Raw genomic sequence first — 144,179 nt, 5'->3', positions numbered from 1 at the left:
TATTAGTTACCCTCTATAACCTGAAAGTAAAGTCCTATTACTAAAGACATCACTTACTCATTACATAGAGCATGGAGAAATCCTCCTGGTGTTCAAATAGAGGCTACACCCCTATTGACTAGATTTTATAGTGCTGGAAGGTACTATATACACTAATGGAGGAGAAAAATAAACCTCTGTCTCACCTATCCACAAACCCTATAAGCTACAATAGCGACATGGTTACAAGATATCCTTGTGCAACAGCTGAAAAAATATTATGGGAGTAGCCAGCCACTTTTTGATTGGACCCTCTCCATGGTATGGAAGACATTCCTGACACTGTTACTGAAACCAAAACCCTGAAAGGAGAAAGGCCATAGGCCACAGAGGCCCCCACTATTATTATTTTGCTAAATCAGCGGTTCTCAACCTTTCAAATGCTGCAACCTGCTAATACAGTTCCTCATGTTGTAGTGTACACAACCATAAAATTATTTTTGCTGTTACTTCATAGGTATGATTTTGCTAGTGTTATTAATCATAATGTAAACATTTTGATATGCATATATCTGATATACAACCCACAGGTTGAGAACTGCGGTACTAAATGAACATAGCAATATAACTATTCTTAATCTATACCCATAGATCAATACTGCTTAATGTTTGCTTTAAATAATCTTTTAAAAGAAATGATACTGAACACAACTATAAATCAGGAGACTGCCTCTCCATTAATACGTGCTGTGCATTTAATTCTCATGAGAGCACAGGCTGGTAAATTTGTCATCGCTATTTTCCAAAGAGGAAAACAAAGGTGAGAGATGTTTGTTGACTATCCAAAAGTGACACCCCTCAACTGAGAAAAATGAGAACTAACGTAAAATTAGAATCGGTCTGGATAGAATTGCCACGGCCCTCCCCTGAAGGCATGACACTGAGAAGCCCATCATGGTTAGTGTTTTGAATTCATTTTAAGGCAGGTTATCATGGTTTAATTAGGCTGACATACTAGCTGCTGGAATCTGAACTCTTGAACCTCCTGCCTCAGCCTCCGAGGTGCCTAGGATGTAGGCATACACCACCATGACCCCAGACTGTCCTTTTGGTGTTAAGTATAAAAGGATTAAGGATTGCTGTCACCAGCATCAGTTAGACCATTGGTCAGCCATGATTTTTCTTTAATCAAGAATTTGCATCTAAGGATAAGTGGCTGAGTACGGGGTTCCCAGACCCAGTGAGTGCATCTACAACACAGCATCTATACCTAAGAAACATCACAGAAGAGAGGATGGAAAGATTGTAAGAGCCAGAGGACCAGTATGCCTCCTGCTAAATTTATCTGCTAGAAATGACAGAGAAGCTGCACCCAGGGAATCTACTATATGGCCACCTAAACAAGACCCACATGAAGACAATAGCTGGCATGCCAGTGTGCACATTGGAAATTCCACAAGGTCCCAGCCCCAGATGATGGGCTATAACCAATTAATTACTTCTGAGGATAATGAGTCTTCTCCAGTGATAAGCTCTCTGATAGGTTATCCAATCCCTGTATACAACATATACAATTCAAGTAACACTAAATGAATGCAGAAGACAATCTCCATAACCCACTCCCTCTACTTCTCTCTCCTGTGTTATATCATCTCCAACTATAAAGTATCTGTGTATGTGTGTGTATTTGTATGTGTGTGTATGTATAATTTTAGGTTCATTAATTATCACTTTGATAGCAGAAAAGTCAAATGGTCAGTTGCCTTTGTTAGGTTTCTTAAAACAACAATTTTAATTTCAGTCAGTGAGCCCTCAGTTTTCCATCTTACAGTAGGACACCAAGTCCTGACTTTGTGTGGCCTTGGCCACCCCTTCTATTCTCCTTTGACAGACATTATTCCTGGATCAGGAGAAGCACATGAGTCCTAACAGCTCTTCTGCCTACATAAGGAGACCACCCATGAACCTCCACCTCTAACCCCCATTCATCCCACCTCCATACACTTTTACTTTACCTTCTTTTTTTGTCTTGAGTGCCTCTAGTCTTTGCTCTCTAATCCTACTTGTGTCAATAAAAAAAAAAAAAGGAATCTAACAAATATCCTTGTACATACATTGTTGAGAGTCATTATTTGACTGTACCAAACCTCAAGATCCCACAGCTTTAAAGGAGTAAAAATGCATTCAGCACAGTTTCATGGAGGAAATGCAGATCGCATCTGTTCTTTGTTGGACAAAGATTAAATGACCCCATTGACTTTTCTTTCCCACCACAGTGTTTTGTTCAGTGGAATTCCTGAGTATACGGCATTTGTCTGAGTGTGTTTCTAAGAATGGAATGGCAAGGGTGCAAAAATGAACAGGATCCAATTTCTCTCCCTGAAGACCTCGTAGAGTCTAGTCAAGGGTATTTCTGAAACTAAGTGTTACTCTGACATACAGCTTGACTGGTTCTATGGAGACCTCTTCAACAGCCATTTAAGATGTACATTCTCAAAAAAAAAAAAAAAAAGAAAGAAAGAAAGAAAGGAACATTCTGAACCCTCATATTCCAAATGACAAAATAACCAAAGGCATGCTATGTGCTGAAGTTTTGGGGTTCATGCCAAGCCGCATGCATGCTGGATTTTATATTTGTTTTCTACCCATACACAGAAAGCTGTTGTCAGCACTTCCCACACTGGCCTTTATTTCAGTTCAGATAATGGAGCCTGTGATGATGTAACTTATACCTTCAATGAAAATCAAGGTGACAAAGGAGAAGAAAGAGAGGCAGATTTGGAATTTATTGTTTGTGGTTCTACGTAATAAATAACTCCTATTTATTCCTATGTCTGCTCCATTCCTATGATGCCTTCTGTATATATGGAACTAAAAGGTAGTAAAAAAGATAATGTCCTTAAAGTATTTTACCCTATGGAGAGTCTATAAACTTACTTTCTGTGTGGTATTGTGCTTTAAAATTATCTCATATAAATATGACATTATATGTAGATGATGTTTATGGGCATAGGCACTGTGCTTGTTTGTGTGAATTAATTTCAGGTTGCACCAAAAGGACAGTTAGTACTTAAAGTACTGCAGTTGAGTATATTCTATAGCCTTGTACTCCTTGAATATTCATAATATTTATCTGCCAATTAAATAAGAAAAGAAGCAAGTGCATTCCAAAGTGACTGTAGCAGCAAACATTTATTCTAAATCTATTCTAGTCAAAGAAGGTCATAATTTGCAAGAGGAATGTTAACTTATTCCCAATGGTGAAAGTATGTGGTGCTCAGACCTTCTTGGGGGTAGGGAAATAGTTTATAGATTCTAAAGTCTGTTAAGAACTAGAAATTGAAAGTTGGCTTAATGCAACTGCATTGGGATTTCATTTCAGGATAAGTTTTTTGCACTTTCTCATCCGAACAAATGCTTCTGTTACTTGGTCCAGCAGGAAGCGAGACTACAGTCCATCTAAAATAGAACTACTCAAGCATGGAAAATGAACATTGCCTGAGGTCACAGAGCAGCAGATAACATTTCAAGAAGGGCAGTTTCCAGGCCTTCTCAGTAACAGAAATGAAAGAATACAATGGGTGTATTTGTTACTCTTTCATTGCAGTAATAAAGTACCCAGCCAAAAGCATCTTATAGAAGAAAGAATTTATCCCATAATGTTCCAGAGGGATAATCGTCCATCACGGTAGCATGGCAACAAGCTACAGACATGGCGGCAGGAGCAGGAATCTTGAAAATCATCCCTTTAAGTGTAAACAGAAAGCAGAAAGAGAACTAACTGGAAGGTGCTGCTGTAAACTCCCAAAGCCATCCCCCAGTGATGTGCTTCCTCTAGAGAGACTAAGCTCTCTATAACCTCTCCAAACAGTACCACCAACTGGAGACCAAGTGTTCAAATGTTTGAGCCTATAGATGACAGTAGGAGACCTTTTTTATTCCATCTTACTAGTAAGGCTGAGAGCAAGCAAGCTCCCTGTGCTTTTTGCTCCCAACTTCCCATAGTGACCACTGCCCACTAATTAACTTAACTCCCTTTTCAAAACAAAGTTCCTTCTAGGACAATTAACTTTCCTTAATATATGTTGAATAACTCCAGGAACATGGAGATACCACAGACACTTTCGGTTTACAAAGACAATTTACAAAGTGTACTATAGCTTTACAATTTTTTTTATTCGATATATTTTTTAATTTGCATTTCAAATGATGTCCCCTTTTCTGGCCCCCCACTTCCCGAAAGTCACATAAGCCCCCTTTCCTCCCCCTGTTCTCCCACCCACCCCTTCCCACTTCCCTGTTCTGGTTTTGCCCTATACTGCTACACTGAGTCTTTCCAGAACAAGCGGCCTTTCCTCAGTTCTTCTTGTACCTCATTTGATGTGTGGATTATGTTTTGGGTATTCCAGTTTTCTAGGTTAATATCCACTTATTAGTGAGTGCATACCATGATTGATCTTTTGAGACTGGGTTACCTCACTTAGTATGATGTTCTCCAGCTCCATCCATTTGCCTAAGAATTTCATTAGTTCATTGTTTCTAATGGCTGAATAGTACTCCATTGTGTATATATACCACATTTTTTGCATCCACTCTTCTGTTGAGGGATACCTGGGCTCTTTCCAGCTTCTGGCTATTATAAGTAGGGCTTCTATGAACATAGTGGAGCATGTATCCTTATTACATGCTGGGGAATCCTCCGGGTGTATGCCCAGGAGTGGTATAGCAGGATCTTCCGGAAGTGAGGTGCCCAGTTTGCTGAGGAATGGCTAGACTAATTTCCAGAGTGGTTGTACCAATTTGCAACCCCACCAGCAGTGGAGGAGTGTTCCTCTTTCTCCACATCCTCGCCAACCCCTGCTGTCTCCTGAATTTTTAATCTTAGCCATTCTGACTGGTGTAAAGTGAAATCTCAGGGTTGTTTTGAACTGGGGAGGACCCTTGAGGACATAAGTACAGGGAGAAAGTTTCTGAACAGATCACCAATAGCATATGCTCTAAGATCAAGAATTGATAAATGGGACCTCATAAAATTGCAAAGTTTCTATAAGGCAAAGGACACCATCAAAAGGACAAATCGGCAACCAACAAATTGGGAAAAGATCTTCACCAACCCTACATCAGATAGAGGGCTAATATCCAATATATACAAATTATTTTTAATGTGCCACACACACTGGAATAATTGCTATAAAGAAGTATAAGCCTCCTGAAACAGATCAAAGGAAATCATCATCTTCCAACAGAATTTGAAGTACAAGTAATATAGAATTGGGTAGAGATGGTGTTTGTCTTTCAAGCATGAGGACATGAGTTTGAAGCCTTGGAACCTCGTAAGGAGCTAGGTGTGGCAGAAGCATGCACCTATAATTCCAGTAATGGCAAGATGAGTGACTGAGGCAGGAAGATTCCAGGAAGCCTACTTACCTGGCAAGACTTAGAGACATATGCTCTTCAGATGAAGTTACATAACACATACATAAGCACATACTCACTCATGTGCATGCATACACACTCACACACTCAGTGTTTTGGGGAAAAGAGAGGTCACAAGATGTAAATTTATTGTATCCTATTGTAAATAAAAATCTATCACAAAGAACTAGAGATGTAGTTCAGTGACAGGGGTTTTACCAAATAAGCACAAAGCTAGGTTCTGTCCTGGCACTGTAAACAACAAAAGACTAACATGAAATTGTCATGATTAATATCATAAGAAAGAGCATATGGTTTAGTTCCTAGGAGTCCTAGGCCAACTGGGTAGCCGGCATCGTTGTTTTTCCCAGGGACTGTAAACCCCTTCAGCTTCTCCTGACCACCTTCCAACTCCTCCACTGGGGACCCCATGCCCAGTCCAATGGTTGGCTGATAGCATCTGCCTCTGTATGTGTAAAACTCTGACAGGTTCCCTCCGGAGACAACCATGACATGTTCCTTTTGATATGCACTCCTTGTTGTCCATAATAGTGTCAGGATTTGGTGACTGTTTATAGGATGAATCCCCAGGTATGGCAATGGGGTCCCCAATGGAGGAGTTGGAGGGTGTTCCAGAGGAGCTGAAGGGGTTTATAGCCCCATGGGAAGAACAACGATGTCTGCCACCCAGACGCCCCAGGACTCCCAGGGACTAAACCATCAACCAAGGGGTACACATAGTTCCAGCCAAAAATATGGTAGAGGAATGCGTTGTTGGGCATCAGTGGGAGGAGTGGTCCTTGGTCTAGTGAAGGCTCAATAGTTACCCCAACAAAGGAAAATGGGGGGGGGTCTGGTGGAGGGGCATATACTTGGAGCCAGGGGTTGGGAAGAGGGGTTGGGGGTTTTCAGGGAGGGAGGAAACTGGGAAAGGTTTTAGCATTTGAAATATAAATGAAGATTATATTCAATAAAAAAAGAGAAAGAAAAAATATATAAGAAGACACATATTAGAGAAGAAGAGAATATTAGAGAAATTGACCAAGACCACAACGATAAGGGAATTCTTCTATATTCTTACAAGTACCAAATAAAATGAGGGACTACTTAAAGTAGTGTGTTCTTTTTAACAGCAGGGATGTCTTATGAATCTTTAGCCCTTCAATCTTCAGCCTCTAATACTGTATACAGCAGGCACCCAACAAATTATATTACATCAAACTATGCTAGACTATTAGGCACAAAGCCCTGATTTGGATCCCTAGCACTGCATAAATTGGTGCAGTGCTACATGGCTATAATGCTAGCACTTTTGAAATGGAGGCAGGAGGATGAGAAATTCAAGGTCATCTTTAGTTACATACCAGATTTAAGGCTAGACTAGACTATAAAGACATTGTCTCAATTTTTAAAAATATATTGTGTTTCTCTTTAGCAAGCCACTCTCTGCATTGCTCAAACCTCTTTAATGAATGTGAGTTAACTGTCCCAGAGGACACTTATTCCTTCCACCCAACATACCAAATCAAGCTGCACTTCTCTGATGAAGTACAACACTGTCTTCTTCAGCTGCATGGATTGGTGGTTCCATTGCATCCTTTGTCTTTCTTTGCCTCCCCCCCCCCCCCGCCCCAATTCATTAATATCACACAATGTCATTTGTCCTGTGAGAGGATTTGCCATTCACGATAGTAAAGTCTGTTCTGTATTAGTTAGCAAGTATCCACAGTGGGCAGTTTAGCATACCACTCAGCAGGAAATCACTTTGCAAATGATTTGTTTTACCTCAGTCCTGTCATCCTGGGTAGCCCTGCCTTGCACAACAGCTCTGAGTGCAAACAGAATCAAGTCAGGTCCTTACCCTTCATCACACTGGGCATGTTTTCTTTCTAGACACATGTTGTGGATATTGTGTAGGCATTCTCCAGCTAATTTCAAGAAGACTGAAGTTTTTAGAAGGCCACTATTTTTAGGGGTAAGAAATCTGAGGAGTAAACACAGGAGCAAATCACCTGAAGCCATTGAGTAAGGACCAAGGGCAGCAGACCGCCCACCCTGTATCTATATGTTTCAAACCCAGACCCCTAACCATCACCCCAAACTGCCCCAGACTTGTTTCCTGTTCAGTCTCTATCTTCTTTTATCTATTTTCTCATTTAACTTGGCATTTCTCCCTCTCCCTCTCCCTCTCTCTCAATACACTTTCTCCACAAAATTCTCTCCAAATCCAGTTCCAATGTGTAGCAAATATAAGAAGGCACTGGGCAGTCAACACTAAGGACCTGACCACTTGGCTCCATCTAATTCAGCTTCTGGATCTACTGGAAGATCAATTCTACTGGAGATCGTGGCCTTTTCACTAAATCACACATTAGCAGTGGCCTTGAGTAAATCATTTCATAATTAACAATTTAAACAAAGAAGACTCTTTTATTGGTCTGCTAAAATGAGGTAAAACTAATACATTTATTTACATGTGTATTTTCAGGAACCCACAGTTTTAGTTTAAATTTTCTATAGAATAAAAACACCACACACCCAAATTAATCAAACCCAAAACAACTCACTGAAGTTCTATACAGTTGGAGTTGACATTTAGAATGAACACTGTGAGGCTTCATATTAAATGTCTCATTTTCACCATAAAATATATTTTATTCAGTTATCCAATACTAAAACTCAAACAATGACAACAATAAATTCACTGACAGAGCCAAAAAAAGAGTAAGCATTGCACCATCTCTCACGAAACATCATACGATACTTTTATCTGGAAGCTTTTTAAAATAATAAAAATTTTAAAGTTTTATAATTTAACAAATATTATCTATTATCCAAAGTTCCTAGGCTCTACATGAGAGTATTAACAAGGAAAAAAATAGGATGATTTTTGTACACCTTAAGTCTTCATAAAGCCCATCTGTTTCCAAGTGACAGGACTGGAGAGCTCAGGGGAGGCAGGAGGAGAACTAGATTGCTCCTTGAAAGAGTAATTTGTGTGTGATTATTACTTAGCAGAGAATTTGTGTGTTGCATGGTTCATTTATTATACTCTGCTGCCACTTATACCTAACATCAAAGTAGTTGAGTTGAGTTGAGAACATCCAAAATTAAACAATAAAATTCTTGAATAAATGTTATTTTAATGAGGGTAAATGTTTTTCCCTTTTTGATAATCAGCCAAATAGCTTTAAGGTTTAAAGGTGAATTGCATTGTCATCTCTAGTGTAAGATTTAATTTGTATTGAGTGTGTAGATACTTTATAAGCATCTCAAACAAAGCACACTGTACCCAAGAAAGGCACAATAACAGATTAGACTGTTGGCAAGGCCAGTGAAGAATGGCTCCAAGAACAGTTTTCTAGGGATTGAATTGTTTTACCAATATACGGGTGTTCTACCCAACTATGCAATCTTTAAATGTGGGAAGCCATTAGAGACCCTCACTTTGGCTGACAGGGCAAAGGCCCTGAGAAAAGCAAACAAGAGCCTCTCCCATGGGCATTGGTTTAGCCATTGTTTCGAGATAACTGCAGAACGGTCCTGCCTGCATCAACACTGCTGACTCAGGTAATTGCGGTGGAAGAAGTCCTGAGATAACTGCGGCAGGCTCCAGCCTGTAGAAACACCTGTTGTCTCCACTGGAGGACCCTTATCTCTTCCTGCTGAAACTGCTAAGATTGCCTTTCCTTCCTTTGTCCTTGCCTTAGGGCATGTCCCTCCTAAAAGCCTTAAAACCTGTGTACCCCAGAACATTAAACGAAGCTTTGACATAACCCAGACTGACTTGTCTTTCTTGGTGCTTGGCCTCCTTCTCTCTCTTCCCCCCCTTTGACCCTCAGGTAGCACCCCTTTGGAACCCTGGAATAACTGGACCTGCTGGACGGGTTACATTTAAATCTTGACTGGGAGAGAAAGAAGCATTAATTGGAAACAATTGTCCAAATAAATTAAATTCGAAAAACAAGGATGAACACACTTTAATGCTAAATATTCTGAACAGAATTTTTGTCTCTTCTGGCTGATCCTCAAGTATTGATGCTGTTTGTGAATGTCATGGAATCTTCAGAAGGTAGAGTCACACTGCATGAATTACGTAACTAGGGCCTTGAAGATTTATAGCCTGGCTTCTCCCCCTGTTCATTCTCTCTCTCTCTCTCTCTCTCTCTCTCTCTCTCTCTCTCTCTCTCTCTCTCTCTCTCTCTCTGAATCTGCTTCCTATATGCAGGTGGAATGTGAATAGCTCATTCTGTGTTGATTAGTTTTGTGTCAATTTAATGCAAGCTAGAACTATTTGGAAAGAAGAAACCTCAAGTGAGAATATAGCCCCCAGCAGAGTGGCCTGTGGGGTATTTTCTTGACTGATGATTGAGTTTGCAAGGTCCTGGGTGATTATGGGTAGTGACACCTCCAGGCAGATGGTCCTGGGGTATATTTGAAAAAAAAAAAAAAAAGCAGGATGATGAAGTGGTGTGGAAACAACCAGTAAGCAACATTCAGTTCATGCTTCCAATTCCTGCCTTGAATTTCTGCCCTAATGAGTAATGGACTGTGATGTGGAGCTGTATGCAACTGAAATAAAACCACAAGTATATTATCATTATCCATATTTATTCATGAAAAAGTGAAGATTTACAAAATATGCCCCGAAACTTTAGTTTTCTGCACAGGTAGAATCTGAACCAAGATCAACCTGTATTCAGTCTGTGCTTGTTTATATGTAACTTGTGATCCGTTGATGAAGAGTCATGCGTTTTACCTACAGATCTTGCATAGATGATATAACCCTCAAGGTAAGAGCTGAAGGATGGGTAAGAGTACTGCGAGTCTGTCTTCTGGAAGGAGCATAGCTATTGAACTCATGAACGTACAGCAGGTATGGTCATCTACACAAACGCAGCGATGAAAAACCCAGCATAGATGAAGTGGATGATCTCTATCCCTCTCCCCTTGCATAGGAGGTCTAGGCAATAGGTAGTTCTGGGGGAGAGAATCACTCTTTTTTGAGAATGTGGCAACTTTAGCTTTCCCATTTTCCAATTAATAGCCCCACTATCATGCACGTAGAGCCAACACTAACTCTATCTAGTGGGTTAGTTGAAAGGGGGCATGTTGGGAGGGACCTGCAGAGAGTTGAAGGTAAGGATGGAGGTAGATATGGTCATATTTCACTGTATACATATATAAAATTCTCAAAGATAAATATTTTTATGTTATCTTAAATTTTTAATATTTCAGTCTCCATTCAGTTTATTATTTTTAATCTTTTTTTTATTGAGTATCTTCTTCATTTACATTGTCAATGGTAAAACCTTTCCCAATTTCCCCCTCCCAAAAGCCCCCCTCCCCAACAATTCTCTACCCCTCCTCCCACTCCCTGCCTCCATGCATATGCCCCTCTACCCAACACACTCCCACCTCCCCCCAACTCCCTCCCTGTCTGTTTCCCTTTGTTGGGGCTTCTATTGAGCCTTTACCTGACCAAAGACCACTCCTCCCACTGATGCACAACAAGGCATTCCTCTGCCACATTTTTGGCTGGAACTATGTGTACCCCTTGGTTGATGGTTCAGTCCCTGGAAATCTTGAGGTGTCTGGGTGTCCGAAGTCATTGTTCTTCCCATGGGGCTATATACCCCTTCAGCTCCTCTGGACCACCCTAAACAGTCATCAAAACCCCAACACTGCGACGAGAAGCAGAAGGAGCATGCCATGACTGTCTCCAGAGATAAATATTTTTAAAATATACATATGTTCATTCAGTGAAAAGTAGATTTCAGCTCTTTATAATCTAATAATTATCTGAATTCACATGCATAAATGGGTAGAAATCCCTACCAATGGATTTTGCCATTTGTACACCAGAGTTCAGACTGTGGTCCAATAGTGTTTTCTCTTTTGTTGTGTGCCCTAGTTAATTTTTAATTAATGCCCCAGCTAAGCTGTTTCTGTGTAGTATACGTGTATGTTTATGTGTATGCGTATGTCTATGTCTATGTCTATATAATTCCCACAATCCCAGTGCTTCTACCACTTGGCATGCATTCTACAGATACAACCATAGGTAATTAGAAAATGTAAATCTTATGTTCAAAATATAAGTGGATGATAGGTTTATAAGAACCTCATATACACAAGATGGTATATTGAAATTCCCTCAGCATTCTACATTTCCAGAATGAAATAGTTGTCATAATTATAGGACAAAGCAAAAGTTGTACTACCACAACCACATCAGTTCTCATGGTTGCTTTACAAACTCACCACAGAGTTGGAGCTTTAAATCAATAGCCATCATATGTTTCAGTGTTTGGGGCCAGCATCCTGACCTGAGTGCAACAGGGAAGTTTTCCTTTTTGAGCTTGTCTGAGATCACTAAACCTGTGGTGCTCTCATGATAAATCAGCTAAGGCAAGGTGATCTAACAAGGCTCTGTTCTTATTTCTGACCATAGGCACTATCATGGAAGTCATTCTCTGTTCTCATCCCACATAGAGGTATCCATGGGTACTATCATTCAGCCTTTCTATTTATTACGAAGGTGTCTCTTTTTGTGGAGTCCTCTGCACATACTATCATGGATACTTCTCTCTGTGCTGTCTCTCTCCTAATCCTGTGGCTTCACACAGTATTTACCAGGTTTCCAGGTGGGAAAAGCTGGATGTGGGTTTCTCGGGGAGTTTTGATTTACAATTTGATACATTATTTCCATCATGTTCTCTAGTTCAGTACACATTACCAGGCCAGTTCAAATACAACCTCCTGTCCTGATAACAGAAACACAAACATCCCATTGCAAAAAAAAAAATGAGAATAATCCATTAAATTTTGTTCTTCATTTGATGAATTCCAGAATTTGCCAGTATGGTCACTGGTAGCTCTAAAACACTGGGCATTTGAGTAGTGTATGCCTTTCCTGAACTAACACTATTTCAATTATGTTTCAATTATGTTCTCACTCCATCCACAAGGATGAGACAAATTCTAATTACATAAGAATTAAAGGAATGCTGGGAAGTCTTTCATGTTCTCTAACACAATGTAACTTATGAGATAATGAGAAGTTGTAAAAATAATGAATCAGAAAAATTAACAGCAACATGGAGGGATCATTAAAGCACAGGGTTGACTTTCATACATAGCCACTATAAAATACTGTCTGCTTTCTGTGGTGCCTACCCTCTCTTGTTGAATTGGCATACATGTAAAACCTTAGGGTAGGCATGGCAGAGAATAGGATGAGGCATAGGAAGGTGGGTGAAATATGAAAGAAGTGAAAATTAACCAGCAAGGATGAATGATAATTATCCAGGGCATAATAAGAAGTATAATACATTCACCTTAACACGTTGAGCTGAAAAATCCTAAAATATTGCATGTAATATGATAGAGGCACAATAATTGATATGAAAAACAGACATGGGTTACCAAATAAAAATATCTATCTAGTACTCTAACACCTGCAAATATCCATACATAACACATACATATCCTTGAATATAGGTTTAGAAATCTCTGACCATATACAAAAAGCATTTTCAAAATATTTTTGTGTTTGGAAAATAGACAAACAGGTAAAGTTTTATTTTATATGAGTTATGTTTTGTTGGTTTTATCATGAAAATGTAATATAAACAATAAATTAAGATGTGAAATGGTGAATTGGAAGTACTTGAAATTCAGGATAACTGAAATAATGCTGATGATGACTTTTGCTATTTTTAAAACCCTGGAAACAGAGTTTTAATGAACATTTGTTTCTGATCTAGGGAACAATGTGGGCAGAAGTAATAGCCCAAGCAACTTGAACTGAGTATGTGCACAAACAGGGCGGAGTACAGGCAAAATGACCATGGAAGCCAGAAAAATACTAGATCCCTTGGAGCTGAAGTCACAGGTGGTTGTGAGCTACCTGTCATGCCATGAGTTTGGGGAGCCAAACTTGGGTCCTCTGCAAAAGCAGCAAGCACTCTTCACTGTTGAACCAACTCTCCAAAGATTCAGGACTCTGATTCTTTGTGATACTTGATGTATTGCAAAGAGCATATTGCTTTTTCCAATGTTCAAAGAAACATGATAAAAAGGAAATTTAGGTATAGTAGAGGCTTTAATGTTCTGGGTTACATGACAAACATAGGACTCTGGAAAACTTCTAGTCTGTATATGTCTTTCACTGATGGCCATGATTTTGCTAGTACAGGGCTATCTAGTAAATAAGCACTGTGCTTGATTTTTGGAACACTATTGTTTGCTGTGAGAAAGCTCACATTGTATTTGGCACAAAGCACATCAAAGCAAGTATTTATTTCATAACTTCACTATGTATCTGTACATGTGTGTTCATGGCTGTGCAGGCTAAAAGTCAACCTAAGACATTTTTCACAATCACTATCTACCTTATTTTTAAGAGCAGTTTCCTAGTTAAAATGCTGTTGATACCTTATATGGTTCCTTTCAAAGCCTTTCTGGGCCTAGGATCCAATCCTCATCTTCTCCATGTCAAAAATTGTCACCTATTCATTTGTTCAAGGTTGATCTGATTCTGGAGGACTGACTGATGCTAATCAAACTCACAAGAGATTGATTGGAAATCCTAAATCTAATTTCTTCATGTATAATGAGAAACATTGCTCCTTAATTGACCAAAATTCTCACATAAATCCAATGGTGCCTTCTCCTTCTGATAAGAAATTGTTCTCAGGAAATGAATTAATATGTGAAACTTGCTGTGTAAGGAGAGAGAAGGAAGGGAAATGCAATTATCTTAATGAACTTATAATTAATTGCTTTCTTTTCTCTTGGTTATAGTACTTGATTTATTTGTCCATTCCACATGTCCTCAGCATCTTCTTGGTGCCTGTATTCCTGCTGAGGTTTGTAACAAAGTGTGGAAACAAATATAGAAGGTAAATATAGAATAGCAATGGCAAAGGTGTTCATGTGCATCAAGTGATTTATAATCACATGACATTAGAATTTCATAGGGAATTCTATGAGGAATTTATACTTTGTTGTGATCATTTAGAGACGGCAATTATTTTTAAGTAGATGCAATTTAAAGATACTTGGATACACAGTAAAAGGTCTCATGACTTTAATTCTCTCAAACTCCATACTGTTTATGTCACATAACTCCATACAGCTTTTAATTATATAGAAAACATGGAAAGATTTATAAATGCCATGCCATAAGATCACAACCTATAAGCAGTGAAGGAGAATGCTGATATGCATTATTCCAAGTCAATTTCAAGAAACTCCCTTGAGATATATTAACAAGATATCTCTCTCTTGTGTTGTCTTATGCGTTTATCTCTGAAGGGTGTGCATATGCATTTGGGACTACAAATGGGCTCTGATGCCTAGTTATTTGATCAAACGCCATTATAGACATTGCTTTGATATTATAACAGGAGTGTTCTTTGGAATTGCTAGCCAGATAAGCACACCCTTAGTAACACAGGTAGCCCTCTATAATGTTGGCCATTCTTTCCAGCAGCTGAAAGTCTCAGTACATAGAGGTTTCCATTGAAGAAGTTTAACTTCTCAGTTGCAAGGGAGAATCTCAGCATTTTGAGAATCTCAGTCCTCAAAACCAAGGTTGCATCTGATTTGAATCTCCAATCTTCTGCCCTGCAAACTCCAAAATTTTCCCAGACTTGCAAAATAGATACCAAGATCGTGCAAATAAAAATTTTAATCTCTCTTTCTTTCTCTCTCCCTCTTCTTCCCTCTCCTTTCCACATTCGCCATTCCTCTGCCCCTCTTTTACTCCTGTTATTCTATTCTCTAGTAAAGTCTAACTAACTGGTACTTGTCTTCATTCAATAAGAACAGCGAAATCTAATGCTGTTAGGATAACTGAATTCTGAAATGTCAGGAACCAGATTGAAGCATTGCATTGTGAAAGGCAAGATGAAAAGTCATACTATAATGCATATTAGAGTGAATCCAGCAGCAAGAGTAATTTGCCTCATATAGATCTGCAGTACTGGAGTATTGATCCTGCTATCTTAGGAGGAAAATGCATGGATGATCCATTAAGTTCTTACTCAAACTCTGTATGGAAGAGTTCTGAGTTGCAGAAACAATGTCTAAGTTTAATTGTTTAAAACAGAGAAATAGATTTGATCACTTTCCATATTTGAGCCTATTTATAAGGAGTTTACAGCCCGCTCAATCAAAAGTCAATCAAGAAGTCTGAAAGAAGATCCCTGCTGAGCACTGCACACTGACACTTGACCTTTCTGTCATACCTCTCAAAGAGGACCTACATCTATGAGCTTTAATCAGGGTAATTGTGCATTGAAGAATAAAAGCACAGATTTTTCCACAGATTTTTATGCCTGTATTTAGACTAGCACTAATTCTCCGATAACCACCCCCAAAAAATCTCTGTGATGCATTTTCATCAGGAAACTTCATAGAGTTCAAACAATCAATTAATTTTGCCTCAAACACACCTCACAGGATGATCAACTGGTTCTCAAAATGCTGACTTTTAACAAATTTGTTTGGGCAATGAGACTTAGATTATCAAATTATTCCCTGGGCACGTGTGTTGGGAATTGTCTTGACTGGAAATTTATGTAGGAAGGTTCATCCTGCTTTTGGTGACTCAGTTCCCTAAGAAAGAGATCCTGGGATGCATATCAAATCTAAGAATGGATATGTCAGCAAGCCAGGGAGAACAATGATCTTTATTGTTTCTGCTTCAATGATCTTTTATTGAACCCTGCTTGAGTTCCTTCCTTGACTTCCCTCAGTGATAGACTGTTAGTCATCATCTATTAGCTGAAAAAATATTTCCTCCTCCCACCCAAGTTTCTTCTGCTCATGGGGTTTGTCACAGCAACAGGATAAAAAGTAGAATAATGATCTTTTTCATTTACCTCTATTGGTGAACCTTTCCTTCTACTATCCTTTACATGTCTCCAATTATGGAGTCGATAAGGGAGTGTTTATACTTGAGAGAATGAAACTTAAGATTGATGCAGAATTCCATGTTCAAGACTGAGAATTCTAATAACTGACCGCACTCAGTTTATATTTCCCTTTTTATTCAAATCATGGAGAAAAAATGTCCTTGATTAGGTGCTTAGAAAAACAGCCTCTGATAAAGCAGTGTGCTTTAGGAGATATTGCCAGTCTTAGTTCTCTAACATGCAGGCACAGCTCATCAGCTCAATTGATGAGTCTCAGCACCAAGTTGCAGTTTGAAATGTCATGGTGGCACACAACTTTGTCCTTGATTGCTCAGAAAGCTTCCTGATTTAATTCGCTTCAGTTTCCCCTTTTGATACCACTATTCTCTTCTGAAAAGACATTTCAGATTCTCATGGCTGTATTAGAGATGGAAATTATCGATGTAACTTTTACAAAGCACTCAGGGAAAGTATCAGGTGTTGAAATCTAAAACAAGCTGTCAGGATAATAGTAAACTCACTGGTGTGATAGCTACTGGAATGAGTCTAAAAATATTCACCAGCCTGCAGACCCAACTTCCCAGGCATGCATGGGACAGGAAGAAGGGTCAAGGGCCAGACATTTGCTATTTAAACCAAACATTAGTGTAATAGAAGGTGTGTGCTTGTGTCAGCAGGAATTCCAGCATAAATATTGCAGGCTTACATCTTTTCTTTGATAGAATTTGCTTGGGGACCCAACCACGATGTACCAAGAATAGAAATAAATGTGTATACAAACCAAGATTTCCCAGTTCACATCCCCAGTTTAGAAAGGTAAATTAGAATGATAAAAGCCTTCAGCAGCAGATGCTTCACTATAAATAGATCAAGAGTAATAGTCATATGCCTACCTCAGATATTGTCAGACTTCTATTGCAGATCCAAGGGCCTGGAAAGGCCATAGCTGCTTAATCAGAGCTGTCTCAAATCTCAGATTCTGGAAGACTCAGCAGTCATTCACTCTAAAAAGATCTAAGTCTGCATGTACCTAACCAAATGTATAACAATGCAAATTATAGAAGACTCATAAGAAACCATTGTAGATCAACTTGTATATATCTAAAGATACAGCAACCACCTGTGTGCATAGTTATACCACCACAGCAATGTCTTCCTTTATCCCTTTAAAAATTAATTTTAGTTTTATTTATGTGTTTGCACCTGTGTGCATATGACCAAGGGGCCAGAAGAGGGTGTTAGATGCCCTCGATCTGTAATTGCAGGTGGTTATGAGTGGCCTGATGTGGGTCCTGGGAAGTGAACTCCATCATCTACAAGAACAGTACATGCTCTTGGGCTCTGAGCCATCTCTCTATCTTCTCTCTCTGTCTGAAAGACTATCAGCTTACTAACATAATTTAATTAAAATATTGTTCCTGTAAAAATATTGAGAATTTGTAAAGAAAGGTTCACTGTAATTCCACCAAATCTAAGCAAACTGTTAATAATGCTTTGATGTATTTGCTCTGTAGCTAGAATTAGAAATGGAGATGTATGATACACATGATAAATCATCTAAGTATAGAGAGACTCATAGAGCTTACAACCTAATTGATATCAAACACATAATAAATTTATTACTACCCCCTTTTACTTACATAAGATTTTTAATTATTTAAAGATATACCAATATTAGGGTAGTATATTGGTTTCTTTCCTGCCCATTTGCCTATTTAAAACACACAAAAAAATGACTTTAAATCTTCATGTGTTTTTATCTTATTCTGGTCTCAAAATATTATACATATGTACTTCCAATTATTTAAAAAATATGTTTATCAGCTGGTGTGTGCTGCCTGTTTGGCAGTGCAGTGTTTGAGAGGTCTCGGGGGCAGGGGCATCACCATTAAATGAGACTGCTGGATTGCCCTTCTTTTCAGCTTCTTTCAGCCTTTACTAATTCAACAACAGGGACTGGCTGCTCCAACACACAGTAGAGGACTGTTGGGTCTTTGTTCATTCAGAGATGATGCAACTAACCCTCAAGGGACTGGAGGCCCCAGGGAGTTTAGAGGTCAGAGGTCAGGGGTGGGGGATGGGGGGACAACCACATGGAGACCGGGGGTGGGGAGAAGGTACCATTTGTGGAACAGTCAGAGGGACAATGGACCACATAATTAATTAAAAATATGTGTTTACAGTGTTTTGTCTTAATGTATATGTTGCCAAGACATGAATGTGGTACCAACTGAGGCTAGAAGAGGGCCATAGATATTCTGGAATTGGAGTTATAGATAGTTCTGATAGATGTGATAGATGGGATAGTTCAAATCCCATATAGGTGCTGGGAATTGAACTCTAGTCCCCTGGAAATAGCCAGTGCTATTAACCTCTAAGCTATCTCTCCAGCACCATTTCCAATTTTTGAGATCACGAGTGAGATAGTAAAATACCTGTGTAGATAAATTATGGTTTATACCACTGGTTCTGTCTTCAATTTTGAGTTCTTTAAATAAGACATCAAGACACTCTTGGTGGTTTTTTGTAATTGTTGTTGTTTGTTTGTTTGTTTGTTTTAATTCTATAAAGCCCAATTTAGGGTCCAAAAAGTAGGGCTAGATTCATTAAATACCATTTCCAAAGATATTAAGCCTCGCCTCAGGTCTGGTTTGCTCCAAAGCCTTAAATTGTTCAACACAAAGGGGAAAAGATAAATCAAAGGAAAAGCATGAAGTTCATTATGAGTAAAATATACTTGGAGCTGGAAAGATGGCACAGGAGTTAAGAACACAGACTACTCTTCCAGAAGTCCTATGTTCTTATTCCTAACAGCTCCAAACCACATGTAACTATATCCACGGGATATGATGCCCTCTTCTGGCCTCTGTGGACATTTCATGCATGTGGCATGCATCCATACATGCATACAAAATATAGAAAAATATATAAAACTACATACAACTTTGAATCTTAAAAAACCAATCTTGTGGTGTAGGTACTATCATTTATTAATAATAGAAGAAAATCAAAACTCCTGGATATGAAATGTGGGTAGCTAACAAAATCTGCCAAACCTAAGCAACAAAGTGAATAGCAGGTGTGCCTCTGATAATGCTCTCTAAGCTCAAAACCTGAAACTAAATCACAAAGACTGTTTCTCCCCACTTCAATCATCCTGACTAAAATATCTAATCTGCAGGTCAGGGTGTTTAATATAATTGATTAGTTCTGCTTTAGTGTAAATAATCAGAACACATACTCGGCATCAGGGTAGGCTGCTTGAAACAAATCATTTAGAAATGCTGGGAGATAGGAAATTCTGCTCAGTGGTACCTTTTGAGTTTCCCCAGTCCCTGGACTAGCAGCCCTGTAACAAGCCATGGCTTTGCTTGAAAATTCAGATTTGTAGTTAGAGAGCAGATACAGCATGTTGATAATTAGAGTAAACAGAACTAAAAGCTCACTTTCAACAACATGTTAGGAACAAGAATCCTCTATGAAAAAGGCTTCACAGGGATAAAAATATACTCAGAAGTTTTATCAAAGGAAAGAATGTATGGATTAATGCTCCATGGTGATGGTTTCTGTTTGTATGTAGTATTAAGGAATTCTGTTTTAAACGTTACCAAGTCCAAGAGGACCCTTAGAATGTGCTATTCTGGATATGGGAAAGGCTTTCTTTGATGAACTCCACATCCAAGGTGAATTTTGTCCCTGAGGATTATCTAAAAATCTATCCTCCATGCTATAAGTAATTAAAGATACAAACCTTAATAGTGACTTCACTTTAGAGACAAATCTCACATCATACTGAGATACACTTTTTTGTTAAATACTTGGACTGTAAGATTGCATCCAAGAATAATGTCACCTGTTAATATTAGAGAAGTGGTGCTCCCAAGACCTAGTGCTGGAGAGCAACATTGTTTATGTCACTTAGAAAAGGTAAGACACTTACAACAACAAAAAGCATATAGCCCAAAATCCCATAGTTACTGAGAAACTAGGTCAAAATGTTAAAGATGAGGTAGAGTTGTTGAAATTTATTGACATCATTAAAGATCTGTTTTCTTCCCATATGTGTTTCTCATCCTTCTCAAAACACTTAATTTTAGTTCATTATGGTTCATAGATTAGGTCTGGAGCAAATTTGATTTCACTGAAGAGAAAAAAAATGATGCACATGTAATACTAGGGAAAATAAATTGGCTGGGGACTATTGACCTAGGTTTATTGCTGTATGAGATTGCTATTGCATTGTTGTATATATGGATATCTCCCTATTATTTAAGACATGGTTTAGACATGCAGCCAGAAAATAGCTCAGCCAGAATCTGCTAATACCAACCACACCTCATATTCCTATTTCATGAGGACAGAGCTAGGAAGAATATGGACAATGTCCCACAGAACAAGACATGTAGTTTTCCAGCATTGGAAGACACAGAAAGTAGGTTCACCAGAAGGTCACCCTCACTAGACATCAAATATCTATGATCTTGGTCTTAAATTCCTCTGCCTGTAGAACTACAAGTATCTATTCCAAGTACAAATACTCACTTTATGATATTTTATCACAGTGCCCAGAGCACTGACTTTAGGTGTCTGACAGTGGACACTGAGTCCCAGACAAAGCGACAGGAAGGTATTTCAAGAAAAAAAAAAAAAATCCTGAGTGCACTAGAAGTAGGAATCAGGGAATTTTCCCTGCTCGTCAATACAGTCTTATGTACAAATTTGTCTGGCAAACCCTGTCTCTTTGTAATTGTAATGCAGTCTCCAATCTTCTAAAAACATGCACAATAATTTCTTATGGTTTTTTTTTGTACGTGTTGTTATAACAGGTACTTTTAAATCTGTTTTTCTTCCTTTGCAGATACTAAAGAGCACAGTGATGTACTCTATGCTTACTCTTTCCAAGAGAGATGGGCTCTTAAAAGCTCCCCATTGTGAGAAGTTTGGAGGGAAGGTTGTTCAGTGTTCAAGTGGCCAGGCAGTGGTGGCGCACACCTTTAATCCCAGCACCTGGGAGGCAGAGGCAGACGGATTTCTGAGTTCGAGGCCAGCCTGGTCTACAGAGTGAGTTCCAGGACAGCCAGGGCTACACAGAGAAACCCTGTCTCAGAAAAAGAAAGAAAGAAAAGAAAGAAAGAAAGAAAGAAAGAAAGAAAGAAAGAAAGAAAGAAAGAAAGAAAGAAAGAAAGAAAGAAAGAAAGAAAGAAAGAAAGAAAGAAAGAAAGAAAAGAAAGAATGTTCAAATGTCCTTAGGTTCCTCTGTGAAGCCGGGGCATAGAAAGCTGAGATCCTCTGCACTGGCATATCCCACACTCTGTTCTACACACAGTGATCTTGCTGAGCCACCAAAGATTGCCATTCCAGGCTACTCTTGCATTTCAGATGGCAAGGGCTGCCAAGGTCCTTGGAGGACCAAGGTTATCACAGTTAAATGTTCTGCATGAAGCACAATTCAGACTTTTTTTTTAAAAAAAGATTTATTCATTTATTTTTTTGTATGAGTACACTGTGGTTGTCCTCAGACACATTAGAAGAGGGCATCATATCCCATTACAGATGGTTGTGAGCCAGCATATGGTTCCTGGGAACTAAACTCGGGACCTCTGGAAGAGCAACCAGTGCTCCTAACTGCTGAGCCATCTCTCCAACCCCTCAATTCAGATTTTATTTTCCCCTGATTTCCTTTTCTTTCTTTCTGTAACAAATATCTCAAGGCAGAAGGGGGAGTAAGTTCAGAGCCTGGTGTATAAAGTGTTAAGCACGAGCTGGCTGTGAAGCTCTGACTTGTGACATCTCTTCCCAGGGCTGCCAGAAATGAGCAGTATAACCTCAGACAGAAAGTTAATTAATTTTTCCAAGTGTGTTAGCTTAGCTGAGTATTGATAAAAGGAACCCTATAAAATGAATTTCTGTGATTTTTTTTTTTAAGGGACAATATTGAAAAAGTATAGAAGTAAAAAAAAAAAAAAAACAATCATAGCAAAACTGTATCAGTTATTCCCAATTCAACATGTCAATAAACTTCAGGCAGTATATCTAAGGAATCTTGAGTTTCCTTTCTATAATATTTTCCTTCCCATATTATAAATTTAATATACTGAATTTGTAAGGCAAAGGTGGATGGTGGCTCAGAAGAGCTCAATGGACTGTCTTCTGAGCGCCAGGCTCCAGGCTTTGTTTCATGTGATTTGTTTGCTTGGCCTTGCAGTTGCAAGTTTGTACTTTGTTTTGTCAAGTACTCCTTCCCTATATCATTGTTGTGCTGAATTAGATAAGAAACAAGTAATTATTGAGTTTCTGCTATGTACTAAGAAACCCTGTACATGTTTTACAAGCACTGCTACATCATTTGACATATTTTAAATGTTCAATAAATATGTAGCAAACAAACACCTTTGTGAGGGAGTTACAAATGTTTTCTCAGTAATTATGATGTCACTTGACAGTAAAAGCTGTTGCCATTGGATTCTGCTAGAGCTTTTAACAATGAACCTGCTTTGTTGGGGTGAGAGGGAAATAGAGCAGAGAGATAGATAAAAAGAGACTATCACAGGGGTACAAGAGCCCATAAAGGTCTTTGGCTCCCCTGGAACTGGAGTGATAGGCCATTGTTAGATTCCCAGTGTGATGGAAAACAAACTAGAATGCTCTGGAAGATTGTAGGTACCATTAACCACTGAGCCATCTCTACAGCACCAAAAACAGTTTTCTCTGAACTGTCTCTCATTTTCTTACCTAGTTTGAAAGGATGTTGAAAAGGATGAAACTGAACTTTTAAAAATCAGATTTTGTCTTAATTGATATGAAATGTGTTTGGCTTTCTAAAGCCATTTCCCTCTGAAGATACAGATCAGCTCTATAAGTCCTAAACATCATAGGAAGAGACAGAACGCAGAGATGGAACCTGAGATGGGTAAGCTGCTCTTACAGCCATTCATGTCCTGCCATTTTCATAGCTGCCGTTCTCATCACCACCACCACTGCTACCAAGGCCCAGAGTCATAACACGGAGTCCACAAAGGCAAATGCTTACATGGTCTAAGCAGCTAGACCAAGAGGAATGGAAAATGTCACTCCTGTGGCAAACTCTCCAACCAGCCAGACCTACAACATCTCTCTCCAAAATCTAGCCCAGTGAGTCTCGCTAACCACTCACCTCCCTGCACTCTCACAAATCTGCTTGGGTTCTGCATCCAAAGTCCAGATATAGTTTGGCCACCCCTGCCTATATAGTAAACCACCTCTAGGATTCTGCCAGAACCTACCCTGTCTTCTACTATGAACAGATTCCTCACACAATACATCCAACCTATCCAACAAGCCAAACCTACCACCTCACACACACACACAGACACACAAACATAAGAGGGGGGAATAAAAGGGAGAGAGCAGAAAAGAGGAAAGAGAGAGAGAGAGAGAGAGAGAGAGAGAGAGAGAGAGAGAGAGGAGAGAGGAGAGAGAGGTAAATTATACAAACATCTTTTTAAAAAGAAATTGCTATAAACTCAGTGGCTTATTAACAGAATAAATTCATGTTCTAAACGCTATGTATATGAGACCATAGTACCAGTGCTGACCTGAGCATCATGGACCTTCTTCCCATTGTGTGTAGTGCTTACAAGGCAGAAACAAAGATTCAGGCCTCTCTCTCTGAGGATCCCATCTCATAATTTCCTCCAAACCCCTGTCTCTCTTAATACTGTTACAACAATGGTTAAGATCTTGTTGGGAACTATGAGAAAAAGCAAACATTCCAGGGAGATATTTCTTAGGAAAAATTGAGTCTTCAGTTTCATTCCATATTTTCCAATTAAAAAAAACAAAATTTAAATGACCAAACAGCCTAATTCATGTTTCAACAGAGCCAATGAGAAACACTGGGGGGGGGGGAATCAAACTAACCCCCCCAAAAAACAAACAACAACAAAAATCAACAAAACGCAGGTCACTGGGTCAATGCCCATGTAGAGCAGACCCGCTCATCTGTGTGCCAAGAACCATTGCTGACATGACTCAAATGGACTGAGCACCTTCCAAATACTGACTGCACAGTGCTCCCCAAAGCCAGATGTGATTGGTCTCAGATACAGCTTTAAATCCATGTAGTCTTAATCACAATTTCCTCCACATGGGAATAAATATCAATTTCCTTATGTGACATCACTAGGTAAAGGGTAAAAGGAAGGACTGCTCAAGAATTCTCCACAAAATGTGAGGCAGCAATGCAGCAATGTGAGTGTGTGTGTGTGTGTGTGTGTGTGTGTGTGTGTGTATGATAATGGGTGTGTGCACATATGCATATAGGTTAGTTTCCACAGTTAGCCTAAACATACCTCAGAGGCAATGAATCTGTACTACAAAAGCTCAGCAGTAGTACATTTATCTGCACATAAAGGCACTGTGCCGATAAATGCCTTTATGAACAAATAAGATCTAACTACACCCAGACCTGTCACTCACTCATGTCCTTCTTCCGGGAATTGAGCTTCTTTCAACAGACAGATGAAAGTTCAGGAGAAGAGCTCCCCTTGAATGCCTCTGACTGTATGAACCCTGATTAGTGAATAAGCCCTGACAAATGAAGAGAGGGGCTGATATACAGTGACAATTCAAGTTGCTGACCAGATCACCAGAAGCTGGCCACAGCTCTTAAGAATTTTGCAAATTTTATTCTTAAGGATTAATCTTGAAAATCTATGTCTACAATTTTGAGTCATGCAGTCTATAGTTCCCCCTGCTGGCTCTTTAACTGTTAGAAGCTTGAAGTACTTACTCCCATATCAACACTAGAGAAAAACAGAACAACAGAAGGGAGACTGGGCCTGGAAGTTTCTAGTCTCTAAGGAAAGAGTAATGTGAAGGTAGACTAAGCCTATTTAAGGTGAGAAGCTGAGAGACGTAGCCCACTGGTCTACATGTCACAAACTTAATGTTTGCAGATTGGCTAATAATCCTTAATAGTCCTGGTTTTTCAGGAAAGTATGCCGAGGGTGAACAGCTATTGTCCTGTGTTAGAGCAGTGCTGGTCCATCCTAGGTGGAACTGACAGATTGATCAGAACAGCTGGACCTCTGACAGCCATTCATGGAATCCTAATTGGTCCTGGTCAGTGGGCTGATGCAGCTGTCCTATTTTGTACACAATTTTACCTCTGGATTCTAACACATGTTTGAGTCTTTAGTTTCTGCTTCAAAGTGTCTTCTCCAAAACCCTCTATGGTTTATTCCATGTCTCACACTACAACTGGTTCTAAGTGCACCGTTTTTGTAATTTTGATTCAGAAAAGAACTGTAATTGGGATGGAGGTGGATACTGTAAAAACATTAGTCATGTTGCTCAGAATTCAATTGTGAAAATACATATAGAAATTGTTCATATTAAAGAAACTAACAAAAAGAAAGCACTTTGTAATGCTCCTTCATCTTTGTGTTTATTTTAACAGATGCAGCAGGAGAGAACAGAGATTAGTATCTTACAGAATTTATCAGGCAAAGAGTAGGGAAAAACTGTCTTCAAATGGGATGAAAGGAATAGTCAAAGTCTTTTAAGTAAAGACCTCACAATCTCACTGGGATCTGCCTACTGCAGGCTGGAGTGCAAGAAAGCCAAAGCCTCCTTTCACTCACATTGTGGTAAAAAGCAAACTCACACCGAGTCTGTCATATGCTCCTGAGAACCCTGAAGTTGCCGTCTCGCTGCTTGATAATAGAGACCCTGGGCTCCAGAAAGCTCACAAAGCAGTAGTTAGTTTGTGCTGCTTGGATACTTCACATTAAGCTTATTTGGAGGGGTGGAGATGGGCTAAAAATAGTTAAATATGGTTTCTGAAAATTTGTGTCTTTAATTTTCCTTTCCAAGTTCAGGTTCCAGAAATTTCTTTTCCTATATTTCATTGGCCTGGCCTTTCTTCTGTGACAAGATTGCAGACTACCTCAGGGTAAAGACTTCTACCTGGAAAGAGTTCCTGGGTCTAAACCATGACTTACATTGGGAGATCGACACAGAAGGATCAAGAATTCAAAGCTAGTCTACACTACATAAGGAACTGCCCATCATCCCACTGCATAATGACATTCAGGTCAGGAAAACAAAAATAACAAGAAAACTACGTAAATAAACAACAACAAAAAACAAACTGTGACTCGGTTACTTAGCAGCTCCTGGACTAGCAGTTAATGCTGGCAAAACATTACTTCGAAATACATGAAAATACATTATTTTCCTTTGTTTACTACTATCTCCTAATATATCTACATATGTTCCTGGAAACACTTGTACATATTTTCCTGCTATCATATTTTAAATGGCAATCAACATGAGCCACAGGAAGCACAGCTGTTATATGACTGTTAACAACTTGAACACAAGCAAAGCATATGCCCAAAGGATTTCCCTTGGGTGAGGATCTTGCATAAGGATTTCCTGCTTTGTGATGAGATGCCAGTGAACTGACACCTAAAAGTCAAAACCAGGCAATGAATAACTAACAGCATGGAGAACTGATTGGTCTGAGCCAGGTTCACAGACACTGGGCAGCTGGTGTCAGAAAGAAACAGCTGTCAGGTCAAAATTGCTTAAATGATCATACAAGTCCCCAGGGCCCAGTGCACCAGGTGTGTGTCCCACAGGATGAGTGAGCTCCAGGTGTGAAGGGATACTGATTATCTCTTTGCATACAATATTCATATCCTAGTCCTTTCAAACAAAGCAGAATTGATAAAAGGATATTCTATAGGTTGTCACTTGGTGTTCCAAAGATAAACAAAGGAGATGGAGGCGGGTTCCTATAGTTATTTTGGGGTGTGTTTAATAAAATAAAAGTATGGTTTTAAAGGGTTTCTTCCAAGGTTTTTACTTTCTCAATGTGCAATGTACTCTGTTAGTTTACAGAAGATGACAGCTACATTTGTTCTCAGTGAGAATTAGTGCCATCTACTATTGGAGTACCCCTTTTTTCCTTCCTTTTTTTAAAAATTAGATATATTCTTCATTTACATTTCAAATGTACCCTTTCCGGGTTCCCCTCACCCCTGAAAATCCCCTACCCTCTTTGTACACTGTGTGGCACTGTGTCTCTGTCCTTCCTCACCTGCCTAAAGCATTCTCTGATTGGTGTTCATAGAGAGCCTACAACCTACAATGAGGAAGGAAAGGGAAGGCAGAACTTGGGTGCTCAGAGACGATCTCTGGGAGAAGAAACTGAGGTGTGAAGATTCATAAGTAAGACAAAGGAAGTCGGACTTACTGAGAGAGAGGTAACCAGTCATGTGGCCATGTGGACTAGAATAGACAGATTAATTAAGCTGGTCGAGCTAGCTAGGGAGGTAGCTTTGCTAGAGTAACTAAGATTGTATAAATAATGGTAAATATCTGTGTTATCATTCAGAGGCAGGTGGGTCTGAGAAAGTCCAGCAGTAATCTACTAAGGTCATTCTGGAATGGATTAAGGCAATTTTGATTATATGATAGCTGAGAATCTTCCTTTCCCTTTAAAGCTCGGGTACTATGGATAACTTCCTGCTAGCAATTGAAGCTGCCTTACATAGCAAAAAAGTCTGTCACTGCTAGTAGCCTCTCCTCGGCATTAGGGAAAACTGACATCTCCCAAATAGATATGGTTAGTGTGTCTTTGATTTAGAAATTAAGCTTAGATCTCGAATGGCTCAGGATTATAAATGATGGCTAGCCTTTCAGAAGATAAGAGTTTGGCTCTCAGCATCTCCATTAGGTATCTCGCAACCATGTATAACTTTAGTTCCATGATATCCATTGTTCTATTCTAGCATCCATGAGTACCAGCACTTAAAATACGAACCCGTGAACACACACACATACACACACACACACACACACACATATACACTATGTGTGTGCATATATATATATGTATATGTGTGTATACACACACGCGTGTGCGCGCGCACACACACACACACATATATATATATGTATATATATATATATATATATATATATAGAGAGAGAGAGAGAGAGAAGGGTCTATATATATATATATATATATATAGAGAGAGAGAGAGAGAGAGAGAGAGAGAGAAAGAGAGAAGGGTCACAAAAGGAAAGCAGATTTATCCTGCATCACCCTGCATACCTGAAAGTGTAGGCTGTAGCACTAACCAACATGCCTCCATATGCACATTTCACTTTAACTTTAGTTTAGTGATGACAGAGTTACTTCAGTATCTGTATTGAATATGGAAAATAGAAATAAATGCATAAAAATAGATAGTAACTCTACCTCAGACTGAGTCAGAAGACTGGCTTTACATCTTTATAGCATAGAGCCAATTCCTGAATTACTAAGATAAATCTGTAATCAAAGTACTTCTATCTCAAAGGGCAAAGTGTTTTAGTGGCTTCTGTCTGCACACTGAGGTGGAACCAGAATTCTGACCAAGGAAGGAAGATGCGATTATATACATTTTGAAAAAAATCGGAGTCTTATACACAGCCATGCAAGCTAGGTGTGGCTAGCCATACCTGTCATCTCAGCCCTTTGGAGGTAGAGGCAAGAAAGAGGGTGGTGGGCTGTCATCTTGGCTACATGATGATTTAAAGGTCATCCTGGATCCTAGGGACCATTCCTCAAATAGTTTTCAACTAAAAGAATTAGTCCATGGCTAAGATGAAAAGCTCAGGAGACAGCAGGTGCTGGAGAGGATGTGGGGAAAGAAGACTACTCCTCCATTGTTGGTGGGATTGCAAGATGGTACAACCATTCTGGAAATCAGTTTGGCGATTTCTCAGAAAAAGACATAGTACTACCTGAGGTCCCAGTTATACCACTCCTGGGCATATACCCAGAAGATGCTCCAAAATATAATAAGGACACATGCTCCACTATGCTCATAGCAGCCTTATTTATAATAGCCAGAAGCTGGAAAGAACCCAGATGTCCTTCAGCAGAGGAATGGATACAGAAACTGTGGTATATATACACAATGGAGTATATATAAAAACTATTCAGCTATTAAAAACAATGAATTCATGAAATTCTTAGGCAAATGGATGGAACTAGAAAGTGTCATCCTGAGCCAGGTAACCCAATCACAAAAGAATGCACATGGTATGCACTCACTGATAAGTGGATGTTAGCCCAAAACTCAAAATAAACTGTAATTCATCCAGCACATGAAGCTCAAGAAGAAGGAGGACTTAATTGAGGATGATTTGGTTCCTCTGAGAAAGGGAGCAAATTACTCACAGGAGCAATAAAGGAGACAAAGCATGGAGTAGAGACTGAAGTAAAGGCCACCTGGGAGACTGCCCTACCTGGGGATTCATCCTAGAAACAGTCACCAAACCCCGACATTATTATGAACAACAAGAAGTGCATACCAAAAGGAGCACATCATGGTTGTCCCTGGAGGGGCCCTTCCAGAGCCTTACACATACAGAGGCAAATGCTAGCAGCCAACCATTGGACTGGGCATGGGGTCCCCAATGGAGGAGTTAGAGGGTGGTCCGGAGGAACTGAAGGGGTTTACAGCAGCATGGGAAGAACAACGATGCCAGCCACCCAGATGCCCCAGGACTCCCAGGGACTAAACCATCAACCAAGGGGTACACATGGTTCTAGCCAAAAATATGGCAGAGGAATGCCTTATTGGGCATCAGTTGGAGGAGTGGTCCTTGGTCAGGTGAAGGCTAAATAGATATCCCAACAAAGGAAAATGGGGGTAGGGGGAGATGGGAGTGGGTCAGATGGAGGGGCATATACTTGGAGGCAGGGGGTAGGAGGCGGGGTTGGGGTTTTTCCAGGAAGATGGGGAAACCGGGAAAGGTTTTACCATTTGAAATGTAAATGAAGATTATATTCAATAATAAAGCAAACCAAGAAATGTAAATGAATATTATATTCAATAAAAAATTAGTTCAAAGTATTAAATTTCAAATATCCATGTAACTAGTTGCCATGATGTCTAACTCTATACTATAAACTCATTCTCTACATTTTCATAAAAACTTTCTCACACTGTTGCTAGCTCTAGCTTTTTCCATCTTCACTTCCTGTATGCATATCATGATCTGACTTCATCATTAAATACAGTAAAAAAAGGGGAAGACAAGACATATGAAGTCTATAGTCTCTTGTCCTCCTCTTTCCTCAGGAAGAGCTGTTGAGTCCTTTACAAAATTCGCCAGCTGAGTCACCTTATAAGAATCACTAGTACTGTTAGCATCTCAGTTTCTTCTCCAAAATAGAATGCTAAAAATATCTGACTCACTGGCAAGAGGTGAAATGAAATCCTCTACTGCTGGTCCTAGCATATTATTACATGCTCAGCGATGGTGGATATATCTGTGCACAGTATTAATAGTAACATGACGGAGACTTTAAATAGTGAACCAAGACTCTAGTTGGAAAACTCCATTGAACTAGCTGCACATTTGGCTTAGATTCATAATGCAGGTACTGTGTTAGGGAGCAAATGGTTCTATATCAAAACCAGGCCCACAAAATAAAGTAGAATCAAAATGAACAAACCAGATTTAAACCCAACTTCTACTCTCTGAGAGTTGGTACAATCTAAAGGAAAACTTAACCAAGAAATCCCAATGCTCCCCTTCATCTTCAGGTAGATGGTGTGGGGGGGAGGAGATTATCAGATTCCGCGGGCACCTGCTCTAATCCATCATCCTCACACTTGAATCCATAGGCTTAAACATGTGAACATTGTTCCCTGATCACCTAAATACAGAGAGAACAGAAGAGGTCATCTTATAGCCTTTACCCACTTAGATGCATGGAGAAAAAAAAATTCTATCTCTTCCCTGAACACACACACCAGCTTGCTCTTCTCTTGCTTTAATTTTGGCATTTTTGGAATCCAGTGCTTAGAGGCTTATGGTCCCAGGAGCCACACACCTCTTGCCTTTATGCTGAGGGCAGACTACACCTGCCTCCCACTGCCCACAGCCTCTCTACCTCTCTCTAGGTGATCTGCAGTCCTGATTCCTGTTTTCCTCTATGGACGTGTCTGGTTTACCACACCTAAGGCCCAAGTTACTCTCTTCTGTGCCTCCTTGAGAGGGAGAGGATCTCTTCTTCATTTCTTCCCAAAATGTGGAGAGACACATTAAGATCCTAGTAGAATACCCAAAAACAGCAAGGCAAGCAAGTGCTTGTGCTAAATCACCAGGTCTTTAGATGTTCTTGCTCTGCCACAGCTGCAATACTGAAGAGGGTAATCTAGAAGGTTTTACACCCAGACAGAATTCCTCATTGTTCAATCCAGTTGTCAGACTGAGGAGATCTGAAATCACCTGGACCTCTATGGAGGAAGATTTTATATTAATTAGGTTGACTGTATTGGATAGTTGCACCCAATATGGAAAGACCTTTCCCTGGGTGGCATCCTCGACTGTATAAATAGAAAAAATGTGTAAAAAATACAACACCCCTTAATAGTAAAAGTATCAGGGAGATCATGGATACAAGTCACATGCCTGAACATAATCAAAGCATTATACAGCAAGCAAATAGCCAACATCAAACTAAATGTTGAGAAACTTAAAGCAATTCCACTAAAATCAAGGATAAGACAAGGCTGCCCACTCTCCCCATATCTATTAAATATAGTAATTTAAGTTCTAGCTATATAAATAAGACAAAATGAAATCAAGGTGATATAAATTAAAAAGGAAGTAGTCAAGGTATCACTATTTGCAAGTGATAATATAGTATATTTAAGTGGCCCCAAAAATTCTACCAGAGAACTACAGCTGATAAATAGCTTCAACAAAGTGATTGGTTAAAAAATTAACTCAGAGAAATCACTAGCCTTCCTTTATACAAATTATGAACAGGTCAAAAATTAGGGAATCAACACCCTTTACAATAACCATGAATAATATAAAAATATCTTGGAGTAACTTTAACCAAGAAAGTGAAAGATCTATATGACCAGAGCTTCAAGCCCTTGAAAAAAATTGAAGAACTTATCAGGAGATAGAAAGATCTCCCATGCTCATGGATAGGCATGATTAACAGAGTGAAAATGGACACCTTGCCAAAAATATCTACATATTCAATGCAATTCCCATCAAAATTCCAACACAATTTTTATCGACCTCAAAAGAGCAATTCTGAACATCATATGGAAAAGTAGAAAACCCAGGATACCCAAAAAATCTTGAACAATAAAAGAACTTCAGAAGGATGCATCATCCCTGATCTAAAGTTGCATTACAGATCAATAGTGGTTTTATATATATATATATATATATGTATATATATATATAGTATTGGTACAGACATTGATCAGTAGAATTGAATAGAAGACACAGAAGTAAACCCACATACCTATGATCACTTGATCTTTGATAAAGAAGCCAAGACCATACAATGCAGGGAAAAAAAGCATCTTCAACAAATTGTTCTAATCTAACTGGATATCTACATGTAGAAGAACAAAAATAAATCCATATTTATCATCCTGCACAAAACTCAAGTCCAAGTGGATCAAGGACCTCAACATAAAACTGTATACACTAAATCTCATAGAAGAAAAAGCAGAAAATACCCTTGAAGATTGGTACAGGAGACAATTTCGTGACAAAACACCAATGATTTAGGCTCTAAGATCAATAACCAATAAACGGGACCTGGTGAAATGGCAAAGCTTCTGTAAGGTAAAGAACACGGTCAATAAAATAAAAAGGCAGCCTAAAGATTGAGAAAGAATTTTCATCAACTCTCCATGTGACAGAGGACTAATAGCCAAAATTTATAAAGAACTCAAGAAGTTAAAAACCAACAACCCAAATAACCCAGTTTTAAAAATAGGGAACATCTGGGTTGTTTCTAGCTTCTGGCTATTGCAAATAAGGCTGCTATGAACACAGTAGAACAAGTGTCCTTTGGCATATTTTGGGTATATGCCCAAGAGTGGTATAGCTGGGTCTTCTGGTAGATCTAGTTCCAGTTTTCTGAGGAAACTCCAGATTGATTTACAGAGTGGTTATACCAGTTTGCAATCCCACCAGCAATGGAAGAATGTTCCTCTTTCTCCACATTCTCACCAATATGTATTGCCATCTGAATTTTTGATCTTAGCTACTCTGATTGGTATAAGGTGTAATATCAGGGTCATTTTGATTTGCATTTCCCTGATCACTAAGGACTTTGAAATTTTCTTTAAATGCTTCTTAGCCATTTAAGATTCTTCTGTTATGAATTCTCTGTTTAGTTCTATACCCCATTTTTTTATTGGGCTGTTTGGGATTTTTTTTTTTTTTTTTTTTTTTTTTTTTTTTTTTTTTGGTGATTAGCTTCTTGAGTTGTTTAAATATTTTGTAAAGGGGACAGTGAGGGGAAGGGAGAAACATGATCAGGTATTAGGGGGTGGGAACAGGACTGAAGAAGCCCTGAGGTCCAGCAAAGAGAATGGAAACTGGGAACCCCATGAGGTAGGAGGTGGGGGGGATCCTCTAGAATTCACAGGCATAGGAGGTGAGAGACTCTCAGGACTCAAAGAGAGGGACCTTGGATAAAGTGCTCTACAGTGGGGAGGGGGAACTTGTAGAGTCCTCCTCCAGTGGAGGGACAGGATATCAAATGTAGGGATGGGGTTGCCATTGCACAGTCAAAAACTCTGACCCAGGGTTGTACCTGTCTGAAGGAACTGCAGGGACAAAAATTGATAAGAGCATGAGAAAAAGAAGGTCCAGTGACAAGCTCAAATTGGGATGGCCCCAGGGCCTGATACTACTATTGGTGCTGTGGTGTTCTTGAAGACAGGAGCTTAGCATGGCTGTCCTCTGATAGGCCCAGCAAGCAGTTGAAGAGTCAGATGCAGATACTAACAACCAACCAATGTACAGAAGCTGGGGACCCCTGTGGTTGAATTGGGGAAAAGCTGGAGGAATCTGAGGAGGGCAGCCCCATGGGAAGACCAGCAGTCTTAACTGACTTGGACCCCAAGGATGTGACAGAGACGTGGGATAAGTTAGGTGCCCAGGAACCAATGATGGTATACATAGCTGTGACTCAGAGCACCAGTGCTATGGATCCTGAAGAAGCCACCTCCTGGAGCCAGACAGAAACCCCAGTGGAGTCATAGGTACACCAACTCACCCACAAAACTTTTGACCTCAAAGTTATTCTGTCTTCACAAAATGCCAGCACAGGAAGTAGAGCAGATACTGAGGGAATGGGCAACCAATAACCAGGCCAACTAGAGACCCATGCCATGGGTAAGCACCAATCCCTGACACTATTAATGATACTCTGTTGTGCTTGCAGACAAGAGCCTAGCATGACTGTCCTCTGAGAGACTCTGCCTAGCAGCGACTTAGACAGACACACAGTGAAACAGTGGTTGCACTGTGAGAACACTGATGGCAGAATAGGAAGAAGGACTGCAGCCCTGGAGGGAGTAGAAAATCCATAGGAAGACCAACAGAGTCAACTAACCTGAACTTTTGGGGCTCTCAAATCAGGAGATGGCTGCCAAATCTTGATTTATATATAGTCCCTGTTTCTGAAAAGACCCCATTTGAACTGAATTACATTGCACTGCACATATAAGGTGTTTCTAAGAAATATAATTTTAGTAAAAAATTGACTCAGAAGACTTTATTGTCTGGGTTAGTAAATTAAATATAAATAGGTCACTGAGTGTCTTCAGATACACATATACCTTCATGGGTCTATATATGTGTAATTGCTATAAAGCACCAAGTGAAACACTACATAAAATTTAACTATATTATTAAATGGTTATTGCCAATACAATAACAACAAAACATACCTCCACATACTCAGCTATCACTATAAAGGTATGGCCAGAAACTCCAAAAGAACCATAAATTCAAGATGAAGTTCCAGGAAATAAAATTCTGACTCCATAAACATTATGAGTAAACCATAAAGGGGGCATCAGAAGAATTCAGTTGGGACCTCTCAGAGCACTCAAGTAAATTCTGGTTTTGAAAACAAGTAGAGAGAAGCTTTTTAAGTTTATCCTATACAAGACAAGCAGACAGAAGGACTGTATTTACCCTTTCTGAGACAGGATCTCATTTTATTGTCCAATCCCAAACTTATTATGTAGCCTGGTCATAAACTCCTAAGAATTTTCCTTCCCTGGCATTCTAAATGTTTGCACTACAGGTCTGAGCCACCATACACGACTTAGAAGTTGATTATATTCTACAACTGATACAGCAATAGAACAGAGAGTTCCAATTAAGTCTTTATACTAACACTCATCTCCACTGAGAGAAAGACTAAATTTAGTTTAAGGAGTGGGTTGGTAGTATCAAAGGCCTTCATGACTAATCCATCTTACTCAAAATAAATACTTGTTCTTGCATCTTCTGACAAGGGCTGTTTTTATATCTTGGGGGAAAAAACATCTGCTGAAGTGAGACACCTGTCCTCCCACGAACACTGGGAGATGGAGTGGTAGCTTGTTTGATAATTTTCTGGCAACAACATAATTTTACAAAGTCCATTGGCAAAGCCCAGGATGAAAACAATTACATAGTACACTAAAGCAGGAATAGAGTCAGGATTCAGCCTCTAATGTCACTATGAACTTTAAATGACAAGTCCAATGTTAATTCTAGCATGGCATCTAAGATGTACTTCCCAAAGGGGCAGGAAATGACTTAGGATTACAAGTTTTCTAAAATAAAAACTAAGATTTTAGGTCAAAGTTTCTATTATTGAAAATGTGTGTTTACTTCTTCAGTCTCAGTGCTGGATGGCAGTCAATGCCTATGAAGACTTGTTGAAAGTTTTCTCAATACATTGTCTATCTTTCTGTCATGATCATATATTATTCTCTGGGATTTATACATTCCGACACTATTACCACAAGGAATTTGTATGTGTGTATGTATGTGTATGTGTGTGTATGACAAAGAATGACTCCTGATCAAGTTTGACTAATGTCTTGGAACCAAGGTAGTCTTAATGTCTGCTCAACTTGATTGATGGTAGATTCATACTGCCCTTTCCTAGTATTATTTTAGAAAACTTGTAATCCTAAATCATTTCCTGTCCCTTTGGGAAGTACATCTCTTTAAAAAAAAAACCTACCTGCTAGTTTTATGACTCAAACAGTGCCTCTTTGAAGAGAGGAAAATTATAAATAAAGAATATATCAAATAAAAAAAGAAAGTTTATTTGTGATCACAAGTTTGAGGGTAGAGTCTATCACGGTGGGGGAATGGTGCAGGTGAAATGTAACAATGCTGGTAACACTGTGTCTATAAAAGACATATCTCATGCTCCACTCCCTTCTCAGTTGTTTATATTTTATTTATTCATTGAGACTTTCAAATATATATTATGTATATATACATACATTACATATGATATATAATATATATTATGATCTTGTCCACCTGTAATTTGCCACTTCCAACTCTCTCAACCCTCATCCACTATTCTAACACCTTGTAAACTATATGTCATCTTCTTTACTTTTTTTTTGAAATAACCTATTACATTCATATGTGTTGCCATACATGGGTGAGGAGCCATCCACCAAAGTATGAGCAACCTACAAGTGACCACACCTCTAGAGACATATTACTCTCTCTTACCTTATCTAGTAGCTATCAATTATGAATCAATAGTGCCTTAGATAGAAGTGGGGAAGGGGCTCATTAGTCCCTCCTGCATCTATGCTGTTAGCTAGCTGGTTTTGTGCAAGTAACCATGGCCTCAGTGAGGTCATGAGTACAATAGGCATATTCTGTCCAGAATACTGTACTCCACAGCACTTCTCTCCACCCTGCAGTTATTATACTCCTGTCCTTATACCCTCCAGCCCCTCTTCCAGGATGTACTCTGAGCCTTGGGTTGGGTTGGGTCTGATATCCTTGCCCCATTCAGACTGACACTGACAGTCACTTACTCTCTTGCCTTCTCCTTTATATAAAACCAGGGACCTCCAACAGAAAGGTGGGTCTTCCCTTGGCTAAATCTCTTTGGAAACACCTTCAAGGACATGCTCAGAAATGTGTCTCCTAGGGGATTCCAAGTCCAGTAAGCTGACAATGAAGACTAACCATCAAAATGCTATGTCAAAAACATATGCACTTGGGCTCATTAGAGAAAGGTCTGCATCTTCAAGAGGCTTTAGCTTTAACATATTATCACTTGCATTGTGGGTTTGAGCTCATTCTTTTGTGGCTTTTCTTTTTTTGAGAAGATTATAGAAGAAATACCCTAAAAGGGAGATCTGGTCCCCTATGATTTGGAAGGCAAATAGTGTCACTTTATCCTTGAATACTCCATGTAAAAACATCTTGAAAATCCACAGTATGGGATGATACCCTGCCCCTTAGAACTTCCCAATCCCATCTCTCTTTAGAGTGATTTACTTTGGTAGACAAACTTCTCTTTAAACCATGTGACTCAGTCAAAATTTACTTTTGAAGAGACAAAAAATGAGAAAGATAACTCATGTAACATTGCATGTATGCTAAAGAAGTTGGTAGTCTCTAGAAGCTTCTACCCCTAAGAGTGGGATTTATGATCACACTATAAATCAGAAGGATCATTCAAAATGAACATCTTAAATTATGTAGCTATTCAATCCTAAATTTAAAAATAAAATTTATGATGTACAAGTAGCATAGATAGAAGACATTTTACTGTGCAAAGGATTTGTATTGCAAGGTAAGCAAGCTGCCAGAAGCTATTAACGACCTGTAAAGAGCTCTTTCCTGCAGACTTGCTCTAGCCTTGGATTCACTCTAACCTCTAGATTCTGCTCAGCTTCCAGGAAAAAGTGTCCCTGCCCTCCAGTATCTTTAGTTCTTTACTGGACATGATGTCATGTACACAAGTTATTAACCAGCCCATGTAGGCACAGTTCTTCCTTGATAAGCAGTCCCTTTTGCTTTAATCCTAGAATGTTCTGATTAGATAAGAGATCACTTATGTAAGTCTGTAGGAAGAATTTTAAAGAGCTGACACAGAGGCAGGTTTTGGAATCAGAGAAACCATTCTGCCACTTATGATCAGACATTAAATGAGTTGCCGAATCCCTTCCAAATCATGCCCACTTTCTTCACTGTGCAAAGTTATAAAGTGAACTGCTTGGCTTATCTTATTCCTAGTCTCTTGTGCTCTTGTTATGAAGTAAAAGAATTTCTCACAGGTGTAGTCATTCTTTGTTGCTATTTCTTTAAAGAATGAATAATTCTAGGATGTCCGTTGAATTTTTAAAAACTCCATTTCAACTAGTCAGAACATGTGAATGCCTTCTAACTGAACTGCCCACTCCCTAGACTTCTTTCCCAAAGACTGAACCAACTGCTGACCCCTCCCACTTCATCCCCTGCCCCCAGTATAGCTCAGGTGCTGGCCATACTAGTCAGAAGAACAGATGAGTGACTCTCCTTCCAGCTGAACTGCCTAGACTCAGTTTACAAAGATGCATTCTATAGCTCTCTGTCTCTGTCTCTGTTTCTGTCTCTCTCTCTCTCAAACACACACACACACACACACACACACCCCTCCCTGCCTGCTCTGAGACCAAGTCTACTGCTGGCAGACTCTTATTGCTCAGGTGCAGGTCACACCAGTCAGAAGAACCTGTGCTGCACCCTAGTATGCTAAAAGCCAACTCTAAAAGCCAAAAGGACAGATGCCTTGCAGACACTAAAAGACCATACATGCTCACCGAGACTACTCTACCCAGCAAAGCTTTCAATTACCATGGATGGAGAAAACAAGATATTTCACGACAAAGTCAAATTTAAACAATATCTATCCCACAAATCCAGCCCTGCAGAAATCAAGTTCATACCCTGGTAAGAAACTCCTTACTAGACCAGAGGGCATGCTGGACCCCAGAATCCAGACCACAAGGATCAGAAGACCAAAGAGGAAACAAAAAACAAGAAACAAAACACCCATACAAGAAAAAGACATCCAGAATTCAGGACATAGACCTATAATCACCCAAAATCCAGATACCTAAAGGCCAGTAAAAGGACATTATAACAATAGCCAAAACAATATATGGCTCCACAAGAGCCCAGCTGTCCTATGACAGCAAGACTTGAATATTCCATTGCACCTGAAGCAGAAGAAAATGACCTTAAAGCAACTATATGAAGATGACTGAGGTCTTTTAGAAAGAAATGAAAATTAATCCCTTAAATATATTGAGGAAAAGACAAAAGAAAAATGCAGAAAATCAATACATCTTGCCAAGAATGCCAAGAAAGCCAAGAAAACAGACAGGAGAAGAAAACTGTCAAGAACTGAAAATGGAAATATAAGCAATAAAAAAAAGGAATTCTGAAAATGTAAAGTTTGGTTAAGCAAACATGAACTGCAGAGGCAAGCATCACTAACAGAATACAAGAGATGGAAGGAAGAATCTCAGGTGTTGACAATATGATAGAAAAAAAGTTTCATGGGTCAAAGAAAATGTTAAATCTAAAAAATTATCATTACAAAACATCCACAGTCTGAGACAGTATGAAAAGACCAAACCTAAGAATAATAGAAATAGAAGGAGAAGATTCCAGCTCAAAAGGCCAGAAAATATATTACACAAAATCATAGAAGAAAATTTTGCTAACCTAAAAATGGACCTACCCATAGAGCTACAAGAAGCTTATAGAAATAGATCACATCAAATAGATTGGGCCAGAAAAAAAAGTTCCCATGTGACATAATAATTAAAATACTAAACCTAGAGAACAAAGAAAGAATGTTAAACGAAGCAAGGAGAAAAAAATCCAAGTAACATATAAAGGAAGATCTATCAGGTTTACACCCTACTTTTCTTTCTTTCTTTCTCTCTTTCTCTTTTTTTCTTTCTTTCCTTCTTTTTATTGAATGTAATCTTCATTTACATTTCAAATACTAAAACCTTTCCCATTCCCCTTCTCCACGCAGAACCCCAACCCCTCCTCCCATCCCCTGCCTCCAAGTATATGCCCCTCCACCAGACCCACTCCCACTTCCCCCCTCCTCGATTTCCCTTTGTTGGGATATCTATTGAGCCTTCACCTGTCCAAGGACCACTCCTCCCACTGATGCCCAACAAGGCATTTCTCTGCCACATTTTTGACTGGAACCATGTGTACCCCTTGGTTGATGGTTTAGTCCCTGTGAGTCCTGGGGCATCTGGGTGGCTGGCATCATTGTTCTTCCCATGGGGCTGCAAACCCCTTCAGCTCCTCTGGAACAACCTCCAGCTCCTCCAATGGGGACCCCACGCCCAGAGCAATGGTTGGGTGCTAGCATATGCATCGGTATGTGTAAGGCTCTGGCAGGGCCCCTCCAGAGACAACCATGGCATGCTCCTTTTGGTATACACTTCTTATTGTCCATAGAAATGTCAGGGTTTGGTGACTGTTTATAGGATGAATCCCACGGTAGGGCAGTCTCTGGGTGGCCTTTACTTCAGTCTCTGCTCCACACTTTGTCTCCTTTTTTGCTCCTGTGAGTATTTTGTTCCCTTTCTCAGAGGAACCAAAGCACCCTCACTTAAGTCCTTCTTCTTCTTGAACTTCCAGTGCTCGGTGAATTGTAACTTGTTTATTTTGAGCTTTTGGGCTAACATCCACTTATCAGTGAGTACATACCATGTGCATTCTTTTCAGATTGGTTTACCTCACTCAGGATGACACTCAAGATCCATCCATTTGCCTAAGAATTTCATGAATTCATTGCTTTTAATAGCTGAATAATACTCCATTGTGATTATATACCACAGTTTCCGTTCCTCTGTTGAAGGACATCTGGGTACTTTCGAGCTTCTGGCTATTATAAATAAGGCAGCTATGAACATAGTGGAGCATGTGTACACCCTACTTTTCAATAGAGACTCTAAAAGCCAAAAGGGCCTGGGCAGACAGATGCCTTGCAGATTCTAAGAGACCATACATGCTCACTTAGACTATCCTACCCAGTAAAACTTTCAATTAACATAGATTGAGAAAACAAGATATTTCATGGCACAGTCAAATTTAAACAATATCTATCCCACAAATCCAGCCCTGAAGAAAGGAGTAGGGAAAAAACTCCAAGCCAAGGACATTAACTATGCCCACAAAAACACATACAAAAATAATTCACACCAGCAAAACCCAAAGACAATACACATCCACACATACCACCACCACAGTCAATACCAATACCAACAAAATAACAGGAATTAACAATCATTGGTCAATAATATTTCTCAACATCAATGGACTCAATTCCCTAATAAAAAGATATAAGCTAACAGAAAGGATATTAAAATAGGATCCATCTTTTTTCAACACAGAAGAAACACAAATATTAAAGATAGACATTACCTCAGAGTAAAGGGTTGAAAAAAGATTTACCAAGCAAATACACCTAAGAAGCAAGCTGATAGAGTTATTCTAATTCTAACAAAATAGACTTCAAACCAAAATCTATCAAAAGAGATGGAGAAGGATCTTTTACCCTCATCAAAGGAAAAAACCACCAAGATGACATTTAATTCTTAACATCTATACCCCAAACACAAGGGCATACCTGTTTGTGAAAGAAACACTACTAAAGTGTTACTGACCACGTGGGGGGTCTGCCGTGGGGGAACCAGGGTTCCTTGGTCCAGGAAGACACAGGTCTGGTGGAAACATGACAAACTGACATGACCACAAAGGTGGTTTAAAATCTGACTGTATTTCTCAGATATCTCTCAAAGTCCAGTCCAGTCAACATCTCGAATTAAGCATCATATACACTTGTAAAAGGCTAGCTAGGCTTTCTCGGGCAATACAGGGTGTTTACCCCAAGTCCAGGGTCCATGTGGCTAAACTGCTTCTTCATCTTGGTCTCGATATCATGCCGGCTTGGGAGCTGACGAAAGATGGTTCTCGTGCCTAGCCTCCTGGCGAAAACGGCGACACTGTAGAACATGAGAAGCTGTCTTGCTTGCGCTGTCTTTTAAGAGTCCTTTTGCCTAGTCTGCTGGCTGCATTTTTCTCTGTGCCATGCTTGGGGCCATCGTAGGCCCCCGAGCCCAGGGCCATCGTAAGCCCTGGGCAATCAGCCAGCAGTCCCTAGCCTCTAGCCTGGTAAAGCTAACTGGCTGTAGCTTGATGAATTAACTAGCTCATTCTTCCTCCGAGTGACTCTCTCTCAGGTAGAGAGAATCTGTTGTCTCTCTCTGTAAATCAAAAGTATCTACTGTCTCTCTGTCTGTCTCTCTGACATTCTCTCTCTCCTCTCTCTCGCTCGCTCTCTCTCTCTCTCTCTCTCTCTCTCTCTCTCTCTGTGTGTGTGTGTGTGTGTGTGTGTATGTGTGTGTGTGTGTGTGTGTGTGTGTGTGTGTGTGTGTGTGAGAGATTCAATTTAGTCTCTCTGAGTTAGTAAGTATAAACTGTATCCTGAATCACACCTGGATAAGCCAAGAAAGGTTGTTTTCCTTAAGGGCTGGCTCCCTGCGTGAGGCCTGTAACACAAAAGGCCAAGTCCTCATAAAGCTTCCCTTGCTATTCAGGTGGGCCTGAGATAGCTTGTCTGCAAGCAAAATCAATAGTCAACAGGTGGAACTATATTAACTTGTGGGGAGAGGTAGCTAGGAACCAACTCAAATGTAAATTCTACCTTGCCCAAATATTCATCTTTCTAGCAGGGACCTAGTAAGATTTTTCAGATGTAAATATCCTTAGTCTGGGCTATTGTTTGAAAACTATCTGCCCTGAAAGGTAGTAGACTAGAACCTGTGACTGGAATTTCTGGAATGCCTTTTTTACCATAACATAAGTGGTTGAAGCAAAGCAGAATTTTTTGTTATAAGATAGATTCTAACATATCTATATTTGCTTGGTTAGGCCATGTTTCAGCTATAAGCAAATAGGAGAGTTTAAGAAGGTGCCAAGTGAGATTTATCTGCTTCTAAATATATAGGGAGGTCCATTATTCCCAGGAGACATTTTTTCTTTCACCTCTGTCTGTAAAATATCATGTTTACAGACTTTCATTGGGCCACTGTGGCACTAAAGCATAAATCATACATTAAACCTCATATATTAATAGTAGGAGACTTCAATACCCCATTCTTACCAATTGATAGGTCATCTAGTCAAAAAACTAAATAGAAATAATGGAACTAATATATCTTATGAATCAAATGGACCTAACAAATATCGACAAAACATTTCAACCAAGCATACACACAAAAAGATATACCTTCTTCTCAGAAACTTATGGAACATTCTCAAAAATTGAGCATGCACTCAATCACAAAGCAAGCTTCAATAGATACAAGAAAATTGAAATAAAACTGTTTCACTTGCATGATTATGTAGTTGCAAAGTCATATTCTGACTTTAACACAGGGTCATCTGAAACCTAGCCTTGATGACCCCTCCTTACTGTGGAACTTTAGGCAAGTTCCAAACTCTAAACTTGGACAAGAAAATAAATCCCATTGCATGTATTTCACATTTGCCTATTTACCAATTAATATTTTTGTAGATCCAAATTTCTAATTTACTACTAGTCTTATAAAAGTAGATCTGGGCCTTTTAAGCATTTTCCCTTTGAAATCTAACTCAATAACAGTGGTTGGCACAAAAGAAACACTATGGTGTGTGTACCCAGGTGGTTGGGGGAGTTACATTTCTGGGACCACCTCCTGCAGTAAGCAAGGCTTCCCTAGATGTCAATTCATGCTGTGTGGAGTGCCAATTACTGCCATGTGCAGGATTCCCAGCATCTCTTCATGCAGGCAGATTTGTTGCAAAGTCTTACATAAGATGAATTCCCAGGAAAACACCCCCAGCCTCTGCAGAGGAGAATTTCTGCAAGTTTCATAGGATAAACTCACTAATTTCTAAAAACTGAGGCATTACCATAAACTCTACCATCCACCAATCTTCTCCATAGTATCCCAGCCTGGTAGGGGAGGTAGGATTGTGCCTGGGTACTCTGCTTCATTTGTAGAGTTTTAGACTGCTCTGACCTCAGATGCTGGGATTGCAGGAACAAGTCACCTAGCTTGGTCCAAATTTCTTAATACTAATGCAACAGATATGTTGAAGAGCTATAGTAGAGGAAATTCTAGTAGTTATTATGTTAAATGTCTGTTTACTATATAAGTTGAGGGTCATGAATGGAATAATGTCATTTATAGACTGCATATATAAAGTAGAAGCAGAAAGAAATAGAGAGGATTACCTTGCAACTTTAGAAATTTTCCTTTCTAGCTTGGGATACAAGATCTCACAGAGTAAGGTAAAAATGGATTTCAAACTGAGTCTGTCCTGTGGGGTGTCCTCTTTTCCTGTTGAATAGGGAGAGGCAATTTCGTTTTTTTTTTCAATCATTTATTTATTTATTTACAGTCTAGATTTTATTCCCCTCCTGGTCTACTCCCCAACTGTTCCACATCCCATACCTCCTCCCTGCACCCCTCTCTCCATGTGGGTGTCCCCAATCCCACCCCTACCCCATCAGACATCTAAACTCCCTGGGGCCTCCAGTCTCTTGAGGGTTAGGTGCATCTTCCATGACTGATCCCAGACCTGGGAGTCCTCTGCTATATATGTGTTGGGGGCCTCTTATCAGCTGGTGCATACTGCCTGGTTGGTGGTCCAGTGTTTGAGAGATCTCGGGGGTCCAGGTCAATTGAGATTGCTGATCCTCTTACAGGGTCTCCCTCCTCCTCAGATTCTTCCAGCTTTTCCCTAGTTCAACCACAGGAATCAGCTGCCTCTATACATTGGTTGGGTGCAAATATCTGCATCTGACTCTTTCAGCTGCTTGTTGGTGTAAGACCCCAAAAACCGAGGGTGCCCCAGCACCCCACATCCCACATCCCGGAAGGCGACACCCAAATCACTCGTAAGAAACGGTCTCGATGCAATAGCATGAGGATTTCTTTATTTCCAGAATTCTGGGTTCCATAGCTGTGCACCACGCAGGGTTAGAGGACTATGGACCCCCGAGTGCCGAACTGCAACAGCTTTTATAAGTTTACGACAGAGCCTGCGAAGAATCACAAACCAATCATTTCTTAGCATGGAGAGCCCGCGAAATGGGAGCTAATTGATTTGTACCACTCCATAGTTTTTAGGCCAATCAGTTTAAATTATCGGAGCCCGCGCTCAGTGGACCAATTAGTTTCCTATAATGTCTACAGCTGCGTGAACTCCTGCTTAGGGGTAATGGCATAAGTTTACAGAAGATAAGCTTAGCCCATTTCCAGTTACCCTATGGGGCCAGGATCACCTATTCAAGGCCTTTTTGCTAGGTCTAAACAAAGGGTGGGCTCTGGAATGTGACCTTTCACCTAGTTTCTAACAAAGCAAGATAACATTTTAAACTCCTGATTTCTTGGGGTCATTAGAGTTAAGCTGTATTTTCTATCCTTTCATTGGGTCTTCAGGAGTGCGGTCATGATAGGTCCCTTTTTGTGAGTGCTCTATAGCTTCAGTAACAGTGTCAGATCCAGGCCTTGAGCTGGATCTCCCTTTGGGCCTGTTGCTGGACCTTCTTTTCCTCAGGCTCCTCTCCATTTCCATTCCTGTAATTCTTTCAGGCAAGAATAATTATGGGCCAGAATTGTGACTGTGGGATGACAACCTCCTCCCTCTTTAATGCACCTACTTTCTGCTGGAGGTGGGCTCTACAAGTTCCCTCTGCCCACTATAGGGCATTTCATCTAAGGTCCCTCCCTTTGAGTCCTGAGAGTCTCTCACCTCCCAGGTCTCTGGTGCATTCTAGAGGGTCTCCCCAACCTCCTTCCTCCTGAGGTTGTCTGTTTCCATTCTTTCTGCTGGCCCTCAGGGTTTCAGTCCTTTTCCCTCACCCAATACTAGATCAGGCTCCCCTTTTCCACATTCCCCCCACACCCACACTTTCCCTCCCAGGTCCCTCCTTGCCCCCTTGTGATTGCTTTCTTCTCCCTCCCAAGTGAGACTGGGGCATCCTCACTTGGATCCTTCAGCTTATTGATCTTTTCCAGTTCTGTGGATTGTATCAAGTATTTTGTACTTTTTTAAAAATTATTTTTGGCTATCATCCACTTATTAGTGAATACATACCATGCATGTCCTTTGGGGTCCGAATTACCCCACTCAGGATGTTATTTTCTACTTTCATCCATTTGCCCACTCAGTATGTCCTCATTCTTAACAACTGAGTAGGATTCCATAGTATAAATAAACCGTATTTTCTGTATCCATTCTTCTGTTGTGGGAAATCTTGGTTGTTTCCAACTTCTGGCTATCACAAATAAGGCTGCTATAAACATAGTGAAACACCTGCCCCTGTGGCACAGTGGGGCATCTTTTGGGTTTATTCCCAAGAGTGCTATTGCTGGGTCTTCAGGCAGATCTATTTCCAATTTTCTGAGGAACCTCCAGATTGGTTTTCAAAGTGCTTTTACCATTTTGCAATTCCACCAGCAATGGAGCAGTGTTCCTCTTTCTCCACATCCTAGCCAACATGTGTTGTCACCCGAGGTTTTGATCTTAGCCATTGTGATTGGTGTAAGGTGGAATCTCAGGGTCATTTTGATTTGCATTTCTCTGATCACTAAGGACTTTGAACATTTCTTTAGGTGCTTCTCAGCCATTGACAACAGATTCCCTGTTGTGAATTCTCCATTTTGTTTTACATTTGTGTGAGTTCAAGTCTTACAGATTAACCTTTAGAAGCACTATGAGACCTTCAGCTTCTTTCGGCCCTCCTCAACTCCAGGAAGTGTCAGTACATAAAGAGGTAACTGCCTCATTGGATTTTGCAGCTTTGTGGTCTCTTAAGTCTCCTTCCTCATTCTAAATATTTTCAAATGTTCACTGATTAGATCACCAGCTACATTGGTATTGTTGTGTTCAATTATGTCAGGAACAGATCCAAGGAATTTCAAATGTAATTACTTATCGTGAATAGGCAGGAGAACAGTGTGCTGACTTTCTGGAATAAATGTAAAATATTATTTTCATGGTTGTCTTCTTATTGGGTTTGGCTCAGCTTCATCATACATGTGGAAAAAGCAAAATAGAATTAAGGTAAATGAAGGAAAAGAGTCTGGTCACCCAATATAGTAAGTAACTCACCCCAGTACTCTCTTGCTACTTCTGGCCCGTTCTAATTAACCAATATTTTGATTATTTTGGTCTTCTGTTCCAAACTTAAACCTTTATCCTGCTTTCCAACTTAAAGTCAGGTAGATAACAAGAACACTTAATTTGCAAAGATGTAAGGAATGTAAGTTCCTGAATAGAGGCATAAATCTTTTTCATGGAGAAACATGTTATTCAGAACAGCCTGAATCCAGGTTACAGGCCATGTCCACTCAGACTTGGTTCAGAAATAAGATCTTGCCATCTTTACCCACATACAGCTTATCTGACCATGCTGTTCCTACTCCATCTAAAGGCATTCCATACTTACCTGCCTTCAGTTCTATCATTACTCTTGTAGAAGAACGTGAAAGTGATTAACCCACTCTTTTTTCCTTTCCATTCATACACATTAGTATATGACCATTGGTGTTTAAACATACATTAATTTCCATTTAAGCATAAAACCTCATCCCCTTGAGACTTCATCTCTATGTCATTACCACATGATTCCTTACATCTCAGGCAAACTGTGTGTTTGCTGACCCCAAGCACACAGCTCTCACCTCAAAGATGGCAAGATCTTATTTCTGAACCAAGTCTGAGTGGACATGGCCTGTAACATGAATTCAGGATGTTCAGAATAACATGTTTCTCCATGAAGATTTTATTAAAGAACACCAAGTCCAAATCAAGTCATTTACCAAGCACATTAGTGGGAACTACAGGTTGCTGGAATACAGAAACTTCCACCCTAGGTGGAACTGGATGCTTAGAACTGGATGAAGGTAGATAGAGGGTGCCCTTAGGAATGTTAGCACTATGGCCAGACCAGCTGTGAGAATGTGATACCTTTTGGGTCAGGTGACTCTAATAAGAGTATACTTCAAAGGTTTTAATAGTCACAAGGATTTTAGCCAGGATACAGTGGTTGGCAATGAGTGACTAATAAGTGGACTAAAGACAGCACAAGATCATGTGGCTTTGGATTACACCATTCTCACTAGTCATAATCACTAAATTAAAAACAAACATATAAAAAGCAAATACATATTTGGGGGTCTGAGATTGTCAAGTGTCATCGCATATGTGGAGGCAGGGGACAAACTGTAGCAGTCAGTTCTCTCTCACATGGGGCTTGGATGGAATATGAATCATCAAGCTCTCCTCTCATGTGGGACTTGAGATGTGGATGCAAGATGAATCATCAGACCCACAGATACAAAATTACTTACAGAGAGTAGATTCACTATATCTGAAGACAATGTCTAACAAAAAAACTTACAGAAAGAAGTATTTTATGAATTTAAATGTTACTATTGGTGCTGACAGAACAGTGTATCTTAGGGAGTTAGGAAGTCTCAGGCCATCCGGAGATAAGCAGGTGTTTGACAGGAAACTGTTGGGCATCATGAGCTTAGCTCAATGCCCTCCACTGAGCTGTTTGCACAGGTTTCCTGAGAGTGGAACATCCTGCAGCTCAGTTTGATTTCTGTTTTCCTGCCTGGTATGGTGGAACTTCCCAGGTGCCTGACCTATGGCTATGATTGTTTCTTTCCTGTTGTTGTTCACCCAACCTCAAGTATAAATTGCTGGTCCCTCAGTAAAGCTTCAGCATGCTCCTTACTGATCTGAGTCTGTGTCTTCTGACAATCCCCCAGGCCTATGCCCGATACTTGGTACCTTGGAAGCACGAGGACTCTGTCAGGAAACAACAAATGTCAGGGACTCAAACCACTACAAGCTCCCTACTCTACCCTAACCACATTAACCTATAGGCTAGAATCCCAGGGACTGTTATTTGACACATCAGTATCTCTGCTACTTGAACTAGAGTCAGAGTTCTTGAGCAGCTGAGTTAAGCATACAGATGGGAAAACCGAAGCCTATATTGAAGAGATTCTGTGATGGCAAACACAGAGCTGTGGAATTAAATGGAGAATGAAGAACCCTTAGGAGTAGGGAAGCCCCAGAGAAATAATACAGCATTCATATAATAACCAAAGCTGAACCCATGCTTTATCTGCTCTCCAGTAGTTACCTTCACTTGTATTCCCATAGATGCCTGCTGCGTTGTCAAGAGATGAGATTTACCAATAAAGCAGGGAGGGGTTTTCTTTCTTTTTTTTTTTAACTTTTTTTTATTCGATATATTTTTTATTTACATTTCAAATGATTTCCCCTTTTCTAGTCCCCCACTCCCCAAAAGTTCCATAAGCCCCCTTCTCTCCCCCTGTCCTCCCACCACCCCTTCCCACTTCCCCGTTCTGGTTTTGCTGAATACTGCTTCACTGAGTCTTTCCAGAACAAGGAGACACTCCTCCTTTCTTCTTGTACCTCATTTGATGTGTGGATTATGTTTTGGGTATTCCAGTTTTCTAGGTTAGTATCCACTTATTAGTGAGTGCATACCATGATTCACCTTTTGAGTCTGGGTTACCTCACTTAGTATGATGTTCTCTTTATAACTCTAAATATAAGTCCCTTGCAGAAAACCATCCATGCATGCTTCTGCATAGAGGCATACATCTTTTTCTTTACATTACCCACATCCTCACAGCTTATCTGACCATGCTGTTCCTATTCCATCTAAAGGCATTTCCTATTTACTTGCGATCAGTTCCATCATTACTCTTCAAGAAGAACATGTAATTAACCCTCTCTTTTTTTCCTTTCCTTTATAAGTATTTCCCAGAAATTTTCATTTCTAATGTGAAAATAGGAATTGCGGGTAAGTAAATTCTTCCCTCTAATTCAACGTTCTGCCAGTTCTTTGACTTTTATAATAACTTGCAGAGATTTGAACCCTAGCTCACTCTTTATACCAAAAAATTCACCTGCATGTAAGAATCTTAAACTGAAAACAACCCAAATCAAAATGCATTTTTACTGCTTGTCTTAGTCAGGGTTTCTATTTCTGAGCAAAACTTAATGACCAAGAAGCAAGAAGGAAGTTTATTCAGTTTATACTTCCACATTGCTGTTCATCACTAAAGGAAGTCAGGACTAGAACTCACAGAGGGAAGGAACCTGGAGGCAGGAGCTGATGCAGAGGCCATGGAGAGGTGCTATTTACTAGATTGCTTCCCCTGGCTTGCTCAGCTTGCTTTCTCACAGAACCCAAGACCACCAGCCCAGGGATGGCACCAGCCACCATGGGCCCTCCCCTCTTGATCACTAATTGAGAAAATGTCTTACAGTTGGATCTAATGGAGGAATTTCCTCAATGCTGGTGTCTTTTTCTGTGATAACTCCAGCTTGTGTCAAGTTGACACACAAAACCAGCCAGTACGATACCTCTTTGTAAACACCAGAGGGCAGTAAATACCGAAGAAAAATGCAAAGATTTAACAGCATACACAAACTGATCTCACTAGAAAAAAAATCAGAATAGGAAGGACTAGAGGCCTCAGAAGAAGCCGTCTATGTAGGATGTAAGTGCCACTTCAACAGCAGAGGGTGCATTTGGGTTGCAATCTATGGAAACATACCTCCTACTTGAGTATGATACAAGTGAAACTAATAACTAAGATCTCCTCTTGAAGGGACAGAGAAATCTACACCTGGGTTGAAAATTTTGTCCCATCCCTTCTCCCTTTTTACTGTCTTCCTGACATTTAGCCTTTATTTTCGTCTCTGGCTGTAGTCATGCCCCGACCATCACAACAGAGAAATGAGGAACATATCGATAGTGAATCATAGATGCTCCTAAACCACTAATGCCCAAACTATATATTGAAAATAATTGTTAATGACTAGAAGCCGTGAAATACAATATCTGACAAATACACATTTATAGCATTGACTGTATGTAGCATTGGATCAAGTTTATAATAAAATGGAAATAAAAAAAATATGGTGAGTGTGTTGGTGTGGAAATCCTTGTTTTTCTTTAGAAAGCAAATTGGTCTCAGATTTTTTTGTTTGTTTGTTTTTTGGAAGGAAAAAAGGAAGGTGATGTGAATTTAGGGTGGACCTTGGAGGATTTAGGGGGAAAGTTTTGAGTTGAATACAAACAAAGCATATTATATGAATGTCTCAGAGAATAAAACATTATATTAAAGTTGAAAGATAACCCTTTATAATTATATCTGCATAAAATGCACATATAAGATTATGCAATTTTCTTAAAACTTCACAATACTGAGGAACAAAAGACTATTTTATAATTCTCTTGTATCTACTTACAGCTTGATTACATAAAGCAATAGTGAAGCTAATTTGATCTTATAAATGAAAGGAAGCCATGTGTTCTGCTTTCTTCACTCTTATTTATCGTATACTTGCTAACAGTGTATAGTTTGGATATAGGATGGATGGATGAATGGATGGATGGATGGATGGATGGATGGAAGTCCACCAATTCTGTTTCTTACTTTGAGCTTCTCTCTCTGCTTTGGAGCCTGAGGAGTCACTTACAGACATCCCCACTGTGCTCTTGACAGGCCCTGCTACTTTTTCATCTTTCTTTTGGGTACTTCCTTCCACTGTAGTAACTAAAAGTGCTCCCTGCCTTCTGAAACACGGTGCAAACTTACATGTCCACCCAGGAGCATTCTCCCTAGCTTTCCATTTCCTATATAACCACCCCTGTACTGAGCGTGGAAACTCTGCTTCCTACATCATAAGCCTCCTTCAGAACCCCAAGACCATATACCAGGTATAACACTGAAGGCTCAGGATTCTTTCATGTTCCTTTCTGTTCTTAGAAAATGGTTATTGAAGAATGCTGCCTAGATTTTCTCTTATTTAAGCATTTTTTTAAAATCATCTTTAAAAAGTCATCTGGTTAATTTTCCTTCAGAATATTTATATTATTGAAATGACTTATTGTATGAGATAGTTATATTTGATTATAAAAGTAGCTTAATAGGAAAGCTAAATTAAAGATCTTGATATGCTACTTTTGCAGATGATATGATAGTATACTTAAGTGACCTCAAAACTCCCACCAGATAATTCCAAAGCTGATAAACAACTTCAGCAAAGTGGCTAGATATAAAATTAACTCAATAAAATCAGTAGCCTTCCTCTACTAAAAGGATAAACAAGCTGAGAAAGAAATTAGGGAAATGACACCCTTCACAATAGTCCCAAATAATAATTCATTCCTAGATGTGAAGCAAGTGAAAGATCTGTATGACAAGAACTTCAAGCCTCTGAACAAAGAAATCGAAAAAGATCTCAGAAAATGGAAAGATCTCACATGTTCACGGATTGGCAGGATCAATACAGTAAAAATGGCCATCTTGCTGAAAGCTATCTACAGTTTCAATGAAATCCCCATCAAAATCCCAGATCAATTCTTCATAGATCTAGAAAGAGCAATTCTCAAATTCATCTGGAATAACAAAAAACCCAGGATAGCAAAAACTATTGTCCACAAAAAAAAGATCTTCTGGGGAAATCACCATCCCTGACCTCAAGCACTACTACAGAGCAATGGTGATAAAAACTGGTATTGGTATGGAGACGGGCAGGAAGAACAATGGAACAGAATTGAAGACCCAGAAAAGAACCTCCACATGTACGGTCACTTGATATTTGACAAAGAAGCTAAAAACATCCAGTGGAAAAACTATAACATTTTAAACAAATGGTGCTAGATCAACTGGAGGGCAGCATGCAGACAAAAAGCAAATCAATCTATTCTTATGTCCTTGTACAAAGCACAAGTCCAAGTGGATCAAAGATCTACACATAAAACCAGACACACTGAAGCTTATAGAGGAGAAAGTGGGAAAGAATCTTGACTACATGGGCACAGGGGAAAAGTGCCTGAACAGAACACCAGTGGCTTATGCTCTAAGATCAAGAATCAACAAAAGGGACCTCATAAAACTGCAAAGCTTCTATAAGGCAAAGGACATTGTCAATAGGACAAAGCGGTAACCAGCAAATTGGGAAAAGATCTTTACCAATCCTACATCCAATAGAGGGCTAATATCCAATGTATACAAAGAACTCAAGAAGTTATACTCCAGAGAGTAAAATAACCCTATTAAAAATGGGGTACAGAGCTAAACAGGGATTTTTTCAACTGAGGAAACTTGAATGGCTCTGAAGCACCTAAAGAAATATTCAGCATCCCTACTTATCAGGGAAATGCAAATCAAAACAACACTGAAATTCCACTTCATACTGGTCAGAATTGCTAAGATGAAAAACTCAGAGGACAGCAGATGCTGGAGAAGATGTGGGGAAAGAGGAACACTCCTCCATTGTTGGTGGGATTGCAAGATGGTAAAACCACTCTGGAAATCAGTTTGGCAGTTCCTTAGAAAATTAGACATAGTACTACCTGAGGACCCAGCTATACCACTCCTGGGCATATACCCAGAAGATGCTCCAAAATGTAATAAGGACACATGTTCCACTATGTTCATAGCAGCCTTATTTATAATAGCCAGAAGCTGGAAAGAACCCGGATGTCCTTCAACAGAGGAATGGATACAGAAATTGTGGTATATATACACAATGGAGTACTATTCAGCTATTAAAAACAATGAATTCATTAAATTCTTAGGCAAATGGATGGAAATAGAAAGTGTCACCCTGAGCCAGGTAACCCAATCACAAAAGAATGCACATGGTATTCACTCACTGATAAGTAGATATTAGCCCAAAAGCACAAAATAAACAAATTACAATTCATCCAGCACATGAAGCTCAAAAAGGAGGACTTAAGTGAGGGTGCTTTGGTTCCTCTGAGAAAGGGAACAAAATACTCACAGGAGCAATAAGGGAGACAAAGTGTGGAGCAGAGACTGAAGTAAAAGCCATCCAGAGACTGCCCTACCCGGGGATTCATCCTATAAACAGTCAGCAAACCCCGACACTATTATGGACAACAAGAAGTGTATACCAAAAGGAGAACATCATGGTTTTCTCTTGAGGTGCCCTGCCAGAGCCTTACACATAGAGGGAGATGCTAGCAGCCAACCATTGGACTGGGCATGGGGTCCCCAGTGTAGGAGTTGGAGGGTAGCCCGGAGGAGCTGGAGGGATTTACAGCCCCATGGAAAGAACAATGATGCCAGCCACAAGATGCCCCAGGACTCCCAGGGACTAAACCATAAACCAAGGGATACCCATGGTTCCAGCCAAAAATGTGGCAGAGGAATGCCTTGTTGGGTATCAGTGGGAGGAGTGGTCCCTGTCCAGGCTCAATAGATGCCCCAACAAAGGGAAATGGAGGAGGGGGAAGGTGGGAGTGGGTCAGGTGGAGGGGCATATACTTGGAGGCAGTTGGTGGGAGGAAGGGTTGGGGGGTCTTTGGGAGGGGGAAATCAGAAAAGGGGAAAGGTTTTACCACTGGAAATGTAAATGAAGTTTATATTCAATAAATAACATTTTTAAAAAAAGATCTTGATATGCTTATTAGTGTATTATAATGTGACTCCAAATAGAAATATCTTTATTTTCTGCCTTCCTTTTTTACAGTGCATAAAAGTTTTTAAGAGCTTTTGTAATAGGATTTATTTATTTATTTTGTGTATATGTCTGTATTTGTGTGGGAGAGATGTACAGGGAGAGGGGAATGCACAGTGTGTGCATTCTTTCATTTTCCCTTGTGGTTCTGAGGGCTTGAACTAGATGAATCAACTCATTAGCCTTGATTTTTTTTGAAAATAAAAAAGTCTATAATCCAATGTATAAAATAAATATCCATGACTAAGTGGTAAAAATTAATTTTGGAATGAATGATTCAGAAGCAAGAGACAATTTTCCTATGCAGAAGAATTCTCAATAACTTATGTAATTAATTAGCCTTGAGGAGGTGGAGCATGGCTTCTGAGCCTAAGGTTAAGCTGTGCATTATAACGTTCTTCCAAACAGTATGCAAAATATGGAATTAAAGCAGCTGCTGTGACCCTCCACAGGATTAGGCTACTAGCATTCTCTTGTAAAGGTGGAGAAGGGATTACTGGGTGATTGGTGAAGCCCTTCCCCATCCCCACAGCTATTTAAGCAAAGAAAGGAGGGAGAGGCCCAGTGCATATATCTGAAGATTCTTGCCCTTTTTTATTCTAAGCAACGAAGCAAAATTTATTTTCGTATTTTCAAAGTCTTAGAGATAAACACCTCCATGATCATACCAATTAAAAGCTTGGCAAACAGAGTTGTCTGAACTTTTCTTGGCACCTGGCTGGCACTGATGCACTAAGAAAAAGTGTATTAATCATGACACATTCCAACACCTGTAGCAAGTTCTCCCTCCCTTCCTCTCACCACTTTTACTCACCATGATCCTTTATCTTTTCTCCTTTGCTCTGATAGTCTGAGCGTCTTTATACAAATTTACCCTGCTATAGTAGACTATGTTTTTTATATGCATATCTCTGAGCCACTTTTAAGCCTCTTATCTGAAAAATGGCAGCAACACTAATAATAATGCCTTTCTCATATTTCATACCATTAAGTAGTGATACAGCAAAAAGGTTTGAACTGTGCTTTCTTTTTTTTTTTTAATATTTTTATTTTCTATATTCTTTGTTTACATTCCAAATGATTTCCCCTTTCCCGGATCTAGAGATACTCATGTCAGTCATTCTGCCTGAAGTATAGGTAGCTGTTGCCAAGGAAGTGTGAAGGTCTTTGATGGGATGATTGGGTTACCATCTAGAGATGCTGATCAGGCTTGTTCTCTCTCCTTCAGCTAAAGAATTTAAAGGCAGGGATTGGGGTGGGTCTTGAGCCCAACAGGTAGTGCTGGAGAAACACAACAAACAGGAGCAGACAGAATCAGCATTTGAAGAAATGCTTTTCTGGGGAATGAGGATGCAGCAGGCGCACAGAGAAAACAACTGCCCTCCAACTCTCTACTCCCCTGCACAGATCAGAGGAAAGATGAAAGAGGAAGTCCAACTTCTTCCTGAGCTCTAGGGTTTGTTTTGTTGTTTTTGTTGTTTGGTTTTAAGTCTTTGGAGGCTCTTCTGCCCCTAATTTAGGATTAGTTAGCTTTAAAAAAGACAGAATGAGTGATTAACCCACAATTACTTCATACATGGCTGATTAACCCACAATTATTTCACACCTGTCTCCTGATCAGGCCTTGAACTTGCTGAGCCAGTGTATCAGAATGGGGATGCCACTGAGCAGAGAAGAGGCACAGAAGGCCTGTGTTTTGAGCTTTTGTCTCAGGTCAGGAGGGCTAGGTAGAATCCAGCCAATAGTTATTGGTGGGATTCGCCATCTTTATCTACTCATAGGCCCTCTACTGTCTGTCTACAGGGGACTTTTAACACCTTGTCCTCCACTGGAGTGGAATTATATGTTGAGTAGTGGGATATGCAGAGGACTTTAGAATTTTAACTTTTCCTAATCCTCTTTACCTCCTCCTTAGAAAAAACATCATGCTTACTGAGGAAGAGCTGAAGAAACTGAGGCATAGTGGTATTTCCATCTCAATGAGGATTTTCTTAAAGCTATTCAATGGTAGAGTCTTGAGCTAAACTCTAGCCACAAAAAGAAAAGAAAAGAAAAGAAAAGAAAAGAAAAGAAAAGAAAAGAAAGAAAAGGTAGCAGCAGCTACAGAAGAAGAAGAAGAAGAAGAAGAAGAAGAAGAAGAAGAAGAAGAAGAAGAAGAAGAAGAAGAAGAAGAAGAAGAAGAAGAAGAAGAAGAAGAAGAAAGCCTTCATTTTCCCTTGGTTCTTCAGGTCTCACCACCGTCCAGTAGTTAAACTGGTGTGGAATGGGTCAAAATCAGTCAATTTTGTTAAATTTGGTAATTATCTGCATAGTTCAATGTGTCTTTAGAATTATGGCTACAGAGGTCATCAAAACTGTTTTGTTTTGTTTTTTTAATTTGGTTGGTTGGTTGCTTGGTTTGGGCTTTTTGTTTTGTTTTGGTTTTGGTTTTGGACAATTTTATTAGTGTTTAAAAAGAAAACAGCATGACATGCAAGTTGTAGATCCTGGCAGCTTCTCGGAGGGGGTGTGATACCAAATAAGTTTCTGTTTCTTAAACCTAATATATGCTGCCAAGCATGGTTTTTTAACCTCTGCTGAACTTGTAACCCCATGATGTATATTCTGAACAACTGTGTTGACTTCCCTTCTACAAGATGTACTCTTGCCCTTATCCACCTCACAGGAAGACTTGACTCTTCTGTTCAGGTGCTAAAGGCCAATTACTGCAGAGAGCTATTTTTCAACCCTTTCCTCACAGAAGGGACCTCAAAAGTCAGTGAGAGGCTGCTCTCTGAATCTCCAATTTAGGTGTGTGTGTGTGGAGGGGTGCAGTCATCTGGCCAGACCCTTGTACACTTCTAATTAGAGCTTGCTGTACTCAGACAGTCATGGGATTGATTTTTCTAATCAGACAGTCATGGGAATGTCTTTTCTCAGGTCTAACAGAGGAAGATGAAGAAGAGGAGGAGAGAAACCCATGGCATTTATAAACAGTCCTGTGGTGAAATGGGGGGTTAGAGAGTGTAAATAACTTCACAGGCAAACACTGAGAAAGCCCTTAGTGTCTGAGAACGCATGCTGAGGCTTTGGCAAGTATTCAAAAGAGGGAAAAAAAGATGAAAACAGTTAAAAGGAAAATTTAATCTAATTTAGAAAAGCAGGTAGGTTTAACCATTAGCATGACTGCAGGTCTAAATATAGAAGGCACATGAGGGCTTCCTGAAAAAGACCTATGCATTGTTTCACCACAGGAATAATGATTCCTCCCAGCTCTTAAGTTGGCTTACAATGAAGCAAACTCCCCGTGAAGCGGCAGGTGATTAGCAGGCCATACTGGACCAACTCTTAGGTGGTTCTATAGTTTGGAATGTCAGCTCTCCACTCCAACCAGAGAAGTAATTTCTCTATTGTGGTCTTCAAAGGCTACTGTAATACTTTTCTGTAATACTTTAATGTAAGACTACATTGATGCTAAAGCCTCTTTCTTCACTGTCTCTGAAGATGACTGTCTTAGGACAAGACTGGATTAGAGCCCTGCCCTCCATGTCAAGTGAATATATAATTAAGTCGGGTGGGCTCCTCTTCTCTATGAGAGACTACTTTTACAAAGAAGAATTTGGAAGAAGGGATTAAATAAATAATTTGAGTAGCAAGGAATGTCTCCTTAAGGCATGAAATTTCTAGCCATAGAAGTCTCAATTACAAGTGTGTCCAACATTTGGAGAAATCAAAGATATCCCTGGCACTTCATATGCCCCTGGAAAATACCACTGGGTGGAACACACACATGAACACTTATTTAGGGTAGATAAACCCCTGATTGAGCCACTGAATAACTAAAGCTCTTTAATTTCACTCACTTGCTGCCATTTACTGAAATTGCATATAAATTATAAACCTTGAAAATGGAATGTCTTTATTTAAGAATTTTTTAAGTATTCTGATCAATTTCATTATACACAAAATGTAAGCTTTCACTAATTTAAAGCTGCAACATTTTCTTCAAATATGGTGTTTTTGAAACTCACGTTTCAAGAACACCTTTGGGATTTCAATAGTAAGTATATTTAGGGGAGAGTGAAGTGGCTGACAGTTTATTTAGACCCAAGCATGAGGTCATCCATTGGTGGGCATCTCCTGTTTCTCCAAAGCTTGAATTACATTGCCTCTGCACTAATATCCACTTGAATGTTGAGTTAATGAACACGCAAATGGAAACAATAGTCCACTACATAATAAGAATTGGTTTTAGTATTCTAACCAATGTTTGTCTTGACATTTTTATGTGTGATGTGCTTAATGTTTTAAGTTTGGAGACCTTTGGATTTGTATCATGTATGGGGAAAGTATGACTCACTGATAAAATCAGTCTTGCAAAAACGTAAAGATAGTAGTAATAACTTACAGCATCTCCTCAACAATAACAAATGCATCAGAATGAACACATCCTACATTTTATTCATTTTTTAAAAAAAATTTTTTAAAAGAATTATATGTATGCACACATGTGTATATACACATGTGTGTGTGCAGATAACCGAAAGGATCAAGATAGTGCTTTAGAGCTCTTGGAATTGGAGTTACTTGTTGGGATCTGGAATCACCACTCAAACCATACAAATGCTGATCTTAGTTAAGCCAGAATTGTTTATCAAATGTATACCTAAATACTGGAGGTCCAAATCCACAAGAAGGAAAAACTTAATTGTAGCACCAGTTTGTCCTCTGGGCAGACTTTTTATATGAAAAACCAGGTTCAAAAGTTTGAAGGCAAGCAGTGAAATGGTAGAATATTTTTGGCTAACTAGACAAAGTATTACTGGCTAAACTTTAAGCTGATTGGTCCTGAGTGAGGTACGAAGAGTGGTGGACAGATGGTGAACAGGGGTATTTCAGAACATTGAGATAACAAGATAGAAGTGATTCAGCCATACTTTTTGGCTTATTAGTAACATTCTGTAGTGTCAGCTATGGATAATTACTTCTGAGAAGTAGCGTCTGAGACCTGAACTTAATTTCACCTTATAAGGAAAATGAGGTCTGAATACAAAATGGCTACAGTTATGTTAAAAGAATCAAGCCTCAACATTACAGAGGATTATGAGCCACCTGACATTGATGCTGGAAACTGAACTCAGGTCCCCTTTATGAGCAGTAAGAACTCTTAATCACCAGACTGCTCAGCCATCTCAGATAAGTGAAGATATAAATTATTGTTTTAATCCACAGAATAACCTCATGACAGGTAAATTGTTCTCTTCATTTTATAGATAATGCTGATGCCACTCAGAAAGGTTAAGTGACACAAAGGCTTACAGCTAGTGTTTGTAATCGACTCCACTGAACCATTAATTGATGGTACCTCTGTTATCATTCTCATTAGAAGAGGAAAGTCAGGTTCTAAAGTAGTTTTTGTCTTTGACACTGAGGTGTGTTTCCTGTATGCAGCAAAATGAAGTAGAACCCAGAGAACCAAATAACCCTATTAAAAAGTGGGGTATGGAGCTAAACAAAGAATTTTCACATGAAGAACTTCGGAGAGCTGAGAAACACCTTAAGAAATGTTCAACATCATTAATCATTAGGGAAATGCAAATCAAAACAACCCTGAGATTTCACCTCACACCAGTCAGAATGGCTAAGGTCAAAAACTCAGGAGACAGCAGGTGTTGGCGAGGACGTGGAGAAAGAGGAACACTCCTCCACTGCTGGTGGGGCTGTAAGATGGTGCAACCACTTTGGAAATCAGTCTGGCGGTTCCTCAGAAAACTGGGCATGACACTTCCTGAGGACCCTGTTACATCACTCCTGGGCATATATCCAGAGGATTCTTCAGCATGCAATAAGGACACATGCTCCACTATGTTCATAGCAGCCCTATTTGTAGTAGCCAGAAGCTGGAAAGAACCTAGGTATCCTTCAACGGAGGAATGGATACAAAAAATGTGGTATATTTACACAATGGAGTACTATTCAGCCATTAGAAACGATGAATTCATGAAATTCTTAGACAAATGTATGGAGCTGGAGAACATCATACTAAGTGAGGTAACCCAGTCTCAAAAGATCAATCATGGTATGCACTCACTGATAAGTGGATATTAGCCTAGAAACTTTGGATACCCAGGACATAATCCACAAATTAAATGATGTCCAAAAAGAATGGAGGAGTGGCCCCTGGTTCTGGAAAGACTCAGTGCAAGAGTATAGGGAAATTCCAGAACAGGGAAGTGGGAAGGGGTGGATGGAAGAACAGGGGGACAGAAGAGGGCTTATGGGACTTGGGGGGAGTGGGGACCCAGAAAAGGGGAAATCATTTGAAATGTAAATAAAAAATATATCAATAAAAAAAAAGAAGAGGAAAGTCAACTAGCAGAGATGGGACAGCACAGGAATGTGGGAGCAAGGCTGACCTTGGGGTGCTTTCCAAATTGCCCTCTGTGGCTTCAAGCTAGATGAAATCATTTTCAATAAAAAAAAGAGTGAGACGTTTTAAGAAAAGTGAGAAAAATTATTAGTCTAAATACATTTTTTATACATTTTGTTTTTATAATTTTTAAGTTTTTGACAGGATCAAAAGTGGCTTGTTTTGGTTAAATTTCAAACCTGGGACAAATGACTGAGGTGCCTACTTAACATATCAAAGTATATCTGGCCTTGAGGTTCACCCAGCATCCCTCAGTCTCTATCTGTTACAGGGACTAACTGGTATACTGGTTCTCTACACTGAGTTCTTTGGCCTAAAGGCTGGGCTGTTCTTCCCTCTAAAATCCAGACATGGCAGTTACGGTTACCACCCCTCTGGTGCCTCTGCCCCCTGGCTGCTGCACCTCATTACCTTCTCTACTCTCTCCCTCCCCTCCCCCTCTCCCCACTCCACGCAGCTCACTCTGGTAGGGTCCACTCTGGACTCTCCCAGATGATGCCTCTGCCTCTGGCTAGTGTCTACCTAAATAAACTTCCTCCTTCATCGTATCTAGGAGTAGTCATGTCCTATATTTTCTTTTCCTTTTACTTCCTTTTATTTTGCATTTAGTTTTCCCTTTAAAGAGTAATGCTAAGATGATAACCTGTGCCAATAGGGTCTCCTGAACCTTGTTGCTTTTTTTTCTTTTTTCCTTCCTTCATCTGCAGAGTTCTTTAGCCTTTTTGCAGGGCTCAGATTTTAAAATGCATTTTAAGGATGCACCGGCCATTTTAGCCTGAATTTCTCCAGTCACAGAGTCTGAGATGAGACACACTGAAAGAAGACTGCTAAAGCGAATGAGAACTAGGAATGATCAGACAGGAACGGAGAAAAGGCTAGTGGAAGAGCATGCTGTGAGCTGGGGAGTCACCGGCCATTCCGGACTAACAAGTATCTCAAGAAGTGCTGATTGTACCATGTTCCCTTCGTTCCCACATTCAAGGGTCAGCCTGTAACTCCTATCTCAACTACCAAGGGCTCATAGAAGGTTTTCTTGGTTACCACCATACATTCGGCTCCTTGTCCATGAGACGGTCTCTTCCCTGAAATAGGTGGAGCTTCTTAGAAGCTGTCTTTACTTTATTTCCATTACCATGTGATACGTTGCTTCAAGTTCCTGCTTTGTCTTTGCTGCTATGATGGACTAAGGCTATCAGCTCTTTGAACGCCCTTCTCCCGGTGGCTCTTTCTCAGGGTGGTTTATCTTAGAAAAATAAATTAATTAGGACAAATAACCACAACATGGTGGAAAGGTTAATCTTGAGTGACAACTTGACTGGATTTAGAATTAGCTCCGGGTGTTTCCGGAAGGGTGGTGCCAGAGTTAACCGAAGCTTGTGAAGGATGTCAGGGAAGAACTAAATTGTTCTGTTGTAATTATGATTACAGGCAGGCACATCTATTGCTCACCGTAGGCATATCCACTCTTCAAATACAATTTCAAAATACATCAAGAGGAGAATTGTTCTGCAGTCTTGAATCTATTGGCCACATGGTGTTGCAAGAAATTCAGTGGGGGAAAAACATCCTGGCCGGGCGGTGGTGGCGCATGCCTGTAATCCCAGCACTCAGGAGGCAGAGGCAGGAGAATTTCTGAGTTCGAGGCTGGCCTGGTCTACAGAGTGAGTTCCAGGACAGCCAGGGCTATACAGAGAAGCCCTGTCTCGAAAAACCAAAAAAAAAAAAAAAAAAAAAAAAAAAAAAAAAAAAAAAAAAAAAAATCCTGGTAGCGTAGAGAAGCAGCGACCACAGCCTGCTGGGATCTCTAAGTGTTGATTCTCGCTCTCAGAAAGTCTCTGAGAAACAGAAAAACACACAGCAGCCATGCCACCAAGACGAGCCAAGTTTTCTTTGGTCAACTATTCCTTAATTTTCAAATCACCCCAATCTAGCCCTAGACACCATCATGAACCCTGCTCTCCCTAGGGGCTCTGCTCAGGTGTCCAGCCACCTCATCTTCGTTCTATCACTCAACAATTCAGTAATTCCGATCTCCTAATTACTGCGGGGTTGCCAGCCCCAATTCAGAGCAATCTGTTTCCTGGGGATTCCTCTGCTTGGTTTTCAAGTTAAGAGGTAAAGTGAGGCTCAAGGCGATGTGAGCTAATTTCCAGCCTTCTTCCAAGCACACTCATGGAGTGCTCCCCGCATACCCTAGAAGCTACTATTCTCATGGAGTATAAAGCATTTCTTACTCATTGACAATTATAGGATACTTCCGTTTGTACTATCACACGCATCATGAGTACACATGTACTTAAACCCACACCTTTCAACTTTGAAGGAACAGAGACCGACTCCTAATTTTGGCCACAGTGTCTGACCTTCTCCCGACTGTAGAAATGGCCCTGATTCACCAACCAGGAAGTGTCTATTAAAGAACCAGCACTCAAGACAAACCAAGAGTCTTCTGGAACCCTGGAGAAGACCCGGGTCACGCTCAGGCCTTAAAGGGAGAGAGGTGCTTTAAGGGAAGTGGATCTTATTCTCACCCGACAGAAAATAACCCCCAACTGGGAAGAAGGTTTTGTCCTAGCTGGCTTCCCTTTGAGTGGAGGGCCAGGCAATTCAGAGGAACAGAGGAACCAAACTTAGTAGTAGGCTGAGGCTGCCTACCAGAGGGGATGTGAGGAAAACGGTTGGAGATGATGAACTTTGGGTACCTGCCTTGAGTGGGTGGACCGGTTAAAACGGGAAGCTCTAAGCCTGTTAGCTATGGAGCTGGGAGGTCAAGAGGGAAAGGAGCCTGAAGACTCCCAGGGACCCGCTAGGGCTGGGGTCCCTAGGAATGTTGATGGGGTAGAGGAGCCGGGAGTTCCAGAAGATGTAGCTGTGGTGAGGGCCCCTGAGGAGGCCCCAAGTAGGGAGCAGAGGCCTGGAGTCTCCCCGGATGTGCACTTATCAAGTGTCCCAGAGGGGATAAGAAGGGTGGTGAGGCCTAGAGTCTCCAGGTATGTGAACATTGGGAAAGTCTCTGAGGAGGACCAGGTGGAAAACAGGGAGGAGAGAAGAGAAACAGCGGAGTTAATACTGCAAGTCCAGGAGTCCGAAACTGGGGAGGAATCTGGGTTGTCCGGAGAGGTCAGTGAGAAGGAGGCCCTTGATGGCAGCGTGCCAGAAAGGCCAAGGAAGAAATGGAAGCATCGCCAGCACGACCTGGAGGAGCAACTGGGCTGGCAGCAGGATCAAGGCCAGCCTAGCCAGGACCAGGAGCAGAACTTAGAGGCCTACACGGAGGGGACGGAGCAGCCCTATCGCTCAAAGATAATGAAGCGCAAGAGCTTAACTGCCAACCTGATGGGCCGCCGCAAGAGTCAGGGCAAGTACCGTATAGAGAAGAAGCCCAGTCTGCGGAACCGCCCTGAGCCTTTGACTCCGGGCACCGCGTCCCTGGCTTCTCGCCTGTCCGTGGCGACTCGCCCATCCCTAGCTCAACGCTCGTCCTTTGCTCTTCGCTCTTCTCAGACTCCCCGGGTGTCCCTAGTGCCTCGAGTGTCTCTGGGGCCCCAGGTGCCTCTGGAGGCGCACCCTTCGGACAACTTGAGGAAAGAGAGCTCCTTTTACTCACTGGATCCGGAGCTGAAAAGCCGGCGGCAGACCATCCGCTTCAGCCTCCTCCCCAAGTCATCTCGCCGCCTGTCCCAGCGGTCCGCTGGCGCCTGTCTCTCGCTCATCAGTGCTTTCAACGAGCTGGCAAAGCTAGGCGACCCCGACTTGCTGGAGATGGTAGAGCAGGAAGGTAGGACCGCGGGCGGGAGCGGGCTCGCGAACCTTCCTCGCGTGGGGCTTCTGGGGGACGTTGGCAGCTGTAGGTTTCTGTCCCGGGAACGTTCTTAGTGTGGTGAGCCCCGCGCTGCGCCATGCCTGCCAGGCAGTCGGTGGGAGACATTCTGCGCCCAGCGCCCAGCGATGTCACTTGATGCATCTGCACTCCAAGGACCTGCAACCTGTGACTCCCTGGAGTCTCTGGGCGCTGTCTTAGAGCCTACTTTCCCCAAGTAATTGGTCTGCTGTGGGTCCCTGACTCAGGAATTCTGCTCGCGGATATTCCAAGGATTGACTGCACAGATGGCGACCCTCCAGTTAGGAGCTGCCTCCCCCCCACCCCCACTCCAGGTCTTCCTGTCAGCTCTTATAGACCTTCAGACATGTTTTGATATGGTGATTATGGGATGGACTAGGATCTAACAGTTCTTGGAAACACTGTGTGTGTGTGTGTGTGTGTGTGTGTGTGTGGTGTAAATGTGTGTAATACAGCTTTAACTGATGCCTTCTGTTGAGAACACTGTAGTTAGTTTTTACTGAAGTTTGCACTAACCTTTATTCTGTCTACTTAACTTACATAGTTTAGTAAGTACAACTTTCCCTAAACATACAACCTTCCTATTAGAATTCAAGCCTCAGTTCTCTCAGTGATTTATTTGTCTCACGCCCCCCTCCCAATCCCCAAGTTGTTTTTATATAAAAGGTGTTTGAGAACTGCAAGAGAGGAGAGTAAGATCTTTCACTCTGTAGCCCAGACAAACTTTGAACTCAAGGCAGAATTTCTGACTTAGACTGAGCACTAGGGTTAGAGACATGAGTCCCTGGCTCCATTAAAATAATAATAAAAAAATCATTCGAATAATCAAGTATAGTCTTACTATTCAGCCTTAAAGGGACCAAGACATGTTATTGTCTCCCCACACACATCCTTTATTTTTCTTTTTGAAACAGAGCCTCACTCTGTAGACCAGGCTGGCTCAAACACACAGAGATCTTCCTGCCTCTGCCTCCGAAGGGTTGGGATTCATAGCTAGGGCAACCATCATGCTTTTTATTGAAATGCATCTACATCCCATGAAAGTCAGCAGCTAAGTGTAAAGTGATTGGTTCTGTGTATTTACAGCATTCTGTGACCATGCCTACAGGGTCATTTTACGTCATCTTCCTCGTGTCAGTTAATCATCTCCTCTGTGTAGCCATTCCCCACTTCTAGACACAGGCAGCTGCTCCTCTTGTCTCTGTAGATTTCCTTAGCTCAGATATTCAAGGAAGCAGAGCCATGAAGTGCGTGCTCTGTTGGAACTGGCTTCTGTCTTGGCATACTCTCAAGTTCAGTCACATACTGCACCTTTCTTTCATCTGACATGTAGTACCCCCTGTGGATCAGTGCCACACCCATCCATTTGTCAAACCCTGGACATAGAGTGGATTTCTTACCTTATGCTAATACGAATAATAGAGCAATGAGCATTCATTTTGAAAGTTATTGTTTAAACATTGGTTTTCGTTTTTCTCTCACAGAAGGTCTGTGGAACACATAGCCACTCTGCATTGATCCTTTACAAAGTGTCAGTGTGCTCTAAGCATTGCCCAGTTTCTGATCCCACCAGTGGCTTCTTTTTCTTCTTCGAAGTAAAAATATAAAACAAAACTACATATGATGTGATATTTTTCTGGATAATAAAGAGTATTTCATTGCATCCACATGGTGATGAAATATTGCATTTTTCAAGCATTTGCCTCTCAGAACTATTTGGCCTCAAGGTGGGCATACTTACTAGAAGCTATTTGGTTACTAACCCTTTGGCATGAGGGCATGTATAGCTTCTGTCTCCCCAGGAATTTCAGAAGATCTGAAGCTAATTTCTTTTCACGGCAAATGCCATTGTGATGTATGTTTGCTCATGTAATCACTGCTATTCCTCTGATTTGGATGTTGGTGGGAGAAATTTATATTGATGAGAAGTCTGGTGTCTACATCCTGTCCATATCTTTAAACCCGAAAACATGATACTCTAGAAAGCAGAGATCCCTGAACAACTTTCATTTTTCTAGGTATAAAATTGGAATGCCCCCTGATTTACTGTATTGGTCTGACTGCCCATTTGTTATAGTTGCTTTTCTATGGTTACAAAGAGACACCACACCAAGGTAATTTACACAAGAAAATGTTTATTGGGGCTTACAGTTCTGGGAGTAGAGTCCCTGGCCATCAGAGAAGGAAACACATTAATAAACATGACACTGGGGCAGGACCTGAGACCTAATATTCTGATTCACAGGCCTAATGCAGAAAGAGGGGGCATAGGAAGGAGAGAACTAAATGGAAATGGTGTGGTCTCTTGAAACCTCAGAGTCCAGGCCCATTGACATAATTCTTCCAACAAGGGCGCATGTCTTCATTCTTGCCTAACAGTTCCCCCAAGCTTTCAAGTACATGAGCCTGCAGGGGCCATTCTTATCCAAACTACCACACTGTCGCTCATGCTTCTGTGACTGCTGCTGTTGACAAGCTGGCCCAGGAGTGGTGAGGGAGGAAGTAGATTAAGAGTTTGGCATTGGACATGAAAGTTTAAAATTTGAATGTCAAGTCATACTTTTACTGCTATATTAAACAGTGTACCTAATCAAACCACCTGCCCTTAGTCATGAGGATATTTGAGTTCTCAGGCAGTGACTAGTTGCTCTCATAAGGAATACACTCTGAGAAATCTGTTAGGTGATTTTAAGAATCTGGGTGGTAGAGCTTCCTCCTGTACACCAGGACACAGTGCAAAGATGGGAACATTAACCTATCTGCGGTCTGATATTAACGAAAACATTATTTATGGTGGCACATGGCTGTGTTTTATTTTGTGATGCTGGTAAGAGTGTAATGAGAGATGACCTCTTGGCAAACACAGGGGCTATTTTGGGCACTAGTTTTGCAAGACAGCATGTTCTTGGTAGGGTGATTGCCATGAAAGCTGGTAGCTCAGTCTGTGCTTGTAGCATATAAGTGATGATTCTCTTCGGTGGTTAGTACCCTCCTTCATATCTCTGGTTTCTCGTCTACATCAAGTCTCCAGTGGTGGAAGAAACTCAAAGGGCTCATTTGGAGCAGGCTCCAAGTTTGGCCTCCCCTGGCCCCTTGGTTGGTATTGGCTTTTTGGTGTTTTTGTTTTTTTGTTTTTTGTTTTTTGTTTTTTGTTTTTTGTTTTTTGTTTTTTTTGTTTTGGTTTTTTTTTTTTTTGGTCTTTTTCACCTTTCAAAAGATTTATTTTTGTCTATTTTTTGAATGCTTTTTTTTTTTACTTCTCTATTTTACTTTATGTGTATGAGTGCTGTGCCTGCATGTATGTGTGCTACATGCATACATGATGACCTCAGTAACCATCAGAAAAGGCTGTTGTATCCCCTGATGCTGGCATTAGAAATGGTTGTGAACTTCCATGTGAATGCTGAGAATGGAGCCTCATCCTCTACAAGAGCAATACGTGCTCACAATCACTGACCCATCTCTCCAACCCTTTATTTTTGTCTTAATTCATGTGTTCATGTGTGTGCAGGTGCCTCTAGAGGCCAGTAAAGAGCCTTGGGTTCCTCAGAGTTGGAATAACAAGCAATGATCAGCTGCCTGATATGGGTGCTAGGAATGAAACCTTGGTCCCCTAGAAGAGCACTGTTCACTCTGAACCCCCGAGCCCTCATTCCAGCCCCATTCCTCTTGCTTGGTATGTAAGTTAGTTTGAGATATGAACATTTGAGTGTGAAATAGCTATTGAGCTACGTGTGTGTGTGTGTGTGTGTGTGTATGTTAGATAAGCAGGGGGGAAGAAACCTATCATCCTCAATGGAACAAGCTAGATAGGAGAATTGAACAGCCCTGATGTACAGGATCAGCAAGGCTGAGCAAGAGGTGACAGTTCACCCCAGGAAAGGAAAGCCTGGAGATTAAAAGTAAAGGTGTGAGAGGGGGAATAGCAGAGCTCATGGGAGACTAGGAGACTTTTAGTATCTTTTGTCAGAACCTTCAAATCCATTGTGTCAAGTTCAGATTAGAGTTTGAATGTTTTTATTCTGCCTAGTTTTGCATTACACAAAGCAAAAGAAGCAAGTGAAGGAAGCTTTCCTGTTTAGAGTACTCACTTTTCTATTCTTAAAAATGGAACCCTAGAATGCCATGTGGATCTTGCTTAAGGATATGTTTTTGGACAACTGTGTGATAAAGATCCCTTGCTATATTGCATTGTTCTTTGTTGTACTTATGACCATTTTTGTCTTCAAGAAAAGAAAGCTTTCCTGAGTTGGTATCCCCTGGTACAGTGACTTGAGAGATAAATACGAATCCCTGACAGTCTTGAGTCTGACCTCTTTTTCTTAAAGTTTGTTAATTGATTTTTGTATTGCTTTAATGAGATGTCTGATAGTGGTATTATCTGAATAGTATTTAGCTCATGGGTTTGGAGCTGAAGAATGACAGATGTGCAGCCTGGGGGTTTTGTGGCTATGTCACATGTGATGGTTATTGATATTCTTGCAGAAATATATGTGGCAGAACATTTTATGGTAAGATACAATGCCAGAAAGACTTGGGGACATGCTGCCCCCTTTCTCTGACAGCTTGTTCTGCTATGGAATAGCTGAGGCCCCTCTAGATTTAAAATAACTATTTTAGAATTAAATATAAATATTTAGAATTAAAGTAGCTTCCATATGTGATACCTCAAATGGCCCAGTTAAGTGTGACTAGGCTCTTACCTTTCCCTCTCAATATTGTCACACTAGGAGCCAGATGCCTAGCATCTGTCTGAAAGACAAACTCAAGCTATATCTGAAACATAACACAATGTCAGATTTGAATATTTCAAATCTTCATTTCACTCACAAATCAAATGAGAACTGTTTGGGGGACATTGTTGACTTTTGAGCTACATAAAAAGGAAGTATTTACTGGAAAAACCTTTGCAGTATGAATACTGTGTTATATACCTTTCAATGGGCTTTGATTTTTGTTCTCCTCTTTTGCATGAAGAAGTCCACACTCAGGAAATCTAAATGACACAGTCATCATTGGTTAATTTTCATGATGTGCTTATAAGTGTAAAAGTTAAGTGTTTTTAAGATCACCTCCTACAAAACAAAGATATTAACATGAAAATAATTATCAAAACTTCATTCTGACACTGAAATTTAACCCAAAAATTTATAGAAATTTGAAGAAAAATGAATTAGAAATATATCCTAGTAATAGCAACAGTATCCACAAGGATCTCATACATGCCACGCACATACATCAGCTTGTTTAATGCTTTTATACCTTAAGAGATGGAGATGGCATGGTACTATTGATGTGTCAGCTTGGTGCAGGAATTGTGGAAAAAAAAAAAAAGAATCCAGCCTATCACTGGCAAGGCAATGGCCTGTTCTAATCTGGTGGAAACTCTGACCCAGAGTTCTGAAAATCTCTCCACCCAGCTCAGTAAGTTCCCACTGGCAGGTCGCTACCATGCCAGCCCCAATGCTTCCAAATTCCCACAGCCTTTGGGGTGCACTTCTTGCAAACCCATACTTTGCTGCCATGCCTTTTTCTCTGGAACCCAGTTGAGTCACTACTTGAAGGAAAACACCACACAAACTTAGTTCAGAATCAACAGGTAACTCAATCATTGGGCTCAATAACTAGCATCCTAATCTTGTAAACCATATTAAATAAAAATCCTACAGTGCTGAATCCTCCAGGATTCACCATCTAAATCGGGGGCCACTTGTTAGCTACATATTGTCCTCCAAGCTGTCCCAGTCCAAAAAGCCATATCTCTCTCCTGCCTCCCCTCTTCTTCCTGATCCAGAAATCCCACCTACTCCTCACCCAGTAGGAGTCCCCTGAAATCTTTCTTCATAAGGAGAAGGTTCTGCACATCAGTTGAAGACTTTGTGTTCATGCAAGGGAAGCTATGGATGTTGTGCTTGTTTGCCACAATGCATGATCTCCCTGTGTACATATAACCACCATTTACTTGTAAAGAATACACTCTGAGGACAAGTGGGAGCCTGAAAGTGCAGCTAATAGTAAACCCTGTTATTTTTTTATATCATCCTATGCTTAAGTTTAATTTCTAAATTAGTCAACATAAGAGATGAACAGCTATGGCTAGGGGCAAAGAATGACTATCAGCCACAAACCATAATAATCCTATGTGAATGTGGACTGTCTCTTTCCCTCATTATGCTTAATGCTATTGTTCTCAGCCATCTAAGAGCATAAACATCAGTGACTTGCCCAATCATTGAAGAGATTGGAGCTTCCTAAGTCACTGTCAACTGTGGGGTTTCTGTGGGTTGTATTGGTTCTTAGATTGTGGTAATTTCATATTTTCTACATTACCAGAATATATGATAATGCTTCTTGGAGTTATGTTTGTTGGAGATAGTCTGTAAATAGTAACCTCCTAGGAAGAGCAACAATATAAACCAACCAGACCCCCCCCCTCCAGAGCTCCCAGGGACTAAGCCATCAACAAGGAGTACACATGTAGCAGGTGATTCCCTTTTCAGGCATCAATGGGAGGAGAGGTCCTTGGTTCTATGAAGGACCTATAGATGCCCCAGTGTAGAGGAAACAAGGGCGGGGAGGTGGGAGTGGGGTGGGTGGAAGAACACCCTCATAGAAGCAAGGGGAGAGAGGATGGGTTTCCTGGAGGAGTGGAAACCAGGAAAAGAGATAACATTTGAAATGTAAATAAAGAAAATATCCAATAAAAATTAAATAAAAGAAACATTTTATATCATCCCTACTGGGCTATTTCTCCAAAAACATATTGTTGCATAGGAAGTTATTGACATGAGAGATATTTCTCAGTGTATTTTCAAATTAAAGTCCTTAGAGATTAAAAATCAAGTTCCACATGTAGTAATCTTCATTGGTTACAACTTGCTGTGAGTGTGTGTATGCATGACTATTCATGGGTGCTTGGAGAGTGACTTTGTCTGCTTTAAAAGTGATAGCACTCTGGAAAATACAGAAAATAATATCATCTCACACACGAAGAGAGCAAACAAGTAAATGTCCATGGTTCCCATCAGATGATCATTTGGAGGGATTTGGCTGGCTTGATGAGTACATTGATCAGAGTTACAATTGTTTCCTAGCGATTGAGATTATGTTTTTTTATGATCATCAGTTTTTTAGAGAGAAACAAAATAGCCTTTGGATGCTGATTTGAACAGGTTAGCTCATGGTACTTATTTTTCTTTAATTTTGTGGGTCTGTTTAATTCCTGTTTCTTCCTTGTGTAGACTTTTGAACAAGACAAGTCAGCATATTTTTTTTTCTTATTTCTTCTAGGCTTAACAGCCAAAGAACTAGACTATGCTCTCCAACAGAGTGAGGTAAGTTGAATGTCTGTGTATTAGCTTCACGATATACATAAAGTACAAATATTAAGTCAAATTTAGCACCTCAGTCCTGTAGCTGCCTCAAACTCTACATAGCCATTCCTGTAATGCACTGTCCGCTCTTTCTCTTACTTGCTCATCTTGTAAGGTGAAGCAAATTCCATTCCTCACTTACTATTGCATATAACATGAAGTGTCTATTGCTGTGGGTGATTACTGAAATGCTACTCAAATTGCCCCAGTGGCAGGGGCACATGTTCCTTGCTACCTTCACCAGTGTTCTGAGTTCCCAAATGAAACACACACACAGACACACACACACACACACACACACACACATACACACACACACACACATATATACACACACACACACATACACACACACACACACACACACACACACACACATGCCTTTCTATTTTAATATCAACTCAATGGTTGGGCCATTCCCAAGCTTCCACATTGCTAACACCACCACCCCATACTCCTGAGTTATTACTAAAATCCATATTCCATCTTTGCTACCCTAGAGCCAATTGTGGGGCTCCCTGGGGCCAGTCCTCTCTGGCTCTTACATGTTTAGTATGCTCTCTCTTTTGTAGCTACAAACCTGGATCTTATTCCTTTCTTAGGATGACAATTCACCTCCTTTTTCTCTCTCAGTCCCTTTGCCTGCAAATCCTAAAGTCCTGCCTCTATCTTCCTGTCCAGCCATTGGCCACCAGCAATTTTATTTACCAATCAGAACCAATTAGTGGCAGGGAATCCATCTTACATGTGGATTCCCATGCAATTTGGGGAACCCAAATAACATAATTCAAGCATTTGGCCAAATTCACATTTCCCTTCTTTTGTGCATTTAAAGAGCCTTTTCTCATGTTCTCCTGCATTTCTTTAAGTGTTTTTGTGTTTCCTCTTTAAGGGCTTTTACCTGTTAACCCATGTTCTCCTATATTTCTTTAAGGGAGTTATTTATGTCCTTCTTGAAGTCCTCTATCAGCATCATGAGATCTGATTTTAAATCCAATTCTGGTATGGTGGAGTATCCTGGACTTGCTGTGGTGGGAGAACTGGGTTCTGATGTTGCCAAGTAGCCTTGGTTTCTGTTGGTAGGGTTCTTGCGCTTGCCTTTCGCCATCTGGTTATCTCAGTTAGTTGGTTTTCCTGTCTCTGGCTGGAACTTGTCCCTCCTGTGGGCCTGTAAGCCTGTGTCTATACTCCTGGGAGACCAACTCTCTTCTGGAATGCACAGGTAGAAGCCCTTAAAGAGAAACACAAAAATCCCTTAAAAATTACAGGGAAACACAAACAGACAAGTGAAGGAACTGAACAAAACCATCCAGGTTCTAAAAGTGGAAGTAGAAACAATGAAGAAATCACAAAGAGGGACAACTCTGGAGATAGAAAACCTTGAAAAGAAATCATGAGTCATATATGCAAACATCAACAACAGAATACAAGAGACAGAAGATTCTCAGGTGCTGAAGATACCATAGACAGCATTGAGTCTACAGTCAAAGAAAATGCAAAATGCAAAAGGCATGTAACCCAAAACATCCAGCAAATCTAGGACACAATGAGAAGACCATACCTAAGGAATATAGGTATAGAAGAGAACGAAGATTTACAACTTAAAGGCTCAGTAAATATCTTCAACAAAATTATCCGCCCCTAACCTAAAGAAAGAGATGCTCAGGAACATACAAGAAGCCTTTAGAACTCCAAACAGAATGGACCAGAACAGAAAGTCCTCCCATCACATAATAATCAAAATACCAAATGCACTAAGTAAAGAAAGAATATTAAAAGCAGTAAGGGAAAAGGGCAAGTAACTTAAAAAGGCAGACCTATCAGAATTACACCAGACTTCTTACCGGAGACCATAAAAGCTGGAAGATCCTGGGCAGACCTCATACCGACCCTAAGAGAATACAAATGCCAGCCAAGACTACTATATCCAGCAAAACTCTCAATCACCATAGATGGAGAAACCAAGATATTCCATGACAAAACCAAATTTACACAATATCTTTCCACAAATCCAGCCCTACAGAGGATAATAGATGGAAAACACCAACAAAAGGAGGAAAACTACACCCTAGAAAAAGCAAGAAAGTAATCTTCTTCCAACAATCCCAAAAGAAAGTAAACACACAAACATAAAAATAACACCAAAAATAACAGGAAGCAACAATCACTATTCCTTAATATCTCTTAACATCAATGGACACAATTCTCCAATAAAAAGGCATAGACTAACAGAAGTATTTTTCATGTAAACCTTCAATTTTATCAAAAAATGTTTGTAATTCCTCTTCCAATTAATTTAGTAATGTTTTCATGTCTACCAATTTATCTGTATTATTTTCCATGATAATCTTCAATTTTAACATGTTTTCTATATAAAATATTTTCTATATAAAACATTTCTGATAAAATTTCTTCAATTTTATCAGAAATATATTCCATGTAAATCTTCAGTTTTATCAGAAAATGTTTAAAATTCCACTTTCAATAAACTTAGAAATATTTTTATGCCTATCATTTTATCTATGTAATTTTCCATGATAATCTTCAATTTTAACATGTTATTCTATATTTTTCAACAATTTTATCAGAAATATATTCCACATAAATCTTCAATTTTATCATAAAATGTTTTTACTTCCTTTTTAAATTAATTTAGCAATGTTCTTTTTGTTTACCATTTTACTCTTTAATTTTCCATGAAAATTGTCAATTTTAAGATGTTTTTCTTTATATTTTTTTCATTTTGTCAGAAATATTTTACATGTAAATATTAAATTTTATCATAAAATGTTTTACTTCCTTTTTCAATAAAAAGAAAACAAACAAGTCTGCCCTACAAATAAATTAAAATTGTGACTACAACAACAAAAAAAGGAGCCTTTCCCCTCAGATATGCAATTAACATAGTTATAACAGTTGTGTAAACTATAAGGTATGATATAGACTAATAATGTCCAGTCTATCTACTTTTTCAATTTAGGTACATTATTCTAACACCTATCCTAACTTAAAGAGTTTACAATTCTATACCTGAATTATGTTTTGATATTAACTTGCATTAAAATCCATGAGAAAACCATCCTTTCAAATCTACAACATCTTTCTCAAAGCTAAACAACATAAGTTTGATTATGAGATTATAACTAGGCTTCAACCCCATCATGATCCAACAATGAATTAAATATGATCTGAATATATAAGAAGCACAAAACCATAGCTTCCAAAACATAAACAATTTTCAGAGACAGCTGATTACCTGGACAGCTCCTATTCCTCAAAACATTGCAGCATCTGTCTTCAGCATTCTGCCCCAGAACCATCTGACAGACCTTAAGTGAGGTAGGAATTATGAACGACTAGCTTACTCTGTATTGGCAGAGCTGAGCTGTCAACTATTCCACATCGATGTCCTTTCCTGGACAGTACTTTTTTTTTCTGTAGATGTATTAGAACAATTCTTGACCAGTGGCTACATTGCCACAACTGGAGCAACTCTATATGGATGTTATAATGTTCAATATCTTCTTTGAAATATGAAGTGGGTATTGTCAGGAACAGACATGTCTCCTAGTCAAAATCCAATAATAATGAAATGATTATAAATGCCATATATTGTGGGTTTCTGATGCTTGTGAAGACTATCCATATATAGTATATCAGAACTGTTAAACCTTGACTGCTATTAGCTATTTCTATTTGAATAACATTGAAGACATTTTATTATAATTAAATAAAAAACTATTATAACCATGAGGTTACTATCTAGCCTTTAACTTGCATTACTTATTTATCCTAAACAGTTTGTAATAGCAGCTATAGAAGTACTGGATCAAAACCTTGTATTCTTAAATGTGTTGCATAGGCACAATTCCTATCTAAGAGTAACAATATTAATTTCAAAGTTTGTATCAATATATAAATCTTTATACCAATGAAAATCTTAAACCTGTATCAACACATAAATTCTGTACCAATGTAAAAAATTATAACTTCAATTTTACTTGAAATATAAATATTTCTACCAATGTAAGATTATGGCTATACAATGCTTTAATGATAATTTTAATATTCCATCCTATTTACCTAAATTCTTATAATATTACTATAACCCCCTTTTCACCTTCAACCTCCTTCCTTTCACCTAGGAAAGAAAGAATAGAGAAGAGGAAAGGAAAGTCTGAGCTCTCTATTTAGTTTTTTCCATCTTCAAAATTATGACCATTTCCAAATTATCCTTTAAAATGATAATCTATAATTTGTAAAATAAACATAAGCAGACACTCAAACCCAAGGAACTGGGATGACAATGATGACTCGCTGTGGCTTCTTCCTGCTGAATTGAGGCAATTCACACAACTGGAGCAACTCTATATGGATGTTATAAGGATGTTATTATTTTTTAAGGAATGGGGAAGGGTAGGAAAACTGGGAAAAAATGGTCAGACTTAAGAAAGCTAGATTTAGCATCTATTACCCATATCCAGTCTCTGTATGCTTAAATGGCTCAGGGCTTGACTGAAGTTCTGATTGGATCCTGGAAGGCTGGAGAAACTGAGTGAATCACCAGCTATTCCTCAAGCAGTTCTAGAATCAAGTTTTTTTTTTATTAGATATTTTCTTTATTTACATTTCAAATGTTATCCCCTTTCCTGGTTTCCCCTCCGAAAATACCCTATCTCATCCCCCCATCCCCATGCTCATCAACTGACCTACTCCTGCTTCCCTGCCCTTGTTTTCCCTGTGCTGTGGCATCAAGCCTTCTAGGGGCCAAAGACCTTTCCTCTCTTTGATGTCTAACAAGGCCATCCTCTGCTACATATGCAGCTGGAGTCATGAATTGTTCCATGTGTACTCTTTGGTTGGTGGTTTAGTCCCTGGGGGCTCTGGGGGTTACTGGTTGGTTCATATTGTTGCTCCTCCGATGGGACTGAAAGCTTCAGCTCCTTGGGTACTTTCTCTAGCTCCTCCATTGGGGTCCTTGTGCTCAGTACAATGGTTGGCTGAGAGCACCCATCTGCATTGAAAGTCAGGTGGAATAGCAGGTCATTTCATCATCCCCACCAATTAATCTTGTCAGAACTTCTCATTCTGCAATATATAAATCTTACAATCAAAACTTTAGTAGTATTAATATATTCATATAGATTGTACAAAGTGCAAACTTTAGTTAAGTATGAAATTTTTTGCTCCTTATTTGAGCAGGTGAAAGACAGCTGTCTTTTTTATGTGTTAATTTGATCAATAACCAAACTGTAATACATCTTTATTCATGCAATATGAAGGATGGCATGATGAATCTTAGAGATTCCACAACCAACAAGATTTATTGTCTAATTTTAGCTGAAGTTTTTGCCAGAGACATCTTTATGTCTAAGTAAGTTACATTGCTGTTTCCATGTGGAGGAATCAGTAAATCATGTTACCTGTCCAGTGTGATCTTTTCGAAATTTTTCTTTTCGGTCTTTAGCCAAGATCTTCAGGGGTCCTCCCTATTATATCTGATCAACTTGCTTTGAAATGGATCCAAAGCCTTTTCTTCTTTTCTATTAACACAAATACAGAGCCTCTCTCCAAAAATAGCATGTACTTATTCTAGCAACCAAAATCATCAAAAGGATAGATTGAGTCAAATTAGCAGCCTCCTTTCTCTTTAGGCCTGCTCTATGCTTTCCTCTCTCCCAGAGGATATTTAATATCATAACCACCATACTTATAACCACACATATTTTGATAATTAAAACAATTCAAAGCAATTAATACAATCTAAACAATTATTAGTATCCACTGAAAAGTGCTCCTTCACTATTTTCTGCCTTGTTCTTACATGATTAAGTCTTAATAGTGAGATCAAGGCCAAAATTTCTCCAATCTGTCTGAGATAAGATTATTCTCTCTAGCTCCCTGCCCTGACCTACATGAAATCAAAAGGCTTCAACTTATTTATTCATTTATGTATGCTTAAATTCTGCCTTCTGTGGAGATTAATATCTGTGTGTACATATATATGTATATATATATATATAACCGTTCTCTTTATAAGAGTTAATTAACATAAGGCAATCTAAACTATTATTATTATCCACTAAAACAGTGCTCTTTTACTATCCTCTGTCTTGTTCTTACAGGATTAATTTTTAATAGTGAGACCAAGGCCTAAATTTATTTATTCATCAATATATAAATACATATATACATACACAGGAATATATATATGTACATATATATATTTATTCCTTTCATCTATATATATATTCCTTTCTCTTTATATATCTTGAATTAAAATCCTTTCCTATGTATTTAACCTCAATTAAATTCCCTTCTACTTTCAGTATAAGCCTATTTCCAGGCTGTTAATTTGTCATACCAGGCTAAGCAGTCCCAGAATTCCTGTGGAGCTTACATTCGAAGAACCCAGTTGCCTGCCCTAGCATAGACTTTTTAAAATTTCCTTTAAAGCATTTTTCTCCTTTCTATCTTTAAAAGCAAATCAATTTTCATTAATTCTCCCTTCTGCCTTTTAAACAATGCAAGTCCCTTTATTCCTATCTTGTTCAGGCCTGTTCTCTTCAGCCTGCTTTATCTCAGCAGGATCTCTCAGCATCTGTGGCTCGAGCTCCCCCCAGCAGCCCAGAACACTGAAACAACATCTAGCTGAATCCTTAGTCCAGCACTCACATCCCTGGGTTGGCCTGGCTGTGTCCTAGCCTCAAGCCACAAACCTCAGAATTATGCATACCAATTCAGCACGCCTTTTGTCCTTCTTCCAAACCTGTGCAGCATGGGGAGGAACCACAGGGCTCTGTTCCACTCAGCTCATCTTGGCTGAGAAACCAATTCACTCCACCTCCTAATTTTATAGCATGTCATGAGTTTTCCATTTGGGAATTTCCAATTAATTTTTAATAGTGAGTTCAAGCCTAGCAAATTGGATGCCATTTGCTTCAGTAGTCAATTAATACTGCTCAGATCACCTCGGCAGCAACACACATCCCTATTCTGAGTTCCTGAATGAAACACACACACACACATACACACACACACACACACACACACACACACACACACATACACACACACACACACACACACACACAACACACACCTCAATGGCTGGGCCATTTCTAAACTTCCACATTGCAAACGCCTCCCTTCAGACCCTCCTGAGTTATTACTTACCTAAATCTATATTCCATCTTTGCTACCCTAGACCCAGCTGGGAGGAGGGAGCGGAGCCGCTCTTCCCCAGATCTTACATAATTGGTATGCTCTCTCTTCTGCAGCTCTCAAGCCTAGATTTTATTCGTTTCTGATTTTATTATGGCATGGCGATATTCCTCCTCCTTCTCTCTTGGTCCCCTTGCCTTTGAATCCTAAAGTCGCACCTTTGTCTCCCTGCCCAATCATTGGCTGCAGGGAAATTTACTTACCAGTTAGAATCAGCTGGGGGCAGGAATCCTCATCGTCTTACATACGGATTCTCATGCAATTTTTGGGAACCTAAATAACATAATGCGAGTTAGACCAAATCCACAACAAGTCTCATTCAAGAAAACCCACATTTTGTGAATCATCTGGCTGTTGGTCAATTGCTTGATTTGAGAGCCTCAGAAGTTCTAAAATTACTTTAAATACTATGTTTTTAAACAGAGAAGAATAAGAAACTATGGTCTTATTGGAAAACAAGCATAAGTTTGAATTGATCTTGAGGTTTCCTGTACAATAACATCAGATGTGCTGGGATTCAATCTCCAACATAATCACTTTCAGTCAACCATGGTAGGAATGTGTAATACTGGTTTGTGTATGACATCTGTTTATGTAATGATTGTTCACATGGAACATGTTCTTACTATGTATGGTTCACAACTCAAGAGTGAGGGAAATAGCTAAGTTAAAACATTGAAATCGAATACAGTTGGCCTCTGTATCTGCAAGTCCCAAATTTGTCAACCAACATCAGTTTGGAGGGAAGAAACATTACATTGTCCTATAACAGCTTGTTATATACTTCACACACACACATGATAGAATTACACAAAGCCAGAAGGGTGCTACTATAGTGCTGCTTCTGTTTGGAGCATGCAGTCTCTAGTGTGACTTGTAGATTCTGTGAATGAATACAGCTACATTTGTTACTTATAGAAGGTTGTGCGATCCATCGACTTAGCATGTTGTTCCTTTGGTCCTCTTCACTTAATTGCTCAGTGGCTGGGCTCTGTGAAGGGGTCACACAGCATATGAAAGGCATGCCTCTGTTGACAGAACCATAGACTCAACCACAGTAAGAATTCTTGTGCATAACAGGTCTTTGACAAGGGAAACTGCAAAGAGTTTTTGAAAAAGAAAGAAAGAAATTATGTCATTTATGTTTCAAGGAGAAGACATGATTGTAGGTTTGAGAGCCCGGTCAGAACAAAGGTATCTTTTTTTCTAAGGCAGAGGAGATAGTCAAGTTCCCTACCAAGTTCCCTTGAGAACATTACTGTGCAGTTCCTTCTGTTGTTCCATAGTTAATACAAGCAAGCTTTGTGTGTGATGATAGAGTGCAAGTATAACAGGGCTCTGGGTCAAGGGAGGACAAATTAGTTCCTTTGTTGTTTGCATAGGGAAAATGTAGCTTTACCATTTATTTTTATTTATAATTTTTTACAGTTTTTAAGAGATTCCTTTTGTTTCTATTAAAGTGTGTGTGTGTGTGTGTGTGTGTTCAGTTGCCCATGGAGGCCAGAAAAAAGTGTAGAAGTTGCAGGTGGTGCTCAGAATGTAACTCAGGTCATCCAAAAGAACAGCAATCACTCTTAACCTCAGATCTCTCCCTCCCTCCCCCACCTCTCATATATTTGTGAAGACTGCCATTTTATTTTTATTAGATATATTCTATATTCACATTTCAAATGTTGTCCCCTTTCCTGGTTTCCTCCCGCAAATCCCATAAGCCATCTCCCCTCCTCCTGTTCCCCAGTCAACCCTCTCCTGTTTCCCTGTCCTGGTACTCCTCTACACTGAGGCATGGAGCCTTTCTGGGACCAAGGGCCTCTCCTCCCTTTGTTGCCCAACAAGGCCATCCTCTGCTGCCTATGCATCTGGACCCATAGTAACTCCATGTGTACTCTTTGGTTGATGGTTTTGTCCCTGGGAGCTCTGGGAGTACTGGGTGGCTCATATTGTTGTATCTCTTTTGATGCTGCAAACCCCTTCAGCTCCTTGGGTCCTTTCTCTAGCTCCTCCATTGGGGACCCTGTGCTCAGTTCAGTGAAGACTGCCATTTTAGAATTGTCTGATAGGTTAGTTTTATTTGATATTTTGTCATATTTGGATGAGCAAGTTTGATTCATAAGTATAACTTAAGTTGGCTGAAGTAGTTTGAATATACCCGTGCTCAGCACCACCTTTGCTATCACTAAGAAGGCAGAGAGGGTATAGTTGCCTGGCACATTCCACTGTGTAAGTTCTTCAGCCTAAAAGGATACTCTGGAAAGCTCCTCAAGTATCCATAACCCATGATTACTGTATCTCAAGGCTGATTTGCCAAGAAACAGCCGGTGATAGCAGGATGGTGTATGTAACAGTCCCAAAAGCAGATAACTGAGTTTCCTGTGTGATATGGACCTCAGATCATTTTTGTTAGCTGGGGCTACTCCTGATACCATCCCGAGACATTCAGAAAATTGGCATGCAAGTCCTCAGGAGCCAGTTCTGTGTTGTGTGGATCACTGAGTAACAATTGGATTGGAAGCCTACGTGCAAGAAGGAAGAAATGCTTTAGTTTCTAGTGGCTTGTATATATCATATACATGCAGGGATTTTTCTTCAGTTAGGCATTTTAAAAGAAGGATATGTCATCTTTGAAGCCATAGAGTTTAGTAATTTCAAGTCAATGCCAAGAAGCATAAACTATCTAATCAGTGATGTATATTCTCTATTGGTCCTACTCAGAGTCCTTAAAATACCAGATATCCTGGTCACTTTACCGTACTCTAGACGTTTTAACCATTCCACCTGTTGTAGATTATCCCATGACTTAGCAGAATTTTCACTCCAATTCCCTATCTGTCCCTTTCCTTTTTTCTCTTTTCCCCACTCTCATTTTCTTCTCACCCCCACACAGAGACATGCACAGATACATACGCACATGCATGCATGCATAGATATGGACATGCAACTTCAAGTACCATTTCAGATGGGGAAATGGCATTCAGGATTTTTTGGCTTCATGGTGTAGTACTCTACAGAAAGAACCTTACTGTTCTTGCTTTGGAGACATAAGTGATGTGATTGTTCTACTTGAGACATCCTGAAGAGCATTGTATCTCCCTCCCCCTCACCCTGCCTTTTGCTGTTGACAGAACCTGAGCGGCAGAGAGACCAGCTTCCTCATCCCTGAAGAGTTGCAGCCAGCGGTAAGCAGCAAGCTGTATGTAACTTCTCTTCTTCAGTGGACAGACACAAGTGTCCTTCCACGGCCTGAACTGGGGATATTGTCACTTAAATCTCAGGTCCTTGAGTTTGGTATCTGAGAATGTATTACTTTTGAAAAAAATTATTTACTTAAGAGAAATATTACATCAGACACAGTAATGAGAATGGCATATAGAGGGTTGTGTTTGCACTTTTAAGAATTCCCAGTTTTGCAGAGGCTTCATCAAAACTTCTCTGTGCTGGTGAGGAGAGTCCTAGACTTGAGCCATCAGCCTTCTTACAGCTTTACAGAATGCTTCACTATGAGTTCATGCTTAAGAACAATCATAATATAAACTTTAAAGATTAAACTTGGATGCAATTCAGAACTTATTAAACTTTCAGTTTTATTAAGTTTAGGTATTGGGTTTATTTTTTATTTGCTAGGTAAATAATGTTGCTGTTTGAAAAGACAGGGAATGGAGTTCAGGTGTCTTCATTTTCCACTGATATTGTCTTCGAGGGTCCTTTGCTGTGCTTAGCAGCCATGTCTACTTGGTGTCTCTTGGTTGAGACAACAACCATCTCTGAGTATCTTTCTCATGTCCAGTGACCTCTAAGGTTGATGCTGTCCTTTTTAACATGTAGAATGCACCTCAGTTGTAAAATTCCTAATGTGTTGTTTCTTGTGACACAAATTGGAGATGGAGAAAACAGAAAGTGTCAGTTGCTTTGCATTATATCCTGGGCCAATTGTGAAACTTTAGCCTTGATTATTTGGTTTAAAGTAAGTTTTATGTACTAGTCTCTGGGTCATTAATCAGTGTACATGTAATGACTAGGGCTTGTGTTTAATCTTAAAAGTAGATGATAGTAATTTTTTATTGTCAATAATAGTGCTATAACAGGGAAGAGAAGGGGGCTTACGGGACTTTCGGGGGGGGGCTAGAAAAGGGGAAATCATTTGAAATGTAAATAAATTATATCAAATAAAAAAAATAAATAAATAAAAAAAAAGAAATGTAAATAAATAAAATAACCAATAAAAATGAAAAAAAAAATAGTGCTATAACAGATTGAACCCGTGGGACATTTAGACAAATGTTTTACCATTAAGCCACATTCCCCTTCCCTGGAATTTGTCTGTGGGAGAACATTCTCCCTTCTCCCTCCCCCTCCCTCTGCATTAACTCCAAGATTTTATGTTTTGTGTTATAAACTCAGCAGTGCTTTATGCTATTGCATAAGAGAATGTTTTAGCGAAATCTCTATAACTTGGACATACCCAGTGGTGTTCCCTTTTTATCCTAATATTTCTTTTATTTCTGATACTAAAGGATACTGCAAGTTTATCTTGTACATTTTCTGCTTAACCCTTAGAATGAATCATTTCTCTAAAGAACTTTTGTTTTCCATACAACCAGTCATCACATAGTTAAATCTGTATCAGTCAAGGTCCTTTTAGACATATTCAAACTAGAATAATTTGAAGAGCACTTGTAGAGACTGCATAAATGTGGAAGCGTCTCATCATACACAAGTACACTAGCCATGAATCCAGTACTGCCCATGGAACTAGGGAATGAGAAAAGAGCGGTAGGTACTGTTTCTGGAACCCAAAAAGAGAAAAAAAACATAAGACATCTTGAATTTACACACAGGAAGGTGAGCAGGCTTAGAGAAAAGTATTCTGGGTTTTGGTTGGATTATCATTGAGCTTATTTTATTTTTCTAAAATAACTGTAAAAATGTTTTTAAATTTCAGTTTCCCTTTGTTTTTCTTTAACATTCCTTTTGTATTCTATTTATGCAATATTTTCTTGCATCAATATAAGGGACAACTTTTCTGATTTTATTATGCAAAATAGCATTTAGTTGGGTTTAGTCTGTGACCTATCTGGGGTCAACTTTCATCACCTCAGAGAACCTGAGGCTCACCATGCCACCCATAATTATTTTCACATCTCTTAGAGAATCTGTAGTCAATCCAGGGAGAACATCTATGAATAACAGTAATCCTCAGATGTCAGGGAGAATATCTATGAATAACAGTAATCCTCAGATGTCACCAAAGATCAGGAAAATCAAAGTACTGAGAGAAATAACTTCAGACTAGCAGAGGGATGTGGTTTGAGCAATGACTGATATCCTCCATGCACCTAAGGGTTAGCAGTTACTCCTTTATCTACACATGTCAATGTTCACTAAAACTGAGAATAGCAATGCCACAAGGTCTTAGATAGGGTATTTATTGCTAGAATGAAACACCATGACCCAACAGGAAGTTAAAGAGAAAAGGGTTTATTTGGCTTATACTTCCATAGCACTGCTCATCATCAAAGGAAATCAAGATAAGGACTCCTACAGGGCAGGGACCTGATGGCAGGAGATGGTTGATACAGAGACTGTGGAGAGGACCTCCTTACTGGCTTGCTCAGCCTGCTTCCTTATAGAATGCAGGACCACCAACCCAGAAGTGGCACCATCCACAATGGGCTGGGCCTTCCCCTATCATCACTAGTCAAGAAAATACTTTATAAACTTGCCTACCGCCCAATCTTAGGAAGATGTTAACTCAGTTGACGCTTTCTCCCTTAGATACTGTACTGGCTGGTTTTGTGTGTCAACTTGACACAGGCTGGAGTTATCACAAAGAAAGGAGCTTCAGTTGGGGAAGTGCTTCCATGAGATCCAGCTGTGGGGCATTTTCTCAATTAGTGATCAGGTGGGGAGGGCCCCTTGTGGGTGGTACCATCTCTGGGCTGGTGTTCTTGGGTTCTATAAGAGAGCAGTCTGAGCAAGCCAGGGGAAGCAAGCCAGTAAGGAACATCTCTCCATGGCCTCTGAATCAGCTCCTGCTTGACTTCTAGTCCTGACTTCCTTTTGTGATGAACAGCAATGCAGAAGTGTAAGCTGAATAAACCCTTTCCTCCCCAACTTGCTTCTTGGTCATGATGTTTGTGCAGGAATAGATACCCTGACTAAGACAGATACCTCTCTAGCTTGTGTCAAGTTGACATAATAAAACTAGCCCGCACACACACCAACCATTTCTAGTTGCTTAGGATTTCACAGCATTGAAGCAAATTTAATGATAATTTATGTGATTACTTATACTTTCATTTTTATCAAATATGAGCAATGCAGGCCTTTGGATGTCATAGGTTTGAAGTAGAAGTAGAAAGCTTATCAGATTTCCTGAAGTGCAGCAGCAGTGGATCAGATGTCAGAGGAACTCACAAGACACAGGCTCTCTCAGGGCAGGCATCTACACTGGTTTTAATGCCACAGTGATTTGGAGTAATTAATGCTGGGCTTATTGTGTTGAGCAACAGCCTGGTGTTAAGGCAATGCCAGTATTGCTCTGAGGCAGGAAGGTCTCAGCACCACCCCCTGCTCTAGTCTGACACCCACACCATGAAGCCAGGTCTTGCTATGATAAAACTCCTCTAGTAGGTGGTGGTCATACTTTAAGGAAGCAAACCTCTCCTCTGAGGGGACAATAGCCTTGCTCTGAAGCTGCGATGTCTCAGCATAGGCATCTGCCACAGAGCATAGCTTATACGTTCGTGGATCTGTGTAGTGAAATCTTGAACCCTGAGCAGGATTTGGTGACTCTCTATTGGTTGCTTCACAGCCTGAGAAGCGATTTAATTTGTTCCTGAGGAGGCGTCTTATGGTAAAACAGCACTGGCTGCTGATGCTTGTGCCTGAGTGTCTGTCCTAACGGCTTGAGTGTTTCATGTACCATGAATGCTATCCACACTGGGGGATTGGATCACTAATTCCCAGTCCTTAGGCAGCTGACATTTAACCACTATGATTATCACTCTTTGTCATTTGATGAGCCTATTTTCTAAAAGCACAAGTGCAAACTTATTTAAATGAGACAATGTAAATAGATTCAGAGGCTCATGAACCACTAGGAATGTAATTCATGGTAAGCTAGATGCCACCGTGTACTGATTTGTAGTAACCAGGCTTCTATAAGGAAAAATTTACCCACAAACAGATAAATACACACATAGATGTGGACATATACATATGCATCATATACATTATATACATATACATGTGTGTCCTTTATATCATGTCTTCATTAAAAACCAAAACACAGTTATTTTAATAACATCATGTTGTCTGTAACAAAAAGGAATTCATTTTTCTTCACCATTTAGCACAAATCAATTTTTGTTCAGAATCTGGAGACTTGGGGCTGGAAAGATGGCTCAGTATTTAAGAGAACCAGTTGCTCTCCCAGAGGACCTAGTTTGATCTCAGCAACACATGGTGGCTCACAACCATCTGTAACTCCAATCTTAAGGGAATCCTAGGATTAGCTTTTGAGAACAATATGAACTTTCCTAGAAACATTATGATTTCTTTTAAAGGTTCTATGGTATAAAACGTGACTGTCACAGAACTGGAGAAGCATGGGTCTTAATTTGTTTTATTTCTCCTTTGATTTTATGCAGACTAATTATGTGTCTCTAGCCGCCTACAGGCTTCCTTACATTTTGGTAGATTTTATCAAATATAATTTTTTAATAATGTACTATACTGCCAGTGATTATTTTATTTATTTCCCTTTATAAAACCTGATTTAGAGTCAAGGTATAGTAGTTTGATTTTTCTTAGGTTCTTTACAATCCTTTATGAAAGAGAGAAGACTATGGATCTTTTTGAGTTCCAGTACTCTGACAATTAGTCTGATCTCCCTAGATATTTTCAATTTTGTCTACATTTCCCCATTTTTTCCCTCACATACGTTGAAAGCCTCTTCTTCCTCTACCACAGTTGTCAGGAACCCAGAGGTAATTAGCATCACTGTGTTGACAGACCACAGATCACGCAAGAGATTTCTGTCCTGTTTGTGGCTGAGCACTGCCTGTCCCTTCTGTGGAGATGTTCACCTGGGCTGGCAAGTGCAGATCGTCACAGGGACTTCAGACAATGCAGGTGTACCTCCTGGGAAGAATCAAGTGATCTAGTTAGTTCCCAGCCACTAGTTATAGGAAGCAGCCAGGAGGCATCCCAGTGGTATCACTAACCAACCATTACCTGATGCTATGCCTCACACAGGGCTGCTATAAGTACAAAGTATTACTCACACAGTTCCTATCAGTGGTGAGGAATACAAACTCAAATTCGAAGTCTCCTTTTTCCCCTGCAGTGCTCAGTTGTTTTGGCTTATTTGGTTGCTTTGTTTTGCTCTCACAAAAAGGAAAGGAATTCATGAATTTCATGTAAAAGTTGAACTTGTCATTCTGATTATTATATTGAGAAAATCCATACGACTATAAAGAAAACATGAGTTGCAGCTCATTTGAAACACTGATGACAGACATTTGTAGCTCTTAGCCACAGTATGGTGAGGTCAGCTGGCCAGCTACCTGCTTCTGATTTTTGTTTTTCTTTTTTTTTTTTTTTGTTTTTTTGTTTTTTTTTTTTTGTTTTTTTTTTGTTTGTTTTTTTGGTTTTTTTTTTTTGCCATCTGTAACCATTATCAGTTTATGTACATACAGAGAGACTCTATTAGTTGGTGTGCAACTAATTGTGCCCTGGAAGAAATGTGTAATAATGTAGTATGTGTAATAATGTAGTATATTGATTGGTGCTGTGTTTTACTAACACCATCACACCTTTCTGCCTTAATGTGCATTTTCAGATTCAATATTACAAGCATATTCATCTTACATTTTTTGCCTCACTGCAGCCTTTGTAGGCAAGCATGCAGCTAATGCATTTAAGCATGCAATCACTCTGTCTCTTTCAGCCCTCCCTGAGTAGGTATCATTTAATCCTCTCTGGAATTTGACCTTATAAAGGGGCCTAATTTCTGTTGTGGCTTGTGTTGACTTTTAAGTGTGGGGGAAAAAAATAAAGCTGCGGCCCAATTACAGCTAATTTCCTTCCTTCATGTTTCTGGACTTTGAGAATAAACAGCCATGTGAAATCGCATCCTGCATGTGTCTTCTGCAGTTCCAAAGGAGTGAACACAGCAAAGACTCGGTCTTCTTCAGAGACGGGATCCGGCAGATAGACTTTGTCCTGTCCTATGTGGAAGACATGAAGAAAGATGCAGAGCTGAAGGCAGTGAGTGCTGGTCTGGATGAACACAGGGACATAACAAGATGGATACGTTGTAGACAGAGCTGATTGAGGGAGCATTGGGCACACAGCCTAACAGCTAACGTTTGTTCTCCGAATGCTTTGGAGACGACGACCCCATGGCTAATTCTTTTTCCTCCCCTCACCTTTCTTCTTTACTTCCTTCTACAACTTCTCTTCCCATGTGACTGATATCTATTTCAGACACCTTGCTTTAGATATCAAGACTACCCTGCAGATAGACGGTTTATCTTTGGTATAGTGGCTTGAAGCCTTCCTTAATGCTGAGTCCCTTCAATAGAGTTCCTCCTGTCATGGCATTCCCCAACCATACGATTATTTCGTTACTACTTCCTAACTGTAGTTTTGCTACTGTTATGAGCCGTCATGTAAATATGTAATATCCAGGATAGCTAATAGGGACACCCTTAGAGGTTACGACCCACAGGTTGAGAACTGCTGACCTAGCAAATGTCGTTGCCATTTTCAAAGTGTACAACAAATCAATCTAGCGAAAAGTAGCCTTTGTGTCGAGCTCTAGTCCTGACTCCCCCACTCAATACTTTCTCACTTTATTCCCTTTGCTTTACTTCCTCTAAGGCCACATGTTAGACTTGTATTCCATTCTCAGGGGTCAGAATGTTGACAAAGTATGAGGAGTTCTCAGTAAGTAGCCACCATTCAAAATGTTGAGTTGATCTACACATGTAAGGATTTATGTGTGTGCACATATGTGTGCAGATATTTGTTTACATGCTGAAATGTGACACAGACAATAACTTGAAAACTGAGTGTTATCTCCAAAGCTGAACTTCCTAAATTTGTATCTTTCTACCTCGTTCAAGTAACCATCCACTAACACCTCTAAGTTCATGAAGAGCAGCCATCTTTACATCTTTTTTATCTTCTATGGATGATCTCTCCACACCAGACCCTTCTTTGAGGATTTTCCATATCATGGTCATCTTCCTTCTCAGGAGGGACAGTACAAGCTGAGTACGCCTTCTACTTGACTTTTCCTTTCATGTTCCTAAAATGTCTGAAATTAGAATGCCGTCAAATTGGCCTTGACCTCTATTCCTCCCCAGTTCTTCTCTTTGTTTCTCCCACTGTGAGCACTGGCTCACCACCACATCACTCTCTCCCTCTGCTCCTTTCTGATGACCCATGAACACAGCACATGAGTAAGAGCTCAAATCTTTCTAACCCATACTCTCCCGCCGCCCCAGTTTTTTATCACACACAGACCAGAAAGGATGCATATATTATATTGCCATATTTTTTTCTTTCCTTCCTTATTTTCTTCCCCCTTTCTTCCTCCCATCCTTGCTTCCTTCCTCCATCTCTCCCTAGCTTCCTCTCTCCTTCCTTTCGTAAACATTTTGATTGGCATATGTTGGTTATGGCAACTGTGACATCCTCATACATGCCTATAACCTGTGTCAAGCATGTTTTCTTCTCTATCTTGCATGTCTTCAGTGTTTCCCCCTTTATGTTCAAAACCCTCCCAAACTCCACAGGCAATAATCATTTTGTTAGTCTGGCTTTTTCCCTTAACGTGCTAATATCCAGTTGTTTTCATGCAAACATAATTTCATTCTTCCACGTTATGTATATGCCAGAGACCAACTTTGACAGTGAGTTCAGCCACCAGAGGAGGACAGGATCACTGGCTAATGTAAACCAGGTGCTCACTCTCACACTCACACACACTTGGTGGATGAAGTAAGGCTCCAACAACTTTATCTTTTCTCCCACAGCTTATGTACCCCAGCAAAATCTTTCAAGCAGTAACAAAATGCATCTACATTTCTAATTTTCTTGACTGATTACATGTCCATTTTCCCCACATTATACTTATTTGCCAAAAGCCAGTTTAATTAAAACCAATTCTTTATGTACTACACTCCAAGATCCATGTACCCCAATGTTCATCTCCACATATGAAGCAATAGCCAAATCTCAGCTCTTGTCTTGCTTGACTAACATATTAGTCACGATTCTCTAGAGTAGCAGAACTTATAGAATGAATCTATTTTTCTGTATACAAAGAAAAGGGATTTATTAGAATCGATTATAGGCTATGGTCCAACTAACTCTGTAAGGGCCCATGATTTGCTGAAGAATGCTACCCCTTACTCAGATCATATGTAAATGCAAAGAGTGTTTATTCTGCAGAAGTCCAGCATGGTGGGGTCCCCCATTACCAAGACAGAGAGACCCAAAAGCAAGCTTGCATGCCTGATTTAAAGCACATTAGGGGATTTCTGGAGTAAGTGATCTCCATCTTTATCTGTTGAGTCCTTCTCTAGGGACATTCCAGAACCATTAATGGGCATGGGGTGGGGGGTGGAAACTGTTGCTGGAAAAGTCTAGAAACTGCTGCTGAGGAGATCTGTAAACTGCTGCTGACCCATTGTCTTTGCCTCAGGCTAGGTGGTAGGGCAGCCTCTGAAAGCAAGGCAGTTTCTGACAGCTGCCTGAAGCCTGGTTTTTTGTTTGTTTGTTTGTTTGTTTGTTTGTTTGGTTTGGTTTGGTTTGGTTTGGTTTGGTTTGGTTTGGTTTGGCTTGGTTTTTTTTTTTTTTTTTTATTTTTATTAACTGACTTATCTGGGCTTGCCCAGACTTGCCCAGTTCTTAGGCCTACTGTTCTGAACTACCAATTCGAAGCCTGTCAGGCTATCAGCTTAGCGTTCTCAACTCAACATTGCCAGCCTATAACTGGAAAGTCCAAGAATTGAGAAGTTATTCAGTCCACAAGTAGAGTTGTCCTAGTTGGTTTTAAGCAGACACTGGAATTCAGAAGAAATAGGCACTAATGCCAGTGAAAGAACGGACTTGCTAGCCAGGCCAGAGCAAACAGGCAAAAAGAAGAAGCTTTCATCTTCTGAGTCCTTCTATAGGCTGCTAGCAGAAGGTGCAGCCAGATTAAAGGTATATCTTTCCACCTCAGGATCCAAATTAAAGACATGCATCTTTCTGCCTCAACAGTTGTGTCAAAGGTGTGTGTCTTCCTACCTTGAGGTCTGTACGAGAAGTGGATTCACTCACCCTTTGATTCTAGGAATAATCTTATTCACAAAAAAATGAAGGAAACAATACCAAGCCCCTGTACTTCAACAATCAATACATTTATTATATGCATGCTACCCCAAATAACACAGAGAGTTAGGCTGACCCTTTCTGCTGACACAGAACACTTGCATCACCCTCTTCATTTGTTTTTGCTGCAGGAAAGAAGACGGAATTTTGAACAAAATCTCAGAAAAACAGGTCTTGACTTGGAAATAGAAGACAAATTGGTAACTGTAGTTGATAAATTGTGCAAGGATCTTATTTTAAGTGGGTTTTTCTCCTCTTTCTGTGTCTGGATGGATGGATGTTGGGTTTGGACCATTACATTAATCTTTTGGCTGCAGAAATGTGCATGGAGACAAGAAGACCTGCATTTCCCTAGGTCAATAGTCAGTGAGGTGAAACACCAGCAAAACATCTTTCAAATGAGGAGGAAGATGGGGAATGGGAGGATGGCAAGTCTGTAAAGTGCTTGCCATACAAACATGAAGATCCACGTTTCATGGTGAAACCATATAAAATCTGGATGTGGTAATATGCACTTATAATCCTAACAATGGGAAACAAGTGGGTCCCATGAACTTGCTGTCCATAAAGCCAACCCTAATTGGCCATCCTAGATACCAATGAAAGACCCTGTTTCAAAAGAAACAAAGAGCAATGTGGTTGGCTTCTATGGAACTGCACCAAGATTGCCACCAACAGCCACCACACATTACATATGCAACATCAGATACACACAGATACACACACACACACACACACACACACACACACCACATAGTTCCTACTCAGGGCACAGAAGGAGAAGCTCTTTGATTACATAGTTGCCTTTTCTTGAAGCTGCCTGTCACATTGTACACTGAACTGCCAAATAGCTACAAGCTACCTGGCTATTTTGCAGGATAGCCCACTATTTAACTCATGATACTCTTTCTAGGAGTAGGTTACATTCTCTTATTCTTTAACCCCATTCATGTTTAGTTACTGTTATTCTATAAATTACCTCTATGTGTGTGGTTAAAGCTCTACTAGAGATCACATCCTACCTGTGACACTTCTAATAACTTCTAGCTTTGATTTTATCTTCTAATTCTTCTTTCTTATCAGTTTTTACTGAACCAATAAATGTGTGCAATACCATGCAATCTGTAATTTACTTTTCTATATAGTGGACCTTTATGTGGTCTCTAAAAGACTGGGAAATATCTAGCAGCATGCGTGTAATACATAACATAATACATAGCAGTAACCTTGTATAATTATCTAAACAATATTCCAAGCTAAAGAACACTTAAAGTTAGTATAGTATCTATAGTGTCTAGAATTATATATATGTCTGTGATTCCATCTAGTGCTGAATGGACAGTCACACTGAAGTATATTTTATATAACATCTTCAAGTCATCACATTTCCTAAATACTTTTCTTAAAATTGATAAATTAAAATTTTATTTTCATTTTGAGATTTCATGATATTTGCCTTCTTTAACCACTAGTTTTCTTTCACCTTTTCTCTTTTGATGCAGAACTCTGAAGATGGGAAAACCTATTTTGTGAAGATTCACGCCCCATGGGAAGTCCTGGTCACTTACGCTGAAGTGCTGGGAATCAAGATGCCTATTAAGTTGAGTGATATCCCACGGCCGAAGTACCCACCCCTGTCTTACATGCTTGGGCCTGTGAAACTCCCATCTGCTGTGAAGAATCCTAGCCCTGAGTATTTCACTGCCCAGTTCAGCAGACACCGTCAGGAACTCTTTCTCATTGAAGATGAGGCCACTTTCTTTCCATCCTCAACAAGGAACAGAATTGTAAGTAGTGAAGGCCATGAACACACCTCTTCTTGTATGGTGGGTATGACTCTGGCCTTTTGTATTTGTACATGCTCAATGCTAAGCATTCAGGGTCTCCCTTGGTATAATATTATTATCTAATAGCACCTTGCTGAGCTGAATGCCTATTAGGGCCACCTTAACTTGTTAAGCCCCCTACTTCTGTGTTTAAAAATAGGTTGTTGATCTTAAAAACAACAGTGCAAGAGGCATTATGTAATCTCAGAACAGTCTGTCATTGACAGGTCAAATGTTTGAGTTTTATATCACCATTGTAAATTGATTTCATGAACTTAAAATTGGGTTTTATAAGTTTAAAGTCAGAGGATATTATCACTTTAATTCAGTTTGAAAATTTTATTTTCTTTAAATGTTGATAGACTTCAAGGAACCTCAGACATTGTCCTCCCTATTAAAATCATCTTCAGCCTTGTCATTCTATTTCTTCTTCATCTAGGATTTGTAAATTGTTGACAAAAACTTCACAAGCTTGTGTTTCCTTGTGCTAGGTTGGAAGAAAACATATATTTCTAATTTTACCCTGAGAATTCAGGCAATTAATCTGTAGAAAGTTTTGAACAGCTCTTACCACACAGTGACGGTTCAGTCAGAATTAGCTGTCATTATCATTAGTCATCTGACTTCAGAAATAAATAAATATATGTATGTATGTATATATATACATACATACATACAAACATATACACATATACACGCATAAACACATATACATACATATACATACATATACATATACACACACACACACACACACACACACACACACACACACACACATATATATATATATATATATGGTCTCATATTGGTTTTGCACTTTGAATCCTTCTTGTGTTTGCTTTTATTAATTTCACTATCAGATTTCCAACCACTTCAGACATGTTATGCACACATTATCCATCTGTAAGGAGAAGAGATGACCCATCCCACTTCCTAGTTCTTAAACTAATACTGTTCTATCTAAGTTCACAGAGAGAGTGAACAAAATGTAGCTTCTAGAATTTTGTCACAAAAATACGATAAAAAATGTTTTGCCTTCCCACCAGGATTAAATGATAAATACCAATATATCAGACCCATACCTTTCAGGGTATAAGAGACCCCACCATTATATCAGAAAACCTGTTTGTCAAGCTGTGATGCTGCTGTTTCCTAAATAACACAACTTCTCTGGAAGCAGAGATCTTTCTACTGCCCTGTTCTGACAAGTGCTGAGGATGCAGAGTGCCAGCATATCACATACAAAGCCCTGGATTTGGCCTTCATCTTACCTTCCAAAAATCAATGGCCCCTAAGATGGACCAGGAGGTTGGTCAACATGGGGAGGTCACTGCTATTCCTTCATCTCATTCTTTGCTTCTCTGTCACATTGTAATCCTTGCTAGCGTGTGTTCTAAAGTATAAAAGCACCATGCTCACTGTTTGGAAGACTAATATAGAAAGAGTCCCTTCCCTCCAGCCCCAACCAAAGCATTTTAATCTGTGTATGGACTTGATGATGAAAATATCAGAGCCTCTTCCTAGGATAGGCTCTCATACTTTGAAGCATCTTCCCAAACACCACCCACTCCAAACCTCACAGCATGAATTTATATATGCAAACATGTGATACATGTATATAATGTCCAATCTAGAATTTCTGTATGACATATAGGTATACACATAACATTTTAGTAGAAATAGGACAGAGTTTGTAACATGATTGAAACTAAATTTAGCCAATTGAATGGGTGGAAAAACATATACCCATCATCCTGAATTCTAAAATGAATGTTTGATTACTTGATCTGTATTGAGAGAGAAACAGATAAAAAATTTTGTTTCACTTTGGTCATAAGGCTACAAGGACAGAGCTGGTTCACAGAGCACACTCAAAGGAAGAGCACTAGCTTCCTGTTCACCTATGGCAGATACATTCTATCGCTGTCCTACAGGTGTATCAGTTGCTTGTGATTCACAGGCACAATGTTTCCTTAATATTGATGGAACACTGTCTACAGAGGAGCTCTATAGACAGCATTTTTTCATATGTAGACACCTCCTTTATATTTCTAGGTATCTTTAATGCTACTGTTAGAATCTTTTACGGACATCACAAGTAGACCTGAGTAAGATAGAGAACTTGCTAGCCCTAGTGGTTCACACTTGAGATTCTTGACCTTCAAAGGCTGCAGCAGGAATAAAGTTTATCATGAGTTTGAAACCAACCTGGACTACACCGGAAGTCCTAGGCAAGCCTGAGCAAGCATATTAAGGCTCTATCTCAAAAATAAATAGAAAAATAAATAAAACCTGAAAACAATAAACATGCTCAAAAAGATGGAGAAGCATGGAATGCTAGATAAATTTTGACCTTTAACTAGCATTTCCCCCATCTCTCTGGCACTCCCTAGGAACCCTCCTCCCTGAGACAAAACATCATGGAAATTGTTTCAGGCATACAGTGGTCATAGTGGCCTCTGTGTGATCAATCAAAGTCCCTCAAATTTGAACAAAAGCCAGAAGTGAGAAAGCTTAATAAGAAAGGTATGTGGAATGCTGAGGGTGGCCAGAAACTGGGCCACTTGTACCAGTCTGTCAAATTCTCAATGCCAGGAAATGATTCTTAAAGAAATTTGGAAGTGCATTGCAGTTGATGTGCATGCAATAAGCCATCCTTTCGGCCTCATTGCTGAACATTTTGTGGTCTGGATGGAAGGTCAATACTCCAAGCCAACGTCCCCATACATCAAAACTAATACAGAGTTAGACTCTGCCCTCAATCTAGGAATCCAGAGTAGTGTGAAAAAGCTTCTGCAGAAAAGGTTAAAGCCTGTGAAGATGGAGTCGTGAGTTTTAAGGGAAGAAGCCTGTCTCCTGTCCACCCATACCAGAGAGGAAGCAGTTGCTCATGTAGGAGCTGCAGGTGGATGTCCAGAAGATCTGGGTGAGAGGGCATATGAAGGTGGTTGTGCACTTAGCAGATCCTCATTGTATACAGAGCAGCTTAATGCCAGAAGATGTCCTCTAGACTTTGCTGTAGGAGTGGCGTCGCTGGCTCCAGAACATAAAAGACCTGTATGACTGTTTTGGTAGTGACTAGGGCAGAGTTTGAACTGAACTCCACGCCATTCTGAACACCCCAGTGCACTCCATGACTGTGCTAGAGCATCTGTCCCTGTGCTCTCTAAACAGAACCACAAATCCTGGGTGATGGCACATCTGTCTCAGACTAGATGCTTTCCCCATGGATGAAATCCACTTCTCAGGAAAATAATTTCTATTTTTACCACTCAATAACAAGGTAGATGGTAGGCCTGGAGCTCAGATGGAGAAGCATATGATGTCATGGTTCCATGCTGCTAGCAGGACCTCCACTCTTCAGTCACTTTCAGGTTCTTTTATTCAGCAAATGTATTTTACATGGCTACAGTTGAGAAAGTTAGTGATAGCTCTGGTGAATTGAAATCTTCTGGAGATGATTCATGATCCTAGATGTCATTGAAACATTCACAACTCATTGGAGGAGATCAAACATTAAAATGATAAAGAGCTACCAAGAAGTTGATTCCAATATGAATGGATGACTTGGAGGGCACAGGACTTCACAGATGAGTAACTGTGGTTGTAGTATAAACAGCAGGTGGGCCAGAATTAGAAGGGAAGCCTGAAGATAGGTCTGAATAGCTTTGGGAACCAAACATGACCACCAGGAGTTTAGGGAACATGCCCCAGGGTGGGCTCCAGGAGTTCTAACAGACTGAACTCACAGGCAGTCCCAGTGTGTTAAATGCTGAGTAAGAGACAGCAACTTGCACTGTTTTTCACTCCATGCTGAGAATTTCCAGTCAGAGTTAGTTTTTATGCCTGGTAAAGAAATCTATTCTTTCTCAAACATATTACCCACCAACTTGTAGCAATTATAGGCAACAGCCACCTTTCTGCTTCACAGAGATGTTGTGGTCATAACTTTAGTATATTTGTCAACTTAAAAAATAAAACTTCTCCTAAGTGTGTGTGTTTACATACACATATATACATGCACATGCGCCTGGACATACACACTAACAGAGCAATACATCTGTAGTACACATACCATAGTAAACTATGGGCATATTTGGAGATTAAAATAAAGATAAGAATGAAAATCAAGAAAAGTATACATTTGAAACAGTAATCATTATTTACTACCATTATTAAAGAAATCAGCATCAATCTGAGGCAGATGTCATTGTGGAAGTACTTTTCGTGTAAAAGTGTAGTGGCCTGTCTGACAGTCTTTTGTTATAGCAGCTATCGGGCAGTAAAACCATAACTGCTTATGGACTCTTGTAGTTCTGACAAGTTTGTGTAGTTCTGTATCAATGCTTAAAGTTGAACTTCACAAGTTCTGCAATTTGTCAAGTGACCCCCAACATCTCCCTGTACTTCTCCTGGGATATTCTTGCTCTAGATACCCTTCTCCCTCAGATGATCTAAGATACCTGGTCTTATACACATCACCTTGACTCTCTAGCACCATTTTTTCCAAGTGTAATAGGTTGTCATATACTTTTTATTGGATATTTTCTTTATTTACGTTTCAGATGTTATCCACTTTCCCAGTTTACCTCTTCCCAGAAACTCCCTATCCCAACGTCTCTCCCCCTGATTCTATGATGGTGTTCCTCTACCCACCACCCACTCCAATCTCCCTGCCCTCAATTTCCCTACACTGGGGCATTTATCAAGCATTCATACAACCAAGGAACTCTTTTCCCATTGATGCCTGACAAGGCCATCCTCTGCTACATATGCAGCTAGAGCCATTTGTACTCCTTGGTTGATGCCTTAGTCTCTGGAAGCTCTGGCCGCTGGGGGTGTGAGAGGGGTCTGGTTGGTTGATAGTGTTGTTCTTCCTCTTGGGTTGCAAACCCCTTCAGTTCCTTCAGTCATTTCTCTAACTCCTCTATTGGGGACCCCAAGCTCAGTCCAATGATTGACTGTGAGCATCTGCCTCTGTATTTGTAAGGCTCTGGCAGGGCTTCTGAGGAGAAAGCCATATCAGGCCCCTTTCAACAAGCATTTCTTGGAAGCCACAATAGTGTCGGGGTTTGGTGACTGTATATGGAATGAATCCTCAGGTGATACAGTCTCTGGATGGCCTTTCCTTCAGTCTCTGCTCTACACTTTATCTTTGTATTGCTCCTGTGACTGTTTTGTTCCACTTCTAAGAAAAACCGAAGCATCCACACTTTGGTCTTCCTTCTTCTTGAGCTTCATGTGGTCTGAATTGTATCTTGGGTATTCCAGCTTTTGGGCTAACATCTACTTGTCAGTGAGTGCATACCATCTGTGTTCTTTTGTGATTGGATTACCTCACTAAGGATATTTTCTAGTTCCATCCATTTGCCTAAGAATTTCATGAATTCATCATTTTTTTTTAAGATTAATATCAGTAAATTTTTTTTTATTCGATATATTTTTTATTTACATTTCAAATGATTTCCCCACTCCCAAAGAGTCCCGTAAGCCCCCTTCTCTCCCCCTGTCCTCCCACCCACCCCTTCCCACTTCCCCGTTCTGGTTTTGCTGAATACTGCTTCATTGAGTCTTTCCAGAACAAGGGGCCACTCTTCCTCATCATTTTTAATAGCTGAGTAGTACTCCATTGTGTAAATTTACCACATTTTCTGTGTCCATTCTGCTGTTGAAGGACATCTGGGTTCTTTCCAGCTTCTGGCTGTTATAATAATGCTGCTATGAACATAGTGGAGCATGGGTCCTTATTACATGTTAGAGCATCTTCTGGGTATATGCTCAGGAGTAGTATAGCTGGGTCCTCTGGTAGTGCTATGTCCAATTTTCTAAAGAACCACTAATTGATTTCCAGAGTGCTTGTACAAGATTCCAATCTCACCAACAAAGGAGGAGTGTTCCTCTTTCGGCACATCCTCGCCAGCATCTGCTGTCACCTGAGTTTTTGATCTTAGCCATTCTGACTGGTATGAGGTGGAATATCAGAGTTGTTTTGATTTGCATTTCCCTGATGACTAAGGATGTTGAACATTTCTTTAGGTGCTTCTCAGCCATTCGATATTCTTTCAGTTGAGATGTTTTTAGCTCTGTACCCCATTTTTAATAGGGTTATTTGATTCTTTGGAGTCTAACTTCTTGAGTTCTTTGTATATATTGGATATTATTCCTCTATCGGATGTAGAATTGATTAAGATCTTTTCCCAATCTGTTGGTTGTCATTTTGTACTATTGACAGTGTCCTTTGCCTTACAGAAGCTTTGCAATTTTATGAGGTCCCATTTGTTGATTCTTGGTCTTAGAGCATAAGCCTTTGGCAGGATTAATATAGTAAAAATGGCCATTTTGCTGAAAGCAATCTACAGATTCAGTGCAATCCCCATCAAAATTCCAAATCAATTCTTAATAGATTTAGAAAGAGCAATTTCAAAATTTATTTGGAATAACAAAAACACCCAGGATAGCAAAAACTATTCTCAACAATAAAATAACTTCTAAGGGAATCACTATCCCTGACCTCAAGCTCTATTACAGAGCAATAGTGAAAAAAAAAACCAAACAAAATTGCATGGTATTGCTACACAGACAGGCAGGAAGATCAATTGAATAGGATTGAAGACCCAGAAATAAGCCAACACACCTATGGTCACTTGATCTTTGACAAAAGAGCTAAAAACATCCAGTGGAAAAAAGACAGCATTTTTAACAAAGGGTGCTGGTTCAACTGGAGGTCAGCATGCAGAAAAATGCAAATTGACCCATTCTTATCTCCTTGAACAAAGCTCAAGCCCAGGTGCATCAAGGTTCTCCACATAAAATCTGATACACTGAAACTTATAGAGGAGCAAGTGGGGAAGAGCTGAAACACATGGACACAGGGGAAATTTTCCTGAACAGAACACCAATGGCTTATGCTCTAGCACCATCTTAAGTGATAGCCATAGTACCACCCAGCCCTTGAGCTGCTCAGCTCAATTTGTCCATTGACAGCTTCCTACACTTATCAGAGGTGGGGCCAAAATTATTGAACACCCCAGCATACAACAAGAGGCTAACTTGGATTTTGGTTATACTTCTGTTCCTCTCAAAGGAGATGAAATTTGTAAGTGTTCAAATGTGCCCAGAACAGATAAATATGACAATGAATTTCATTATTCCATCAGAGAAGGTTCTCTTCTCTTGGACCTGTGTGCGCACACTCATTTTTCTTACTTGTGACTTTATAGGGACAGGCCAGTATGCTCCTTACACATTCCTGGTTTAACTCACAAATGGTTAGCAGAACTATTTCATCCATCAGAACAAAACCTTCTATGATTAACTCTACCCACCCAATTGTGCTTTTCTGCCCCTCACAGGAATCTGACTATAGATTACCCTAATTCCCAGTGAACAGAAGCATAAGTGGTAGCCCCTCATTAGCATAGAAACTCTATGGACATTTCCTTCCTCTCCCTACAATAAAACAGCCCTCTCTGCCTTTCCCAATGGGTCCAGATCTGTCTAGGTTCCTTTCCCGTTGTACTGGCTGCCTGCCCTTCACAATAATCTTTCTAAATAAATTCATTCTTAGCCAAGTCCAGATTGCTTTGACAATATTATGTATAACTTGCTACTGTCATACTACATATCTCAATATATGTTGATTAGATTTTCTACTTTGTGAATGCCTGGGGCAGAGTTCTTACCTTGGTGACTGTTTCCTAAGGTAATAATTCAAGTTGTATGAAATAATTTTTATTATTTATTCATAATCATGAAGTTATGTTAGTAAGGCTAACTATTATGTGCCCTTAAGACAGATGGCCAGAGTAGAGGATTACAATTCAATATCACCCAATGATAACAATAGACAATAGCCACCATAGCAAATGAGTCCTCAAGAGATGAAATATGAGAGAAGATGGCTGGACAGTGTATCTATCACAGTGACAGGAGGATCAAATTCAGCAAGCTGGAAAAGTAGAGATTCTGACAATCTGTTGGAGGGCAAAGCAGAATAGATTGATTAAAAAGTACTATCACAGGAAACACAAGAGGAAATGAATAGAGGTGACCAGGAAGTGATAGAAGGTAAACAACCAACTTAAGTTAATAAATTTAACAAGTTAATGTGAAGCAAAGGGCATATATATCACCAGAGTGACTGGCCAAATATCAATTTGGTCCCCAGTTTCTCTAAATGAACTATGAATGATGGTACTTGAAATGGTGTGTAGTGGCTATTCCTGGTTGTCAACTTGACTATATCTGGAATGAACTACAATCAAGAATTGGAAGGCTCACCGATGATCCTAATCTGGAGGCTCAGAGATATAAGTTTCTGACCTGGATCTTGGCATGGAGATCTTGAAGCATAGAGGCTATGAATTCCAAAAGATTAAGGAGACCTCCAAGATCATCTGGGATTAAAGGCGCAGTGGCACAGGCCTTACATCTGGGTCAAAAACTCTGCTGGAAACCTACACCCTTTAATCTAGGCTACACCCTCTGCTGGAGACCTATATAAGGACATTGGAAGAAGGAAGACTCACTCTTTCTTGCCTGCTTGCCTCATGAGACTGAGCATGCTAGATCCTTGGAGTTCTACTCACAGCTGCTGCTGACCATTGTTGGGGAGTTGGACTACAGGCTGTAAGCCATCAACAAATTCCCTAACTATATAGAGACTTCCCATATGTTCTGTGACTCTAGAGAACCCTGACTAATACATGCTGGTTCTAGTAAATAGTCATGGCACACAGGATTCTCAAAGAAATTTGAGACAAAAGAAGAAAAATAAATGATATTTCATCCACCTGTGGCCTCCAGCAACCTGCAAATGAAAAAAAAAAAAAAGCTAATTCTATACAACTCTTCATCCTATATCTTTTCACAATCCAAAAATACAAGAATTCTCCAGTCGTCAGAACCCATATCCATTCAGAATAGATACTCTTCTCTTTTGGTTTTCAAAATGTGGAAAAGCATGAAATTCCACAAGGTGCTGAGGTCTCTCTATACTTAGCTTGAAGATTTAGTGTAATGAGTTCATGTGTTCTTAACCTCATAGAGTTAATGCACTGAGATCCTTGCATACTTACCTTGCAGGTTTACTATATTCTGTCACGATGCCCTTTTGGAGTAGAAGAGGGGAAGAAAAAGATTGGGATTGAAAGACTGCTGAACTCAAACACTTACTTATCTGCCTACCCACTCCATGATGTGAGTATCAAAGACCTCATAATAGAGAGCACATTTCCTTACTCACAGAGAGTGCCTTCCTGGGGGCAGAGAATAATTATCCAGGTTCTTTCCGTTTTCTTATGAATTACTTAATTCTCCTTTGTAATGGGAAACTTTCTAGATTCCCTGCTTCCAGATTGAGAATTGCACCAGCAAGGCTAAGGTGCAGTCAAGGACTCTTCATGTTGACATTTCAAATGGAGTCTTTTTAACAGCCATTTATATTTGAATATACTATTTTCTTTATGGTCCATTTTGGAAATAGTAGCTATATTTTAAAAACTGGGTGGCATATTACTCAGAAATATCTATCATGTCTTTTCTTATAGATTGTGAATTTTTTAAAGAGTAAATGCACTCATTTGTCCACCAAATCTGTAACTTCTTTAAATCACGTGGAAAGCATTTTGCAGGGTATTATTTTCACACAACAATGAATCTAAGCTCAGAGGATATGGATTCCCTAGAAACGAGGCAGATGTATAGATGTATTGGGTGCTGAGGATGTCAGTCATTAGAAGTATTTTCACCAACAACCAAAATTCCAAAGATATTTTCTTTGGGATCAATAATTCACTGCAGAAAATCATGGAGCCCGATGTGTTTCTCAAAGAAGTGACCATTTCTATGTTGAGTCCAGTTACTCAAACGTAAAAATAGCAGGAAAACCTGGGGGTTTCCAGAGGAATGTCTGCATTTCAATGGTTAATTGCATTCAGCATCCCTGTGGCTCACTGATAGAAATGTAGGTGGGGATGTCTATTCACTGCATTGAAACCATCTTTTGGATCTCATTGCTTGTGTTTCAATAGCACTCTGTCTTACCTGTAAAAAACTTGTATATGATGTGTTTCCTGCAAGAAATGCATCCCTCGGTGCAGAGAAGAAACAACTATTTCCATTTAAAAAAAAATTGGAAATGTTTTTCTCTATTTTGAGTGCTGATTTAACGCTTACACTGCTGAAGTGATATTTTGTCTATTTTTTTCATTTATTGAAAATAGATTTTGTACACTATATTCTGACTATGGTTTCCCTACCCCCAAAGTCCTCTGAGATCCTTCCAACCTCTCCTCTCATCTGAGTCCCCACCCTTTCTACCTCTAGAATTAGAAGTGATTTTTAAAAGCCTGGGGCCAAATTTCACATGACTTAAACTGCAACGAACCAATCAATACTGTGAGATATAACTTTAAGATGGATCCACAAGGATGACTGTGACCTGTTTGCTGTAGGTTATAGTACCAATTTCATATAAGAATTTCCCCCTTTCAACTGGCATATGACCCTTTAATGGAAGGGTGGAGAAGCTGCCTACCCTCCTCTAATACCTCCACACCCAAGATGTCCATAGTCTTCATCCTTGGTAGAAGAACCATGTGAGATTACAGATTCAAGATACTAATCGGTAGGCTGATAACATAGAAAGATCTGGTTAGGTTAGTATACATTTTGCTAGGCATTCTTGGCCAATCTTTCATTACAAAGGTGATTTTTGTCTTTTTTTTTTACACTTTATAGAAGTGATATTTTGAAGACTGAGGATTTTTGTTCTTTTATTCATCTGTAGGACACTGATTCTCTTAACCCATTGCCCTGTTATAAGTCCAACTCCTGCCCTGGTCCCTGAGTATTTTCACCTGGACCTCCAGCCTTTTAGCACAGCCTTCACTATTAATTGGAATGAGCAGCCAGAAGTTGTCTTTAGAGGCAGCTGGACATGTGTTTTGAGTGAAACTTTTAAAGTGGTGAATTTTCTTTTGTGTGTTTTTTAGAGCGGTGTTTTATGTCATCCCCAAATGTTACTCTAATGTTTTATTTCTCAAACAACAGTCATGTTGCCTACAGAACAACAAAAGGCTTTAATTAGTACAACATAAGATATCACACTTTATAATTGTCACTTGCATTAAACTTGAAGCTAAATACTCACACCATATTGCCTCAGCAGTTTTCATGTGCACATAATTTTTAATAGGTTAAATAGTTACTTCTGTAAGTGGCACTTTGCTTCCTAGACCAAGCTTAATAAATCACCCGGAGTGTGGTTTTGATAACTATAGGAAATGATTTTGCGTGAATGGAAAATGAATCAGAAAACTATCAGTAAATGATGATATGAGCTTTGCCCATTGATCACCTGTCCAGAGAGCTCTCCTACCCCCTTAATCATTGGTGACTCTTGCTTTCTCCTCTTACCCTCTCCTAATTGTGAGCAGGGCCAGTATTGGAAGCCATCAAAAACTGCTCGCATGAATGAAAGGTACATCCTTTGCAAGAACTGGGCTCGGTTTTCCTACTTTTACAAAGAGCAACCTTTTCATTTGATTCGGTAAGTTCATTCAGCACTGTAACCCTTAAAAGCCAATCATATGGTCTTTGTTCGCAGGTCTACAGCAGGCTACTGTGTTCACTGCCCTTGTTACTGACTGTTCCACAGCCTCTCTCTTTACTGTTATTTGTTCATTTGGAAGCAGATAATTGTTGCCATGACCTATGAGAGGAATGTTGCAGCATAGCCACTAAGTGTTAGGGCCTAGCACTTAGATAGTTTGGATAGCCTAATTCTTTTCTTGTACACTTAGTCATGGCACAGAAATGCTGTGCAGGTCATCTTGAACATGGAAATGATGCTTTCCTTTTCTTTAAAAATTCAATGTGATTGCTTTACATTTTAGTTTAAGTACACATACTAATTTCGTTTTACTTCCAGACCAGAAGAACTTAGAGTACAGGAGAAACTGACTTGTGAATGTTGGTGTGTTGATCTCAAGAGATCTATAAAGTTCTTGGTGCTATAATCTCAATTTCAACACACACACACACACATGCAATCAATATGCAGTAAATAATAGACTCAAAGGGTATATGTGGATATTTTTAAATTATTCTTATAATTTTTGTGTATTTGAAATTGTTTCCAAAAGAATATTATAATTAAAAAGTGCTCATAAATAGCCTTATGTATAACAAACAGTGACTTGATTTTCAGCTGAGAAACCCATGTGGGAAAAGGTATCTGTGTGAGTAAATGGAGCTGGCACAAGTAGATGATCATGTGCAAGATGTGTATCTGGACCCTATCTTGTGCAAAACTATAAATTTAGATGGATAAGTGGAATAAATGTCAGAGTGCAATTCTCAAGTCAGACACAACACACACAATAAGGAGTGCATTTTATTAAAGACATAGTACACCACAACAAAAACTATGTGCAGTAAACATATCAATGAAAGACTTTCATCTAGACTATAGGAGGGACTCATGTGGTAATGGAGAAATTGACAAAAGTGTATAAAAGGTACTTCACCAGAGAGTTAGGCTTATGGATGACAGCAGCACATGAGGAACCTATTCATAGTTATCCACAGAGGAATAGAAACACAATGTCATTGAGGTGGCATCACACTTTTACTGGCCAATGCAAAATCAAACGCCACACAAGAAACCATCTTAGGGCAGACAGCCACTTCAAATCTCAAACACCATTGGTGGGAATGCATGGCCCAGTATATTGTTAGTTTCTTATGACATCAAATGCATTATTTATTTATTTATTTATTTATTTATTTATTTATTATATGTAGATACTCTGTACCTGTCTTCAATCACTCCAGAAGAGTGTCAGATCTCATTATGGATGGTTGTGAGTCACCATGTGGTTGCTGGGATTTGAACTCAAGACCTTCAGAAGAGCAGTCAGTGCTCTTAACCACTGAGCCATCTCTCTAGCATCAAATGCATTCTTTTTTATTGATCCAGCAGTTCTGCCCATTAGTGTTTAACCAGGAAAAATTAACCATCTGTCCATAGAGACATCATCATTTGAATATTCAAAGCAACCTTGCTGGTAATATAAAGACAGAGAACAATTAACATCTAAAAACTGGCATTGTATAAATAAGTCATATAGTCATATAGAAACTTTGTGAGATCCTGTGTCAAAATGACATCAGAAACTGTGTTCAGCAGTTAAGAGCACCTGCTGCTTTTTCCGAGGACACAAGTTTAGTTTCTAGCACTCATGATTGATTGGGTACAGGAAAAAATCACCTATAACTTCAGCTGAGGGTGTCCTGTACCTTCTTCTGGTCTCCATGAGCATTATACTGTTGTGTACATGTATAGATACATAAACACACATAATTAGAAACTGGGCTAATAAAAGTCTCAGAAAACAAAAATGAAGTCATGAATGTGGGAAGTAAACTGGGGTAGGGGTAAAGTTAAGATGAAGATTACATAGGAGGATGATAATAATCAGAATGCATATATACATTGTATGAAATTCTCAAAGAACAACAACAACAAACAGATAAAAAGCAAGATGAGGGCCATTATGTCACCTAGTATTAGGACTTAGTATAGAAGTTGCACATGCATGAACGTTTAGTTGTTAGCCTATATTTTTAAGTTTATTCATCAAGTCCAAAGTTTAGTAAAGATACCTTGTATATACAGTTACTTGAATAGGTTTGGCCTCTATAGATTTATGTGTTTGAATACATGAATATATGGAGTGGCATTATCAGGAGGAATAGACTTATTGGAGGAGGTATAGCCTTGTTGGAGGATGTTTGTCACTATGTAGGTAGGCTTTGAGGTCTATGCTCAGGTTCTACCCAGTGCATAAGAAAGACGTATCCTGGCTGCCTGCAAAATACTGTTTTCTCCTAGCTGCCTTCAGATCAAGACGTAGAATGCTCCCCCCCCCCCAACATATATACTGTAGAGAACTGCTGGGTCTGGGTTCAGTCAGAGAAGATGAACCTAACCCTCAAGAGACTAGAGGCCCCAGTGTGTTTAGAGGTCTGGTGTGGTAGGAGATGAGAGAGTAGGGACACTCTTTTGGAGAAAGGAGGTGGGAGGAAGTATGGGATGGGGAACAGTCAGAGCATGGACTGGGAGGGGGATAAAATCTGGAGTGTAAAAAAAATAGATTAAAAAAAAAAAGATGTAGAACCTTCAGTTCCTCTAGCACCATGTCTGTCTCCATACTGCCAAGCTTCCAATAAAAAAGATATTAGAATAAATTACTCAAACTTTAAGGCAGCTCCAATTAAATATTTGCCTATATTAGAATTGTCTTGGTCATGGTGTGTCTTGAACAGCAATAAAATCTTAAGACAGAGTTGGGTATTTCTGTGATAGGCATGACCATGTTTTTGTATGGAGGAATGTGGATTTGGGGTTGGATTTGGAAAGAAGTGGAATGCTTTAAGTGGGACTTAATGGACCATCCTAATAGGAATATGGAAGACATTGGTGCTGAGGGAAATTTGAGTTGTGGGAGCCTGGCTCAAAGGGTTTCAGAGGAGAAGAGGTTTATTACATTGTCTAGAGATTGTTCTTGTGATACTTTGAAGAACATGGCTTCTTTTTTACCTTTGTCTGAAGAGTCTACCCTAGGGGTAAATTGAAGGGATTTAGATTAATTGCATTGAGAAAGTATCAAAACATCCTAGCATAGATTTTTGTCCTGTGGTTTACTCTTGTAAAGAGCATTTTGATCAGATGTAGCAAAATGAGAAAGAAAAATGCAAAATGCATGCTTCAAAGATTAAAGGGGCACTAGGAAGTAGAATGGAGCTAAGTTCTGTGTTAAGGAGCTAAACAGATTAAGGGAATGGCGACCGTTGGCAAGATCTCACTTAGCTAACCTTATTGTTCATGCATTTGCAGTTGAACAAGGGATAGCTATATCATACTAGGTTTATTAGCATTAATAATCTTCTTATTGCTTTCATTTGGAGGTAAGGAGATATAATTGTGTGTCAAATTGATAAGGGGTGGATTGTCATGGTTAATCTCAGTTGTCACTTGACTACATCTGGAATGAACTATACAGTCCAGAAATGGAGGGCATCATGTGATCAAGATCTTGAGGCATTGTGGTCATGCTTGTAATGATCTTGTGAAAAAGAATTAAAGAAAAGCTTAGGGCCAGGCGTGGTGTCACACACCTTTAATCCCTGGAGATAGAGGCAAGCAGATCTCTAAATTCAAGGCCAACCTGATACAGAGCAAGTTTCAGGTAAGGAAAAGCTTAGGTCCAGGTAGGATAGTAAATATTTAATCCCAGCACTCAGGAGAGAAAGGCATGACGATCTCTGAGTAAGATGTAATAGAAAAGAAGGGCATGTCTTAGCCCCCACAAACAGGAGAACTCCACAGCTTTAGCCACATTGTTCTGGCTTTAGAGTTAAAAATAAAAGGGTTACTGGGGCAGCTGATGGTAGTCAGCTAGAGCTAAGAAATTAATGATGACTAAGAAGCACCAGCATCATTGAGGTGAAATCTGGGAAGTGTTTTCTGAAAGTACAATGAAGCTGTGTTCCAGAGATAGCCAAGGTGTGCCTCGTGTTGTAGCTGGATTTGATAAGGTTTAAGAGTCACCCAGGTGTTACTAGTTTTGAAGGCATGAAAGGGCCATGGAGTGAAGCTGAGGCTTGCTACTGTGAGAGGCCAGGAAAGGCCATTCGTGAAGGTGAAGCTTCAGTGGCAGATGAAGGCAGCTAGGACTGAACAAGTCATGCAAAGTAGTTTAGGCTTGGCACCATGAAGAGAACCTATGGGAGGCTACTGGTGAAAGTGGAGCCTAGTTGCAGCAGAAGACTCCAGCATATTGGAGGTGCCAGTGCCATAGGAGGACTATCAAGAACAGCAGCAGCAGTGCAGTAGAGTCAACCAGAGCTTAGTGCTATAGAGGGCATTGCTGGAGATGTGACCCAAACCCAGAAGATCATGTGTGGTTCCTAGACACTGGAACAAGAAACTGTGACATTGAAGTTGCCTTGGAGACCCCAAGGTATTAGAAATATCAGAGCAGTGTTATACCTGCCAAGAAAAACTGCTAACAGGGAGTGGAGCTAGGCAAAGAGAAAGAAGTTTGTTGCAGTCAACAAAGATGAGAGGAATTGGACATCAGACATTAAGATGCAAAGTTTGATGTTTTCCCAGCTGGTTTTTGGTATTTCTTTCATCCAGTATTTCCTCACCATGACATTTTGGAATAGTAATGTAAATTCTGTGATTTTGGAAGTATGTGATCTGCTTTTTAATTTTGATTTTCTAGGGGATTACAGTTAAGAGATTGCATAGATCTGAGAAGAGACTTTAAACTTTAGACTTTTAAACATTGTTGAGACTGATATGAGTATGGAGACTTCTGAAATTGGAATACATATATTTTACATTATATTATATCTGCTAGACTATGGAGGCCAGGGAGTGGAATATGGTGGTTTAACTAGGTTTGGCCACCATAGAGTCATATGTTTGAATGCTTGGCCACAGGAACTGGCACTATTAGAAAGTGTGGCCTTATTGGAGAAGGCACAGCCTTGTTGGAAGAAGTGTGTCATCATGTGGGTAGGCTTTGGGGTCTCCTATGCTCAGGCACTGCCCAGTGTGGAATAGAGCCTCCTCCTGGCTGACTTCAAAATACAGTTTCCCCATGGCTATCTTCAGAAAACAGTCTTCTTTTGACTACCTTCAGATCAAAATGTAGAATTCTCAGTTCCTCCAGCACTGTGTCTGCCTGCATGCTGCCATGCTTCTTACCATGATGATAATTGAATAAATCTCTGAAACTACAAGCCAGCCTGAAATAAATGTTAGTCTTTATGAGAGTTGCCTTAGTCAAAGTGTCTCTTCTCAGCATTAAGACCCTAACTAAGACAATGTGCTTCCTCGTTTTATGAACATAATAAATTCCCATTTGATCCCATATGGGAAATGGCTCAACAATTTCCCACATTGAGACTATTTTAATAATAACTATATACCGACAAGCCTTTAGATTTTTAATAGCAAGGAATATTATTCTTGAAATTTGAGAGGGAGATGAAAGTAGCCATTTAAAAACTGTGTAAACATTGTCAAAGTTACAATTAAGGTCCACTCACTCCATGAAATGGAACCCAAGCTCATCACTGCCTAGGTGGCCAAGAGCCTGAGACTGGCTATGTCATGAGCCTATGGGAAATCTGAAGGAACAGCAATAAAATGACTTTTAACATATTCTACTGTACTCATAGATCAATGTCTTGCCCAGCCATCCTCTAAGAGGCTTCCTCCCACCGTAGATGAGAAGAAATACAGACTCACAACTGGACAATGTGAAGTATCTTTAAACATTCACTCCTAAATGGGATGTCTCCATCAAATCTCTCCCCTCAGGGCTCAGGGAACTCTGAAGAAGAGGAAACAAAGATTTTAAGAGTCAGAGGCAATGGAGGACACCAAGGAAATGAGAGTTTCTAAACACAGCAGGGTAGATGTATATATAAACTCACGGAGACAATGGCAGCATGTTCAGGCCCTATATGGGTCTGCACTATGGATGGAGTCCAAGCATTGAGAGGGAAAGTAGAAATAAGCCCTCATCCATAACACAAAACCTGTATTCAATTGGTGATCACTCACAAAGGAAAAATTAGTTTTCTCCAACAGTCTCACTTGGTACACGTGACGATTTGTATATGCTTGACCCAGGGAGTGAAACTATTTAAAGTGTGGCCCTGTTGGAGTAGGTGTGTCAGTGTGGGTGTGGGCTTCAAGACCCTCATCCTAGCTGCCTGAAAGTCAGTATTCTGATAGCAGCCCAGTTCCTCCTGCACCATGCATGCTTGGATGCTGCCATGATTACAGACTGAAACGCTGAACCTGTAAGGCAACCACAATTTAATGTTGTCCTTCTAAAAGTTGCCTTGGTCATGGTTTCTGTTCACAGCAGTAAAACCGTAACTAAGACAGTATAAAAACCACACTGAGTGCAGGCCCGTGTCCTGCCGTAGATGGACAACACAAAACAAGCTCTAAGTTACTTTTGGAGATTTTTGACCTCACAGTGCTTTGTCAGCATTTTTCACTGTTATTTATCTATTTCTAATTTACCTTACAAATATTTTGTAATACAGATATATTACAGTTATATAACTATGTATTATAGTTTTTTATTTTGTTTTTGTGGGTTTTCACTGTGAATGTGTGGGTCTCAGCATTCATGTCTGTCTTGTGCTTTTCCTTTGACTCTTTTTTTTTCCTGTTTATTTTGTCCTATTCTGGTTTGTCTAATTTTATTTTTCATATTTTATTTCATTATTATCATTCTGATGCCTGTTTGCATTCTAGAGAGAGGATCAGTATATTTGAGTGCGTAGGGCAGTCAGGAGGATCTGGGAGGAGTTGGGGGGGCAGAGACATGATCAGAATATGCCATGAGAACACCATCAGTTTCCAATAAAACAAAATAGAGAAAAAGAAAAAAAAGGAATCCCAAAGAAGGAAAAAAACAAAGAAAAAGAAAACTAAGTTTTTAAGATGTTGAGTTTCCTCATGAATTCCTGAGACTGTGTGTACCTGTGGCAGCAGGGCACCAGCTATGCCTCCTAAAATAAATACTGTGAATTTTCAAGTGGCTAAATATAATATATTTTATAAGAAAGCATTAAGTATTTAGATATAGTGCAGGGGAGGCTGAAGTGGGAGGTTTGCTGAGACTGTCCAAAGCTAGTCCAGATCACAGAGTGAGACGATCTCAAGGAAGGAAAGACAGGAAAAAAGAAAGAGAGAATAGATATTCGTGTCTTTTTGGTAAGGTTCGTGTTGTGTAGTATTATAGAAAGTTTTTTGTTTCTTTGTAAAATCTCAGGGAAGTACAGGTTCATTCACAAGTATTGCAGGGAAGCTATCGGCAGCGGATAGCTTAGGGACTCTGATGACATTGTAGGAAAAGTACAAAGCAAAGCTGCACAAATATTTATCAACAAAAACAGAAAAGAAAACAGAAGACACACAGAAAAACACTGATTTAATTACAAAGGTTCCAAAAGCTGAAGAACTAAAATGGGGCATGAGAAAGCTATTTCCCAGGGTCTAAACCATCAACCAGGGAGTACACATGCAGGGACCCATGGCTCCAGCTGTATATGTAGCAGAGGATGGCCTTGTCCGGCATCAATGAAGAGGCCCTTGGACCCGTGAAGTCTAGATGCCCTAGTGTAGGGGAATGCGAGGACATGGAGGCTGGAGTGGGTGGGTGAGTGGGGGCCCACCCTCATAAAAGCAGGAAGAGGGGGGTGGAATGGGGGTTTCTGGGGGAGAGAATCTGGAAAGGGGATAACATTTGAAATGTAAATAAATAAAATATCCAATAAAAAAATAGAAAAAAAATGGTTAAAATGCTTTTCTTAGGAGATGAGCATTGTGTCCCTTCTGTTTATTTTCTGCTGTCTCCTCCCAGGGCAAACTCGAAAACTGCAGGTTTCTGTAGTTCTGTAGTTCTCAAAGTATTAAGTTATAAACTTGGAGACCATCGGGGCGAGGTCAGGTCTGCCCAGGTCAGAAGCCTTTGGGAGGTCACGGAACTGGTGCTGAGTTAGTTATCTGAGGCAGGGAGAATGCTTCTCAGGTCCCTGAGGGTGGACTCAGTTAAATCTGCCAAGGAGTACAAACAGGTCTGATCAGCCACACTGCAGAAAAGAAGCAAGACAAACGTTCATGCAAATGATGCATGCCGCTTTAACGTTCCCATGGCTACCCGTTACATTTCCTCATCTGATACTCTGGCATTTATTTATTTATTATCCAATAACTTACTGTGAACTTCGCCTGGCAGAGTGGAGCCAGTGGCAAGGGGCCCTCGGTTTTCTCTCCAGCCTCTGATTTTGACTCTCTATCACAGGAATTATTATGGAGAAAAAATCGGCATCTATTTTGTATTTCTTGGGTATTACACAGAAATGCTGTCGTTTGCAGCCCTGGTTGGCTTAGCCTGCTTCATCTACGGCTTGTTATCGATGGAAAATAACCTAACTAGGTGAGCACAAGAGACCGGCACTCACGGAGACTACTGTTGTGTCAGCTTATGCATGCTCCTTGTTTTCCCCATTTCCCTCAAAATGTGTCCTGTGGTAGCAGGTAGTATTCTCCTTGCCGGGGACATCATGGAAACTGTCTTTTTATTGCTTTGGGCTTAACTTCATTTATTCTTTTCTTGCTTGAAAACTGCATACATGGTTTGACGACATCCACCCCCATCTCTTCAGTTCCTCCTCGAGTATTTTGGCATTTTCCTTCCTGATTTTCCTGCATTCATTTTTGAAACCCATAAGCTCATCCGGTGTTGACCTCACATGCATGCATGTAAGACCATGTACAGAAGTATGTGGCCTCTCAGGGGCCGCATCCCCAAAGAAAACTGACTCTCTGTTCCCTAGCACCAGTCATCAGTTGTCAATAGCTCTTCAGCTAGAAGTAGGATCTCAAGGTCCCTCATCCCCCATCCAGCCTGGGACATTATTACCTGGCTTGATCCTGCTCAGGACTTCTACATCTGGCTGTTTTAAAAAGTGCACTCTAAGAACTCCGTTTCTTAGAACACGTCTTAAGCTACTCTAGAAACATTTGCTTATGTTTGCTGTGAGTGGAAGCTTGTTAAGCAGTTTGGGCCGAGTTGATTAGATTTTTCACTTTAAACTACTGCTTTTTATCTGACTTCTCTGGGAAGCACTGAAATCTGTGACCCTAACATCGGAGGTCAGATGATCATGTGCCCTCTTTGTGATGAAGTGTGTGATTACTGGAGACTGAACACCACGTGTTTGCATTCCAAGGTAAGTGTGCAAACTGGGAAGGGATGAAGACTGGAATCTCCTTTCTGTAGGGATGTGTTTCACATGAAGTGTTTTTTATGGTGGTGTTGCTTTTGCAGTTCTCCCATCTGTTTGATAATGAGTCGACTGTGTTCTTTGCAATCTTCATGGGGATCTGGGGTGAGTACAAGATCTCCTCCCAAAGAGTTTTCTTTGTATTATGACCTTTCATGAATTTATCGCATTGTGTCTAATCTGTTGTATAACTTGGTCAGTTGTTGGTTTTCTTTTTACCCCTAGAAACAGCTCTGGAATAAACCTTGTTTTTTTTTACAACACAAGTTCATAAAGTGAAGGCTGACCTTGAATTCCCTGTGTGACCTTGAACTTCTGATCCTCCTGCCTCTGCGTCCTAAATTCTGGGATTATTGGTGTCTACCACCACATCAAAATTATGTGGTTCTAGGAATAGTACCCAGGGACATGCACACAGTAGTCCAGCACTCCATACATTGAGCAATGCTCACAGCTCCTGAAACAAATATCTTTTTATATTTATACAATAGTCTTCTAAGAATAATTCTTAGTATGTGAATTTGCAGAGAAATATATATATATATATGTACAACTTAAAAGCTGCTATATATTTATATGACTTATATAAAACTGGACTTTTATACACATTTTGGTTTTATTTTTCAAGACTAGAGATGCCAGAAGATTGGCAACCTCTGTGGTCATATGTGGTTTGATGTATAGGAAGTCATCTCATTCTAGTTTTGATGTGCATATTTTTCTTTTTTTCTTTTTTTAAATTATATATTTTTATTTTCTATATTCTTTGTTTATATTCCAAATGATTTCCCCTTTCCCAGTTCTGCCCTCCCCAAATGTCCCATAAACCTTCTTCTCTCCACTCATTCTCCAATCACCTCTCTCCTTTTTCTCTGTCCTGATACTCCCCTCCAATGTTAGATCAAGCCTTTCCAGGATCAGGACCCTCTCCTTACTTCTTCATGGGAGTCATTTGTTATGCTAATTGTACCTTGAGTATTCAGAGCTTCTGGGCTAATTAATATCCACTTATCAGAGATTACATTCTATACGTATTCTTTTGTGATTGGATTGCCTCACTTAGGATGCTATTTTCCAGATCCAACCATTTGCCTAAAAATTTCGTGAATTCATTGTTTTTAATTGCTGAGTAGTATTCCATTGTGTAAATATACCACTTTCTGTATCCATTCCTCCATTAAGGGACATCTGGGTTCTTTCCAGCTTCTGGTTATTATAAATAAGGCTGCTATGAACATAATGGAGCATGTGTCTTGATTGCATGCCGGGGAATCCTTTGGGTATATGCCCAGGAGAGGTATAGCATGGTCCTCCGGAAGTGTCATGTCCAGTTTTCTGAGGAACCACCAGACTGATTTCCAAAGTGGTTGTACTATCTTACAACCCCACCAACAGTGGAAGAGTGTTCCTCTTTCTCCACATCCTCTCCAACACTTGCTGTCTCCTGAGTTTTTAAACTTAGCCATTCTGACTGGTGTGAGGTGAAATCTCAGGGTTGTTTTGATTTGCATTTGCCTAATGACTAATGATGTTGAGCATTTCTTAAGGTGCTTCTCAGCCATCAGAATTTCTTCAGGTGAAAATTCTTTGTTTAGCTCTGTACCCCATTTTTTACTAGGGTTATTTGGTTCCCTGGGGTCTAACTTCTTGGTTCTTTGTATATATTGGATATTACCCCTCTATCAGATGTAGGGTTGGTGAAAATCATTTCCCAATTTGTTGGTTGCCAATTTGACAGTGTCCTTTGCCTTACAGAAAATTTGTAATTTTATGAGGTCCCATTTGTTAATTCTTGATCTTAGAGCATAAGCTATTGGTGTTCTGTTCAGGAACTTCCCCCTGTGCCCATGTTCTCAAAGGTTTCCTCCAGTTTCTTTTCTATTAGTTTCAGTGTGTCTGGTTTTATGTGGAGGTCCTTGATCTATTTTGAGTTGAGTTTAGTACAAGGAGATAAGAATGGATCAATTTGCATTCATCTGGATGCTGACCTCCAGTTGAACCAGCAACATTTGTTGAAAAGGCTATCTTTTTGCCACGGGATGTTTTCTGCTCCTTGTCGAAGATCATGTGACCATAGGTGTGTGGATTCATTTCTGGGTCTTCAATTCTATTCCATTGGTCCACTTGACTGTCACTGTGCCAATACCATGCACACTATTAACACTATTGCTCTATAGTATTACTTGAGGTCTGGGATACTGATTCCCCCAGAAGTTCTTTTACTGTTAAGAATAGTTTTAACTATCCTGGGTTTTTTGCTATTCCAGATGAATATAAGAATTGCTTTTTCTAACTCTGTGATGAACTGAGTTAGGATTTTGATGGGGATTGCATTAAATCTGTAGATTGCTTTTGGCATGATGGCCATTTTTACTATATTAATCCTGCCAACCCATGAGCATGGAAGATTTTTCCATTTTCTGAGGTCTTCTTCAATTTCCTTCTTCAGAGACCTGAAGTTCTTGTTGTATAGATCTTTTACTTGTTTGGTTAGAGTCACACCAAGATACTTTATATGGGCATCTCTCACTTTAGGTTAGGGGAGTTTTCTTCCATAATTTTATTGAAAATATTTGCTGGCCCTTAAAGTTGTAAATCTTCACTCTCATCTACGTCTATAATCCTTAGGTTTGGTCTTCTCATTGTGTCCTGGATTTCCTGGATGTTTTGGGTTACAAGCTTTTTGCATTTTGCATTTTCTTTAACTGTTGAGTCCATGGTTTCTATGATATCTTCGGCATCTGAGATTCTTTCTTCTATCTCTTGTATTCTGTTGTTGATATTTGCATCTATGGCCCCTGATTTCTTCTCAAGGTTTTCTATCTTCAAAGTTATCTCCCTTTGAGATTTCTTAGTTGTTTCTACTTCTGATTTTAGATCCTGGATGGCTTTGCTTAGCTCCTTCACTTGCTTGTTTGTGCTTTCCTGTAATTCTTTAACAGATTTTTGCGTTTCCTCTTTCATGACCTCAGCCTGTTGACCAAAGTTCTCCTGTATTTCTTTAAGTGATTTTTGTGTTTCCTTCTTATTGGCTTCTGAATTTTCCTGAATTTCTTTCAATGATTTTTGTGTTTCCATTGTAAGGGCTTCTAACTTTTGATCCATTTTCTTCTGAATTTCTTTAAGAGGTTTATTTATGTCCTTCATGTGATCCTGTAACAGCATCATGACCAGTGATTTTAAATCCAAATTTTGTTTTTCTGGAGTGTTGGGGTATCCAGGACATGCTGCTAATGGAGAATTGGGTTCAGATGCTGCCATATTGCCTTGATTTCTGTTAGTAATGTTCCTATGCTTGCCTTTTGCCATCTAATTCTCGCTGGTATTAGTTGGTCTTGTTGTCAATGCTGGACTCTTCAGTGCAAGCTTCCTCTCCACAGCTGGTCTCCTGGTGCACAGCTGACCTCCTGCACTGCCTGGAGAGTGGGTGCAGTGGCCCAGGCTGTGCCTAATCCCGAAGCAGAGGCCTGAAGGCTCCTGCCAGAGGCCTCAGGGCTGGATCCTCCACTCTACAGGGCCGGACTCACCAGAGCATGTTGTTTGCTCCCAGCCCATCTCTGGGTGTACTGCTGGCCTCTTTCACTTCCTGGAGACAGGGTGCTGGGGCCCAGGCTATTCCTCAGCCCAAAGCTGAGGCCTGAGGGCTCCTGCCAGAGGCCTCAGGGCTGGATCCCCTACTCTGCAGGGCCAGAATCACCAGAGCATGCTGCTTGCTCCCAGCAGGCCTCTGGGTGTACTGCTGGCCTCTTGCACTTCCTGGAGATGGGGTGCAGTGGCCCAGGCTGTTCCCAATCCTGAAGTGGAGGTCTGAAGGCTCCAGCCAGGGGCCTCAGGGTCGGATCCCCAGCTCTGCAGGGCCGGACTCACCAGAGCATGCTGCTTGCTCCCAGCTGGCCTCTGGGTGTACCTGATGTGCATGTTTTTCATCTCAAGTGTTTTTAATATTCATTAACCATTGGATGTCCTTTGCCATTTTTAGTGCTGTAACTCACTGTTTCTAAAATTTATACCAATTGTTAGTGTTTAGCTAATTTCAAGATGGAATATCATGACAGTGTGAGAGGAAAAAATAGATGGTCCAGAAATTTAAGCCTTAGCTATTAAGAAATTAACTTGGATTTTCTTAATGAATAATTTCTGCATTATTATTTAATGTCACATCAGTAGTCACTGATAAAACACAGCAATAAAAAAAAAACACGCCATTTCCATCTGACAGCATGCTAAGCAATTTACAATAGAAGTGAAAGTTCCTGTGTTAAGATGTACTTTTATTCTTTTCAATCCTGTGTGCATATGTGTATATGTGCACATGTGTATGTAACATCGGGTGCCCAATGAAGTAGGAAGTGGCATTGAATCTCCTGGAGCCGGAGTTAATGGATAGTGTGAACCTCCAGATGTAGGTGTTGGGGATGAACTTGAATCCACTGCTACAGCAGTAGGCCCTCTAAACTACAAGCCATGTCTCTAGCCACTAGAATTATTGTCTTGTTATTTTTGTTTGTACATTTATTTATGCCTTGACCTTGATGCTTTCCTCCTCTGAAGTCACACTCTTCCTGGCGTTTTGGAAACAGAGACAAGCCAGGCTTGAGTACGAGTGGGATCTGGTGGACTTTGAAGAAAAACAGCAGCAGCTCCAGCTGCGGCCTGAATTCGAAGCTATGTGTAAACATAAGAAGATGAATCCTGTGACGATGGTACAGTAGATATAGAGCAGGAGTTTGTCCTAGCAGGTCCTCTGTTATTGGCTGCCCTAGAATAGTGTTCCATCAGCATACAAATGAAATCATAAGATTCTTAAGCTTTTCTTATATATGAAAATGTTCAAACACATTGACAAATAGAAAGCTATCATTTTCCCCCTTTTTATTACTTATTTTTATATACTCCATATTTTATTCCCCACCCTGCCAGCCCTTATTCACCCTCCAACTGTTCCATATTCCATACCTACTCCTCTCCTCCCTGCCTCCATGTGGATGTTCCCACCACCACACACACACCTGACCTCTAAACTCCCTGGGGAGTCTCTTGAGGGTTAGGTGCATCATCTCTAAATGAACACACAGTCCTCTACTGTATGTGTGTTAGGGGCCTCATATCAGCTGGTGTATGCTGCCTATTTGGTGGTCCAGTGGGTCCAGATTAATTGAGACTATTGGTCCTCCCATAGTATCACCCTTCTCCTCAGCTTCTTTCAGCCTTCCCTAATTCAACAGCAGGGGTCAGCAGTTTCTATCCATTGGTTGGGTACAAATATCTGCATCTAACTCTTTCAGCTGTTAGAAAGCTATAGTTAAACCCATGGGTGGACCTGCTACCCAACACTGCATTTTCACCTTAAAGACAGCATTTTGTCACGTATCTACATACCATGCTGTCACTAGATTATTTTTAAAGCAAATCCAATATATTAGAATACTAAAGAGGTGATTTTACTACCAGATGAATAAAAGGGAAATAGAAGCTAATGTGAATAGAAATGAGATGTGTTAAGTTTAAACAGTAGTTGCATAAAGATAGGGATTGAAGAGTGAAGATTTTATTTAATCAAAATTCTCTCTGCATGTGCTTTTACATTGATTGCCATGAAAAAGTCACTTCTTTGGAGCTGAGAAAATTCTAGTTTTCAAATCTTGAATCATTAAACTGAATATGTGTTCTTGACTGAAGCCTCACACTTTGTGTAACGTCACTGTTCTTGTGAGAATGTAGAATATTCTTTGCCTTCAGAAGCCAGAATAGGTTAGGAGCCCCAAATTTCTATAAGAAAGAAAGTATACCCCACATCTGAGTTCATGTCCTCTGTAGACTCCCCTCCTTTCCTGAGGGCACCACTGCAGTATAATTCCCAAAATCCTTTTCACACATTAAGAATTAGCCAAATATCTTTTAAATTTCATTGAAATATCATAAAAATGTCCAGTATGTATGATGCCTAGTTAATCTGGGTGTTGTATAAGTTATTATTTATTGTTGTTGCTGTGATAAAATACAATAGCCAAATACAACCTATAGAAGGGAGTTTAGTTTTTGCTTAGGTGATAAAGGGAAAATCCATAAGGTCAGGAAACACACAGTAGCTACATCAGGAAATCTAGAGATCATATTTATTCATATGCAGGAAGGCAAGAGAGAGACAGAGAGACAAAGCGACAAAGAGAGACAGAGAGAATGAGACACAGAGAGACAGAAAGAGGCAAAGAAAGAGAGATACATGCACATACATAGAGAGGGAGAGAGAGAGAACAGGAAGTGGGGTTAGCCCTGTAGATGTCCAGAGGCTTTTACAATGATGTACTCCCTCCAGCAAGACCACCTCCTAAAGGTTCCATACAGCGCCATTAACTGGAGACTAATTGTCCAAATGCATGAGCCTATGAGGAACATTTCTTACTCAAACCAGAACCAGACAGGTTTTTAAAAATTACATTGATAGAATAATGACATAGTGTGTGTGTGTGTCTGTGTGTGTGTGTATGTTTGATTTTTGTTCCTATTTTATAGTATAAAAAGACAACAGAGGAAGGCCTCTTAGTTTCACCCATAATTGACAGAATAAAAGATTGAACTTGGAGGAGGGGTTAAGTATGGGCAAGAAGTGTGTATAGATTCTCCCTGATTCATTCACTTCATTTAGTCTTAATAAAATCAAAATAAAGAAGCAGAAAAATTTCATTTCTGGCAATATATTTTAGTGTTTAAGCACAACCAGAACTCTTACTTGTGGGTCTGCATTGATGATACATATGTGTGGATATGTGTACGCGTACACACACACACACACACACATACACACACACACACACACTAGTCAATAGCTAGATACATACAGTGCATACATAGTATAAAGGCTCACATGTGTACACATGTATGCACAGCTTTCGTATCCATGGAGCTCTTAGAAGGCTTCTCATCTCAGTGAAGTCCTGTAGCTCTTTGTCCAACCCAAATATCCATAAATATGAAATCTTGTTTTTTTAATAGAATTTCATGGTTTTCATGTCTCCTGACAGCTTTCCTGTACTGTATTTATTTGCTTCATAAATAAAAATGTATTATTGGCTATGGCTCAGAATGTTAGTTGACCCAGTTATTTTCTTGTTTATTAACATCTGTGATGACTGAGGCAGAAGAGCCTGACCTGTTGTTTGGGGTAATAAGACAGGGACTTCATATGCTATAAAGCAAGTAGGGAACATTCCAGATGGAATTAAATTGAATCTCATTGTGTCTCAATGGTTAGATTTGGGCTTTGTCTCTTCTCTGTAAGGCTCTCAAGGCTACTGCAACCCAGTACTTAGGAAGCAGGTTGCCTCAAGCATCTCTCTTACCTTAGGTGGAATGTCACTTGAGATCAAATGGTCTTCTATTCAAAGGAAGGTGTCACTTTCCATGGGCTATGTGAGAAGAGAGCCATCTGTGGAGGGCTCTACCTTCAGTGTACTCCTTGATAGTCCTACTGTCATTTAGAGTCCTAGCTGTAAGGACAAAGTGTTACTTTGTTATTTTTCTAATATTACAGGAAATGGAGCCACACATGCCTCTATGCCATCGCATCCCATGGTACTTTGTGTCAGGGACCACAGTGGCGTTTGGGGTAAGCAGCATTTTGGAATCCTTTATCATTTCTATAAACATAGTCATCTATGGGCCACAGTTAATTTCCATTGCTCTCTCTGCATCAGTTCTCAGATCATTCTTACAGTGTTCCTACAATTCCTCCTATATCACCTATATCTCTCATACAAAGCATGCCATAATTTACATAGATTTTTCCCAATATTTAAATTTGTAGAAATATATAGGGAGGAGCCCTGACTTCACAGCCACGGCTTTGCTGTGTGTCTCATTGACTGATACCTTGAAACCAAAGAAGAGTATCACATTCATCTTCCGGTCTCTGGTTACTGTTATTAACATCATTCATTGGCCTTCACTTCCCTTAAAGTATCTATACATGTGACTGAGCAATTCGACTACAAAACTTTTTCTTGTTGAAATAAGCAGAATAAAATCTGAGAAAGACAACTCATGTGGTGAGGGAGTGGGTTTCTCTCCACATCTATAGCTAACACATAGTGTTAGTTTACCAATGCAGTTTTTTTCATTTCCTTCCTCTTCTTAATTTGTGTACGCTCTACAGTTAGTCTTTAATTTGGGAAAGAGGGGTGAGAGAATGTGAAATGGATATGTAAACTTTTAAACTGCAAATTAACTATGTAGACTGTGGTTTAATGTCTCCAGTGTATACACACTGTACTTTTAAACAGTTGTTTTAAAAATATTTGTATATCTTGAAAGAGTTGGTTGGCATATGATTTTTAGCTTACATAAGAACTTTTAGAAGAAAAAATGAATAAAAAAGTGTCCAGATAGGCACCTCAGGCTCAATTCTGAGAAATTTACTAGGAAGCATGATCCTAGAATGTTTGTTATGTTTTAGTTTTTCTACCTATCAGTCAATTTGATTTGCTTCCTTGACTATAGAATAGAGTTTCCCAGTCATTGAATTGATATGGAGCTGCTTTGCAATATACACTGTTGATGTAGGAAGTGTGTCACTAAAGTCTAATATTCTGGCAAATTTTCTCTTAAAGGGGAATTCATTGGTGGCCACATAGTCTCTGGTTCAGGATTATTTTTTATTTTCTTTAAAACCTTAAAAGATAATTTATATTGATAAAAAATTAGATAGATAGATAGATAGATAGATGATGATAGATAGATAGATAGATAGATAGATAGATAGATGAAGAGTAGATAGATGACAGACATAGAGACAGGCAGATAGATAGATAGATAGATAGATAGATAGATAGATAGATAGATAGATAGTCAAAGAATAAATGATAGATGATAAATTGATTTCAAAAGCCATATCAAAACATACCAAGCCAAGGGTAAGATTCAGAAATATGGTTGTAGTTGTTAAATGCTATGAGAAAATGAATTAAAAATTGTAGTCACCTCTCATATTGCTATGATGAAGTAACTGACAAGAATCAACTGAAGGGAGACAGAGTTTGTTTTGTTTTACTTCATGGCTCCAGGGCTACACCACCACAGCAGAGCATGTGTGGCAATGGGAGCATGAGGCAACAAGTCATTGTGCACAGTCACAAAGCAAAGAGAGATGTATGCTGGCACTCAGTTCACCTTCCCCTTATATTTCTGCCCAGAACTCAATGGAGTGGTATCACCCACAGTTTAAAATCCCTCTTTCCAACTCACTTAATCTAGATAAATCCACCAACAGCCATGTCCAGAGGCTTGTCTCCTGTCAAGCTGACAATATGATCCATCACATATGTTTAACCAATAGCCACCACACCTTTAAACTTTCTACCTTTCTGTGGCCTCTCTATTGCCTCTATGGTAAGAAAAATTGCTTTGCCCAAGGAGCTGCTCTGCCAGTATAACAAAATGGGGAAATGGCACATCCAGTGAGTCTCCATTTTCCCCTCAGATGGCTCTCCTCCTCAGCAGCATGGTGTCCATCATCATATACCGCCTGTCAGTCTTTGCCACTTTTGCCAGCTTCATGGAAAGCGAAACCACCCTGCAGAGTGTGAAGAGCTTCTTCACTCCACAGCTGGCCACTGCTCTCTCTGGATCATGCCTGAACTGCATTGTCATCTTGATACTGAATTTTTTTTATGAGAGGATATCTGCCTGGATTACAAAAATGGGTAAGCTTGCCAAATTACAAAGAATGATTTAGACCCACGGGTTTCAGCAAACATTGTGTCTCCATCTTTGCACCCTCTCCCATGTTGTTGACATCTGAAGGGATCAATTTTCAGGCTGTTTTGTGCTCTAAGTAGATCCACACCTGATTCTAAAGAATTCCTTAAGATCCACATTCAGTCATTTCATAATGGAAGTAAGCAAACTCTTAAAGAGTTCAGAACTCCTTGGCCATTTTTTGAGGGCTCTTAATACAACCTTCCCTGGGTAGAGCTAGCTGAAATCTGATCAGAATCTAATTGTACTAAAATCATGAGATTGTTTCCTTTTGTTCTTGAAAGGGATTTGCTTCTGGAACTCATTCTGAAATAAGAAAATAATTACCAAAAGTAAAACACTGTGTCAATCCCTCTTACTTGAATCTAGAACATGGTACCTGTGTGTTTAGGCAGTATCTGTTGCAACCTAGATTATTTTCTTTTTGAAGTTTTAAATTTTCATCTGAAATGGGAAGGTGGAGGAGGAGTTGTCAGTGATGCTAGGATTTGAGCAAGGAGTGCTACAAAGAGCACCAATTCTGGACAAGTTAGAGACAGACAAGTCTAGCCACTTAGCAGACAAAGGCATCCCTTCTCAAAGCACTCCTTGCTACCCTACACAGGACATATATTCATACCACACTGCTCTACACAGAGGCAGGAAAAGTACTTGGCAAGCACTGCTTGGAAGTAGTCCTTGCATCATCTTCAAATCTTGAGTTCTAAGTCAAGTTTATATTCTCTGGGCAAGAGCAAGTGAACAAATCATAGCAAATAGACTGCTCTTAAAGACACCAAGAAGTCATGGATTTCTTTAGTGAAAAGTATCCCTGACCACCTATCTGAGTCAGTTTTAATGAGTGAAAGTGAGCTTCATCAAAATGGAAGATATTGTGTCCTGAAAATTATTTTGTCCTACTTCTGAAAGTGTCATTGAGAGTATCTGTGTCACCTGTTCTACTGAGAAATTAACAACTCATGAAATAAAGTGTGTTTCCAACTCATTGGGTTCCTCACAGTGTTCTAACAGGCTTTGGAGAGAAGTTAATGTTTTCTTTCTTTAGAATTTGTTAAATTACAAACTATGACTACATTTTCAACTAAGGCAGGAGAAAGCACATGCTACCTCTGCCAGCATTTGCGGTCACAGTTTAGTTCATGAGAGGAAAGTATAATGAAGTTAGAAACATCTTAGCTCTGGGCATAAGATAGCCTGGTTTCAACCTGCTTGACCATGAGCAAAGGAGAGAGAAGCATGATGGGATTTTCTGAAGTGTCTAGCAGTGATGGGGACAGGTACTTCCAATCAGATATGCATTCAAGTTGCACATTCAGATGGTCTTATTCCTAGTGAAATTTCCACCATTGAAATGTAGTGACTACCTCCTAGACTTTCACAGCTGTGGGACCAACATTGTTATGACCAACAGAAAGCAATCACGAACACACATCTGTTTAATATCCAACTGAGGTCAGAGTGAAGAGCATTTCACACACTTTTTAAATGGTATGAATAGCATTCTAAGTATAGCATTCAAGGAAATGCATTTATCCTTGATGGTTATTATTGGCAGAAATACCTCGAACTCACCAGGAGTATGAGAGCAGCCTCACTCTGAAGATGTTTCTCTTCCAGTTTGTGAACTATTACTCATCTTGCTTCTATGTGGCCTTCTTTAAAGGGAAGTTCGTGGGATATCCTGGGAGGTACACATATATGTTCAACATATGGAGAAGTGAAGAGGTAAGAACTCTCTTCCAGGTCAGATGTGTGGCCCCAGATAATTAAGACCTGCCTTTCTCTCTAGCACTCACTCAGATATTGTCAAGTTGTAGAAGTCGACACTGACTCCATTGCTGGGAGCCTGTCTGGCATCTGTTCTCTCTCTGATTGCAGCCACTGGGGGTGTAGCATTGGCAGTTTGGGGGGGCAAAATTGGTTTTGTGAGAGTAAAGGTAGCTTACTATGAAGAATAGTTACTTACTTTTCTTAACTCTCTGTTATTCTGGATACAGAAACTGCTGACTTCAGACAATTAACATCTGTAGTTTAGTGTGCATGGGGAGGGGCGGCGGGGGTAATTAAAGAAGTGATTATTATGGCACTTTGTTCTTTTCTCCATAAGTCATCTCACTGTTCAGGTAAGAAATTTCGAGTTCCTTAACTCTTGGTGAGTGAGGAAAAGAATGCCAGGCATGCAGAAAGAAAATCTCTTACATAGGCAATATGTACAGACACATACACTCATAGACACACATTCTAGTTGCCTCCAACCACCACCTGTCTCACTCACTAACCCCACAAGTGTCCATGTGTATTTACATACATACACACACAAATATATATATATACATGGTAGATGAAAATCAAGCAAAAGCCCCCACGAGCAAGTTTCATTGAGCAAGTGCCAATACAGAAAAAAACTCATTATAGATGAAAAATAACAACCTTTGTGCTCAGAGAAAGAAAAATGCTTCTACATTTTTATTGTGAGAAATAAAAAACCTAAGAAAGAAAAGAAAGGCTTATCTCTCTATTGGTAAAAGAAAAAAATCCTTTTTCTTTTTATTGCTGAATGAAAGAAATCCTGTCCCTTATTGCCATCATTCTTAGTTGTTATACTTGCAGAATAGATCACATGGTTTTCTAAGTGTTTTTACATTCTAAAACAAGTTCCTCACAAGTTCAAAACATTAATTCAAGTCAATAAATTGAATAAGGAGTTTTATCAGGAATGTTTGCATGTGTTTTCATTAAGACCAGTACCTAATTAAACATTCATTAACTATCACTAGTTCCATAAGTTCATTAAAAGTTTAAAACAGTAATTTTTATGCCATACGTTAGCATGGTTTTATCAAGAGGCAAATCATTTGCCTTGTGTCTCATTAATTTTGAAGTTTCGTATAGATAAATCCCGTCAATATCTTCTGTACTTGCACCTACAGAAAATTGTACAGTCCCTGCCCATGCACACTAAACTACAGATGTTGTCTGAAGTCAGCAGTTTCTGTATCCAGAATAACATAATTGATTTAGTTATCAAATAATGGTTTCACAGATAGCCTAGAAGGATTGTTTTCCCTGATTGTAAATATGTTCCAAGTCTGCTTTTTGTCTGAGTGCAATTAACCTACCCACAGGAAGGTTTTCAGAACTCTAATTACAGCTCTCATACTATAAAGAGCTCAAAATTACTTGTATAAATTTAGGAATTCTATAGAATCATTATTAAGAAGTATGAAATTATCAGTTTGTCTACAATAGCATTACTAGAAGAGAGTACATCTTCATTGATCTGCACAAAATTTGCCTAATAGGGTAGGTTAATGCCCAGGAATTATTAGACCAGCTTAATAATGACAGTGAAGACATAACAATAACGAAAATAAATCCTGAGATGAGATCTCTGAAGGCCTTGCAATTCAGAGTTTTACCCATCACAGACATGAAAACAATGGGCCATATCCAGAAATTCACTCGTTGGTTTTCAGTCTATTCTACATGGTTTCTGACACACTAGCCAGTTTTATCATCTGTTAGATATTTGAGTTTTTCTTTGAGTAAAATTTGATACGGGGCCTGTCTTGGCTTCTTTTCCTGTTGCTATGATAAAATACCCTGACAAAATCAACTTAAAGGATAAAGGGTTTATTTCCTCTCACTATTCAAGTGTACAGTCCATCATGGCAGGAAATTCGAGGCACCAGAAACTTGAAGCAGCTGTTCAGATCTCATCCATAGTCAGAAATCAGAGAGCAATGAATGCTTGCTGCTGCTCACCATCCTTTTCTCCATTTATGCAGTCCCAAATTCCATCTAGGGAATGGTGCCGCCCACTGTGGACAGGTGTTCTCACTTCAGTTACTATCATACAAATGTCCCTCCATATGCATGCCCAGAGGCTCTTTGCCCAGGTGATTTTGCTACATTTTAACAGAGAGGCAATTGACACTATCAAAGAGTCTATCTATGGTTTGGCAGTAAAATATAAAGTAAGTAGAATAGGGCTTCCAAGAAAGGTTCATGAATCAAGAAGGGACTCTACAACAGCTCAGTAGACATGACCAATGCTTTCTGAATTGGTCTCATGAAAATTATACCACCATTCAACCCTAGCCTAGACAGACATAAAGATTCATATTTTGTTGTAGTATTTGTATTTGTTGTTATTGTTTAAGAATGAGACTAAGAAGTATGTATCTCCAGCACAGTATACAAATGGATGTGATGCAGCTATACTGTTAATGGTCTGTAGGACGGATTGGCTCCTAAATTCCATCACTGCCTTGCCCGACCATAAATGTAACGTCTTGTCCAACTATAACTTGTTGAGTTTAAGATATTCCAGATGTAGTAAAATTCTGTTTCTCTTCCTCCATCTCTGTTTTCTCCTCTCTTGTTTCTGAACAGTGTGGTCCTGCAGGCTGTCTGGTAGAGCTGACCACCCAGCTAACTATCATCATGATTGGGAAACAGATTTTTGGAAACATTCATGAAGCCTGCCAACCGTACGTATGATTTACCTATTGCATATTTAATTTAAATAGGTTCAAGAAGATGGGTATATTTACTGTTGTCATGTTATCTTTTTCAGAAAAACATTTATACAAATAGAAATAATTCATGTTCCATGAGTAGTGAAGGATGTCTCTGTAATAAAGGCTTTGGTTATAAAAGCTTTTTATTTTAGTATTATTTTCAATGACAAGTGACACTTGTATATAATCATTTGAATATACAATATATATTTACTGAGTACAATGTGATGTCTCAGGATAGGCTTTTTTTGGGAGGGAGGGGTACCCCTTTGAGACAGCATCTCACAATGTGGCTCTGGCTGACCTGGAACTCACAATTCACAGAGATCACCCTAGAGTGCTAAGATTTAAGGCATGAAGCTCACACTGTATGAAGCTTCTAAATATGCATTTCTGCTGCTTGAGCTAAGCTGTAAAGATTTAACTAGGGAATCAACATATTCAGTAGCTTATTCTACATGTTGCATATTCTGCTTTTGTAATTTAAAAATTTAATATAGAATTTGTTTTGGTTCTTTGAGAATTCCATACATACATATAGTGTACTTTAATCCTATTCACTCTGCTCTTGTACCAACTCCTCTTAGAGCTCTCTATCTTGCCACTCACTTCTAACTTCCTCTTCTCTCTTTCACTTTTCTTTTGCTGTACTCCATTAGTTATACTGTACATATACTCATGAGTTTGTGGCCATTCATTTCATGGTGGTCAACCTACCAGGGGCCACAGTTTTAAAGCAAGATGAATCCTACTCTCCAGAATCCATCATCCAGTATTGATAGCTCATGACCACACACACCGACACACAGACACACACACAGACACGCGCGTGCGCAGACACACACACACACACACACCACGCTACTTCAGGATGGAATGTTGACAGGATAAATAAGCCTCTGCTTTTCCTTTCATTTACATTTTCTGTTATGCTCAATTTTTCATTTCTGTAAAGGTTCTCTGAGCATTCAGAGGCAAGGAGATTACCCATTGCCCCAAACCCTGACCATCTCCCTTAATATACTCTATTAACCTAACTACCACCACATATGGAAAAACTATACTACATTTTCATTTGGACTTTATCTGCTATTGTGGTAGCTTAAGGTACTTAGTCTCTCTGTCTGATAGTTTCCAGAGTTAACACACTGGCTCTCTGACTTCTTTCTTCACATGTCAACTTTTATCCATTCTGACAGCTTGATTTTTAATTGGTGGAGACGCCGAAGAACCCGAACCCACTCTGAGAAACTGTACAGTCGTTGGGAACAAGATCATGACCTTCAGATTTACGGGCATCGTGGGCTGTTCTATGAGTACTTGGAAACAGGTAATTTCCAATCATGGTTCTGAGGCAACATCAACACTAATAAAATGAATAGTTTTCATTTCTTGCAATTTATTTATGTATGGTAGATGCTTGATATTATTGAATGAAAATGGTGGATGGATGATTGGATGAATACATGGATGGATGCATGGATATATGGATAGATGGCAGATGAATAAATGATGGCAGATACATGAATGGGAGATGGAATGATATGTTATTTTATGTATGTGTAGATGGATGGTGAATAGATTGATGGGTAGGTAGATAGATGGAGAGGTGGGTAGATGAATAGATGGCACATACAAACATATGGAGGATGGGTATATGGGTAACATAAAGATAGATGAATGAATGAATGGGTGGATGAATTGGATGAATTGATGGCAGAGAGATGGATAGTAGATAAATACATATGCTGGTGACAGTTTTATATATATATATATGTATATGTGTATGTGTATGTGAGTGTGTATGTGTATGTATATGTGTATGTGTATGTGTGTATGTATATGCATACAAATATATCTATATTCTTTGTCCTGGTGATTAAACAAAGAAGACACACTGAGGTGAGATCTTAGGTGGCTGGTGCTTGAGGTGTCTGTCGAGGGCACTTCTGTGCACAGACCTCCCCTGCCTTGCTGGAGCTATAGAGGGTGCAACAAAGGAGATGATCTGAAAACCATTGCATGATTACTGTTTATTAGATACACTATATATTTTATCTTAAAATCTGTCATTGTGATGTAAAACATTCTCATCCTTCAATATAAATTAAGATTACTGTAATGTATTTTATATTGTATGATCCTATTTAGATAATACAGTGTACATTGTTGCACAAAGAGATGAGAAATCTTATTTTATGCAGCTTAGGTATACAATAAGTAGATATTGCTTTATAGGGTGATAAAAGAGTATTTTTCCTCACTGTATAAGTTCTGAATAAATGCATATACACAGGCAGGTATACTGACAAAAAATGTAAAATACGTATAACAAAATTAGCTTCTGTACATTGAGAGCCAACCAAGACTTAGTTCATACCAAAAGCTCACTTATTCTTTTAGTCATGAGATAATTGTGCAGTGGGCTTATTGGTTATATTTGTTATTGGTGTTGAAGATACTGAAATTAAATAGATTAACTAGTTCTCTAGGTGAAGATCGGAGACAAACACCTTGAAAACCGGTACTGCCTCTCCCTCGGATTATTCATTTGCTCCTTAAAAAAGCAAGGAGGAGCGATTCAGTGTTATTTATGATCACTTCCTAACAAACCAGCCAAAAAGTGGTGAGGGTACAGGTGGCAGGAACTGGATGAATGGACCTTTTCTCTGTGTCATAATGATGGATGCCCCTTGTCTCTTCAGTTATACAGTTCGGGTTTGTCACACTGTTTGTGGCCTCTTTTCCCCTGGCACCCCTGTTTGCTCTCTTGAACAACATTATGGGAATCCGAGTGGATGCCTGGAAGCTGACAACGCAGTACAGGAGACCTGTCGCAGCGAAAGCTCACTCCATAGGCGTCTGGCAAGACATTCTTTATGGAATGGCCATCCTTTCTGTTGCAACTAATGTAAGTGTGCCTCTTTCCGTGGGACGACTTTGCATTTCTTTTTTAATCTGTTGGGGTGGATAAATGTGAATGGCACCTAACTCAATCCTCATTGGCACCCATTTCATCATGGTGATAGTTTATAAGGACAAGCTATCTAAATGCTATTTTCTAAGAAAGAACAATAGAAAGAAAACAGTACTTTCTTAATGGAATTTCATGATGCTGTTTTACAGATTGCATCAATCTAGGCAGAAAATCAATGATAATGTGACATATTTGAACAATGCAGTAAAAGAGTGATGGTACATATATGTACATATAAATTTAAATTTATCTATTTTTACTTATCGTAAGATGATTTTTAAAAAGACATTTTACGAATACTAATTTTACAGCCTTCATATTTATTAAATTTATGTTTTTTTCAATTGAAGTTTTTACTGAGATAATCAAAAGGAGATTTGACAACTGAATATCTATGATTTATTTTAGGATGCTTTATGTAAAAGAAATGTGGTTGAAATCCTAAAGCTTAAATACAATGGGAACATGGAGAAATGACCTAGCAAACTGTTATGGGAAAATCCTCAGCTGATAATGCTCTTTAAAACTAAGACAGGAAAACCTACCCTAAGTGTATGACTTCAGCTGCCAAAGGAAACTCAGAGACACAACACATGAATAGAAGCAGTAAAGAAATAAAAACAAAAAGTAATCATAGTCAACTTAGAAAATAAAAGAATAATGTATACAAATACTGCATAAAGCAAGAGCTAATTTCTTGGGAAATAAATAAACAAAGAAGAAAACTCCAAACCCTATGAAACACTGCTCTCTGCCAGTTTTTAAAAACCTGTTCTGATATTACCAGTTGTGAGAAAAGAGTGTCAGACGTATTCAATAAGCAACAGAAATACAAAATATAACTCATTCCTATAGACAAACAGAAAAGGATTTTGATTTTTTATCTTTTTTTTTTTTTAAAAAAAAACTGGTTATTTTATATATCTATATTTCAAATGTCACCCTCCTTCCTGGTCTTCCCTTGGCAAACTCCCTATCCCATCTCCCCTCCCCATTGTCTCTATGATGGTTTTCTTCCACCAACTCAGATACTCCTGCCTCACTGCTCTATCATCCGCCTATGCTGGGGCATTGAACCTCCACAGAACCAAGGGCATCCCCTCCCATTGATGCCAGATAAGAAAATCCTCTACTACATATGTAGCAGAAGCCATGGATCTCTCCATGTATACCCTTTGGTTTGTGGTTTAGTCCCTGGGAACTCTGGGGGGGGGTCCAGTTAGTTGATATTGTTGTTCTTCCTATAGAGTTACAATTCCCTTCAGCTCCAGAAAAGGGTTTTTAAATATATACCACTAAATGCACTGGTGCCAGAGTCAGATAGGTGGTTCTAAGTGCATTCATGTGATCTAGAATATACAAACTATTTCTGTGATCATTTTACTTTGGAAAAAATAGCACCACCATAAAATGAAGCTCTGAAATCACTTGGAATAAGCTGCAATTAAGTATCAACCCACAGTCCGTCTTTTCATTCATCAGGCTTCTATAGACACACTCAATACACAGACAACAGACCTGGCTACACAGACAAACACAGTCATTAATACACACAGGTACATCCATACAGACTTATACAGACATAAACACCTATAAGCACATACAAACAGATTTTAGGAATATATACAAATACACACGAATACAAACAGAAACACTCAGAGATACAGACCAATGAATTCCCCTATCCCCTCCTATCTCTCTCCTAGCCCAGACAGAGGCAATTCTTTTTAAGGACAGTGGATGTGTCAATCAGGAAAATGAACCATGGCAAGGCTGAGGACAATGAGCATGCTTTGGAGCAGCAAATAGACGTAGGTTCAATTCTTAACTTAGCTATTTTTTAGCTAGGAAATCTTGGAAGATTAATCCCAGGCTACCTGTGAGCCTTTGTGTGTTTTAGAGTGGTGTTTGAGTCATCTCACATTCATGTGGCTCACAAAAGTGGGCTTGCGTACAAGTCAGACTTTGAGCTGGGCTGAGGTCATCATCTTTCTCTCCCTCTTCCCATCAGGCCTTCATTGTCTCATTCACATCAGACATCATCCCTCGGTTAGTTTACTTCTATGCCTACTCAACGAATTCCACAGAGCGCTTGAGAGGATATGTCAATAACAGCCTGTCAGTGTTCCTGATAGCCGACTTTCCCAATAACACGGCGCCCATGGAGAAAAGAGACTTCATCACCTGCAGGTCTTCTTCTGTCTAGGTTTTAGCACTGTATTTTTAATGTCTTTGTTAAATTATCTTCTTCCTAATGTGTGTACTATTGTCTAAAAGGTTTACCTGAGAAAACAGATTTCTTGAGTTGATACCAAGCATCCATTCCATAATTCAAACATTGTGCAACCTGATAAACTGTACAAAAAGAAGGGACATTATGGATAGAGGTCATATTATTTTTTTAAATAATTTCCTATTTTTGAATAATTCTTGAAAATATGCTCACTATCAAGCCTATGCTCCCTGGAATTTATCCATAGCCTCTTTCTCTCAGTCAATATAGTTAATTACCTTAAATTTATGATTTATTCTCAGAAAATATACTAAGAAATGGAAATATAGCAATAATATATATATATTAATGGGGCCAGTTCACCAGCCATGATTCCACTTTAAGTATTTTTTCAGCAGAGAATGTGTGAGGCAGGATATGTGAACTGTTACTAGCACACCCAATGTATCATGTTTTGTGGGGATCTTTATACCATAGAATATAAAAATAATTGTCAATACTAGATGGCTTAATAATTGAGATATATAGATGAAAGATGGCTTATGAAGATAGGCAAGTAGTTTGGTTGATATATGATAGATAAATAGAAAATAGATAAATAGATGCATATACATATATACATACATACACACATACATAAATTCATAGATTTATAGATGATAGATTATATAGGAAGATAAATAATGAAGATATATTGATAGACAGAGATGATAGATGATAGACAGATATAGTAAAGGTCAAATAAAAACATAATAGAGATATATAATTGATAGATGATAGCAATAAATAGGCAGATATTATAAATATATGATAAAGATAGATATATTCATAGATGGATTGTAGATAAATAGATTGAAAAGCAAAGATTATATATATATGATAGAAATAGATGATACAGATAGATAGTAGATAAATCATGTGATCAATAGATATCAGACCAATAGACATATGCACACATATTTAAATATGTGTGCAAAAGCCTTTAATCTTAATTCCAACATTACCCTGATTCTTCCTTGGGGATTCTAATAAAGCAAGAAAACCATTACAGGACAGTCGGAAAAACAAAACCACTCATCTACATCACACTTTGATATTAAGGGATTATAATTCAGTGTTCAAGACTGAGATCTCTTGTCTGATTTCTTGGTTTCATCACTTAGTAAAAGCTGGCTGAGTTTTGAAGAACATCAGTCTGATGTCTTTGTAGTAGAGAGTAATCTGAAAATCTGAGCACTAAAGAGTCCAGAAAGAGAACATTGCCTCATTGATACATCTAAAAGAAAGCAGAGTCTCGGGAAATCAGAAGTGGTCCACATAGTAAGTCAGATAGGTCAGATAGGAAGAGGATTTCAATCAAATGCCATGGTAGCGGGCTCACCGCTGAGAGAAGTTTGCATTAGACTAAAGTTTCTTTGGCTTATCTCCTATTATAGGGAGGTACTGTGGATAGGTAGGACAAGCCTGGAGCAGTGTGAATAGGAAAAGGTTTAACAGTATCTGTTATTTTTCTTGTGACATGAATTGGTACTCAATCTCCTAAGAGAAATAATAAAAACTTTAGTCAGGTCTCTCTATTAAACTTTTCTTAAACAGCTGTCTGTCATCCATCTTTCATTCTGTCTACCTGTCATCTATATCTATCACCTATCTACCTATGTATTTATCACAGATTATCTATCTCTCATCTGCCTACATGTCTATGTCTGTTTACCTATCATCTATCAACTACTTATCATCTGTGTCTATCATATATTATCAATCTCTCCATCATCTGTCTATCATCTATCATATCTAGCTATCTACCATAGATCATCTCTCTATACCTAGATGTCCACCTATCTATGCTTCATTTTTGTTCTTTTTTTTTTTTTTAGGTACAGAGATTATAGGTACCCTCCCAATCATGAGGAGAAGTATAGCCATAACATGCAGTTCTGGCATGTCCTTGCCGCCAAGATGACCTTCATCATAGTAATGGAAGTAAGCTGACCTGGACCCTCTCCATCTCCTTTTTAATCTCCCTTTCATTTTGCCCTTCTCCAAAATACATGTTCCTTTTTTTAAATAGATTTTTTATTAAATATTTTCTTTATTTGCATTTCAAATGTTATCCCCTTTCCTCATATCCTCTCTGAAAACACCTTATCCTACCCCACCCCCCACTGATCATGCTGCCACCCATTCCTGCTTCCCTATCCTAGAATTCCCCTATACTGGGGTGTTGAGCCTTCACAGAACCAAGGACCTATAATTGATGTCCAACAAGGCCATCCTCTGTTACATATGTGATTGTAGCCATGGGTCCCTCTGTGTGTTCTCTTTGGCTTGTGGTTTGGTTCCTGGAAGCTCTGGGGGGTACTGGTTGGTTCACTTTGTTGTTTCTCTTATGGAGCTGCAAACCCCTTCAGCTCCTTGGGTCCTTTCTCTATCTCCTCCACTGGGGACCCTGTGCTCAGTCCAATGGATGGCTGGGAGAATCCACTTCTGTATTTGTCAGGTGCTGGCAGAGCCTCTCAGGAAACAGCTACATGAGGCTCCTTTCAGTAAGCACTTCTGGGCATCCACAATAGTGTCTGGATTTGGTAACTGTACATGGTACGGATCCCCAGTTGGGGCAGTTGCTGGATGACCTTTCCTTCAGTCTCTGCTCCACACTTTGTCTCTGTATCTCCTCCCATGAGTATTTTGATCCTCCTACTAAGAAGGACCGAAGTATCCACACTTTGATCTTCCTTCTTCTCCTTCTTTTATTTTAATCTAATTTACCAAGTTTCTATTTCTGCTAAGTCTTTTTTTATTTTCTATATTATTTGTTTACATTTCAAATGGTTTTCCCTTTCCCAGTTCCCCCCTCCCCATAAGTCTCATAGGCCCTCTTCCCTCTGCCCATTCCCCAATCAACCCCCTCCCACTTCTCTCTCCTGGTAATTTCCTACAATTCTGTATCAAGCATTTCCAGGACCAGGGCCTTCTCCCTCCTTCCTTCTTGGAATGATTTGATATGTGAGTTGTGTCTTGGGAATTCAGAGCTTCTGGGCTAATATTCACTTATCAATGACTGCATTCCATGTGTGTTCTTTTGTGAATGAGTTACCTCACTTAGGATGATATTTTCCAGTTCCAACCATCAACTCCAAGTGTATCAAGGACCTCCACATAAACCAGACACACTGAAACTAATAGAAAAGAAACTGGGGAAGACCCTTGAGGGCATGGGCACAGGGGGAAAGTTCCTGAACAAAACACCAATAGCTAATGCTCTAAGATCAAGAATTGACAAATGGGACCTCATAAAATTATGAAGTTTCTGTAAGGCAAAGGACACTGTCAAAAGGACAAAATGGCAACCAACAAATTGGGAAAAGATCTTCACCAACCCTACATCTGACAGAGGGCTAATATCTAATGTATACAAAGAACTCAAAAAGTTAGACTCCAGAGAACCAAATAACCCTATTAAAATTGGGGTGCAGAGGTAAACAAAGAATTTTCACGCAAAGCACTTCGAATGACTGAGAAGCACCTTAAGAAATGTTCAACATCATTAGTCATTAGGGAAATGCAAATCAAAACAACCCTGAGATTTGATCTCACACCACTCAGGATAGCTAAGTTTAAAAACTCAGGAGACAGCAGGTGTTGGTGAGGATGTGGAGAAAGAGGAACACTCCTCCACTGCTGGTGGAAATGCAAGTTGGTACAACCACTCTGGAAATCAGTCTGGTGGTTCCTCAGAAAACTGGGCATGATACTATGGGTGGACTTAGGTCTTCCTTCTTCTTGAGCTTCATGTGATCTGTGAATTGTATCTTGGGTATTCCGAGATTCTGGGCTAATATCCACTTACCAGTGAGCGCGTACCATGTGTGTTTTTTTGTAATTGGGTTACCTCACTAAGGATGATATTTTCTAATTCCATCCATTGGCCTAAGAATTTCATGAATTCATTTGTTTTTAATAGCTGAGTAGTACTCCATTGTGTAAATGTACCACATTTTCTGTATGCATTCCTCTGTTGAGGGACATCTGGGTTCTTTCCAGCTTCTGGCTATTATAAAGAAGGCTACTATGAACATAGTGAAGCATGTATCCTCATTACATGCTGGAAAATCTTCTGGGTATATGCTCAGGAGTGGTATAGATGGATCCTCAGGTAGTACTGTGTCCGATTTTCAGAGGAACTGACAAACTAATTTCCAGAGTGGTTGTATAAGCTTGCAATACCACCAGCAATGGAAGAGTATTCCTCTTTCTCCAAATCCTTGCCAGCACCTGCTATCTCCTTAGTTTTTTATCTTATCCCTTCTGACTGGTGTGAGGTGGAATATCAGGATTGTTTTGATTTGCATTTCCTTGATGACTAAGGATGTTGAACATTTCTTTAGGTGCTTCTCAGCCATTTGGTATTCCTCAATTGAGAATTACTTTTTAGCTCTGTACCCCATTTTTAATCGGGTTATTTCGTTCTGTGGAGTCTAACTTATTAAGGTCTTTGTATATATTGGATATTAGTCCTCTATCAGATATAGGATTGGTAAAGATCTTTTCTGAATCTGTTAGTTGCCATTTTGCCCTATTGACAGTGTCCTTTGCCTTACAGAAACTTTGCAATTTTATGAGGTCCCATTTGTCAATTCTTGATCTTAGAGCATAAGCTATTAGTGTTCTGTTCAGGAAGATTCCCCCTGTGCCCATGTGCTCAAGGCTCTTGCCCACTTTCTTTTCTGTTAGTTTCAGTGTGTCTGGTTTTATGTGGAGGTTCTTAATCCACTTGGATTTGAACTTTGTATAAGGAGATAAGAATGGATCAATTCACATTTTTCTACATGCTAACAGCCAGTTGAATGAGCACCATTTGTTGAAAAGGCTGTCTTTTTCCACTGGATGGTTGTAGCTCCTTTGTCAAAGATCAAGTGACCATAGTTGTGTGGGTTCGTTTCTGGGTCTTTAATTGTATTCCATTGATCTACCTGCTTGTCACTGTACCAGTACCATACAGTTTTTATCACAATTGCTCTGTAGTACTGCTTGAGGTCCAGGAGGGTGATTCTGCCAGAAATTCCACTCCACAGTATGTCACCAATTACATGCTTGAGTGTGAACTTTGCTTTCTAAAGGGAGTTGGGATTATATTAGAGAATTTTTTATTAGGTTCTTAGGACAAGACACAGATAAGGTAAAGGGTTTTTTTTAAATAGTCCTGATCCATTTCTCCAATTGGTTATTTAAATATAAAATAAATATATATACACTCATTCAATTTCATTGTTTGTGTGAAAATTGCAGGATAAACACATGTATAAGCATGCATATATGGGTACACATATGCATGCACATACACATACAAATGAGATAAACTTTGCACTTCCTATGTCCAACAGAATTTATCAGATTCTCAGGGGACCTGTGAGGACTCCTTGCTAAAATACTTGGTGATCCTAACAATATGTCTGACTGATCTTCCTTTATCTCTCTCTCTCTCTCTTTTTCTCTTAGCACATCGTGTTTCTGATTAAATTTTTATTGGCCTGGATGATACCAGATGTTCCCAAAGATGTTGAGGAGAAAATCAAACGAGAAAAGTTAATGACTGTCAAAATTATTCATGACTTTGAGCTCAACAAGTTGAAAGAAAACTTGGATGTTGAATATGGTAACATCATTAAGAACTTTGCAGTAAATGATAACTTATCTCTGAGGGCCAAAACTCCTGTCTAATCCACACACAAGTGGAGAAGCTTTGGGCCCCTTCTCTATCCACTGTTGCCTCTGGGTTTCAGGCTGGATGCTGGAAGCCATGTAGCCATTTGTTTTTCTTTCCTTCTTATATTTTTAACTCAGAGTCTTTATGCACTTTAATAGAGGCAGGCAGTGTGCTATCAGAGGAGAATATAGGCTGGCATCATTCAATGATCGATCCCAGGACTCTATGGGGTACTGTAAACAGTTACAGGAGCCTGTGGATCCAGAATCTGGGAAATCATGGATTGTTGCTACTTAAAGTGAAACCATGGCTTAGGAACAGGGGGCAGGTGCTCTGTCATTACCCAGGGCAACTGTACATCTCTACTGCCCCCTGCTGAGTGTTTTTCACCTCCCTCCCGACAAGAAAAAGGTTTTTTCGAAGAGAAAGCTAGCAAAGAGGTCCACCAAGTCATAAAACATCTGCTGTTGTAAAATGCACAAATGAAAGCCAAAATTAGAAGTCTTGGGAAATCTCATCTACTAACAAACACAGGATAAAAATCATAGTAGCAGTGCATCCTTAACAATGTCAGGTAAAAGTTAGCTTCAGTCAGAATTCCAGGTAGCCTTTCCTGGGAAAGGGAGAATTCCTTTTTCCATGAGACTAAATGGATTTTTATAAAAGATAGTCAGAAGGCTTTTAAAGGTAGTTTCTCCTCTCTTTCCATGGTGACTGCAGGTCTCAAAATGCAAGTATTGTGTGAAGCCAGCATGTCTTCTTAAGAGTTAAAGAATGTAGGATGACACATAGAGATTAGCTCATTTGATTATAAAGTGAAACTTAAAATTTCTCTGAAATGCTGATTTTTGCATCATGAAGCCTTTTTGAGCTCTATCCATTTGTATAAGGTGGGCACAAACTGTTTACAAAATGTGACTCTTTTTGCTCTAAAGAAACTCCAAACCTTGTACGTTTACAATATTTTCATGGGCTACATCACCTTTCAATATAAAGTGCCTTCTTTCTATGCCCTTGACACATGAGCAGTTGTCTAGATGACTGTTGATTTGACATGACACAACATTTCAGATCTCAACTTGTCTTCTCTGTCAGTGTTGTGAGCACAGAGCTTTCCACCAAAACATAATCAACAAAGTGAGAAAGTGATAGTTGGGTCATATAACATCTATTTTAAATGATCCCTTCCACACTTTGGGCTATGTGGATATACCTCAATTCTTGTCACTGGTTCAGTTAATACAATATCACATGTGTCTGTATTTAATTTGCCACTAGAGTAGAAGACATAGTCCAGCTATAGTATACTCTAATCTTCCAATTTAAATCAGAATTCAGCTATATAGTATTTTTTAACCACATATATACAAAACACTTGATCACAAGATTTTTAAAAGTAGTGTTCACTTACTAATAACACTATTTTACATCATAGCTGATATCACAGTATTAACTACTGATAGTTATTAAGTATCTAGAACTAGGGATTATGGATTTTATAAAAATGATAAAAGAGTTATTAGCACATCACATTATTGACAATATTGATTTGTCATATACTAGGTAGATTTTGTGAACATGTTTGGGTCACTTGAAATGATTTCATAATTGAAAGCTAATTTTGTTCTGTGGAGATGGTCAGCATGAGACAACCAGTTATCTTGATGATTCAGGCCACAGGTACAGCTCTTATAGCCTGTCAAGTCACACTGTCACCACTGTGCCTGTCACACACACAGTATGTGCATTGCCTTCTTCATGGTGCTACTTTTTTAAGAAGAAGATTATAGGGTTTGTTTTTAAGAAATACGCTTTAATTTTGTGGCTTGAAAATATTATGAAGGTAGGCTGCAAGATAAGGGCAACGCTGACTTCCACAGCTGCCCATACACTGCAGGTTCAAAACCAAGGCAAGCACTGAGTATCCAAAGTAATCATAGAAATTATCAAAACTGGAGTTTATTCTACAGCAAGCACAACTTAAGCTTAATCTGCGACTTCACTTTCAAGTGCATTGGCAGATACATCACATTTGCCTTGTTATTTCCCACTGAGCACTTTCTTCTGGTTTTATGACTCTGAGATACTAGAGTCACTTTCTGGAAAGTCTGTTAGCCAAAATCAGGTGTAGTTTGTTCCAGCAGATTTACTTCGTTTCACCTACCACATTGGTTGGTGTAGGAATGCTAAGCTAGATGCTGCTGACACCAGATGAATGCTAGGATGGGATGCTTTAATCCTTTAGTCAAACAAGCAGTTCGTCTTCAAGTGCTTAAGCCCCATACCACACAACTCTTTTCAAAGTCATCATCATCTTCATTGTTTCTTTTCACACAAAACCCAAAATCCTTCACATCACTTACTTTAGGTATCAAGAGGAGGGGGCTGTCATTAAACGAAATGATCTGAATTTGGCAGTGTTTCTGGGCTCCTGGATTTCACCCCCACCCCCCCACCCCCGCCACCGCCGCCACCGCCCTTTTCTTTTCAAGAGGAAAGACAGAGCTGTTTCCTCTGAATCTCATGTGGGATTCTTTGGGATATGGCTGTGAGCAGGAATATACAAATCTCTTCTCGCTGTTATGCCAGTTAGTAAGGGTGAGAAAATATCTGGAGAAATTCCAGGTTGACAATTGTGTGTCAAAAGAAAGTTTTTACTTGCAAAGTGTTTGTAGGGTCAGGAACTGTGAACAGCCATTGACTCAGCTCTCCAGCAACAACGGTACTGGTCATTCAAAAAAAAATAACCCATTGCTTTGGACGAACCTCTCATAGTTATTATGTAATTGAATGATGCCATGGAGGAAGGCATTGTATTGCCAGGCTTTGGACTTGGCCACAAGGAATCAATAGAACTATCGTGTTACTGTTCTTGCAATTTGAATGTGCTTTTTCTGTGTAGTAATTAAAGTATGTCAGTTATTTCAGCATTATGTAAAAATTAATGACAATGTTTAAAACATAATGTATAGTATGGCCTAAACTGTATGAGATATAAGTGCCCATTCCTCTAAGTATGTCATTGGATGCAGGATGTGGCTCTCTTGATAAGAGATGCTCTGTCCTAAGGTTAACTCAGGGTATACAAGCATGCTCTTTTCTCCTGCCCTTTTCCCCTCTATTCATTCCATTCTCCCTTCCCTTCTCCCTCTTTGCCCCCCTTTCCCTCTTTTCTTCCTTTCCCTTTCCTTCCTTTATTTCCTTCTGTTCTCTCATGAGGACATGGGTATTTAGAAAAAGTTGTATTTTAGTTATTTATCTCAACAGCCAAATCACTCAGTGATTAAAGTAGCAAATAATTTCAAATATGTTGACACAAATATCCTTTTCATGTCTCTCCATTTCATTATTTGATAGCTTTCTTCATTCTTTATTCTCTATGCTACAGCACACAGCATTCTCTCCCCATCTAATTTTCCTTCCCAACTTTGGGGCTTTGTTTTTTAAACCATCTTACTTCATTTAGTGATGTCTGTATCAGTTTGGGTTTATAGCTAATTTCTCAAATGAAGAACTTTAAAGAAGGCTTCTCATGAAATACGTTGTTTTGGAGAGACTTCTGAACACACCTACCCATAGAATTAGCTCAGAATGTCACTGTGTCATCCTCAAAGTTCTGAGCCAGTCAGGACTAGATGCTGGGTCTAGAGAAATTACTGGAAGCACTTTGACAGAGACTCCCAAACAGGCAGCCTGGCCTACCAGGAGTTGCACAAGGTCACTTAGGATCAAGGCAGTCAAGCCTCCATAGCTGCTCTAGTCCTGTCCACTCCAATCACATCTGGGGACTCTCAGTTGAGTAGCTTTACACCTCTAGTTCCCACTTATTAAATATATTATATTCACTACATTCAACCAATATTTTTTTAAGGCCAGAATGCTGAGAAGTCAAATGATTGTATCACATTCTAAGTACTTTATAGATTGATCATAGGATCATACAGGATGTAAATAATGAAGCCAAATTATAAATATTATGGGGGAAGGCAATTCTTTTGAAATTATAGCCTGAAATAAAATGTATCATTATATATTATAGCCTGGCTGTGGACAACCCAGAGTCTGCAGGACCTTCAGGCGAGGGCATGAAGCAGGGGAGTTCCTGAACTTCTTCCCAGGGGCATTGGGTTTTCTATTGCTTGTGTTAATCTGCAGACAAGTTCCACTCACAAGATCCCAGGGCTCATCAGGGTTGGAAGTAGAGGAAAAAAGAGAGCACACAGGCTAGGTC

At 39.6% G+C, this 144,179-nt stretch overlaps 1 protein-coding gene across 1 annotated transcript; it reads left to right on the top strand.

The window, feature by feature from the left end:
- Positions 1-70,410: 70,410 nt before the first annotated feature.
- Ano5 (anoctamin 5) lies at positions 70,411-139,962 on the top strand. Its single transcript, XM_052189430.1, has 22 exons — positions 70,411-70,474; positions 72,341-72,384; positions 82,770-82,823; positions 86,459-86,500; positions 88,804-88,917; positions 92,166-92,234; positions 93,537-93,821; positions 102,948-103,061; positions 105,302-105,414; positions 113,771-113,905; positions 114,596-114,701; positions 114,800-114,860; positions 119,307-119,458; positions 122,287-122,361; positions 124,231-124,453; positions 126,064-126,233; positions 128,904-129,001; positions 130,231-130,361; positions 131,737-131,942; positions 134,020-134,198; positions 136,119-136,224; positions 139,741-139,962. The coding sequence occupies exons 1-22, from the start codon at positions 70,411-70,413 to the stop codon at positions 139,960-139,962; spliced, it is 2,763 nt and encodes a 920-aa protein (XP_052045390.1).
- Positions 139,963-144,179: the final 4,217 nt, after the last annotated feature.

Source organism: Apodemus sylvaticus, chromosome 1 (assembly GCF_947179515.1).
Source record: "Apodemus sylvaticus chromosome 1, mApoSyl1.1, whole genome shotgun sequence".
NCBI classification, from domain to species: Eukaryota; Metazoa; Chordata; class Mammalia; order Rodentia; family Muridae; genus Apodemus; species Apodemus sylvaticus.
The sequence above is the reverse complement of the archived record's forward strand: the minus strand, read 5'-3'. Positions and strand labels throughout refer to the sequence as shown.

Coding starts and splice junctions, on each gene's coding strand:
- Ano5 (XM_052189430.1), top strand. CDS start 70,411: ATGGCCTGTTCTAATCTGGTGGAAACTCTGACCCAGAGTTCTGAAAAT. Junction 114,861..119,306: donor AATCTTCATGGGGATCTGGG/GTGAGTACAAGA, acceptor CCTCCTCTGAAG/TCACACTCTTCCTGGCGTTT. Junction 124,454..126,063: donor TGCCTGGATTACAAAAATGG/GTAAGCTTGCCA, acceptor TATTATTGGCAG/AAATACCTCGAACTCACCAG.